Source organism: Accipiter gentilis, chromosome 21 (genome assembly GCF_929443795.1).
Source record: "Accipiter gentilis chromosome 21, bAccGen1.1, whole genome shotgun sequence".
NCBI lineage: Eukaryota > Metazoa > Chordata > Aves > Accipitriformes > Accipitridae > Astur > Astur gentilis.
The window spans coordinates 3603435-3745810 of record NC_064900.1 but is presented as its reverse complement, the minus strand read 5'-3'; the positions used below and the strand labels follow the sequence as shown (position 1 = coordinate 3745810).

Sequence of the window (142376 nt, the reverse complement as noted above, 5' to 3'; positions counted from 1 at the left end):
TGGTAGCAAACTACTAATAAATAATGACTGTACCTTCTTTGTGTATGTTCAATGACCCTGCATGTGTTGTGAACTCAGAGATTCCTTCCCAGGCAATATGCAGCTGATAAGGAGGAGTTTGCTACACCACAGGGACCAGGGTGTATATCTAGGCTCTTGTATACATACTTCTCCATACAAAGCAGTTGTTGACATTGTTTGCAGGAATTTCCAAGTGAAATAAGCTTTCCTAGTAAAAGTGCTCTTTTGCAGCATAACTCTACCTACCCTTGGGTTGTTACTGCTCTGAAAAAGTGTCATCTTCCTTCCCCTCCTTCCAAAACGATTACACTGATACCACTTTTAAGTACAGCCTTGTTTTCCTTGTTATCACCCTCACAGGAACCCTCCAGGCTCCTGTAACAGTTCCCTGTTGTCCAACCAAAGCAGTAGAACGTGTTGGGCGACCACTGTGTGACGGATCACCACCCCACAGCGGGGAAGGCAAACAGTCGGGGCTGGAGCTGGGCGAAGCGGGCACCTCTTGCACCAAATGAAGGCGGTGTTACTTTTGTGGATCTCTGGTCTGGTCCCAAAACTCTGCTCCAGCGGTGGCAGGTGAAGACGGTTGCTAACTGTGTACATCAGTGCTGCCTCCTGGGTGGGCAAGGCTCCTGCCCAGAGATGCGTGTGCTGGGAAGGAGGTTCTGTGTGACCTCTCGTCTTTTCCCACTTGCCAGCAAATACGTGCACCACCAGCTCCCGTTGCCAGGCCCTCCTCCATACTTCCACCCGTTGCATTTCTTTTGCAAGGGTGTCTGTGTGCTCCTTTCTCCCCTTCCCTCTTCTACCCCAGGATCTCTACTTTCTCCTTCTGCTCAGCTCTAGCTTTTCCATCCCGCCCCATACTGCAACCCTCCATTCCCCCTGCCTTCCTTCAACCCTGTCTTCCCCTTCCATCACCATTCCTCCTCTTTTTTTTTTTTTCCCCCAGGAGAGGGGCCACTCAGACTGTCCACCTGCTGACCAAGGAGGAGGAACAAGGTTGAAGGAGAAACGCGGTCCATGGGTCCTCATGCAGCACAATCGTAGGCTGGTTTTGCCCGGATTGATGATGGAGAGGGCTGTCACACTGGTATTGTTGTGTTGGCGTGGCAAAGGTGGGAGGGAGAAGGCAGGGGATGGAGGGGAAGGGACTTGAAACTTCAGCTGCCCCCCTTTGTCTTTTCACCTCCTCTGGTTTGTCTGGTGCCCTGTGGAATTTATGATCCTCCCCCCCACAAAGGACTGTTGTATTTCAAGTCACGGAGTGCCTTCCAGCCAGGTGATAGACCTCGTGTCGTTCGGCCAGCTAGCCTGCCCTTTAACAACCTCGAATGGCTTAATGAGCAATAACAATCTTTCTCCCAGCAACAGATTTGGGAAGACCGATTATCTCTGTTTTACAAGTGGGGAAACAGTGCCGATCCAGTCCAAATCTCTGTGACGGAGCTGAGCGATGGATGCAGCCCGCGATTTCTCATACGTTATTCTGAGGCTGCTAATGATCCCTTGTCCTTTCTCCCTCTCCACACTCAGCTGGATATTTGCCCGACTTGGGGAGAATAAGGAAATTAACTCTTGTCATTTGAAGGAGCGGAGAACAGGTAAAGCAGAGGGGAATGGGAGTGAGTCCAGCAGAAGTCAGCCAGAAAAATCCCATCTCAGCAGCAGTTGTTGTCATCTAGGCATTGCTTTTCAGGTAACCCAAGCGAAGGACCTTAGCAGTGTCAACCGTATCTGTTTCTCATCTCAGTGCTATAGTGTGTTGCAAAGGGGACAAGAGGCACGGTTTGGGAGGACGTAGCCCCCGTGACATGCAATTGGAAAACCACAGCTTCCAGAGCAGGCCTGCCAGCTATGTTTTTTACAAGCAGAGCAGCCCCTCGGTGAAGTCCCAACACCAGCAAACATGAGGGGCAGCCCCCCACCCCATCACCCTGTGTCAGATCACTGATCAGGGTCCACCTTCCCCTCTCCTCCAGGCATGGTCACACATGGGATGGGTCCTGGCAGCACCAGGGCAGCCCTGACTCTTTCGGACCACCCTGCCTTTTTCTGATTAACAGGACACAGCTGAGAGGCATTGGGAATTACAGATAAGCCCCAGCATGGGAAGCCCGTCTTCTGCCAGCCCTGTAACACGGTAGGAGAGGCAGATGAATGCAGAGGTGTGGATTTCATACCCTCTGTGGAAGGATTGAGGCATCCCCAGCTCTGGAGGAGGGAGGCGAGCCCCGAGCACCTGGGGACGTGGCAGGCTGACTAGAAGACCTCTGAGGACGTGGGTAAGTGCCGATGCAGCCACCGGCATGCTGGATGAAGCGCCAGGTGCCAGGCTCAAGGTATCGCATGTTGCTCCATGTCTCTCACCAGCTCAGCCAGGGGTGGAAGGACGCACAGACCTGGGGCAAGCAGGGTGCGTGGCAGGTATGGTTTTCTCTGAGCATTAGCAGCCCAGCCTGCTTTGTCTGGGGACCTGGGGTGGCTTTGCTGCGCTGGTACAAAATGAAGCCGCACCAGTGCTGCTGTGTGCTCTCCAAGAGCACTTGGGGCATCACCCTGCAACTATCCCGTTCCCTGAGCAGCCTGAGGGCCCCATCAATCCTCCTCTCTGTCTAGGCATGTAAAGCGCCTTCGGGCTGTAGTAGGTAGCTATAAGACTATTAACCTCTTCTTCCCCATCCCAAGAGGGAAACGCACAGATGCAGTCGTGCCAGGCTGAGCTCCCGTGCAACTGAGACCCACGCTGCTGGCTTGACAGCAGCGGCCTCCTCTATATATAACCTGGCACTCCAGGTGTGTCAGTCTTCCTCCTGGATGCTAAGTTTCGGGGGTCAAGCTGATACCTGTGAGAATCAGCTCTCTTGCCATCACTTTCCTCCGCGTGGTCTCTCAGATCCTCAAAGACAGGGACACATAAGCTGCAAACTTGTTGGGTTTGCATTTTGCTTTTTATATTCATAAAACGTGAAAGGCCTGTTCTTCAATAATCTCCAATGCTGCTGTACTGACATCCTCTCAGTGGGATTTGCAACAGGATAGCTGATGGACTACATGTTTCTTGGATCGATTTCAGCTTGCCTGCCTTGTGGCTCTGCTACCGCTTCTCTGGTTACCACACGTAGATGTGCTGAAACCCAGATCGCAAACACACACCGGGCCTTCTGCTGCCCGCGCTTGCAGGAGAGCAAGAAGAAGAGCCAGCTGCAAAGGCTCCTCCAGCTCTGCCACCACAGAGGGGTCATGGAAGCCTCGGTGCTAAGACCTGCAACTCAATCCACAGGCGCAACCTTTTTGGTAAATCAAGCCGAGTGTCCCAAGTTTCTAATTCTCCTGCATTATTAATATTTTGCTCGGGAATTGATGTGGGTCAGGCTCTGCTTATGGGCCTCTGTGCTCATTTCAAGTGTAAGCTTATCCGGAGTTTGGAGATGGCTAAAGGCAGGATTTTGGCTCAGTCTTTCTTTTTTAAAAAAAGACCCTATGAAGTTATGACCCAGGGACAAGCATCCTTATAGATGGATGGGACCCATGTTTCAGTTTTGTTTCTACTCCCTCACCAGGGAAATTGTTCACTTAGGGCCACAGGTAACTTTATGTTGGGGTCAGAATTCAGACTAAGTTTGCATTATATCGGGTTAAAGACTTGGAGAGGTGAGCAAAAACTTTTAAGAGAAAGCAGAAAGCTGGGCAGAGGGCTCCGAAAACATGACCTTTGAGGAACATGTGATAGAGTCCAGCGTGTTTTCCTCCTGACATAGCAACTGGGGAGAGACCAGAAAACCTGCCGTTTTGTAAAAGTTGCAATGTGTTATTCTCCATGTCCACAGAGGCAAAGCAGGCTTGATTTACAGTGAGGATGATTTATGGTAGCATTGGGGAAATATTTTTCAAGTTTTTAAGGGTCTCTAGTCCTCCAAGAAGTACCCATAGCCTCTGCTGCTGGGCTACCACCCATCAGTGCTTAAAAGTCTCCTCAGTTCAGGCAGGGTGGGGTAGGTATCCTTGATCCTGTCCCAGAGCAATGGGTGGGTTAGATCAGCATGAGCTAATCGGTGAGGCAATCGGGTACAGCCCATGGCCTTTTTCCTTGGAAGAAGGCGGCTTTTGTGGGCCTGGGTGAGCAGAGCCAGAGATCTCCCCACTGTACCACTGTAGGAGAAAGCGTGGGGGCACTTTGTATATAAGTGCATGGCCCAATGGGGAACTACAGGTTTTCATTTAGGATGTAGCTGGAGTTTCCTGGGCTCCATGATGAATCCTCAGCAATTAGTATGTGGTGTTTTAGACTTAACTATAGCTAGAAGCGGGGCAATGCCTGTGCAGTGAAGCTTACAGCTTGATCTTCCTCATGGTTCAGCTCTAAACCTTACCCCTTGGATCAAACGTTTCTTTTCCTTTCAGACTTAGGGTAGAAATCTAGTCTCGCAGTCAGACTGGTGTAAAGGTCTAGTAAGAGCAAGTAACATCTCAGCCACACAGTGCTAAGCACAGAATTAGGTGCAGTACTCGGATTAACTTTTTTATTACGCTACAATCTTCCTTCAAGGCATACCCTTTTATAGTGGCAATGACCCAGTTCATACTCATTAACTTGGGTGGGCTGACAACAAGGAGCTTGGCTTTCCTGCCCCAACCACATCAAACAAACACAAAAAAATCCTGCATCAACAGAGGCACAAGCACTACTTGCCAGCAGGAACCAGAGGTGTAACCTGCATCCACTTGCACGGTTGTTTTCCACCTCAGCCTTCTCTGACCATCACATTTGCTAATGGCCTTGCATCCACAAGAGACCTTTTGCAATCAATGTTCCCGCGTGGAGGAAATGAGGCTCCACATGGCACAACAGGAGAGTAGAAATTTAAAAAGTTAACAGTGTGAGATGGAGCACCAGTTATGCCCATGTCCCTCTGCAGTCCTGAAGACCTTCAGGTGAGGAAGGGGAGCTGACATCTTTCTACTGCCCTCCAGCTTGGCACCCTGCCTGGAGTTCCCATCTCTGATCACACACGGGTGCTTGTTGTGCTGTGATTATTTCTCACCACCTTAGAAAGTGATTTCAGGATTGCTCGATGGCCACGGATCACGAAGGCACCTGGTTTTTGCTGCGGGGGGACTTGGGAACCGGTGCCAGAATCTAGCCCGCTCCCAATACACTCCTGCCTGTGTTGGCAACACAGACAAAAAGTATTTCCAAAACTCAAATGCAGAGCAGACTCCCTCTCTGGAAGAGCAGTAAACAAATCTCCCTTCCTCTTTTACCCAAGCAATCCTTTCCCCCCCCCCCCCCCCCCCCTTTCTATTTTTTTCTCCTACTTCAGAGGGGGTTGTGCCCTTTTATCACCCTGTCTGTTCTGTTGCCTGAGAGAGGCAGAAAACCCAACATGACAGATCTGTCTTTCTTAGGGTGGGAGCTCTCCCAAAAGCCTCAGCATATTCAATACCCAGAGAACCACCCACCTACTCATGCTAAAACCATTTCTTGAAAGATCGCGTGAAACGGTCTGTTGCGCAAGTCTCAGAACATCAAACAACCCCCTTATTTATAGTATATACACTTGCAACAATAAACCTCCCTTCTGAACTGCGTTGGCCAATATAGATTTAAAAGGCTTATTTCCTACTAATCAACATCTCCATTTGTTGTTTAAGCATTCAGTAATTTGGCTTGAGAGGAGCTGATCTCATGACTTCCCGTAGAACTAGTTGATTAGGTTTGCAAAACCTTCTGTTTCCTCCGCTGTTGTTCTCCGGGAGAAGATGGTACCGCTCCAATTTAGTAATGCCAGCTTCTTGCTCAATATGCTCAGCTTGTACCAGGAAGCCTGTGTTTTGAATTTGGAAGTACACCTGGGAAATGTTGCCCCAAAAATGAAGGAAGAGGAAAAGGGTATTTCTTCAAGCTGTTAAGCAAGATTAAAAAACATCTGTAAAATGCGAGAGATCCTTTCTGCAATAGCTGCAGCCTGTAAAGGCCAGCAGCAGAGTATCAGCTGCTTGCAAGTAGTCCCCTCCGTGCCCACCGCAGCTCCTTTGGTCAGCCAGCTGAAATAAGATGTTACTGCCAGTGCCCTGGGCACTATGTCGGCCTCAGAAGACACATGTTTCTCTTAGCTCCAAGCTGGTGGCCTTGGCCAAGGCTGCGATGAAGTCCCCTGTGATGGCCAAGAGAGCCAGGCTAGCTCAAGCTGGGTGGCAGGTCCTAGCCTGGTCCTGGTCCTGATGGATTAGCAGCACCCTGAGCCCAGACAAGGATCACCGCAGCTGATCAGCTTGGGGTGCGCTGAGCCCTCTGCCCTGCTCTCCAGTCCTGCTGGCCAACATAGTGGTTTTGGCTTCCCCATCACCCAGTTTGTTCCAGCTCCAGACCCCTGTTGTATTTCAGCTAGAGAACAGCTGACCCTCTCCCCTTCCTCCTTGGTCTTTTCCATCTCTTCATTGCTGGCGACTTCCTCAGGGCAAGGAAATACTTTTCTTTTATGCGTTGGTACAATACTTCGGGAATGATTTGCATGCTTTTATGGGCGGTGCGTGCCCTTGCCTGGAGATGCAGGAAAAGAGGATTGCGTGGGCGTGACGTGCATTAGCTCTTCAGAACATACCTCGGGGAGGTTGTCTGGTGAGTTTGGCAATGCCCTTGGAGAGGTTTGTGTGCACGCTGTGAGGGTAATAAGCTGCTAAGAACGAAGACAAGGCTGGTGGTGTTTGTTACTGGTGTCTTCCTCATTGGGTTATAAATAACAGACAAAGCTCCCACTGTTTATGTAGGAACTGGAAGCAAGGCACAACATTCTCACCTGTCCACTGGGATAGACTGGAGATAACTCAGGCTGTTTTCCTCACTAGCTCTTTGCAATATATATATATATATATTTATACCTATTTACTTCAGCAAGGTCTTATTCTTGAAAATTCCAGAAGAGCTATGCCAGCAAACCTTCCGCGTGGGAGTACTGCTTTTGCTGCCACAAGAGAGTTCTGTTGGTTTAGCTGATTTCGATAAGTGAAACAAAAATGACTATATATTGGCAAAAAGACTTATAAGTGGATTCAACAGCATTTGCACTAAGGTTTTTGCCATTATGGAAATTTCAGCTTCTCTACCAGAAAAAAGGGTGGGGGAAAAAAGAGATGTTCCTTAACAATATTGCTATTCTGGCACCAAAAAAATACTTTCATAGACCTGCCTTCAAATTAATTTTCCCAGGTATTCACTCAGCTCATGATTAGCCTCTCCTCACTAAACATTTTCAATGTAACTAGAGACTGGGCTTGAAGCAGGCTAGCACATCCAGCAGTCCTCCTGAACACTTACATATGGGAACAAGATCTGAACTCTGACAGCCCTCAAACCAAAATAAAACCCTCAGGCTCTTTAGAACTGGGAAAATTCAGCCCTGGAAATGCTGGGTCTGGTGGTTTTTGCTTTTATCTGCAACAGAGGAATCTGCTGGATTTGAGCATTAGATCAGAACATCTTGAGGCTTAAGGGTGGATCTCAATTATGCAGGTCAGGTCTATCACTAACCATAATGGGCTTTCTGCATTGTTTCTGGAGGACATGCCCGTGCAGACAATAGCTATGTGCTGGCAAGCCAATGTCTAAACGTATCTAAACACTATATAATCGTTAAAAAAAAAAAAACCACGCTGGGGGACAGGGAGCTGGGCTGCTGTACTGCATGTACTTGGCAGATACCTGTGCACTGTACAAAGCAATGTCACCGGAGGAGCAGAGCGCGTTCTCCTGGGACATGCTATTCCTCAGAGGTGCTCCCCTGGTTGTCTGTCTCCACTGTAATTGCCTCTTGGAGAGCCAGATTTTAACACTATAGCCCCAGGGAATGTTGCTTTTTCAGCAGCCTGTGGGAAAGAACAAAGAAGGTGACAGGAGACACAGGAGTAGGCACCTCACTCTTTATTGGGGGGGGGGGGGGGGGGGGGAACAAGCTACAAGTCAGCAGATTTACCACAATTTCAGGTGCTGTTAACCCAACGTTGCGGTCCTGGTACGCGTATGTCTTGCATGAAAGTAAAGCTGCACTTGCCCAAAAGCAGCCGGTACCAGAAGGATGTTGAAAAGAACCATTAGTATCCTGGTGAAGAGCTGATATCCACCTAAGCAGAGGCTGGGCTTTCAGGTTTGCCTGGAACAGGAATCCCAAGTGGAATATGGGCAGATCTGAGATCAGCCATGAACTTTCCAAGAAGCTCAGGCAAGACAAGTTTTGGTGCAACTCACTGCCCCTAACTTTAGCTTACTCAAAAGTTGAGGTCTCTGAACAGGGCCAAAGTTAGTGGAGAAACAAGGGCTCTTCCAGAGTGACGCCTCACTCTAGGTTCAGTGGTGGATGTCAGTAGAATGAATTGCACTTTGGAGAGGTGCTCTTTAGTGAGTATGAGAACAACACAAATCCTACCCTTGCCCTTCTGTGTGTGTTTCTTTCTCCTGCCTGTACAATGTAGATAATGGCACCATGAGGCTTTTAGTGTGGGACTACACTTGGAGATACAGTTTTGCCAGCTGGGTAAATCCACAAGTGGTTAATGCAGTGCATCAAAGCCACTACGAGAGCACCATGCAGACCTCTTCTTACTTATGGCAAATGGACAGCATCCTTCCCTCAGCAGGCATTGCCTTGGGCAGCCAAGGGAACCGATGCATTATAAAGCCACATCATCCTCCCCAGAAAGAACTTGTTCCCGTGTACGTGGTCTGTGCTCCTGCCGGCTGTGAGCTCGTACTTCAGACTTTTGCTAATTTGGTTAAACACAGGACCACTTTTTCTTAATCTGGGTATAATCCCTCAGACAGAGCCTATCACAGCTGCTGGCCAATGCGCAACTCTTTTATTTTCTAGGACTGCCAGAAGCAGCACAGAGGGACCACCGAGGTGCCTTGCTGGTACAGAGGAGTGCCTGGGGCAGCCTGGAAGTTGTAACTCAGAAGCACATCTGGACAGGTAATTTGGAGCAGCCTTTTGGCCACCTCAGAGCAGGGCTGTAAATCCCCTCGGCCTGCAGAGCCCCAGGGTAAGAGAAGGTGGAGGAAGAAACAGAGCAGCATCCTCCCCAGAGCTTCTTTCTCCTCAGCGGCTGGCTCTGCGCTGCCAACAAGGACCGTATGACTTGAACGTCTGGAGGAGACAACGTGGGTCCTTCCCTGGTTTGAGTCTGAGCCCCCACTGCTCTGCGCTAACTTTTGGAAGGATGATGCGCTCCTTGCTGCTCTGGTCTGCACTCAGACCACGGCTATGCTCAGCACACGGTCGCACAGGAGTGCTAGGCTGGCAGTGTCCAGACATGATCCTGTGGGTATGTCGTACGTCCGTGCCCATTCAAACCCTTTCTTTGCAACGCTTGCTGAAGCTGATTAAAGTACGAGAACCTCTGTGTCCTCTGGTGTTTACACAGAGTAAGCAGCCATACAGACAATGCTTGCTAGGGCTTCACTCTAATTTTCTGGGATCTAACAAACTTCATCCACAGTAAAGGTAAACCTGGAGGTTTATGCAGGTTCTTTCTGAAACTGTAGGGGAACTACATCTTGTCCTTCCCGTTGCAGTAAGCAGCCATCCCCAGCTTATTTAAAAAATGAAGCAAACATATATGCATGCATTTGTGTGAAACTCTGCTGGAAAAATCTCTGGGCTAGCACTTGTCCTTGTGGACACCAGAAACCTAAAGTAATGCCAGTGAAGGAGAGGGGGTTAAGCTGTGCCCTTGTGACAAAGGACAGAATGGATTTCTAAGTGTTTGCCTTTGAAGAGATGCTATACCTGTCCACCGTGCAAAGGAACCCTTCTCAAGATCTCAATTACTGCTAGTCGGGGTTGCTTTTCAGGCTTTCTTGTTTGGGTTCTGAACACACAGACACAAAATTTTTAAAATGACATTTTTGTAAAAGCCAGCAACTTTGTCGACTATGCCTGTCATCTGAGTTCTCTCTCTCTCTCTCATCAATCCTCTTCTTGTAATTACTTTCCTTACTTTTTTCCATCGAGTATTATTACAGAGTGTTGATAAGCAGTTCTTTTCTTTTGCCCCAGAACAGTGATCAGTGCAAACTGGTTTTAAAATCCTTGAAGAGAAAGATGTTCTGCAAACAGAACTTGTTACTGAATCAAAATTGCATTGCAGATAAGGAGGACTCATAAACTTAAAGCAAAAATCTCTAGCTGGTCAGCGCTTTGCTTGCTCATGCCTATTTGAGCTGCTCTGGGCAGTAAACACTCTGGGAATACAACGCATCCTTGGGCTATAGCCCATCTGCATAGAAAAATTTTGCTGCTGAATGTGCATTTCTTCTAAGGGTAACTGTTCATCTCAAGGCTATAATGATACTGATGCACTCACGCCATGAACTGCAACCCACTGTTCTGGCAGTTCTCTTGTTTTATTTCCCCACCGCAAGAGCTGGAATGAATTGTATTTGTTGGTGAAGCTTATTTTTGCTGGCTTTCCATCTCAGGCAGTGGAGGATTTTATGGAGCTATCTTGTCTGTTTCAAAACCCTTTTTTAATCATCTTTTTTCCCAGCAGTTACATTGTCCTGAAATAGCCCCATATATAAACACCAATCATGTGTATGTGCTTCACATTTCCCAGGGTACAACACTGGAAAACTACTAGGCTGGCTGGCTGCAGCTGGTGTAGGTGACATCCTTGCTCTTTCCTAGACTTCTTGTGCATCTCAGCAAAGATGACAAGCAGCTTCTCTGCACGAAAACTCCAGGAGTCAGGAGTACTTCTGAGCATCAGGGATTAGGACCATATTCAGACTGTCCCAAATCCAGACTGGGGTGTTTCCTAGCCCCTTCCCCAGCTCTGTCACTTCTGCAGGACCCCAGGGACATCCTACATGAGGTCCTACCTCCATGCCTCAGGGCTACAAGAGCATTTCCTTATACTAATTCCAGGCGGGCAGGATGCTTTTCCTAACAGCTATGAAGTACTTGGCCACTATAAGCTATGGGACCCGTGTAGGAACTGTACTCGATTCCCAGCAAGTCTGGGGGCTCTTGGCTCCCATGCTGTGGTGGCAATGCCCGTTTACAGCAATGCTGCCCTGTGCTGGAACTGCTGTTTGTGCAGATCTGATGTGAGAGCAGATCCCTGAATAAAAGACTCCAAGGGAAAAAAAAAAAGGGGGGGGGGGGGGGATGGATGCTTTCTGCATGTTTGCTTTAAGTGGGATCGGTTCTCCAACCTGTTTCACAGTGTTTGTCCACAGCACTTGGGCCAACACAGCTGCTGGGAGAGCTGGGAAGTGCCAAGGCAGCAGAAGAAAGGGACAGGGGATTATGGTAGTGAGGCAAAGCTTTTGCCCTGCTAGTGCTGATGGATGTTTTGGGACATCCAGGCACGGCCCCAGACTCCTTAATGATGAGATTACCCTCCCTCTTTCTTAGTGAGACATCCTTTGAGTGTTCCTGGGGGATATGCCTTTTTTCATTTTGGTTTCCTCCTTACCACGCGCTGCTTTTTAGACAATTACATAGAGGTATTACTAAAATGCCTGCTCTGTAGCACTTGCCTTATCACAATACCTGGTTTTGTAGCTTTTTGCAAAAATCTTCATGGGGGCTGGATTATCCCCAACGTGAACCTGCACAATGACTGACTTCATTTCAGCACCCACACTTTCAACCTTTTCTCTATAATGCTAAGGCTGTATAGAAGAATTTCCCTGGTTCAGGGGGAAAAAACCCACCAAATCAGTACCACTTCTAACCAGCAACTAGCTCCTTCCCCAAGCTCAAGCAGTCCCATGCCAGTTTGATAACTACCAGCTGAAAAATTTGTCTGGTGGAAGACCCAGAGTGAGAGTCTGGGCCTTGAGAACAGAGTCCTAATCCATAACCTATTACTGTGCGCAGCACTTGCCAAGAGAGCCCACATAGTGAGGTAAGGTTGCACCATGCTCTCTCCTTCCTTGAATAAAAAGTGCCTGCTCTAATGAGAAGCAAGTCCCTGATTCAGCAAAGCACTTAAGTGTTTTGATGAACCAGAGCCAGACTCAACATCTTCTGCAGAACTCGGTTGTCTAGCGAACAGTATCAAATATTTTATTGATGGATGCAGACTTAAGTGAAAATTAAAGAGATGGCTATTTAAGGCCATAGGTGCCCAAATTCATATTGTTCATTTTTTATTGTATTAAAGTAATCATTTGTACGGGAACAGAAGTAGCCACCTCCAGAAAATCCATCCCTGTCATGCTGGGAAGAATATTCTCAGTCCTCCCCCAGCACCCTGTCAATTTGATGGCTTATGTAGCTTGCTTAGAAACTTGTCGCATTCAGGCTATTTCAGATCAACAAGTTTCAGCCATATCCTCTCTTTTCCTACCAGGAAGGCTCAGCTTTAGTACCCCTATTGGCTGCATAAGGTATGGGGAAGTGAGGCATGGCCTTCTGTAGCCCAGAGCAGATATCAGAAGGTATGATCGCCACGGTGGAGCACCACTAGACAGGTCTTAAGATCCTGCTGTCACCCTTACTTGGCCATCAGTCAACAGGCAGGGTGCTGAGCTCCGTGCTGACCTTGGTCTCCGAGGTTGCAGCCAGCAAGGGTCCCCATCAGCCTGCTCTCCTCTCTTTTAACACCTCCAGCCATCCTGCTAGAAGGGGCTCTCAAACTCGGAGAACTTTAGTCTTGGAAAATGAAGCATTATGGCAGGTGAAGATAAACGTCGATCTATTAAAGCTGGCTCCCTCTCATTCATTGTGCAGCATTTCACCCGACATGCTGGATGCAGCGGCGTGTTGTAACCGAAGGCTGCACCACAGTGCATGCAGACCGGTGAGAGAGCAGAGGTTGGACTCTGGCACATCCTGACTTTGGGGTGTTTCTCTTTGGAAACGTCGTATTTTTCTAACAAAAAAATTTACTGGAAAGTTATCAGTGCCTTTTATGTGTTTGAAAACGTATCTGTAGCATAGTAAAATGCCAGAGCTGTTTCTAATATGTCAACATATACTTCATTTTTTTCCCTTGGTCACCTTAGAGCAACAATCTTCAAATCCCTTTTACTTATCAATAATACACCCACTTTCCTTCTCAGCTAGGTAAAAAACAGTCGAAGTATGGATTAAAAAAAAGAAATCTGGCATTTTTCACCAGCTTGTATATACTTATATGCAGTCACCTCCCTGCCATGGAATACAGGCAGGTGCAAATGGGAGGGAGGGGCGGTGCGGGAAGAGTACGTGCAGATATATTTGGCTCAACCTTATGCTCTTTTAGATATATTTCCATACAGCTACTAGCGCTCCAACGATTTACAGAGAAGGCGTAAGTTACATGGCACCTGGTTTATCTGCTCTGGAATGGCAAAGTGCATACACAGATATACACTGTGGTTCCAGGCAGTCTAGGGATTTCAAAGCTGCTTTATCTCCCAGATAACTCACTGGCAAAGAAGGGTAAATTAAAAACAGCGTTGGTAACTAAAAATGGAGTGATAGATTATGATTATGGGCTTTAAAAAAGAAGTGTCACTTAAATGCATGTTACAGATTTGTCCAGAGCACGAGTTTAACCCCTTCTTTTTGTTCATTTGTGGGTTCATAAACATTTTTCCTGGAGAAGCACAAATCCTTGAATAGTGTATTTCAAGCTACTGGTGATGGCTTTGCTTTTCGTGCTCTCACAGCATTCCCCCCCCTCCAAGCAGCCTTTGGGGCTTTGTGAACTAGTAGTAGAAGCCCATCTCCTAGCAGTCGGACAGGAACCACGCTCTCCTAAATCCCACATGTTGATCTGATTCACTGCATGACTCTACTAAGCCTCCACCTCCTCTCTGGTAAAACACAAAAAATCCACAGTTTTCAAGTTTTCAGGCTGAGGCACTTTGAGCTTACTATCGAGAAAGGCTAAGCAGCCAAAGTTCCCACCTACGGAAGTGCCAAGCGCCCAGGAATTTTGTACAGGCATAGCACTGAGGCACTTGAAATGACGGGAATGCTGCCTATTTCTGCCCTTCGCCTCTGCAGCCCGCAACGCCATGGCTCTGAAGGAAGGTAATACCATTTATATGCAACGGCAAAGGCCAGAGCCCTAATTTTCACAGGGCTTTTGAGGAGCCTTTGGCATGTTTTTGCCACAGTATTTGAATTACTTGGAAGGCTTCAGAAAAATGCAAAATACTGTAAAAAATGCAAAATGTTTGTATCACTCAGCCGGGGGGGGGTAGGAAAAAAGGGCAGGAAGAAGCTTAGCCAAGCCTGACCGGGTACAGTGGATCTTGATCTTTGCTCACGCCATAGTTAGATATTGTTCCCCCACGCATTTAATGGAGTCACTGCCTTATCTCTTAAAGTGATCTCATTAAAGGCAGGGGACAAGACAGCAGGGGGTGTGAGAACTCCAATTACGAAGGGAAGGTCGATAGAAATACAGTTACGTACAATCACCTTGTCTTCTCTGGGTCCCCTCTTAAGGGAATTACCCTTCAAAAAGCATGAATCCCTTTTGACCGCCTTTCTGAACCACACTGATGGAGACCTCATGGTGGAGCCCATCTCGCTTTATCTGCACAGCTGCTGCTTTTGTTGCCTGCTTTAGTCTGCTGTAGGTAAACCCATCCTCTGGAGACTCTTGAGATAAGGTACAAGTGGATGAGGGAAAAGAGCTTATTTGGGCCCAGCTCCATTCCTTTTCTTTTCTGCTGAGTAAGTGGGAGCCACGGGAGCTTTTCTTCTCTGCTAGGAAGGGCGCTGTGCTGTCCATAGGCAAACCGCCCCAACATGGGCATATTAATTGCCACTGAAGAAGCGGCTGTGATTTTCAAGGTAAAGGCCAAAGTGTGGCTCTTCTTGCAACACATGCAAAACACTGGTGAACACAGGAGATGTCACAGAAAGAAAAAACAGGTGGGAGATAACATTCTTTCCTGTTCTAGGTAGTATCCACTGCTGGGGTCCTAGTTTTCCCAGCAAATGCAGCCCTAGGCTGTGGCAGTTGCAAAGGAGTAAAGACTTCCTTCTCTGTGTCAAGCTACATGTAGTCTATTACTGGAAGCAGGAATATGCCTGAGCAGAAACTGTCGTATCTAGCAGCAAGAGCAAAGGGCTTTCAGACCCTTGGACTCTTAACTAGAACCAGCTAAAGCTTTCCTGCATGCCTGCCTTCCCTCTCTGTGACTCCGTTTTCCCATCCCTAAAATGGCCAGAATAAAACTCCCTGCTGTAAAAGTCTCCCAGCTTCTCAAAGTAAAAAATGCTGCAAAGGGCCGTGTGATGTCCACAGCAGCAGGTATTCACATAATGCCCTGTAGTGTTTACCTAAGGCCCACCCTTCTCCTTTCATCTCGTTCCATGCTACCTACCCCTGGAATTTGACGGCTGTTCAGCAGCCCACAACTGCACCACAAACAGTCAGCGGTCCGAGGGGAAAAACAATGTATTGCTGCAAATCTGCAAAATAATGATTCACGATTACTCCCGGGATGAACCGAGGGACACGCAAGCCAAAGAGCAGGAATTTTCAGGTATTAAAACCTGATTTGGAAGTGACCCACTGGCAGCAGTGAAGTTCTCTGTATGTTATCTCTGCTTCTCTCAGTCACCCTGCCAAGGTATCAAAAAGAGCTTGTAATTGTTTGTAGATACTGGAAACAGAGCTCTCCTGATTTTTCTTAAGCTAATCTCGCTGATACCTATTACGGGAGAACACAAGTACTCTACCCTCCCTTCCTGGTTTGACATAATAAAATTTCCTTTGACCCATATGGATTTGCTCTCTCTTTAAATCACTGCCAGTAACAGGACGGAGATGCATTTTTCTCCTGAAAGAGACACCAGGCCTGAGTTTACAGCACCACAGTTGCACACTAGAGTTTCATGTTGTGAAGAAATGATAATGCAAAAGATGGATCAGACTGATAGTGTGCCAAATTAACTACACTGGTTAAGCGGCACTTCAAGGGGCAATACGGCTCGGAAGCCGTCTGGAGGTCTTCTTTTAGTGTCATATTCATGATGCTTCACTGCCACATAGAAAGAAAACCAAGTTTGGTATGGTGGATTGCTCTTGAGTGAAATGCTCTTAAGGAGTGAAAATGAAATGGTGATTTCAGGCTCTGAAATTTCTACCCCATTCCTAATGCCTATCCCCTTCTCCCCACCCCCTTGCAAGAGCCAGGCTCTTCCTGAGAAGTCTTAAAAGAAAACCTCAAAGATGAGTAATGAGAGCTAACTGAGAGCGCTGCCTCGGGGTCAAGACGGTGCAGCTTGGGAGGGAGATGGCTGCCCAGGTGCTGTGTATTTTCTAGGTAAACCAAAAGCCTCAGTCTCCCAGTCTGTCAACACAGTGCCAGATCCAATAAAAACCATCAGAGGCACAAAACGGAACTTATGCAGAAGGCTAAAAAAGCGTCTCTGAAATGCTGGCCTGCTGTCTAACATTGCATCTGATTTCACTGCTGATTTTTAAGTTCACTACATTCGGTCCCAGAAGCACCTGAATACTGAGTGGGTCGAACTGTTTATAAGTCCAGCTGGAATCACAAAGATGGAGCATCCTGCATGTCTGCAAGCACCAGATCCATCGGAAGCTCTAAAAGCAGGTCTAGGGCACAGCGACAGAACCAAGCCCCACCAGCGGCGGGGTGCCTCTACCACCTTTTAAAAAAACGTGAAGGTGGTAGTGGCATTCCTTCCCCTTACATGCATGGGTCTGTGGGCAAACGCTTTGATGAGCAAGCTCTTGTGCAGGATGTTTGAGACCTGAATTCAGTTCGCTTCTCCTGCAGAGGGGAGCTTCAAGCCCCGCTTAGCAGGGAAGTGCCATAACTATGTTCTTCCTCTACAGGAAAGTTCCCAGCTAATTTTGGGGGCCCTCGGCAGGTGAAGCCTCCTGCGAGGAAGAGGCTGCTGAAACACTTTCTCATTTCCAAGCTCACACAGGCTCCTCGAGGTTCTGCTAAGCCATCACGAACGAAAAAGAGCAGGAACCGATTTTCTTTGCCAGGGAGTCTAGACAGAAGTAAAAAAGCAACGCGATCAAACGCACAGTCCCAACTTCTGCATCTGCCTTTCCCAGAATTTGAAGCGTAAGGCACAGACGACTGTCCCCTGGCCAGGCTGTCTCCCCGAGCAGCAGAAAGGCTCCCCGTAACTCTTCACCGAGCCCTCCATCACCAAGCGTGCCCATCGCCACGCTCTGAAGCGGCTTCTGGCACACCTACCCCGCATCTCCCAGCTTACGGGGCCGCCACCTCTGAAGCGCGGCGGGCGCCATGCCACCCTCACACCGCAGCCCCTCACACAGCGAGCGGCACGGGCTCAGCTCTGAGTGGAAAGGTCCCCTGCCCCTCCGTGTGATGGCGGCGGGGTGTGTGTGTGTGTGTGTGTGTGTGTGCAAGGCCGGCGGGAAACCCACGGGGCACGCCGAGACTTCAGGCGGCCGCGACGGCGCGGCGGGCTCCCCTCAGGCGAAGGGGAGGCAGCGGGGGTGAGGCGCGGCCCGCCATGGCGGCGGCGCCGCCGAAGCCCAGCCTCGCCCCCGGGAGGGCGGGAAGAACTTTCCCCGTCGCGGAAGGAGGCCCCCCCCCACCCCCCCCAACCCCGATCCCTCCTCCCCTCTACCCCGGTGAGGCGCGGCCGGGCCAAGCCGAGGTGAGAACCCCAAGGTAACAACCAGGGGGGCCGGCCGCGGAGGGTACCGGCTCCCGCCCACAGCCCGTCCCGTCTCGTCCCGTCTCCGCCAACCCGTCGCCTCAGAGGGGCGGTGCGGCGGGGAGCCGGGGCGGGGCGGTGTGTAGCGAGGGTTCTTTTAGGCGGCGGGAAGCCCGGCGGGTTCTCGGAGCTGCGGGTGGCTGCGGCGACAGAGAGGAGCGATCCGGCCGGGGGCAGAGAGAGGAGGAGGAGGAGGAGGGGGGGGGGGGGGCGAGGCGAAGGAGAGGAGCCGCCGCCGCCGAGGAAGAGGAGGAGAAGAAGAAGAAGGGGAGCGGCGCCGGGGCGCTGCTATTGTTCCGCACCTGCCGGCGGCCGGGACACGTGGCGCCGCTTGAGCCCCGTTCCTCGCCCCCCCGAGCCGCCTGACCCGCACGCCATCGCCCCGGCACCATGGGCAAAGGGGTGAGCGACGGCAAGGCGGGTGGGGTTAACCGGGGCGGAGCGCATTCGCCCGGGGACGTTAGGCGTACGGTCGGGAGTGGGAAATTCAAGGAGCCGGACGATTTGACCGGTCACCCCTTTTTTTTTCCCTTCACGGCTTGAGGGCGGGCGGGGCTCCCGCTTTTGTCTGGGGAGGCCACGTCGTGTGTGAGGGCCGGTAACGGCCGTTAGAGGGCGGTGCCGGTGCCGCCTGCCCCCCCCCACCCCCGTTCCGAACAACGTGCCTCCCGCCGCCGGTAGAGGAAGTAACGGGAGCGGGGGGGGGTGGGGGACTCCGGCCTCAGACATGGCCGCGGAGGGGGCCCTGTTGCCTGTGGAGGCCGGGCGGGGGGAACCCAAACCCCGCCGCCTTCTTCTTAACGTGCGTGGGTTCTTCCCCCCCCCCCCCCCCCTCCCCGAAAAAGGGCCTCCCGCCCGCGGGGCGTGTGAGGCCCGCAGCCCCCGGGGCCGGTGTTATCTGATGCCCTTTTGGAGCTGAGCTGCGGAGCGCGGCTGCTCCCCTCGTCTCGTACGAGTACTTTAGACTTCTTGAGACACGAGGGCCGGGGGGGGAAGGGGAGTTGTGGGGATTATTAGGGTTTATTAGGGCTAATTTGCCTATGGGCGTGCTGGGAGATGGTGGTAGGAGGGAGGCGGTCGCCCCTGACTTTGTCGTGCTTATCCTGTTAATTGGGGTGATAAAAGCACAACGGAAGGCCGTGCAGCGGTTTCTGCCCTGTACCAGCCTTGTTTCCACCTTGTAGCCCGCAAGGAGGAGAAACCCTTAATTCAGACCGTATCTCCTAACTAAGGAAAAGTGGATGTGAAGGCGCTGGAAAACAGGCGTGAAGACTTTTTGAAGTGGGATGTTGTGATCAAACACCCGTGTGTGGAGCAGAAACACCTCTTGGGTTGCTCTGTTTTTATTTTATGTTGAAAAGTAAAGACTAGTGGCTGGGTTTTATTGTTTGGATGTTTGTTTTTTTCCCTTCAAATACTTCCCTGTGTAGCTTGTATAGTTGGATGTGCGTAGACTTCTACTTACTTTTGTTCTAGACTCGCTCCTGGAAAATTCCCAAATCTCTCTGCTGCCCGAGGAGAGGGTAACCTAACCACGCAGGGCCGTGAGATGCTGAGGTGGTGGCGTGTCCCTGCCTACAGGTGTTCTGTGCTTCCCAAGCGCTGTTCAAACATGGGCTTGACTTTGCATTGTCCTCATCGGTGCGGTACAATGGTGGCAATGTTGACATAACCGTGTGAATAGTAGGGGAGCTGCAAGAACGTGGCTGAATGGACAGTTACTTGGAAATGGGGCTTGAGGAGTGTGTGAGGTGGGTTTTCAGGATTGGGGGGTGGGGGGTGTGTGTGGTTTTTTTCCTCAGTGAAGTCCTTTTGATGCTTGGCAGCCCAGCGTGATGTATTTCAGTTTGGTGGGCAACAGGCAGCTTGCACAGTAAGAGGTCACCTGAGAGATAAAACATTGAGAGGGGGTTTGGTGGTGTTGCAGTCCTCTGGATGCTTTAAATCGTCAAAGAAGCCTTAGGGTTGTGTGCGTATATATGACTGTAGTGCAAAAAGCTTCAGTGGCTTAGGCTGCCTTGGCTGGACTGATAGGAGGCACAAATGCTTTCTAATATAGAAGGCTGTTAGCTGTCTTGCTTCCATTTCAGATTTCATAGGTTGCATGGATAATAGAGCAATTGGCCTGAAGCTGAAGCGCCAACACAAGGGATAATCCAACAGTATATGGCTGCCTTAGGCTTTCTGGTAGCAAGTCACAAGACGTGTTCATTTAGTGTTGAGAATGTATGTGGCTAGTTGGGCACCAGAAAAATGAGGATGTGAGAGAGCAAGGTTGTGAAAAAGGCACTGTGTGGATGGAACGCTGAACAGCATGTGCCTGCCCCAAGTTAGGGTGCCCGAAAAGGAAACCTCTTTCCCATGGGAGCATGCAATGGAAGAGAAAGTAAGAGCGTAAGTGTGAGAGGACAAGTTCCTTGTCTTTGTGGCTGTGAGGAGAAGCCGAGCGGAGTGTCTGTTTTACTTTAAATGGTAACGGGACGAGGGGAGGGCCGTGAGCTGCAGGGGAATGTTGTTCAGCCCAAAAAGCAGATTATCCAAGGGGGTGTGCGTAGTGGAGGAAAGCAGACGGGATTTCATTTCTGTTCAGAGCTGCCTGGAAACTGTCTGCGGACAGCAGCATGTTTCGCTGTGTCTCCCTCACTCCGTCTCCCTTGCTGCATAGGCATAGCACACGATCGTTAGTGTGCGCTTTGAGTTGCTTCTGGAGGTCAGTGCTAATGCCTGAACCCCAGTTAAGGGGTTTTTTTCCTGTCAGAAACTAGGAAGGCTTACTGCGTAATGCACTAACTGAGGAAAAATTACGCAAATCAAAGCGATCCTTATGTGGTGCAATTAAGAAATCTTAATATATTACTCTCCCCCTCCCCCAGCTTTTTCATTCCAGCTTTTTATTACAGTGGCTAGAGGATACTCCTTTTGCCAGAGAAAACCCTGGGCCCAGTCAACGCGTGTTTTTGCGAAAGCAGTGTAACAGGATGAAGGGTCTCTGGCAAGTGGTCTGTACCTGCGGGTTGCAATCGCACAACGCAGTGGGATCCTGACCTGCTGAAAACGGCAGAAGGTCATGCTTCACCTAGGCCTTTTCAAGGGGTAGCTCAAGTCACCAGCTCCTCTGGGGGAGAACTGCGTCCAGTCTACTGATCTTCATGTGTTTGACTGCTAGAGGTGTCTGGATTGATGGTAGAGCTGTGCTAACGTTCCAGGCAAAGAAGTGTGGGAGATGACAGTCTGTAGTTGGCACAGAGCCGAAAAACCAGGAGGGGCTGCTCAGCTGTGCAGCAGTGGCATTTGGAAGGCCAGCTCTGCACTTCAGTCTTCAAGCAGCTCCATGAGAAGTAGAGATGTTTGTACTAATATCCAGAGAAGTCTTAAGGTGTGTGGGTGGTCCTGGTTTTACCCTGATGATGAAAACCCTTGCAAGGTTTAGATTCCTTGTTAAGGCAGGAGAGCTTGTCCTTTCATAATTTGGGAAGCAGCAGTCTGTTCACAACGAGCAATTAATAGCTGTTGAGTGAAAACTGCTTCGTACTGTCCTAGATGCTGAGAGTCTGTTCGATTGATGCAGTTGATTAGACTTGTGGTTAAAGATAGGAGATTGAACACAGCTCTTGGGACGGAGTAAGAGGGATCCAGAGAAGGCATTCGCATCTCTTGCTAAGATTACATAGGGTCATGGAGTGGTGTTTCCACTCCAATAGGCATAGTCTCTATCATGACTCATCTGGTTAATATATTTACTGAAGGCTGTCTCATGAGGCAGCAGGACAGTAACTTTTCTGTTTTCTCTGCACAGTTGATTATAATGACATAAGTACTAGAACAGACCAGGCCTCCAGAGACTGTGTAATTTATTTTGGCTGTTGCTTGACATTTCTTCTTGGATTAGGTGATGTTAGAATAGGGTACTTCTGAGTTTGTCTGCTGATTTGCACCCCTCCTGTTTCCTGGTCAATCATGGCTTGTGTTGAGAACATCAGCCATGAGTGGCTTAATTAGTCCAGAGCGGAAAAGCATAAGCTGTATCTGAAAGACAACAGGATTTTCTGGGGGCTGTATAAAACTTCTTACACTGGTGTGTACAAATGTTGTGCTTAAGCCAATGGTAAAAAAAAATCTTGCATGGAAAAAAAAAAAGGCTGTGTTGTTTTTTTTTTCTGTGGCAGTTTTGATGAGTCAGAGTTCCTAGGCTAAGTCAAGTAACAGGGGTGACATTTCTGATGAGACAGACCTTCCTTTGTGTTCAGGCCATGTGATTAGTTCTCCATAAGATGTGAATCTGGAGTACTGTAGGCTGCCTTCTCCACGTATGGCAGGAAAAGGAGGGGAGAGCAGGGAAATCCTACAGCGCTGAGGGGTGGGATGAACCCCTTGTCCCTGGCAGCCCAGCCAGCACAAGTCTTTGTTGAACAGATCGGGCTCATCTTGCCAAAAGAGAGACAATGGCCCTGAAGGCACAGAACAGGGGCAGGACTTTGACTCCGATCTGTGTCAAGTTCAGATTTGAATGATGGAGCAGGAAGTTCAGGCTCTGCATGAAATGATCCTATAGTAAGAGCTGATACTGATTCTACTGACTTACCTTTTCTGTAAGGGTGGGATGCGGTACTAAAGTAATAGAAGGGAAGGTATTGTGCTTTCTTTTTATTATTTTTTTTTTAACTGAGGAACTCTGAGCTCCTTGGTAAGATGGACTTCATTAAGACCCAAATACTTGGGTGCTTAAGGAAAGGAGTAACTATCGGCTTTTTGTCCTGACTGCAGCTGATCGCTGGGGTTTTTGTTCAGGTTTTGTTTTTTTTTTTAGCAAATCATGCTTGAACAAGGGCGGTGAGCCTTTTCCGTGTTTGCCCACTTGTAGGTTGTCTCTGTGGCTGAAAGGGCTAAACACTCCTACGTTCCTGTGCTGTTCACCACTGCCCCCAACAAGCTGAGTAACTGTACTTCTCACAGAAGTTTCAAAGTACCAGGAGGTTTTTAGATCACCTGCAAGAGCTTGCCAACCTTTTCTGGGGGGAAGGGGTGAAGCTGAAGGTGAGGGACTGCTAGTCAAGGCACCAGCTCCTTCACCTTCATTAGAAATCATGTCTTGTCTCCAAGCAGTAATCAAGAAGCATGTGTTTTGTGCAGGAGTGTGTTTGGACTTGTCTGCTAGAGCTCTAGCAGAAATCAAAGTTGATTCCTTTGGAGACTTAAAAAGAGAGATGCTTCATGGTGACTTTTTATGAGTTGCCCCGTGGCAAATTCTTGTGATGCTGGAATGCGAGGACCGTGATGGTTTAAGTTCTGTGGCTTTTGCTTTTTTTTTAAAGAAATGAAATGGGAATTTAGGTGCAGGGAAGAGAATGTTAGGAATGCTGACAGTCTGTAGTTCTGTATCCTTTTCCTAGTCGAGGGGAGGCAAACAACTCGCCTCTGTTCCACTTATTGAAAACTGTTTCCATTGCACAGCTCTAGCTGCCTTGCAAGGATATGGGGGATGCAAAGCTTGCCTTTACTGAACAGGGCAAGAGAGGGCTTCTGTGCATGTGAACTGTATGACCGTGGCTGCGGTGGTGTGCACAGAGCTTTCTTGGAACAATAAAAATCCTTGTCTAGATGTGACTGATGGGTTCTTTTAGAAAAGTCGTTACTTTTTTCCCTTTTTGTGTGTGTAGTTTCACTTTTGGTTTTGTTTTCTACTTCTCTTGGAGTAAATAATAAAAATTTCCTGTGCTTGCTGCTCAACAGGACAGTTCTTGGATCCTAACAATAGTTTCTGTGTCCAGATCGCTCTCCGGAATCCAGTTTGTGATTTGAGGTGCTCATGCAAAGATCAAGCAAGGCGATGCCTTTGAAACCTTTTCTTAATCTTGTTAACAGTTTGACTCTGGTGCCACTAACTGCTGTTTCATCTCAAAATACTTCTCAGGGATCTCACTGGGTGAAAACCTCATTGCATAAAACTTGGCAGGGATGTAATAGGACCCATGCAGAAGGGAAGGGAGGAAAAAGCTGCTGTTGGAGGCTTGTAAGAGTCAGGAAATGTATGGAGTACTTAATGAAGGAACTGCACCGCGAGGCTGTACTGGTACCTGGTTTTGGTATCGCACAGGGTGTCTAAACTTCTTGCGGTTCAGGATTATTTCTGCCTGTAACTCTTATGTACTCTTTTTTCTGTCTTTTAAGTGATGTTTATGTGTGCTACGTCATGACTTGCTTGTCTGTAGATGCTTGTTTACCCCATCGTGACAAGATCTAAATCTCTGCATGATTTCATGTAGAATTATCCATAATGACAGTGAATGAAAAACCATCTGAATAAAGAGGCTTTAAGCGAATCATCTGCTCTGTGAAGTGTAAGCAGGACTGAGCACAGATTGAATCTGCGAAAGTGTCCTGCTGCTTTGTATACCATTCTTGCTGGTCCAACTGCCATAAATTGAAAGCAGATTTCTGTTGCGTAACCACCCAGCTAGAGTGCCAAACTGAGAATGAAAGTGTTGGAATTTACCCCCAGATTTGACCAGTCAGAGATACCACCTCTTATTTACCTTCAGTTGATAGGCTGCTCCTTGCCAGAGGATGTGGAGGGAGGAGAAGTTAATGCCTTGAAGGGAACATACGTATGCACTCAGGAATTGGTTTCTTCTGCTCTTCATCACTGTTTCAGCTTGAGCTGGGGCTCGCACATCAACGCTGACTGAGTAGCATGTAGCTTGCTTTCCTCCTAGCTAGGCTTGCACAATATCTGGCTGTGATCTGTGTATTGGGGATGCTGTTGAGCACACTTGTCTGCTCACTAGCTCTTTTTTTTTGTTTGTTTGTTTACTGAAGTGGCATAACTTTAATAAACTGTAATCGTTTTGTCTGCATAGCAGTCTCCTGTGCATAGTTCATGTCTACTACCGTAGAAGTTGACTGTAAGGTGTTTCTAACAGTACTGTGTCTTCACTTGCAGGCTGGAAGAGACAAGTATGAGCCCACTGCTACATCAGAGCATGGCGCAAAGAAGAAAAAGGGGAAGAAGGAGAGGGACATGGATGAGCTTAAAAAGGAAGTCTCAATGGTAAGAGTGCAGGGCACAGAAAGAGGAGCTTTGAGAACGTTTACTACCCTCAAAGCCCTGTGCCTCATGTGACTTATAGAAAAGAGCTGGTGTGTTGACAGCATGTTGTGACTGAAGGCATTGATCTCCCTTCTTGTCCCCTCTGTCTCCAAGCCAGACATGCTGCAAGTGTTTCAGCACCAAGATGATCACACAGCAAGCCCCGAAAACATCACTTCTCAAAAGGCACTTGACACAGAACCCAAGTCTCTGCTTGCCTGCATTACCCATAGCACAGTGTAGCTGTATTTCCTCACCCAGGCAAGCGCTGTCTGGATAGCAGCATTGCAGGCTTTATTGTCCTGTCATATGAGTGAGACTGCTGTTTTCATTCCAGCTGAGGAGTTGAGTCTGTGCAGCTCCATTTACTGCTGGCCTCTGCTCAGACTGACCTCAGTATTATTCCTTCTAATCATGTTTGAGTCTGTGGGAAGTGTCTCCCCTCCCCATCTGTGAATGTTGGATGGTGCTATACATCTGTCTATGAGCATCATCCGGCTTAGAGCTGCTCTCCGTGAAGGTGATGCAGGTTTTATTTCTGTGCTATGGATTTGGGTCTGGGCTTTCACATTTTTGTCCCCTCTGTTAGGGAGAAGGGATGCTAAAGCTTGCTTTAAGGTGAAATTTTGTGTTCAGTAGTGATGCTAACTGAAAGCATCTGCTCCCTCCAGAACAACCTTTTAAGTGAGGCACTGCTCTGCACCAATAGGATCCAATTGAAAAATAGCCTGGCTGCAAAAAGGAGCCTCTCTGGGGGAAGAAACATTAAGCTGGCAGCATTACTTAAAAATGTGTGAAATTACAGGGTTAATCTTCTGTACATTCCTACCTTCCCTCCCAACTCCTTTCCTTTCCCCTCCTCACCCCCTCACCTGCAAAAAACCCCACAAAACCACCCCACTGAGGCTTCGCGGAATCTGGGGGCATAAAGTCTGCACTGAGATACAGTCAGAGTTTGTTTAAAAAGCTGTCATGTCATATCTAAATAGACACAATGCTGAAGATGAGGCTACTTTGAGTTGTGGAATGAGATTGAGATTTTCTTCACAGAGAAGGTGAGCTAGAGGCTTGCTATCTCACCAAACTGTTACAGATAGGAAACCTGGGGTGGGGGGGTGGACTTGCTGAGCTTTTGCTGATCTCTTTCCTCCCCGACCATTTCTTGTCTTTCAGGATGACCACAAGCTGAGCCTTGATGAACTTCATCGTAAATATGGAACAGACTTGAGTCGGGTAGGTAGACTTTGTTTTCCCTCTTTCCTTGCCCTGATCTGAAAAGGATCAGTCTTGGCTCAGAGCACTTCACGAAGGGAGATCCGGGTGGTCTGGTTTTTTTTCCCCTCTTTTGTTTAATCTCCCCTCCTCCAGTTAAGCTTCCCAGACTTCGGGAAAACTGTCGAGCTCACAAATACTTCTTGTCGTCCTCCCACTGCACAGCCTGGCTGCAATACTTTAGTGACTTTGTTTCTAACAAAGTCACTGTTATCTGCCTCTGAATTGTTCCAAGGTCAAGTTGATTCTTGGATTTATTTTTTCCCAAGGAGCTTGTAATAAAGGCAAATGTTTGTTATACTGCAGATGTAGTCTAGTGAGCTAGCACATGCCCAGAGATTTAATGAGGGCTAGTAGCAGTTAAAATTTTACCCTTTTATAGTAGAAGTGTGCAAATGTCCTAGCTAACATCAAAGTCCAGTGCAGAAGCACTGCAGCAGTTTTGCACCTTTGCTCTTGTTTGTTTTGCTTGATGTTTTTTGCATGATTGCATATAGCAACAAGTCTGCTTTTACTCTATAACAGCGCAGAGACTTGCACTTTCTGTGAGAGAACTTGGCTCCTGGAAGGCCAATCCAAAGTGTCATCATCTTTATGGCCCCCAGCTTTCACTTGTTCTATAATTTGATAGGATGGATTGCACTGGGCTGTTCCTCAGAGGTCAAAGTCTGCTGCTGTAGCCTTCTTGTCCTGCCCCTCTTCAGTGTTTGTAGGTCCATGGCCTGCAGGCTCCTCAAGGAGCATCCAACATCCCATAGCTCCTCTTTTGGTATTCAGCTTTCACATCATGCACTTGTGTTGCAGAGCCCTGGCAGCTGTGGAGATCTCATTACCTGTTAGCATCTCCATGTTGCTGTAGTAGAACACGAACAATTTCAGGGCTACCTTCCCCAGTCAGTCTTGCCACAATGCCTATAAAAGGAACCTCTCTTCTAGGGTTTGACTTCTGCACGTGCGGCTGAGATTTTGGCTCGTGATGGCCCAAATTCCCTCACGCCCCCACCCACCACTCCTGAATGGGTAAAGTTCTGTCGGCAGCTCTTTGGAGGATTCTCCCTCCTGTTGTGGATTGGTGCTATTCTATGTTTTCTGGCTTACGGCATACAAAGTGTGATGGAGGAGGAGCCCAACAAAGATAATGTAAGTAAAAATGTCTGGTTTACTTCAAAGGCAGGTTGAGCAGCCTGTTTGGCTCAAAGCAGATTAACTTCTTCCTCTAAGCATTCAGTCCAGAAGCTTTTCCCATAAGCATGGGAAATTCAGTGTGTGAGCTTAACATGTCTTGGAGTGCTTCCACATAATGAAATGAACAGCTGACTTCCTTCGTGTTGTGTTAGCAACACTAGCTTGTGGATGGCCTTTCTGTACAAAATGTACAGAGACTGCAAGTACCTCCATGCTTTGTAATGGGGCACTTAAATACCAAGCAATTTATCTGGACAAATGGGAAGCCTTTCAGGCAGACTGTCCTCTGACTTGCTTTCTCTGCTCCTTGTAGCTGTACCTGGGTGTTGTGTTGGCAGCTGTGGTTATCATAACTGGCTGTTTCTCTTATTACCAAGAAGCAAAAAGTTCCAAGATCATGGAGTCCTTCAAGAACTTGGTGCCTCAGGTATGGAATACCTCATTTCCTTGAGATCTGCCAAGCTGTAGCTTGGGGTTATTAACTGTTTTAAACATCGACTTCAATTGCAAAAGGCCTGACTGTTACTGTGGGTTACTAGCTCTTAATTTCGAGGGGTCTATGAGATTCTTTCCTCTATATACTCCAAGTAACTATGCCAGGGCAGTTCCTGGCACCCTGTGAGTTCCACCAGCTTATTAAAATTCAGAGGACACTTTCTCGATAGCCTAGGGAGTTCAGTAACTGGTGTGATAAGAATTAAAACTCAGATTCCTTCATGGACAGTCTGTATTGTACCTAACTATCTTACTGTTACCTTGGCAACAAGGAACTTTAATATCAAGAAAACAAAAATAGCTATTTTTCTAAAATAACATACATATTGGAGATAAATATCTTAGTACAAGTAGAAACCTCATAGAATCATAGCACAATTATTTTAAGGTACTTTGATCTTTTGTGCCCCTTAAGAGTTGCTTTTGACATAGGTTGTTTCTTTACTGTCTTTCAGCAAGCTCTTGTAGTCAGAAATGGTGAGAAGATCAGCATAAATGCTGAAGGTGTTGTAGTTGGAGATCTAGTAGAGGTGAAAGGAGGCGACAGAATTCCAGCCGACCTTCGGATCATATCTGCGCATGGTTGCAAGGTACAGCAGTGACACGCTGTTTGAAAACTTTATTATGAAGGATGATGAATTAGTCTGGTTTCGAAGAATGTCTTCTATGCTGTGAATGGGTGGTGGAGTGGAAGAGAAGGGTGGGGAGAGAGCCTAGGGTTTTATCTGCTTTCATTGCTGAAGGCATCTGCCTGCTTGCATATGACAAAGTAATGTCTTCCATGTAGGTGGATAACTCCTCACTTACTGGTGAATCGGAGCCTCAGACGAGGTCTCCAGACTTCTCCAATGAGAACCCGCTGGAGACCAGGAACATTGCTTTCTTTTCCACCAACTGTGTGGAAGGTATGTGATTCTCCCCTAAAGTATTGACAATGCTAGTGATTGAACTGCATAGGTAAACAATGCAAATGCTGTGTGAGTTCAGTGTGTTAGTTGGTAGCCTACTCCTACTGTGCAAGAGCAGGCTGGAAGTTCCCAGTAAAGGCTTTGCCCGTTCCAACTGCAATACCATACAATGGGCAAAGAAGGCTCCACAGCACTGCTGTTTTTTCTTTGTAGCTGCTTCTAGAGGAGTGGTGTGTCTTAAGGCATGACTGCCTTATTACAGCAGTGCTAAAGTGCAGATAACATAATGTGAATGCAAATGGTTAGGCAGAGCTATAAGAAATAATACAGCTGCTGGAGAAAGCAGGAACTTCAAACATCTCTGGCAGAACCTCCTGTTGCAGCAGTATGGTGGTAGGTACTCTGTGCTGAAGCCCAGAGCATCTTTTCCATACCCACAGGGTGTCAAGGTGAGGTGTGACTGTTCAGTGATGGTGTAGAATTCTGCCTGACTCCTATCATGTCCTCTCCAGACAGGTTCTTGCCACCAGACTGTCCCCTGCTCTTTCCCACCCCCCAAGAAAAAACAACCCAGCAAAACTGAAGGATATTCTTGATTTTTCTCAAGAGCCTCAGGGAAAGAAAATGAGCCCTTACAGAAGGGAAGAGAATGCAGTCTACTTCTTGAAGATGGCTTCCTCTCATTCCCTGCAATTGGCACTTGATTCCCTGGGATAGAAGGCAGAGGGCGTACAGCTTGACCAGTCACATGAGAATCCTGTGCAGCACTTATCTCCATTTATTTCTCATGCTGCTAGAGTAAAAAAGGCTGCAGTGGGAGACTTTGGCCATTGGAATGCCTACCTGCATTATTTTGGGCAAAGCTCGCTAAACTCTAGGACAGGCTGAACAAACTCAGTTTAGTGTGTTTTGGGAAGGGTTTTTGTTTTCTGAAACCTTTCTCTCTTCTAGGCACTGCCCGTGGCATTGTCATTAGCACTGGGGATCGCACTGTGATGGGCCGTATTGCCAGTCTGGCTTCTGGACTGGAAGGGGGGAAAACTCCAATTGCCATGGAGATTGAGCACTTTATCCACCTCATCACTGGAGTGGCTGTGTTCCTGGGTGTCTCCTTCTTCATCCTGTCACTCATCCTTGAGTACACGTGGCTGGAGGCTGTGATCTTCCTCATCGGGATCATTGTTGCCAACGTCCCTGAGGGGCTGCTTGCAACTGTCACGGTGAGCGAAGTTGGTAAAAGATTGAATGAGTTGTATATATGGTTCTTAAGGAAGCGGAGTGCTTCACGCTCAGTGCGCATTCACAGGGGTAAACACTAAAGTAATGGAAGGAGCTCTGTGGTGCGTGTGTAGGGCTAGGCTTTATAAATTTGGTGTATTCGGACTAGTTGCCTGTATCAGTGTCAAGTTCTGCAGCTGTTTTTCTAATGAAGATGAGTCCCTAAGCTAGACCTGCACAGAGGCTTGGCATCATAGAACTAAAGTGAGAAAGGCTAGGAGTTCTGGACTTGTCTTGCCTTTTTCTGTGGCAAGAAGAGGCCTTCCTGTTACAACTGTTCGGGGCCTCTATACCCACAGGCACACCAGCCCCTCCAACCCTGAAGGGCTGGCAGAGCGTCCCAGCTTTTGATCTGGGACCTGGCAGAGGTTCTTGTAGGTTTGGTTTCCTGAAGAGATGGTGGGAGTATCTAGGTGTGCTTGGCTGTGTAGAGGGTGGTGGTGGACAGGGCTAGAGGCTTCCATACAACCTTAGGAAGCAGAGCAGCAGCTGGGCTGGGGAATGAACAGTTGGGAGCTGGAAGCAGGTTAAGAGCCTCTGGCGAGAAAGGGTAGTTGGGGTTGCTCACTTCCTACACCAGTAAGTTGCAGCCCTATCATCAGAGCTATTTTGGGCCTTCTCATATATGACCTGCCTTCATGTATTTTCAGAGTTCTTATGATTAGGGAACTGCAACTTTTAACTAAAATGTTAGTCTGGGGCATGTTATTTCCTTCCTAATGCACTGAGAAGCAGGGGACTGAAGCCTTGTGAGTCTTTTTCTGGAGGCTTTGTGATGAGGAAAATGCCATTTAAACCTAGCAGCTGGGCCTAAATGTTGCTATTTATTTTGTGTTGGCAGGGTGGGCATGGAGTTAGGGAATTGCTGCAGGGCACGTAAGCTGGTTGTCATCCCATGCCCACAGTGTAGCAGTATATTAGTGCACAAGCACGTCTAACCTGTTGTCTTCTTCCTTGTCTCCAGGTATGTCTGACACTAACAGCCAAGCGTATGGCTCGTAAGAACTGCTTGGTGAAGAACCTGGAAGCTGTGGAAACCCTGGGATCCACATCCACCATCTGCTCTGACAAAACAGGCACTCTGACACAGAATCGCATGACGGTTGCACACATGTGGTTTGACAATCAGATCCACGAGGCTGATACTACTGAGAACCAGAGTGGTAAGACCATCTTTGCACTTGAGGCATTTCATTAAAAAATGGCTTTTCCTGGGGCTTCTTGTACGCTTGCACTTCTAAGAACCCATGTTTCTAGCTCTCCAGTCCAAGTGAAGTTCATAGTGCAAGGACTTCTAACGTATGATCTACAGTGAGCCTTAAAAGACTTGCAGTAACACATAAAAAGCTTTGCACTGTACCACAGGGTTTTTTTATCAGGCTCCATATAGGCTGCTTTTGCTCAGAATTACTCCATTGGAATTTGAGCCTCTTGAACGTTCAGCCCCTTATGTTTGTCCTGTATGTAGAAATATTTGCTGTTCTGTACTTCAAAGTACCTGATTATTTTTGCCGAAGTGTATCTGATGAAATTGCCCTATCTTAAGTCTGCTGAAAGTGTGGACAGCAGAGGTGTTGACTCTGATAATAAATTGGGTCTAATTGGACATAGATGGAAATTTCCCATGTTGAACTAGATGGCTGCCCTCGAACAGGGGTTTTCCCAGAACATCCTTGTTGTGTTTGCAGAGCGGTAGCAATGAATGAAGTGACTGTAAGACTTCAGCAGGAAGTTTCTTGTAGACACTGATAAGAATCTGAAATCTCAGTGTGCTGTGCAATTGAGAGAGGTACTTATCTCTCCAGAACTGTTTAGTACAACCAAATTCAGGTGTTTCCTAGCTGTCATCTACCTTGTGAAATGTTGTGCTTGCAACACATTATTAGCATAAACTTTTTCCAGTGGTGGTGCTGCACCCTGCCCCCAACCACTCCAAAACATTGTGCTTGCCTGAACCACTTAAAAACTGCTTTACTGTTCTTGGTCTTTAACACTAGTGCAAAGTAACAAGCTATAAATAAAGTGGAAGGCACTCAGTTTTGGCCTGGCAACGGTTGGCTTGGCTGCAATAGAAATAAACCTAGAAGACTTCACTTCATGGAAAGTACACTAGCTTATCAGTTAGCTGTCTGTTCAGTTCATCTCCCTTGGAGCCAACTTAAGAGCCACCATGGGAGAAGCAGTATCTTTATTTAAGCGTTGTTCCTTTGGGAGCTATTTCATCCAGTTCCTGGGTGATAGATAAAGTGAGAAAACCTGGAGGTGGAACCCAGCATCCCTGACTCAAGCCTCTCTGAAAGAATGTTATCTGTCCAGAATTCCTTGGCTTTGTCAGCGTGGCCTCTGCTGCTGCTGGATGCAGCTATTACTGGAATCTTGAAAGCAGAGGTGTTTTCTTGCACTGTTGGTATTTTACCCTCTGGTCTTAAAAGAATCAGCTACTCCTCAAGTACCTGGGAAGGGAGGAGGATTGAAAGAGATGTAGTGTGCTGACAGGCTCTGTTTCCTGTTTCTAAGGTAAAGGTTTCTTGCTCTTAAGCCTGTGGGATTTTGGGCTTATTGACATTCTTCCTTGGCTTTCAGGTGCTTCCTTTGACAAGAGCTCAGCTACTTGGAGTGCATTGTCCAGAGTTGCAGGTCTCTGCAACCGTGCTGTGTTTCAGGCCAACCAGGAAAATGTACCAATTCTTAAGGTGAGTTCCTAAAAGAAACGTTTGTCCTGTTGCCCACCACCACGTTCCCATAGTGGTAGTGAGACTACGTCCCGTGGGTCACAGGAACCTGCAAAGTAGAGGTATCTGCCATTCCTAATCTTTTCTGCAGTCTGGCACTCTTGTAGGAGATGTGCTGTGGGCAGAGGAGTTGAGACTGGGAAGACATTTCCCACAGCAGACTCCCTGCCATCCACTAGCATCTACAGTCTGTTTGGGAGGTCAGGTAATTCAGACAGGGCTAGGAAAGACCAGAAAGGTTTCCTAGGCATTTCCTAATGCCTGGCTATTGCGAGAATCGCTGTCTCTGGCATTTGTACACTTAAAAGCTACAAACACACAGTTCTGGGAGCTGGGAGAAGTAGACACCAGAGCTGGGGGAGCAGCAGTCGTGGGAGACTGTTTGTCTTTAGCCAGCCTGTTCTCACTGGCAAGTCTTGACTTTTTAAGCTTTTGCTGGTTCAGTGCTGGTGCAGATGTTAGCATAATATCAATTCAGATTCCTGCTTCTGAACTGTGACCCAGCAAGGGCTGAAATTAACTGTAAAGTGCTTATAAGCTGTCAAACATCAGTCATGTTGCTTAGTAAACTTCCCAAGGGCGTTCTGATGCTGTGGTAACAGAAACGATGGAAAAATTATTTTTCCCTAGCACTTCTCTGACTATAACTTCATGTCATGTTTTTTAGACCTAAGATAAAGAGCTGGAGTTCTTTCCATCCAAGGAAGACTTGGGAGGGGGGGAGTCTTGAAAGTCTTTAGATACCCAAAAGCAGTATAAAAACGGAAAAAAAACCCCAAAAAACCCCACCAAAACTAAAAAACTTCTCATGGACAAAGAGACCAGAAGGGCAAGAAATATTTGGTTTAAATTGCAGCAAAGGAAACTCAAAGCAGGACACTGAGAACACACAGATCTCCAGGGCTGAGAACCCCCATCTACAATCTCTACCAGTGTATGGGGCAGGAGGCATGGACAGATTAAATCTTACATGCCAGACACTTGATAAGCTGATCTTATGTTGGGGTGGGAGAGCCCATACAAGTCTTTCTGTGTGCATGTCATCAGTCTTCATCTCCCATTTGCTATTCTTCATGGGAAGCAACTTACAGCAGTTCTTAAAGTTTACCCTTCAGCCTGTCTTTCTCTGACTGCACCTGCCTACCTGACTTTCTCTGCCCTTTAAAATGGCTTCTTGACTTTTGCACCAGAAGACTGCTGCTCTCTCAAGCTGGGAGGCCTGGCATTCTGAAATGCAGTATTTGTCAGTACTAGATAATAGAATTATTTATTCTTTGCTCTCATATCATGTTATGTAGAAGCTGGGACTGGGCAGAGATGAATACACTTTTTTTTTTGAAATATCAGATCTTCTGTGGTGAGTCTGCTGGGATGTACGTGTTGATAGTTGTTTTCTTTCCTCAGAGAGCAGTGGCAGGAGACGCCTCTGAGTCTGCACTTCTGAAATGCATTGAATTGTGCTGTGGTTCTGTCAAGGAGATGAGAGAAAGGTATCCCAAAGTGGTGGAAATACCATTTAACTCTACCAACAAGTACCAGGTAAGCATGTGTCCTCTTGAGGGAGAGCTGTTGTGTGAAGCACTTAACATAAATTTGCACGCAGTGTGCCTCAAAACTTGTTTTGGTGCCAAAATCTTGTCTAGCCATTACTTGCTTGTAGACTGTTCAAGACTATAAATTTAAGTTAACGGACCATACTTAGTTACACTGTGTAAGAGCTTCTGGAGCTGCCTTGACACTAAGGTGTCAGCTGTTGAGGAAAGACTAGACATGCTTACTACCTGTGCAGCCGTAGTGCGTGGAGAATGGAAGAACTCAAATCTGGGAATAGGAATGAATTGCTGGGAAGTGACCTTAACAGGTGGAACTTGGATATAAAAAAGGTCATCTGTGGTTATATGTCAATGTTAAAATACATAGTAATTCCTTAGTTGTGAACCTTTTTAAAGTCGTGGGTCAATAAAAACTAGAGCAGAATATCAGAAACTGCTGAGCTAGTCAGAAAACACTGAGTGATGGTGATTACTTGTGACCTTTGTGGTACTTGTCAATAAAACAGTTCCATTTCTTCCACCCTAGCTGTCTATCCACAAAAATGCAAATCCATCAGAATCCCGTTACTTGCTGGTGATGAAGGGAGCTCCAGAGAGGATCTTGGATCGCTGCAGCACCATTCTTATTCATGGCAAAGAGCAATCACTGGATGAGGAAATGAAAGATGCTTTTCAGAATGCCTACCTTGAGTTGGGAGGCCTTGGGGAGAGAGTGTTAGGTAAGGAAAAGCAGCCTTAATAAATGGGGAAAGATTTGTCCCTCATGCTCCTGTGCGGAGTCCCCACAGATTAAGTGGAGGTTGTACTCTGTTCCTGCAGTGTAACCATAGTGTTGAGTCAAGGTCACTTCAGCAATTCACATAGGAACAGTCCTGTCTTTAGCCTTTAATCTAAAAGGCAGCCTGCAGGGTCTCGTCTTGCCCAGCAGCTGGGTCGCCTAGATCAAAATGAAGCAAAGCATTTGGTACCTTCAGTCTCCATGGGGCCACATGGTATTAGATTTGCTCCACTGCATGTGAACCAAGCTGTGTCTGGGCACCTAGCAACAGCTATTAGTTATCAGAATATGAGTGTGACTCTTGCCTCAATAGCCCTGGCTAAACCTCTGATGCTGCCCTGTTATTCTTGCATAGCTGTTTGGAGAAGCAATAAGCATTTGCTCTCTCTGCCTCCTGATACGTAGGAACAGAGTAAACACGGGTTTGATGTGTTACAGGATTCTGTCACTTGGCTCTGCCTGACGACCAGTTCCCTGAAGGCTTCCAGTTTGATACAGACGACGTGAACTTTCCTGTAGACAAACTCTGCTTTGTAGGACTGATGTCTATGATTGACCCTCCTCGTGCTGCTGTGCCAGATGCTGTTGGCAAATGCAGAAGCGCTGGGATCAAGGTAGTTTATTCCAGGGTTGAAAATCGCCTTGCTCTATACCTGTAGATACAAAGGGCTTCCGTTACTCTCTGTGTTGCTGTAATGTGAATGAAGAGAAGTATTGATCAGGTTTTAACTAGTACTACTTCAGGCTTCATTTCTGAGTTACAAATGGTTGTATGTTAATGGACTGAAAAATGAGTTAGACTCCAGACTGCTAGGGCGCTGGCAGGTGCTGATGGCATGGTGTCCCCAAGCATGTGATTTGGCTCAGATGTGTTCTGCATGTCCCACAGTACTGACTGAGACGAGAGAGCAAAGCACAGGCTGGAAACGGAACTAGATCTATTGACTCAGTATTAACAATTTTCTTTGTCTTCTATCCACCTTAATCCCTTGCATACTGGTAACAGGTTACTGCCTGTACCTCAGGCATGCCTTGTGCCAGGGCTTGCTAGTAGAACAAAAGCCACGTGGCCTTTTCAGTCTCAAGGGAACCTGCCTTTTGGGCAGTGTTGCTCTGCAGTACCGGCAAGGCTTTCACGGCAGTCTGTTTGCATTTCAGGTTATCATGGTTACTGGAGACCATCCGATCACAGCCAAAGCCATTGCCAAGGGTGTCGGCATCATCTCTGAGGGCAATGAAACAGTAGAAGATATTGCTGCTCGACTCAACATTCCTGTCAGCCAGGTCAACCCTAGGTACTGACTGGTGGGGCAGGCCAGAACTGTTCAAAGAATTAAGCATATGCCTCTCTCCTTGCCTTGGATAATGCCTCAGCATCTCTCCCTAGATATGAAAAGCTTGGCATCTGCTTAGCTCAGCATGTTGTGGCTCCTCAGTGTTTATCATGTGTTATGTGAAGAATGCAAAAGGCTGTCTTGAATGTGCATGTCTCTTGTGCATGGGAATTGGTTAGGAGTAAGCTCAATACAGGAAATTTGGGCAGTTTCTTCTGTCCTTTCTCTGCCCTGTACCTGCCTGTCCTGGTCTGTCCCCATGCTGGGGGAAAGAAACAGCCAGCTGGCTGGAGTCTCTCGGGGGGCTGACTTTTTTCCCCTTGAGCTAAGCATTTGCCCTGCCTGGTTCATGTCGCTGCACAAGCACCATGTACTGGCCCAACGTAGCAGGCAGGAAAAAAGAATCTAAAATGGCATGGGGGAGGGAAGTGGCTGTTTGGGGACTGTCTTGAGCAATGCTGCTGCAGAGCCTGAAACCACATGCTCCTGTGATTCCAGATCTTTAAACAGAGGCTGGGTCTAGTTTTGCCCCCAAACATATACTTAATCAAGCTTATTTAGTAAGATAACTTACAGATTCATGGGAAAACTCTGGTAAAAAGAAAATGCCTAGTTTGTTAGTCACAATCCAGACTGAATGGGCTACTGAAAGTAAACTCTTTTTAACTGGTTTATACTGTTTAGAGAGAAGAACTGAAATGCCACTTATAAACTTGATCATTCAAAGCCCAGTTCTGTCCCTCCTGCTCTCAAACGCTCTTCTGGGTGCGATTGTAGGTGGGCAAAGGGAGCAGGATTTGGACTGGGTAGAAGAATTGGCACTAGTCAGTAGCTACAAGCAGAATAAATGTGACAATGGAATTCTTTCCTCTTAGAGGTTAATGTTTGCCTTCATAGCTTAGTGCAGAACTGAGGCATCCTCAGAAAATGTGCTTTGGCATAAGCAGGCTGTTTGCAGAATGGCTGGGCTGTCTGCATTGCTTAGCTTGACCCAGCCTGTGTTTGGGCTGGAGGGTAGCCATGTAGCTTATGAACTGTGAATAGAGACACCCTGTGGGATGAAATTGCTTGGGGAAGACAAGTATTGTGACTGAATTCTTTTTTTTTTTTTTTTTTTTTTTTTTTTGAGGGTAACTTCACAACCTAGCAATGCAGGCTGGGGATCACTGGGCTGTGTGACTGAGCAGGTCAGCAGCTGGCTGTAAGGGTGGGGAAGGAATTTCCCTGTCTAAACTGGGTGATAGCATAAGCTGTGTGGATAGTCTTCTAGACCTATAAGGGATGGTATGCCGGCTTAGAGAGGTGGTAGTTTGCTGTAGCATGCAGGGTACCAAACCAGTCTAAATATAACGTTGCATGCTTTTGTTGCTGAAGAGTGTAAAATAGTCTGAACTGGCATTGCGTGAGCTCTCTCCTCTCTGTGAAGAGCCACGTGTAGATCATCAGTCTATGGCGAAAAGGATTGCCTGCAGAAGCCCACAGCATCTCTTGTGACGTTGGAAGCTAGCTGCCTGAGCCAGGGGTTCCTTTCTTGCAGAGAGGCCAAGAGCTGTGGAAACAACCAGTCTTTGCCTTGATGCATTTTAAAAAGCCATAGAAAGAATTAGTCTGCTCATGGGTTTTTTTGCTGTTGCTTGGCACTGTCTTGTTGTCTGTGTTCCCCATCTACCTTTTAAACTTGGAGCACCAAACTTCTGGACAGAGGCTGCCTGGGTTAGTATTCGGTTACAGCAGGCGTTGGTCTTTCCCTAGAGCACTGAAGAGCCATAGTTTTATGGGGCAAATACAACTAAGGAGAAACTTAGTTTAACTTGTGAAGTAAAACATTATATTGTTTCTTGATTGCAGGGATGCCAAAGCTTGTGTTGTTCATGGCTCAGATTTGAAGGACATGACTAGTGAGCAGCTGGATGACATCCTGATTCATCATACAGAAATTGTCTTTGCCAGAACATCTCCTCAGCAGAAGCTTATAATTGTGGAAGGCTGTCAGCGACAGGTAAAGAGAAGGGAGTCCAAGGATTTCATATCAGAGAAATCCCCAGACATGTAGATATATAAACTACTAACCAGTGCTGCCTTCTGAAGTGGCAGAGCTTATTCTTCTCAGTGCCCTCAGGTAAAGGGCCAGGCTAGATCTCAGTGTGTCAGCAGTCTTCAGCTGCTGATGTCTGGCTGCTGTACAATACATAAATAAAAGGGTCTTGCAGGAAAACGCCTTCAGTTTGTACTAACGCTTTCTTCTGATCCTAGGATGCTTAACACACTTAATTCCTAAATGCTCTGGAGGTGCTTGGCAGAGGAGGATTCAACAAGTTTAGATGTTGTCCGACATCTCCTTTGGAGAGAGCAGCATGGTTCTCCAATAAGCCTGATCAGAATGGGGAAAGGGGTGAGGGGAGGACAAGGAGAAACTGATGTCTCTTTACAGGAAAGTGAAATAGGGATTTTTATGCTTCAACTCCTGAAAGATAGAAGAAAGCTTTTTCTGCCCAAAACATCTTACATGATGATTTCAGTCTTTATATCCCTCTCTTTGACTAGGGTGCCATTGTAGCAGTCACAGGTGATGGTGTGAATGATTCCCCAGCCCTGAAAAAGGCTGACATTGGTGTTGCTATGGGTATTGCTGGCTCAGACGTCTCCAAGCAGGCAGCTGACATGATTCTGCTGGATGACAACTTTGCTTCCATTGTCACTGGGGTTGAAGAAGGTGAGTTTATCACTTGTGTGCAGTGGTGGCGAAGTGACATGCTTCAGCAATGTTAGTTACTCATTCCCTCTGAAATAAAGGTATCTGGAGGGCTCTCCTTTATTTGAGCTTGTCTCCATGACAAGTGTTTTCAAGGACAGCACTTCCCTCCTCCATTCGAAGTCTTCTCCCTTTCCACGGGACCAGCATGACCCTTTGGGATGGGTAACAGTAGAAAGCAGCTGAGTAACAAAAGCTACTTTGTCCTTCTGCCTGACACCAACCCTACAGTCATCTTTGCCAGCTGAGTCTGACACATTTTCCTCCCTGTTGGAGCAGTAGCTCTCAAACAGGAGCAGAACAGAGGATATCTCCAGGGGCTCTTGATGATCTTCAGAAACCAGGGCTTAGTATCTTACTGCTGTATGCAGTGAAGCCTGATTGCTCTGACCAAGAAGGTTACTCTGTATAGGCGATGCTGTGGTGGAGCACACAGTCTCACGCTTATGTGCAAGAGACCCCTTCAGTTTGCTGCACTAGAATTTTGCCTTTCAGTGTTACCACTGAAGCTGTCTATGAACTGCTTGGCTGCCTTCTGCTGATAAGTGAGAGTTATGTTGTTCTCTCTTCCTTGCCCTAGGGCGTCTGATCTTTGATAACCTGAAGAAGTCTATTGCTTACACCTTGACCAGTAACATTCCTGAAATCACGCCGTTCCTGATCTTCATCATTGCAAACATACCCCTTCCACTGGGAACAGTCACCATCCTCTGCATTGACTTGGGCACTGACATGGTGAATGTCTTTTTTTTTTTTTTGGTCTCAAGAAGAAATGTGGGTGTTCTTAGGTATCCTAAAGAAAGGACAGGTGGAAGGAAAATGCTTAAATACAGTTTTCTCTAGTGTTCTGATTTAAAACAAGTGACCATTTGATATTCCCTTAATCCACACTCCCTGTCTCATGGCTGTGAGCCTGAGGATTCTTCAGTACCATGTAAGGACAAACTGGGGATGGGGATCCTTCCTTGAATACTACAGCTAGGGCTTTTGGGCAGTGCTGTTTCTCAGGCTGAAAACATGGGGCATTGAAGGCTATATACAGTGGAAAATTGAAACGGTTCTAACAGCGGTTCTACCACTTGCAAAGGTCCCTGCTATCTCCCTGGCATATGAGCAAGCAGAGAGTGACATCATGAAGAGGCAGCCCAGAAATCCCAAAACAGACAAGCTGGTGAATGAACGGCTGATCAGCATGGCCTATGGGCAGATTGGTAAGCTGGTCTGTTTTCTCTGGCACTGATTTGAACTCGGTGGTAGCGGGGGTTATACACCATCCTGAGTCAGTGACTTTTCTGCTTATTTTGGTAGGGTTGAGGTTTGGGATGTGTAAACCAGAACCTCAGGCTGTTAAGAACTTGCCGTGATTCTGCCCCCATGGCACATAGCGGTGGCTTGTGCAGCTTGATCCATTGAATCGCTTTCACAGTAATTTTGTTTAATTGCATAGTGCTGTAAAGGAACTGGCTGACAACCAGCTCTCCTCTGGTTCAGACTTGTTCAGCAAGAACATAGATCCCATTGTTAGTTTAATTAGAAGTAAAGGATTCTCTCCAGCGTATCCCTAAACACACAGTATTAGGAGCCTTGATTAAAGGCAGCTAGAGAGATGTGCCCAGTTCACAGGACTGGAGCTCATGCTTAATTGCAGCAGACCTTGGGAACCTTCTTGACTGTATTTTGCAAGTGTTGGGGGTGGGCAAGGCTTAATGAGAATACAAAGGGAGTTTTATCTTGTGTCCTTGAGTACCATGCCATCACAGCACAGGGCAGAACAGAAGTAACTCTGTACAAAGTTGGGAGCAGAAGCTTGCTCAGCAAAAGGGTTGCAGCTGAACTTGATGTTAGTGTGAACTATTTCTATAGCTGTTGTTTGGCAGACTGAGCACCACAAGGAGTAATTTTTTAGGTGGTTGGGGTCTCCTGCAAACTGCTTTCTGTTAGTCGCACCACACACTACCTTCCTCAGTTTTATCGTCCTTTCTTGTCTGTTTAGGTATGATCCAGGCCCTTGGAGGTTTCTTTACCTATTTTGTAATCATGGCAGAGAATGGGTTCTGGCCTTCTGGCTTGCTAGGAATCAGAGTTCAGTGGGATGACCGATGGGTTAACGATGTGGAAGACAGCTATGGGCAGCAATGGGTAAGTTTTGAGGCAAAGCTTAGAGGCTGCCAGCCAGAATACTAATGCCTGCTGAACTTGGTGTGAGCACCAGAGAGCAAAGGCAGCATGTCTGAACGAGCGCTCTCTGCTTTGTCTGCTTCCTAGACCTACGAACAGAGGAAAATAGTGGAGTTCACTTGCCATACAGCCTTCTTTGTCAGCATTGTGGTTGTGCAGTGGGCGGACTTGATCATTTGTAAGACCCGAAGAAACTCCGTCTTCCAGCAGGGGATGAAGTAAGTGAGGCTGCCCATGTAGGATTTAGAATGGGACTCTCTGTATTCTCCGGCACATGGCATTCTAGTTCTTCGTCCCAGCAGTGTCTGGGCATCTTGGCATAAGTCTTGAACAGTCTGGTGCCTTGGCAGTGAATAAGGGGGACTGGGTGCTCTCTTGTAGTACCTGCTACAGTTGTCAGGCTGAGACAGTGAAATGCTGACTTCTGCTGGCATTGTCTGTGGGAGGTAGCCCACCTCAAAGGACAGTGACGTACTCCAGCACACAGCCTTGTGTGGCAGCAGAGCAGCTGCTGTATCAAGAGACCTGGTGGCATGAACCCCAGCCTCCTTCTGAATTTGTGATGAAAGCAATTCCTAGTTGACTTAGTTGTGAACTGGAATATCTCTGTGTAGAGACATAAAAGACCCTTGTGACAACCGTGCCATCAGCTTGGATGGCCTGATAGTCCCCACCTGATGGACTTCTGGTCTAGCCCAGAATGTCTGTTTCCATTCACTACCATGTGGCCACTAGGTGTTTTTTTAGGATTTCATCTGTGAAAGTCCCTGACTGCTTTCCTGTTTCTACTAGGAACAAGATCTTAATATTTGGTCTCTTTGAAGAGACTGCTCTGGCTGCCTTCCTCTCCTACTGCCCTGGGATGGATGTTGCTCTAAGGATGTACCCTCTCAAGTAAGTTGCGTCATGCTTTTTGTGCAGCAGGCTGTGTACCACAGAACAATAGTGCTTGGGTGGTGAGATGGATAAAAAGTAGTAGTGAGCTTGTGGATCATGAAACCTAGTCTTAACCCAGAAGAGCTCAGCCTAGAGGGTGTAAGTGATCCTTTGCTGTAATGTGGCACGCCAGGGCTTTGCTTTTATTTACTGCTTATGGAAAGTTTGAGGAGCCTGCAGTTTGGTGCCCCACTAAAAATTAGCAACACAACTTAAGTTGTACTACTGCACTGTAGTGCATCTGCTCTTGTACTTACTTGCATGGGGTATTTTTATGGGTAGGGTTATGTACCTCCAAAGAAAGCCAGAAAGCCTCCATGGGCCAAGGGACTGTTCTCTACTAAAGAACTGGTGATGACATCTTGTGCCTTTTTCTACCTTCCACAGAAATAGCACAAGTAGTAAAGTCTTTTGAAAGATGCTACATAGGTGCAGATGACCAGTTGGTGCACAGTAACTTTCCTAACAGTTGGGAGGGTGCCAATATCTTAAGCATTATTGCTCAACAGCATGCAACGTTTCATGGCAGGGTTTAGTCTCAAACTTTGAACAGTCCTCTGGCTTAGGTGACATAAAATTTTCATGGCAAAAAAAATCCTGGTACATCTTGGTGTTCCCTTCAGAAGTGTTGTCTGGAGTTTGGTGCTGAAGTGTGAGCATTTCCTGACAAGAAAGCTGGCCTCTGCCCAGTGCCTGCAGCAGCTAGATGTTAGCATGTGTAAATTGTAAGGGAAACCAATACGGTTTAAGCAAGCGAGGCTGTGGGCACAAAGGTTATGTGTACTTAGAGGAAATATTCCTAGATTAATAGGTGGGGAGGTGCTGGTACAGAGATGAACAAAGGTGCTGTGACGCACCTTGGGTTGGAATTAATATCCAAAAGTGGATTAACCTATTGCAGCAGAAAACTTGGTGGTAATTCTTGGCTTGGAGGGTTCTCGGCTGACCCACAGCCTTGTGGGAGCTGGTACGCTGGCAAGCTGGGACACGCCAGCCTTCCTGCACTCTTCTGTGCCATCAAGTCAGAGCTCTGCTAGGCAAAGAGCATCTCCACTGCCTGTGTTCTCATTGTCTCCTCTCCCGAACAGGCCAACCTGGTGGTTCTGCGCTTTCCCATACTCCCTCCTCATATTCCTGTATGATGAAGTCAGAAAGCTCATTATCAGACGCAACCCTGGTGGTAAGAATATGCTGCTAATCTGTGTGTTTCCTTCCCCACCTCTTCATGCTGCCAAGTTCTGTAGAAGCTCTGATAATGCTCAGCGACCCCCAGTGCTGAGCCCTATGCAGGGGTGTATTTTGCTGTGTTTTCCCTTCCTCAGCATTTAAATGGTGCAGTTAGTTCAAATTAAGGACTTTCTCTGTCCCTCTCCCTGCATTATCCTGCAGTATATGAAAGTAGCAATGCACTGAAGTAGATGGAAAAGACTGATTAAAGCTCGGGTAGTTCTAGAAAGCTGAAACGGGGCCTGAAAGCTGCAGCACACCAACAGTTTGGCAAGATGATTCCATCGTGGCAGGTCACTTACTAGCTCAGGTGCTACAGTGCAAGTTTCCAGAGCTTATAAAAGGAGCTCTTGTGAAGCTCATAACCTGGTCTTGCCTTAAGACTAACTCTGCTTTCTCCCTCCTTTTCCTTTAGGTTGGGTGGAAAAAGAGACCTACTACTAAAAAGCACCTGTAAAACATTCCACGCACAGCCCATGCCACCTCTCCACCATCTCCCCTGTGTGTGTACTTCATCTTTGCAAGTGCAGAACTTCCTGGACAGGAGCGAGCTGAAACGAAAGGAAACATGAAGAAACATGGACTGGAGGCGAAAGCAAGGGGGAGGTTGGGGTGGGGGGAGTGTCTGACCATCAGTCCATGGGGATGAGAGTTTGAGTAGTTTTATGTGCCTTTTTGTTTTTGTAAAAGGAAACTGAAGATTTTATATGTGGATTTTTACAAATAAAGATGGATTATAAGAGGATGCCCCCACATGGTCTGAGGTGGATGTTTTTCTCAAGGCAGAATGGTTCAGAGCAGCCTCCCCTCCCTGCTTAGGGTGTGGTGGTGACAGCATGGGTTAGCTCTTGGCTTCCCATTTTTGTAGCAGGGAAGCAGAGCTGCTTGACCCAGAGACAACAGCATAAGTGGTTTTTAAAAGCCCTGATGTATTCCACTCTCTAGTGCCTAATGTGACAAACTGCTTGCGAGCACTTGCATTTCAAAGCCTAAAGCTCAGGAGGCTTGCTGCCATGTAACTATGCATCGTGGCTACTTTCTGCAAACGTAGCATCGAGTGGAGAGAAGAGCTGGTGGCTGGATGTGTGCTCTGGCCTGCTTTAAGAGGCTGTGACTTGCTTGCTGGGTTCAGAATGAGAACAGGCTTCCACTGAATGGCACTTGGATCCAAACAGCCTTGTTCTCAAAATTCTGACTGATTTTCCTGCTTGCTTTGCCAAGCAAGGGATAGTGTTTCCTAGTGTCCTCTGTGCATGCACACGCTTTGTTCCAGCATGGCACTTGTCCCTGTCCTGGTAGTGGCTCGTTCCTGCAGTGGAGTGAGGGCAGAGGCTGATCATGGGTACAGGGTCTTAAATCTTCTACTTCTGAGGAAGGCATTGCTGTTGTCTGGGTGTCAAGTTGGCTCTGTGGGCTGAAGTGGGTCATGCTGCCTCCCTCTGAATATCTAGCCATTTTCCATCTGTTTTGATTTACTGTTTAATGCTTGTATGGTTCACTTCTGCGAACTCTGTGGGAGAGCTGCCTTTTTGCATGTGGACAGTCACCACAAAGTCCTAACTTTGCTTCTGGTGCCGTTGTGCTAAAGCCAGCTGGAGATGCTTTGGGCCTTTGGTCCTATTCCTGAACTGCTGGTCTGTGTCTACCTCTGCAAAGGATTGCTTTAAAACCACAGCACTGAAACGATCTGTGGTTAAAACTCCATGTTGTTGTGCCTCCTTCCTTCCTTTTTTTTTTTTTTTTTTTTTTTTTTTTTTTTGTGGTGTTTTAAAGCCAGGTCACTTCTCTCATGTACTGAACAATATAAGCTCAAATAGTGAAGAGAGCACTAGGGAGAGAACAAATGAGAGACTGAGGTTGGCAACTGTTTTAACTTGTCTTGGACACTCTAATGTGGAACCCCCAGTTGGAGATCATTAAAAAAAAAAAAATAAAGTCTTCCAATTGTTGGAGTCTGCCCATGCTGACAGCTGAATTGATGCAACTAGTCTTGAGGTGATCGTAGCTGGGAAGGGGAGATGAGTTGCACTAAGGGAGGAAGGAAGAAGGTGGGATGAATTTTACTGAATCTGATGATGATGGAGTAGTGATGCAGAAATGATACTTGTTCCACCCCGGGCGTGACACTTGAACTTTTTGATTAGTGCCTGAGACTTCCTCAGAGTCCTGCTGCAATGAAGTTGCAAAATCAGTGTTGCTTGTATGATGTAGGCAAAAAAAAAAAAAAGGAACCTGTTCTTCTTCCCCCCTGGCATTTCAGCTTTAAAAAACCAGCCTTAGCAGTGGGCCTCTTGTTAAAATAAAAGGTGTAGGTGAGGAGGGACCCCTGAAGGTCCAGCTGCCTGCTCAAGGCGCAGCTACTTTCAAAGCACGGTGGGGTTGCTGATGGCCTTTGTTGAGCTGAGATCTGAATCGATAAGGGACGGAGGGCAAACGGGGCTCTGATGCTTGGGGAAGGGAGCAGCTAACCGGGGCCAGGGTCACAGTAAAGGCAACACAAGGTGTTTTATATTGGCCCTAGATGTTGGGTAATATTTATAAGCGAAGCAATATGCGGTAGAGACAGCATTTACAGCAGCTTCCCCTTAGTGCAATGGGCTCTTGCCACATGGCTGAGCTCATCCTCCTGACTCTTTTTTTCCACCCTCAGAGGGCAGGGTCTGCTTCTGGGGGTAACAGTCTCCTTTAACCTAAAGCGACAGGGAAGACTTTGCATGAGATGGCCGTGAGTCACCCTCTTCCCGGCCAGAAAAGGGACCTGAAATAGCAACAGTCCCTGAGCCGATGGGTGCAGAAGGGCTTCCAGGGGACAAAGTTGACGGGACAGAGGGAGAGAAGAGGCGTGTGCCCGACCCACGCATCTCCTTTGCTCGAGGTGGGGGCCCGAGGCAGAAGGGTGAGGGCAGAGCATGGGGCCAGCTGGGAATGGTGCCCACCAGGATTTGGGAGCCTCAGCAGACCCCTACAGAGCAGTTACCTTGCTTAGTGCCAGGCTCTCGCTGAGGTGGGTTGGGTTTTTTTCCCCAGTTAATCCTTCATTTTCACGAGACCCACCAATTAGCGAGATGAAAGGCACTAGTCCCTCCCGGGGACCTGCTCCCCAGCACTGTTCCTCAAGGGATAAAGCACTTTTCTGCCAGACCTGACGGCCTGCAAACAAGAAGAGGGCAAAACACCCCCCCCTCCAACCTATTAGGCCTCTGAACCAGCCGATTAGCCAAAACACAAAGCAGATTAACCCCAATTAGGTGGAAATGTTTAAACAAACATATTCAGTAAAGCCTTTTGGATAGGCTCCCCGGGAGCCTGGCTTTGAACACACCTCCCAAGGACCTTCCGTAGCTCCCACTCACAGCTTCGTCCTCCATCAGCTCCCAAACACCACCGATGCTCGGGGTCCCTTCCGTGCTCTCCCATAGCTCTCTGCTGCAGCTTGCTCAGACCCTACCGGCACTTGCTTCAGAGGTTGCTGTGTTCCTCCTCTCCCTCTCCTCCTTCTCCTTCTTCTCCCTCTTCCTCTCCTCCAGCCCTCCTCCTTCTCTCTTCCCCTTACTCCACATACCGTCCCAAAAGACTCTGGACCCCTGGACTTTGGTGACGAAGAGTAAGGCAGAGGGTCTGTATCTATGGGAAGTTTTACTTTCCATAGGGAGGGATAGAAATTCCTCTCATTACGTTCATCTTTCCTCCCACGAGATCATCCATCTCCCTGCTGCTTTCATCTGGCTTCCTGAACATGGTAACACCTTCATTCGCGTGAACTTCTGAGCCCTCCGACTTTTCAGAAGGCTGGAAAGCAAATACGACCAGTTTGCCCAGCGCTGGTAACAGCAGCAATGGGGTCTTGTATTTCTATGCTTCCTTTCACTTTAAAAGGCCCCAAATTTCCTGCACGGTACACACAAAAAAAAAATTCCCTCTGCCTCCAGGAGGCTTGTGCTGCTGCTGTCAGGCAAACAGCCAGTTCAAACAGCCCAGAGGGGAGATCTGATGGGGAGGGAGATACCGAAAAGCTTCTCCAGTGAAATGCCAACAGAACTTTCCTACTGGAAAAAGCTGTGCTGCTTAAGGAGCTCCGGACTCTGGTCCCCATGCCTGGGAAAGTTGGTGTCACCCCCCGCCGAATCTTGCCCAGCCGGCACCCCCATGTCCAGTCTGCTTGCCAAACTGGATCCCCGATGCGTAGAAACAAGCCAGAAAGTGAGGGATGGTTTGAAAACCATCGGCTGTGAGGAATGGGAAACCTCTCCGCGGGCAGAGCAGCTCAGCTCCTCCCCGTGCTGCTGCAGAGAGGAGGGTGAACGGCCAGCAGAAAAAATTCACAGTAGTTTTTTTTTAAATGGTAAAGGGAAGAAAAAAAAAAAAAGGATTCTTGACAGCACATCACGTGCATGGACTGGGACCCACAGCTGACTGGAATCAGGGTTAAAAATAGGCATCGGCGTTAACGGGCTCAGAGCAGCCTTCTGAGAATGAGTCCCAAGGTGAATTATGAAATCTAACACGCATTCTCTCCCTAACAAGTGTGGTTTCTATTGAGGGTTATTTACCTTGGTCTTCATACCTGCCGGACATAGGATATTAGTCTCAGGTTTCACAACTAAACAGATCCGGGCCCGACGGGGAGATGGCCAAGAAGTCGATGGAAGCAGCGTTATGGAGGATGCAGCTCCACGCAACGTCTCAGCAACTGCGCCGGCCAAAGGAGTTTCTGGTTGTGGACCCTTGCCCAGACGAACTGACCCAGCCAAGTCATGATGCTGCTTGGTGAATGTGGCTTTCAACTAACCTCCTGAAACCCTTCATTCGTACAACACCTACCCGTCTATCCATGCGTGTATTTGGCGATATGTATTAAGTGGTGAGGATCTGATAGTTTATATCCAACTGGTGCCCGCCTGCATTACCCAGCCCTATAAATCTGGTCTGCTGAGGCACGATAACAGGGCTGCATTTCTGTCGAATGAGCCAGAGCATCGCATGGTGCTTGTGATGGCTTCATCCCACGTGTGGGAGGATGGGCAGCACCTGAGCCAGAAAAAAAAAAACAAACCCAACAACCCAGAGCAGCACAGGCACGAAGCCTGGCTGTGCAAGAATTATTGTCTCAAAAGTTCACAAAAGATTTTGAACTGACAAGTTTATACTCATCTGCCCTGTGCATGGCACAGCTGGGCTGTGTTTGATCTGATGTCAGGAGCCCTTCAGTCAGGTTTACCACATCGTCAAGCTACAACCTGAAATGGCTGGGAAGAGTCTCCCCGCACCGCGGTGCTGCCCCAGCACCCAAAGCTGGGCCCACGGGCAGAGGAGAGGGGGAAGAGGCTTAGCAGGTAGTTGGATTTTTTTCTTTTCCCCAGTTTGGCTATTTTCCCCTGTTGTTTTCAATTGTAACTACAGCTAATCATGCGGGCACTTTTTTTCCTGCTCCTTCTTTTTTTTTTTTTTTTTTTTTTTCCTTTAAAAAATACTTTCTAAAAGCAAATCAGTGTGACAGCCAGCCTGAAACACGTTTGTCCCCAGCCTCCTCTTTCTCACATGTGCTCACCTACACGCTCTTACTTCTCTGCTCTCCCAGGTTTTTTAGGAGGCGATTCATGCCCAGAGAGATTAAAATAGAAATGAAGCGTTTTTCCTTGGAGACAAGAATACTTCTGAGTGACCTTCTTTCTCCTCCTTGGTGAAACATGACCATCTTGGATGAACTGCTCCCAAAGCAACAGATACCACTCGCAGGCTTCGAGCAAAGTCTTCCCATTGCTGTAGACCAGGGGTCAGCTGCACCGCCGGCATCCAGCACAAGCTGGTGGAAACAGTGTCATCACCTGGAAATATGAAGGTATGATAGGAAAGAAAACTTAATACTGGGATGAACACACTCAGGATCTGCTGGGGAAGATCTATTTTGGTCTCAGACAGAGCAGTCAAGGCAGGATCCTCACTACCTCCTCTGGAAACAGTCAGATATAGCTACAGTTTGTCTGAGCCTGCTTCTTCCATTCTGGCTTTCAGTGTGGTTTTGTAATCAGCTGTCTGAACCCATCAACATCTTTAAACCCCCCCATGTGTCATTAGTGGCGTCAAGGAACTTGCACTGGTGTCAGCAGGGTCCCTTTTCACGCCCTCAGGATGTAGCTGGTTTCATTTTATCAATGAGGTCATGTGAAATCCCCAAATTACTACCAAATTTGGAAGAAGCACTAACATCTCCTCCTCCTCTCTGTGCCTCATCCTTGAGTTATCCCCTCACATGAAGCTCTCCGCTCGCGCTGCTGCGTGCAACGCGGTCGCTAGATCCTCAGCCAACACACAGGAACCCACCTCCCCGACACACACCCGTGTGGTGTATAACCACCATGCTACAAAAGGACTTTTCTGTTCGTATTATCCTTAAGGATTGCCCTGTCTTCACTCACATCAGTGGAATATTAACACCTGAACACTCAGGCAAGGTGTAGTTGTTTAAATGCATGACCACAGCCTTTTCTTCCACAGTTTCACTCCTATCAAGCCTTGAGCAGGAAAAGGAAAGTCAGTCCCTCTCTGAATTTGGGGCTAACATCCGTGATCTAGGCCTGTCCCACCTTGCTGAGGAGCAAAAAGCATCCTCCGACGCCATGTGTTGCGTTACCGTTGGACAAACAGATCTTCGCGCGTCCGTGGGATGAGTTTCTGCGCTCAGCGAGTACAGTGAGGACACAACCCTCCAGTTTCGCAGAGCTGAGGTGGGAGTCGCGCCGTCGGAGCGGTAGGTTTGACGGAAGGTGACGTGGCACGGGCAGGAGAAGAAAAGCCCTTGAGATGCTCAGCAGCCCCGTACGGGAGCGCACGGTGCGTCCCACCTTGGCCCACTGTTTCCCCTGGAAGCTGTTCCTCTTTCTGGTGCCCGTCCCTGACAGGCGGTGGGACGTCGCCGGTGCACCCTGGACGGTTGTGGTGTTGGCTCTCACCAAAAAAAAAAGTGAGAATGGGGATTTTTTTTTTGCTTTCCTTCATTGTAAAGCACTTGGGAGCAGACAGATTTTTTGCTATAAATGGCAACTTTTTGCTGCTCTATGGGGAAAACGACGTTACCCTTGGCCTAGGAAGGCAGAGCTAGCCAAATCAGAGGTATTCCTCTGTACTCACATCATTCCCAGCTCCCTAAACTTCCCATCACCAGCTGAGGCTATGCATTAGGGAACACAGGACAGGGGATGAGACGTAGGAGGAGCAGGGGTTCTTAGGAGAAGATCAAATCTCAGAGCATCATATTTGCCCTCATTAGGAAGCAGTAAAGAAGCTAGGCGGGCAGGGCAATTAGAGATAAGGGCAAGCAACACGCTGTTCCCAGCCCCATGTCCTGCCTGCTGGTAAAAGTGGGGGTGCAGCCCAATGCATTCTTGACATTTTGTTCTCCCAACTGATGCCAGCTCAGTTCTTATCAGATATCTCCACGGCCAATGATTTTTCACAGTGGATAACACCGCTGAACTGCATAGGAAAAAATTCATAAACCTCTGTCCAAGGCAGCTAAGCAGAATGTTCCCTTCCCGGCCTTTGTACGGGGCTATTTGTGGTTTTACCTTTTCCACTCTTCTTCACTTAACCTCTTTCCTGCCCTGCACATTTATGGCTCTGACTCACGCTGAGTTGCATGAAGGTGAGGAACCTCAGACCAGATCCTTCCTCCACTCTCCCGGTCTCTTCAACAAACAACCCAGGCTCACTCCCCCTTTTTCCTTCTTAAAGGAGATGCTGTTGCCACCAGAAAGATTGAACACGCTCTTTCATCGTTCCCTGCTGGTCAAGCCAATCTGAAATCTCAGAGCTGGGACAGGAGGGCAGAGCTGCCATCAGGGACCCCCCTGTGCCTCGCTCCAGAACCTCCCCCCCCCCCCCCCCCCCCCCCCGACTCTCCTCAGCAGGAAAATGCCCCCGTCCACCCTCCCCGCTGAGGAAAAACCACCTTCATGCTCGAGGATGCTCCCAGCTTTACAGTTTCCACAAGGATGCTGTGTCCGTGGTGGTGGAGGTGCTCCGGCTGCCCGCCACCATTTCAGGCTTAATGGTGGGAATCGCCTCGCAGCCAACGGAGCCGCCTCTAACAGGAATCTGACCTTGCGCACGCCAGCCTGACCTCCCAGCAGAATTGGCACCCGAAGGGCCCTCCGGAGCGGATTTTGGCTGAATCTCAAGGATGCTTTTGCTGCTGTTCTTCCTTTACGCCGAACTACGTGAAACTGCGCCGTGCGAGAGAGACACCCTCCTTGTTCTGCTCTGTGTCCAACTCGCTGCTAAAGCAATATTTGGGGAGCTCGGCTATGTGTGCCGAAGCCAGGGATGCAATCCAACCGCTTCCCTTTAGATTCTGTGCCCCGGGATAAGCAAGCTTTCCAGTAAGCGATCACACCCCGGCGATAACAGTGACAAAAGCACACCCTTGCCTAGAGTAACACGTGGTGGTACCGTTTACGCAAGCAAGGTGCTGTTCTGCCCTCCACCCGTGTGTACGACGGGCTTTTTTAGGATTCCCTGGAATGGCTCCTCACAGATTAGCCAACGAGGAGCACGTTAATTTTGGCCAGGCAGCATCTGCTTCAACCTACCCCAGGGGAAGGAGCCTCCATGGGCTGGGCAGAGGAGGGGAGGGGGCTACCTGCTCCAGGACCCTGAGCTCTCCGGGGCTATTGGCAGTCCTGGGGTTTCTTGGGGCTTTGGGCTTTTTGCAAGAAATCTGTCTTTTTCTGTGCAGAACAACTCGCGCTGCAGCCTGCCTGGGCCGTCAGGGCTCTATCTGGCAGGTACTATGCCCTGTCCCACATCTTCCTTTTTCAGAGGAAAGTGGGGAAAACAACAGCAGAGTTTGTTAGTTTAGGGCATCGCTATAAACAGCCAGAACAACCCGCCCGGAGAGCGATGCCCGAGAGCTGCCGCAGCACCCACTGCCGTCGTTCAGACTTGCAGGGTTCCTCCAGGACATTAGCAATTGCCGCCAGGAGCGGACGTTTTCCTCGGGTGGGTATTTCGTAGCCCCTGCGGGGCTCAGGGATCTCTTTCTGCTGTAGCACCTTCCTGCTCCCTAAACTCAGATCCTGGGGTGGTGGTGGTTGTTTTTTTCGTCTTCCTTGTCTCTTTGTACTGCTTCAAATCTCCCCCTGTCCCAGGCAGCAGGGTCTTTCTCTTCAGATTTCTTTTGACGGCGATGTCAGCAGGCAGAAACCCGCTCTTCATTAAGTGCTCTGTTGTAACGTATATATATAATAAGTACACTATATGTATGTTGCCTGTGAGCGTGTATATATGTTCATACATATACATAAACTTGTGTACACAGACATACATATATCTCCGTCATCCGTGTCGACATTTACACACGCGACACTATTCTCGCACATTACTAGCTGGTCCGCAGTGCTTTGCAGTAGAAGTGTTCTTGAAACGGTGATAGCGGGGTGTCTGGGAGATGAGCTCCATGGCACGTTTCTGAACCAGTTTAGGCCCTTCTTTGGGTCTTTTTTGAAATAAGCAGGGATTATTTTCCATTTTGTCCGTTCCTCCATTGTATTGGTAATGATAGGCATCAGCAGCCACCAGTCTGAATCTCTTCTGCGCAGGCTGCTCTATCGCAGACTCACTGAACTGTAGCCAGTCTCATGCATTACCATATTACAGCATCAGATAGCAGCTATATCCAGCCAAGTTCGTATTTTCGTGGCTTGCCTAGAGCCCGCAGGTCTGTGTGCAGCCATCCTTGACCCACACACCTTGCTCTGCAGGTCCTAACTCTCTTTTCTTGTGGCGCTGTGAATTCCCAGCTCTACAAACAGTTTCAGGGTCCCCGTTGCCCAGCCGTAGCCGTGCTTTTGGAGGGAATGCGCTGTGTTGCTTGGCGTAGTCGGGGTTAGTTCTGGCTCTCCAGCAGTTCTTCTTGTTTTCGGTTCCAGCCGTGGGCTGGTCTCCTCTAAGGGAGTTGGCTATGCTCCTCTTTTCCTTTCTCCTCCCCTAAAACTACCAAACCTATCACGCACACCAGAGCCAGCCGGTGTAAGAACTAGGACTATTTCTCGAGGCCTTTTATTTCCTCGCACCTTGCGCAGGCAGCGAAACAGCCTTCGACCTTCCTCTGCTGCTTCCCACAGCTCCAGCGGAGCTTTTAAGTGCGTGCTCCATCCTTCTGCTCTGATGTTTCCTCTGTATGTCCGGCCCTGTGTGATCATCAGAGATTACTCAGTAATTCAGGTATTAATTTGCAGGACAGGGGCCTGCCTATGGTCAATAAGGAGGTGCCTTTCTGTTTACTGCATGCAAGCTCTGCCCCTTCTCTGTGCCAAGAAATGCTTCCCAGAACCTATAACTGACGGAAACCCTTCAATACAAAAGCCTGGAAGCCACAGGACTGCCAGTTCCCAGCTTCTTGCAATAGCGGGACTAGATCTGCCAGGTGAAATCCTGGGGGACAAATCACATCCCCACAATTCCTCCCTACCTAACCAGAACAAAGATTGTTTCCTGGCTTGGCTCTGGACTCTGGTTTACCCTTGAATACATGAACGAGATGCACCGGGGACAACCTTGAGAGGTTTCTCGGCTCAACCTGATCAAATACCAGCTGGTCTTTCTGTCTGTGGCCAATCTCTGGCCCTTCAGCTAGTCAGCCAGAACGGTCCTGATTTTACAGGAATATGGATCAACAGGGAGCAGCTAAGCAAGCGGCTTGCAGACAGAGCCAAAATCTAGCCGGACTGCATGCCTTCCTCCTGACCGCGCAGACGGTCAGCACATCTGTGACGAAGAGGGGAATTTGTGCCCCCTCACCTTGGGCTCGCTGCTGCACCCGGAGCTCCCGGCTGGCTCTTGTTCCAGGGGTTACCTAATGACGACACGAGGTCGTCAGCCAGCAGCCAAACGACGTCGTTCCAGACCCGTTCGACGTCCAGCGTTCAACATTACAGCCTCGCTTCCTTGCCTGTGTTCCCTGCCCAGAGACCAGCACCCAGCAGGGGTCGGCTGTGGCCTCTCTCCCAACCCAAGAAGAAAGTTACTGGAAGGCGCTGGTCCAGTGTCTACCCAAGACCCCGGCAAAGACAGCCTGAAAGAGCAAGGTGTGCTGTCCCACTCACTTGGTGAACTGATTTGATTTGGCGATGCTGATTTCAGCGGTTGACAACTGTTTGCATCTCTGAGGGCCGCGTTGGCAAAAACACTTGATCTCCCTAGCAATATAAATGCACAGCTGCTTCCTCCAAAAATAGGAGGTAAATGGAAGCAAGCGAAAGTGTGTGTGCGCGTTTGTGGTGCTCAAGCTGCAGAGAAAGAGAGAGGAAATCAGATTTAGTGCAAAATAGAGGAAGTGGGAGAAAAACAACACAAAGCAAACGCTGCATCCATTGAACGGGACGTGAATTGGTAGCTTGGCTGCTGTTTGACTAACTTACGGTATCACTAAATCCCATTCTCCTCCCAGGGAAAGAAACCCTGCAACTGTGCATTGTCAGCGTGACGGAAGAAACAACGGCAGCTGATGCTGGTTGGGTCAGTATTACTCTCGGTCTACACAGACGGGGCTTTGTTCCCGGCGCGGTGACAAAGGGCTCCCTTCTTTCCTTTACCTCCCTCGAGTTGTTCATAGGCGTGTTGGAACAGTGCGTGTTTTAAGACTGTATTGGCTATGGGTGGCATGCCTTGGCCAGGTCCCTGGTCCATCAGGACCTCCGCCACCCCTGGCCCTTGGCAGGTTGAGTCTCGGATTGTTGGCTTTTTTAGAGTAGGGATGGGCCAGATGACTCCACGTATAGGTAGGGTAAGTTCAGGAGAAAAATGAAAAGGGAAGGTAAAAGATGCTTTGTGGTGCAAGACATCTTGCTTAACCCATACGTCTTTATTTCTCTCACCTCATGGGCTACCGTCCAGAGCCCCCCGAGGAGCTGCGGTGACACGTCTGTTTGCACCAGAGAGCGCACAACGGTAAAGGCTGTGCCAAATATGCGCCTTCTGGGGAGGTCAGCAAAGAAGTTTCTTCTTTATAGCTGATAGGAGCCACCCACGCATCCAGATCTCGGGAGCAATGAGACCGGGGACTGTGCTTCGTAGCTCGTGAGAAGCTGGGCAAAAACACGTGCCCTTGAGTCTATGACATCTGGGGGGGGACTGACCTTGTGCGGCAGGAATTACAAGTTACCTACAGCATGGCTTAGCTAACGTTTCCCACAACAGAGCAGGGGGAAGAGCTTAAGCTTATTTGAGATTGGTCAAGGGAGAGATAGGGTTTGTCTCCAGAGCTGTTTTTTATGGCACGCATCTGAAAAGAGTTTACATGCGGCTAGAAGGAAGCGTCTATGTGATTGTGGTTAAAATGACCTCTTATTATCTAGCCTCTATTTTAAGTAGGTGATGCATATATGTTCTCATGCCAGTACTCTTCAGTCTTTTAGCTGAAATAGCAGTTCTCTTTCACTGGGATTTACCCATCCAATGTATTAATAGGCAGCAATCATATGCCCTCTTAACATTCCTTTTGCTGGGCTAAAAAAAGCAAAGACCGTCTAGACTCCTACTCTCATCCCCTCTCTTTTCCCCGAGATCACTCTAGTGCCTTCTTTGCACTTGTTACAATTTTCTCTCTTTTTCCAGCTCCTCTGGAAGGTACTTTTCTCCTCCTCTGTACTGGCAATGCCTCCTTGTTTTGTCTCTTCAGCTAACGTTTACATTTTTTCTCCAAGGTCATCAGTGAAGATATGAAATTAGCTGATGCCAAAACCGGTCCCTAAGGAATTTCATTAGCAATTGCCTACTGCTTTATGTTTCAGGGTCTCTTCATTAAGCAATTCGTTACCCACTTTTCGGTTCAAATGTGAACCCCTGTACTTCCCTGCTCTCACAACTTCCCAACCACCTTCTGTGAAACCTAGATACATTTCATATAGCACCTAACCAGTGTTTAAAAAATTATCAATTCTCCCCCTGCAAGCATAAAAATAATCGAAAATACCTTTCATACAGCCGTGTTGAATTTTGTCCCGTTGTCTATGCACTTCAATATCTTTAATTATTCCTACTTTGTTCTAGGATAAAAAGTTGTTCTAAGCCCTTGGATCTGTAAGTAACCACATCCCTTTTTTGCTCCTTAGTCAAATTTAGGTAAAGCTGTTGATACTGTGCAACTATGTGGTCCCCATCCAACCTTCAGTCAAACCGGTTGACTGAACATCGATGCTATTGGATTTACTACTTGATATGTCTCCAGGAACCTTCTGATCTGAACAAACCTTGCAAGTTTTGCCTTGACCTCTAATGGGATTGTTTCTATTTCCAGATACTTTTAGCCATCAACTTGCAGTCGCCGCCTTCTACGCTGTCTTTCCTGCAAAATGAGGCAAAACTTTGGGTTTCTGAGGCATACCTTGATCTTAGCCACACTGTGCAGAGGTCTGATTTCTTGCCGCCTTCTTTTTACCTTTCCAAAGAACTTCTTTCAGCAACTCTGCCAGGTCTATCTCACCTTGATTTCTGCTGACTGACGTGTCTTTTCCCCTAAACTTTCTGACCTCTGTAATGTAGATTTCTTTGCTGACCACTCCCATCTTTCACTGAGGAAATGTTTTCACCAGAGAGGCACATATTCTGTATGCTCTCCCACCACTCTCTTGTTCAGGAAAGCAAGTTAGATTTTGTCATGCTGAGTCTGAATGCCTTCCACATACAAGTACTTCAGACTTTTAACTGAAATTGCTTTATCACTTCAGTCCTATAGCTTCTCTGACCATTCCTGTTTTGAGGCTGAAAAATCTTAGCTGTGGCCCCATGATATTTACTCTTCCATTTAATTTAAACAGAATCAGCCTGTACACAGTCAAGGTTAAAAGTTATCTTCTGCCACATTGTTCTGTAATGTCTCACTGGTTACCAAGACCAGGTCAAACACAACAGCGGCTCTGATTAGTCTGCTGCCTCTTTAGTGAAGAAATATGTCAGCCAGCGTATTCAGGAATACCTGGGCCCAGCCTATGCTAGTAGCAATTTTTCTCCACGTAAGAAATTCAAACCTGTAGTAATGAAAGTCCCTGGTACTGCATACCTTTCTAAAAACATAAGAGGCCTTCATCAATATCCTGATGCAACCCTGGATAACTGCAGCAGAACTACAGCCGTCTTTCCTCAAGGTGATTTGAACCCAAACAGATTCTGTTTTATCACCTCTGCTTGTTTCTTCACACTCAGCAATATCATGCACAGGCAATACTACCACACTTTGCTTTTCTCAGCAGCGCAAATCTTTCAGTCTCGGTGGTCCAGTCCATGCCAGGTCTCCATTCCGCCTCCGAAATCCCTGGCACACACAGTTTCATACGCCAGTTCTGCATATTGCTCATGAGCTCCTTGTCTTAGTGTTCAGGCACTTGCACCGTTTCTCCCAGTTTCCCTTATATGATGGCTTTATAATCTTGGATGGAGTATCAGTTTCCTGCTCAAATTAACATTACACTCCTGCTCTCATATGTTCCTTTAGTCACCTCTCTATCTTAATATCTATGCTCTTCCTTCAACTACACACCAAAAGCCAGCACGGAAACCACGCAAGTCCCAACTAAAAAGCCCACACAAAATCCCAAGTCCTTCTCCCCATGCCTTAGTCTAGAGCCTGTCTCGGCCACCTCGCTCTCAGCAGGCTGCGTTCCTCCACGCTCACGCAGCCAAGAAGAGCCCTCTTTCTGCGGATGCCTTCAAAGAAAGAGACAGCGGGTTGCTGGCAGCACTTCCCAAGGTATCTGTAAAGTCTGGGCCATGGATTTGCCCTTCTTCTCCAACGACATGTTTCACTGAGGTATGTAAAGTGCCTTGAGCGGTATCTGCAGTCATCCTTACTTCAGTGGAAATCTAGCTTCTTCAATTTGTCTCAACATGAAGGGAATCACTGGATTATTCTTTCTTCCTGCCAGGCCCCTTTTCAGTTCCAGATCCCCTTCGTAACAGGGCGATGATTTGTCTTAAAGGTTCCCCACTCACACAGACATATCTTTCCTGGGGGTCTCCCGCTTCATTTCGTCCCCTCCCCTTGTCCTTTGCAGCTCCTCCTGCAGCCTCTCCTCCTTTGCAGGCTCCTGGACTCACGCTTCGCTGGCCTCTGACCTCGGAGCCATCCCCATCTCCTCTTTTCATTCTCTGCTGGGTTTAGTTTTCCCCTTCTCCTTGTTGCTTTTCCTCCCCATTCCCCGTCCACAAGCTTTTTCCTGAACTCAAAATGAGGCGGTAGCGAGGAAGAACTTGCTAACGTGCCTGATGATAAGCTCTGCTCTGCTCTTTGCTCAGAGGGGACAGTAGGGGTGACCCGAGCGCGTCCCTCTCTGTACTGAAAACCTGAACTCCCGAAAAAGGGCTGTGAGATTTCATCAGCCCAGAAGCTGTAATCCTAATTTAGCCTTACCCAGATCCCAGCTCCGAAGCGACCTGCTGACTTCAAGCAGCAAGGGCAGGCTGCGGCAGCACAAGGCCAGAACATACAACAGCCTTTCCCTCAAGACAGCAATTCCAATTACAAGTTTGAGTTGTGAAACTCATTTCCCCAGGAGGTAGGCAGCCACTACGACTCGTCACGGTGACAGACAGAGGTTAAGTAACCCGCTTGTTGTTATTGACAGAAGACAGCGACAGACACCGCTGCTGCCTGCCCCTCGGCACAGGGCGAGAGCTGCCGGGGGGGGGGGGCACGGGACTTTGGGACTTGGGCGATGCGCCTCTGTCGTAGGTATCACCGCCTGACTGTGTTGCCTAGAATCCCTGGTCCTAGCTAATTAACTCTGGTGGAGGCAGAAACGATGGACACCTCTTCAGTACCCTAATCCAAGTGTGATACCTCCGGCCCCCCTCTGCTAACGCCTGAACGACAGCCCTTCCCACGGCTCTCCTGCCTCTTTCGCTTGGGGACCGCGCCGTTCGGCACAGCACCGCTGGGTAGCATCGCTCCGGTTTCTCCCGTTTAGTTTCCATCCCAGGTAGGGTTGCGTTGTCCGGGGCGAGTGACACGATGCTCCCGCTTGCTGGGCCGAGAGGTAAACTGCCACGGCACAGCAAAGGACGGCGGCAGCATCACGGGACCGTCTCCGCTCGCTTCCCATCGGCCTTGCTCAAGGTCACGCCGCGTGGCAGCGACAAGAATAGAGCTCGTGAATGCCACCTCCTTATCCCACTTGTCCCAGGGCCAGGCCCTGCTGGGAAAAAGCAACATCCATCCAAGAGCGGTAGAAATGCCCAGGTGTTGGGAAGCTGGAGAACAGGTTAACGCTGGCACCGAAACCCCCGCCGCGCACACAATAGGCAGCGAGAGGTGCCAGCTCTGGAGGCTGGAAGCCCGGGGACACGTTGTGCTGGAAAAGCTGGAGCTCCGTCCAGCTGCACCAGCGCTCCCTCGCCCGTGGGACGGCGAGTTCCTCCCCGGGAAAGCAGCAACGCCCAGCTGACTGCGCTCCAGCCCCGGCAGGAAAACACGGATTTATGAACAATGCCCAGGCGGGGTGATTAAGCAGCCCGTTCAGCAACACACCGGCCCAACGCACACCTGCACGCCGGGCTGTATTTTGTCCTTTTTTTTTTTTTCCATAGGTCTCCGCGTTAGGGGTGCTTTCTCCCAGAGAAAGAAGGGAGGAGCAGGGCATTTTTCCCCCAACCTGGCAGGCGGCTTCAGCTCTGCCCCAAGGGCATCCTGGAGGAGACTGGGGGGGGGGGGTTGTTTACCCTCATCGAGACAGCTATCAAATCTGTTAGCGTGGAGCCTCAAGAGCTTGAAGGATTTGGGCACCCAACCACCAGGGAGTAAAACGTGCTGCTTTGACTTCGGTGGAAAAGGTCACGCGTCACAGGCTACTGCCAGCTAATGAGAAATGAGTCTGGACAATTAATCAATACACAATCTCCTCCGCTAATCATATTGATGGAAGATCGGCTCCATCCCCCAGGAAGGGCAAAGGCCATTGAGCTAAGCCATTTAGCGGCATTTATTTATATCCTCGGTGGTTCAATAATTTGAGTCTTGCCTGATAGCATCAGGCCCCCGAGGGCTAGGCAATATTGTCCAGCTGGAAAAAAAAACCACAACAGGTATTACTTAAGAGAAAAATAGCCTTTTAATGGAAATGAACACTTTTAAAGGCAAATGCATTCCTTTTCTCTGAATTTTCAACCACACAAATGCGTGCACAAAGAATTTCCGAAATATTCTCTGCAAGTGGTCAAAAAATTGTCATTTTCTGAGGGGGATACTCCAAAAAATATTGGCAAGGTCTCAGGGCATACATTACTCTCAGCTGCACCAGAACGCCCTGCTCTAGAAGTCCACCGCGAAGCATTAAAAGAGAATTTGTCCCTCACTCAGTCATCCTAAACCCATGCCTTTCCTCTCGCAGGCACAAACTGCTTTGTAAGAAACCGGGCCCTGGAGGTAAGGTGAGTTCACGCTTGTGTAATTAAAGCCTATGTTGAAACACATAGGCACCAAGGGACAAAGATGATGTCATGGCACAGCTGTTTCTACCACACAGCTGGTTTCCTGGCTCCCTGGTACAAATCCTGCTCTTGCCGAGCTGCAGCGAAGCGGGTGGGAAAAAAAATGCAGATGGGTAGTTGCAGATCGCCCGTGCCTGCTGTGCGCGGTGCTTAGGCTGTCCCTGCAAAAGCAAGCAGAGCCTTTCCCTCACACCCTCCGCCGAACTACGTAACCTGCGGAGAAAGGCACTGGTGCTCGCAAAGAAGCTGTTTACTTACACAGTTGCCTGCTGGGACTTATTTACAGAGTACTACTGAGAGCCACCAAATCTGCTTGTATAGCTCTGGAGGCAGTTCAAATCCTCTGTTCCCAGACCAGTGATTAATGCTGTATGGAGAGAAGTTAGGACTGAGGATAAAACTGAGCTTTCAAAACAAGAGCCTCTGATCTCAAACTGAACAAACATTTCCCCTTGCCTGTGTCAGCTAGTTTGATTTCCAATAAGAGGGCAGATTGCTTTGGAAACCGCAGCCACGCCGGTGAATTACCTTCCTACTGGGCAGAGAGAGCTCCCCCGAGCACCCTGGCCGGCTCCCTCAGTCAGGTCGCAGGCAGAGCTCCCGCTGCAAGCAGCTAGTGCAAAGTAAGCTCAGAGGTAAGCCTCCCAGCTCAGACCTTGGCAGGAACAAAACTACGCTCTTTAGAGCCCCGCTGCCTCATTAACTCCTACTTACAAACGCCCGTAAGGGCCAACGCGCGCTCAGAAAATGCACCCGATCCTGCCGGCAGCAGATCCGAACACAAAGGCATCGGCGCAACAGCTAAACTCTCCCTTTGAAAGGACTACAGAAGCCAGATCAGGGTTTTCTCACAGTTTAAAAGCATCTCTGGACAGGAAAGGCTTAATTGCGTTGGCAAAGATGCGCTCCGTGCAAAAAACAGTCTGTGGCAGCAACACGCAGAGCGCCGTGATGGCAACAGCCCAAGGCACGGCGTCTGGATAGTATGGCCCTCCGTAAGACGGGACCGGCCTCCCCTGCTGCCCTGTCCCCCCTACACAGAATATACGAAACGTGGTGGATGATCATTAACAGCTCTTAAAATCTGTGGCTTTTAGGCTACACGTACAGAAAATGCACGCAAGTATAGACATATATACGTCGCACGCACGCGCCATCGTTCCTTTACGCGTGCCCGTGCAACCCGCAGTCGTCGCCTCGGGTCCTGCCAAGGACTGATGAGACCTTGCCAAAAAGCTCTCTAAGCCTGCCTGCGCTCAGGTTTAACTTTGTGCTAGCCTTTCCCAGCTGAGTCCGCAGAGAACGCCGCTATTGTGAGGGCCGGAGCCTTTCTGCCATGCCAGCGCACGCAAAGGCTGACGTTTCGTAAGCCGCCTGCCATCGGGAGGACAAAGTCCCGTTGAGCGGGCATTGGCTCTGCCTCCCCTCGCAGATAGCGAGGGATCAGCTGAACGCGAGGCTGGCAGCCTCCCAGGGCATGGCACAAGGCTGGCCAAGCGCGTGAGGCAGAGTCATTATCGGTGCCCTGTTCCTAACGAAGCGAAGACATTCACTTTCATCTCAAACTAATATTTGTCCCCGCTCTTTCCAACCAGAGGAAGAAAGAGGTACGCCGTGCCAGATCCCCTGCTGCGGTACGTATCTTGCGATCTGTAGCTTGTACGCTTACAGGGAGGCTTGCAGGCATGGGAAAACACTTTAACATCTGAATTCAGGGATAACGTCCGGTCAAGGTGTAAAGCAGAAACAATAAATAAAAGCTCCTTGGGAAGGAGGGACGACAAAAAATGACAATTCCGTGTGACTTCCCATCACGACGGCTAAGGCAGCTAAGGTTTGCATGGGGCAAGTGAAGAAGGCTTGGCCGTTCCCCTTTAGGAGAAAGAAGGTGCTGGGTGCCCAGAGCCAGTATCCGGAGCCCTGGCATCTCCTCAGTCACGTTTAACACCAGAGGCGAGAAAGATGAAGCTCTAGGACCTCTCTCAGCGTTTTAGTCCTGGTTTAGGGCGCAGACCAGTCAGCCTCACGAGTTAGCCAAGGTCCTCAGCACCTGAAGGGACTTCTTTCTGCTGAGAGTAATCCTAATTCGGCATGACATTTGTACATTTTCTTTATAACTTGACTCTATCCGTGAACCAGATTCACCTGCATTTTGCATAAACAAAAATCCATCTGTAAACAGTGATGTGTGGCTAAGCTGAGCCTAAGTGATATGACACATACCAGAGACACCCTGCTCCTGCTGGGACGCTGAATATTTTACACGGAGCTCTCCTGGGAAACCGCTTGCTCGCCTATTGCCCCTGAAGTAGCGGAGATGCTGAGAGTCCACAAAGCGCTGTGTTGGAAGGTCCTGGTCCTGGAGAGGCTGTCCGGTTGCAGAGGGGCGTCTGTTCCTCTGCGAGGGTTAGACTGAGACTCTGACAAGCAGGGAGGAAGGAGGAGAGGGGAGAGGTGCGGCTCGGGGGGGTCGCTGTGAACCAGTCCAGAATGACCTGAGAGCCACCAGTTTGCCCCCATATCCTCATGCAGCTGAACTCTCAAGAAACCCCAATGGGGAAGGCACCAGAGGGGACTTTGCCATGTCTACTCGCAGCTTTTACCATCAGCCAATTTTGGAACTAGAGGAACAACGTTCATTTAACGTATTTTGCAGTTCGCTCCTGTCCAGAGCCGGTTGGTCACACACAGCCTCAGAGAAAGACAGAGAGGAAAAAGAGAGGAAAACTCCCTTACGGCTCACGGCAGCAGTAAACATTTGGAAGCAGAAAGCGTGTGGACTACCGACACCGAGAGGCAGGGTACAACCACTCAGCTATGGGTCTCTCACACCTATGTCTCCCCTGAGCCGGAGCTATTTCGCATCCAGCCAACTCAGCGCACTGGCAGGGAGACGGGCTTTGTCCCCGCTCCCTGTGGAGATGTGCCCTTGCTCGCTTCCATGAGGAACAAAACAGTGCAGTGACCCCGAAGCAGGTCAGTCTTTCAGCCGTGCCTTTTATTCACGTCCAGGCTTTCCCCCGTCTTTGCAGATATGGGCCCCTTCGTACCATCTCCCCAGGATGCTGTCTGGAGAAGGGGATGGGGGAGCGGAGTGAAGGAGAGTGGGTGATAAAATGGACAACACAGCCTTGGAGTCCCAGGTAGCAACCCCCTTTTCTCACCAGCTTTCCTTTCCTTTCCTTTAGCAGCCCGCTGAGTGTTCTTTGCAGGTTACTCCAGACCTCTCGCACAGCGTCCGCGTCCCTAAAGCCATAGCGGCGTACGGCCGGCTGGCTCCGGCGGCGTGAGCCGTCAGCGAAGCACGTGCCTCATCGAAGGGGCTGCGTCGGGCACGCGGCTGTACCCAGCACCACGCAGGGGATGATGCCCAACGTCCCAGCCAAGAGGCTCCAGTGCCGGCTGCGCAGCCCGTGGGGTCACCGGCGAGGAAGGTGGCCACAGCACGGCACTGGTAAGGGGTGCGACACCTGCAAGGAGGGGGACAGGACCTCACCATATGCCTCACGTTCAGCCGTGGCTGGGCTTTAGCAGGCCTCCAAGAAGAGCTAGCTAGCCCGCAGCCAGCCCTGGAGCGTGCACGTTTCTTGACCCCGCAGTCTACTCCAGACAACCCTGCATCCAGGGAATGACGAGGGTCGCTGCGGTCCTTTCACAGGGTGCCAGTGAAGCAACAGGGCAAGAGCCAAGGGAAGCTCTTGAAGAAAAGCAAAAACCACCACGAACACACCCTGACTGACCCCAGCAGGAGCAAGCGTGTGCTCTGTGTTGTCCCTTTAAACAACATTCAGAGAAGTCATAGAAGCCAGTGGCTGGCTCCCGGGAGCTGGGAGTCCTAGGTCCCACGGCCAGCCTTGCCAGTCACCTTGCTTTTTGGCTTTGCCTGGGTCACGGGATCTCTGTGTTTCTGTTTCCCTGCTATTACAGCAAGTGGCAAAGAGGAGGGACTCCTTCCACGAGACGTCTGCCCTCTTTGAGAAGAGCAGCAAAGGACCAACTCAGCTCGGCACCAGCCAGCGAAGACAGGGAGAGCGTAGCGCCCGTGTCACGTAGAGAGGCTGCCTGCAAAAGTGCTTGGAGCACAGATCCTCAGGAATTAAATCCCCAGGGAAATAGCCAGCGTTGCCCATCTGTTTCCTTCCAGCCGCCCTGCAGTGCTCTCCACAGGGCCGCGAAAGGCAGAGGCTCAGGCACCTGGCTCCGCGCAGGACCGGAATGCCACATGATGGATGCGAGCCAAACATCTAAGCAACGCCTGAGTCCCTTGACCTGACCCCACCACCACCACCATCTCAGCTGCCTACCCCTCAGCCAGAGCCCTCCTGCAGCCTGGGGGCAAGCCGGACCTCCGCAAGGGTCTCAGCCCGTGCTGCCCTCCTTCCACGGCACATGCCTTTCCCGGACCTCCCACCCCTGCCAGGTTTAGCAGCCCTAGAGGAGAGAACCTTCCCCCTCTGAGTGAGCGAAGGGGCTTCAGAGAAGCTTTGAAGCAGAGAAACCAGACCGGTTCTCTGCTATCCCCTCCCAGAGCTAAGGTGACCAGCTATTCTGGCAAAGGGGACCCCTTCCTGAGTGGCTGACATCTGTGGACCTCGCCTGCAAGGTTTTTCTTGCGTGTCAGTCAAGTGAAACTAAGTGAAACTAGTCACAGATGGATTTTAAAGCACTGGATGCTATCCAACCACCTCTGTCCCAGAGCCTGTCTCCTCATTTGTGCTGCTGCTTGACAGCCAGCTGGGACCTCTGCACCTCGTCCAGGAGTTAATATTTTATCTAGAGGTCCAGGGAAGCTCGGTGGAAATTGTGCCGGCCTTGAAATGCCAAAGGTAGCTTTGAAGTATTTCCTTCCAGACTCTGAAATGTTGCTAGTAGAAACGTATTCGCCGATAAGGAAATGGCTCTGGACCCAGGCTAACAGCTGGGGAGATTATTCATGGAAATCAGGGCCGTGAGTCTCTGTGTCACTTTCATCTGTCTTTCCCAAACCCCATTTTTATGGAGACCAAGTCCATCACTCTTCTAGCTCCAGGGAGGTGAAGGGAGAGCAGCTCTCCGGCAGAGGAAAGTCTGCTCGTCCTGAAAAGGTTTCTTTGTTCTTATTGCACAGGATCATTTTTCTACCGTGCGGTAGATTTATGAGAGGAACACCAGTGGCACAGGGAATAATGATTCCATTTTGTTTAATAATTAACTCACACCGTCGCCTGGTGCCACACATTCCAGCAGACGCTGCAAGGCAGTCAGGCTGTGCTGGCCGGAGAGCTAGGCACGAGGTGGGCAGCAAGGGAAAACTGATTCTCCTTCTTCTGCTCGCTGAGGTTGTGTCCTGACCGGCCGGTGCTTGGGTTTTCCTACCTGCAGCGCACTGTCCCAACAGCTCTCTGAACTCCGCAGACCGCACGCTCCGAGCATTTTACAGAAACTACTGACACTGTGGCGTATTATTTCGATGGGAGGGGGCGTATAACAAGTATTTCAAAGAGCAAAGCCAAACTATTGAGCAAGAGTAAGGAAGGCAAAAGAAATTGATCTTGTTGAATTCTCCAGCTGCCAGCAAGAAGCTCTGTCTTGCAACCCGTCACTGCTTGGTTTGCAAATGGCTTTACAGCACAAAGATACAGGTTTCGGGAGAATTTGCTGGAAACCTTTTGCCAAACGGTTCTCGAATTTTAATGCCAGTTCCTCACAACCAAATCATTTCTGGGGAAGAGCTTCTTTCAAAGAACTTGTCAGTTTGAAATATTGCTGAGGGGGTTCCCTTTTCTAAGTATCATAACATTTAGGCATTTTTTAAAGAAAAAAAAACCCAACAACAACAACAAAAAAACCCACCCCAAAACCCCCCACAGATTTACAATACTTAGTTGTTAAAACCCAGAAGGCTAAATATATTTAAATGGTTCTAAAATAACTTTTTAAGGTTACTGAAATAAAATATTTCAAAAAGAGCTTTTATTTCCCTAGCAAAATATCAATTCTTTGAAAAGTTAGAGATTTTAACTTTTCCCCCCAATTCAAGGTACATCTTTTTCCACAATACCTCGAAGCTTTGGGAGAGAGGGAATCTATTTCCCACTCAGCTTGGCTTTTAAGAGAAGCAGAAAGCAATAAAGTAGAAAGGAATTTGGCTGGGGAAAAAAAAAAAAAAAATAATCTCAACCAGAACCCTTTCCTTGAGTGAAAATGACCCTAGGGTTAGCAGCGACACTTGCAGCCGAGGCTGAGGCAGCTGTAGTTTTAGCAGCACTTTCCTTTGTGAACGAACGCGTGAGATGCCAGCAAGTCCATGCTGCCTGGGACCCGAACTCTGTTCCTATATCTCTGTCTATTTTAAGGTATATTCCATGTGCGGTCCTTTCAGCTCCTCACGGTCAGGAATGTGGCTCCTCCTGGAAACCATCTGCTCAGGGAGACAGCTGGGCTTTTACTGAGGGCTCAATCTGCGCCCTGCAATGCAGCCCCTCCTGGGTGGGTTAGGATGTCCCCAGCATCGCTGGCAGGGCGAGCACCTCCTCGCAGCGGGTTTCCAGGCTTTCACAACCTCACGACGTGGGCTAAACCAGCAAACACGGGAAGGACTTCGGTTTACACGATTCCCGCTTATTCCCAGTCCTCAGGCATCAATCTACGCTTCGGGTACACCCTGACACCCACGTTCTCCCTACCTGCTCCACGTGAATTTCCTTTCCAGGCTTCCTCCGCCCTCATCAGGACGCAAGTCCTGCTGATAACGTGGGCCAGGTGACTGCTGCTTCACGTTCCGTGGAGGCTGCCAGCCAAACTTTGCTGCTCCGCTGGGCCAACGGTCTGAAATGACCTTCAAGAGATCGGCTGCGAGGTGAAAGTACAGAAGCAGACTGGAGCTGGTTGTTTAGCATCCGAGGGTTAGAGCAAACGAGAGGAAACAAAGCTGGTTCGACTGTCTTCGGCAAGACGTTGTTGTCTAAAATTCAGATCTGCAAGCCCCAGAGTAGACGCTAAGAGCCAAGGGCCAAGGTAACTCAAACTCAAGGGACTGGAGGACTCCTGGCTGGGCTACCAGGGGAGAGGACGAGAGCCAGTGAGAAGTGGGAGAATACTATTCCAGACCACATCTAACTGGGTACTGAAGTGTGGATCCCAATCAGCGCCCCATCTCCTCTCCTACAGTCAGTCCCAGGGAAATTCTGTGTGCTGGCGTCATCTTTGATTCAAAGCGGGAGAGACAACAGCCCAAACCAGGAACAAACTTTGGTAACGGGCAAGTTTCAGAAGGGATCCTTGAAAATCCTCCCCCAACTGAATATCCTAGTAATGCTCTAGCGGTTCCTGAAAGCCCTGAAAATCCCGAAAGATTTTATCCGCCCTGTGACCACTGAATCGTACTATGTTCTTCTACTTAGCCCCTGAGTACTTCCAGAGCAGGCTGGCTGGGGACACACACACACCAGCAAATTTGGCCCCCCGAATCATCTGGTGGTTGCTCGAGTCCTTCAGAGGAGGGGTGAGTGATCTGGGAAGAGGAAGGTGGGGAGGATCCCAACAGATCTCAGCTCCCTGCTTTTTGCTTGGCACCACCACACCCCTCCCGCAATGCCTAGTCTGTAAAGGCGGTGCCCAAGCTCAGGGGGTAATGAGGATTTATGGCTAAAATTCTCCCTTCTTCAGTCCTTGAACAAGCAAAGGGTGGCTCCACATTTCCCCCCAGGCCCATCAAGCTCGACGATGTGTGACTAACTCTTTCATTGACCAAAGCCCAACCACTTCCCTCACGTGATCTTACATAACTGCTCATCTATTTCGTTAATGAATGGAGCTTGAGAAAATTTCCATTGCCCAAAGCCCTCAGGGGAAAATGAGTGAGCACTGTCTCCACCTTTTGTGTGCCGACGTGGGATTTTCCTATGGATTAACTGAGCACAGTGGTGTTATTTTTTTGGTTGCTGTCACTGGTGCCTGAAACGGTAAGCGAACAGCTGGGTGGCAAGGAGATGGAAAAAAAAAAAAAAAAAAAACAACAAAACAAGAACAGGAGTCCCTGCCTGAGCCAGAGGAAACAGGAGACTCCCTCTGCCAGGAGAAGCGGCAGGGACGTCACTGCCGTGGCCAGGGACTGCATCTATTCCCAGGCAAAAGCTGCTGCGTTTGCTCAGCCCTGCGCAAAGCCAAAAACACCTCCCGGCCTCTCTTCCCTCCCCACCGCAGATCCAGCGGTGCTGACCTGCTGGTGTCCTGGGGGCTAGACCTGATCCTGAGGCTGGCAGGCAACTCTCTCTGCCCTGCCACAGCCCGGACGGGGTGGTCTGATGGGGGGCATCAGTGGAGGGGGGTGACAGGTAGCTGTTGGCTCTATCGGCACGTCAAAGGCACACACGCCAGCATTTACAAGAGGTAGGAGCTGGAGGGAAGGTGGGCATACCCCGGTATTTCTAAAAGCCCATACCGATGCTTCAGATTTTCCCATTGTAACCACTTCACTGTGATGCTGCCTAAGACAGAAATTACTTTTACCGTAAAAAGGCTGGGCAGAGGGGAGCGCTACTTTTCGCAAAGCAACGCCATGCAAAGGCGTTTATAAGTGCTAGAGACACGTGATTTTCAGAAATGCAATTCATGCTGTTCTCTGAGGATGTACTTTGGAACTGAGGTATTTGTTGGGTGTGCAATGTGGGCTCCCCACGGCATGAGCTACAAATCTCATGGCCATAGGGTTTAGGAACGCTTCTGAAGTTAACAGGATAGCTAGGTTGAACTGGGCATGACTGGACTACCACGAAGGATAGAAGTGGCAGCGCTGACATACTGGAGGATGCTCCTTTCTCTTTCAATTTATGATGGGGAGAAAATGCAAATGCAGCCCTAGCCTCTGTAATGCCTGGTCCATGTGCAACGATGAGTAAATATTTAACGGCAGGAAGAACATTCCCTTCCAGAGATTGAAGCAGCTGAGTTAATCAGTTCCAGACTATATTCAAGTCATGGGTGTCAAGAGGACAATACAAGTTCAAAACCTTGAGGATGTTCAAAGTCTTCTACTACGCCTAGGCAGTTGCCATTTCTCCCCTGGGATGCTAAAAAGGAGGATCTTTTCACCTCCTGAGAAAGCAGGATGATTAACTCACTCAAGGGCACGCTTCACAGAGAGGGGGAAGGGCTGGAGATGTGGCAAACAGGGAGGCTGAAGATTTTCCTGTTGCATCTGGGTGGTGCGTCAAAAGCTGGGGAGCAGAGGCTGCTGCAGCAGCTGGGCTGGGCTGGGAAAGCCCTCGGGCAGGTCTGGAGATGTTCCCTGGCCTGGCAGCACGCTGGATGTTCACCTGCACGGCTGATGACAGAAGTTGTCACTGGTAGTAGTTCTCAGGCTTTGGAAGGTGTTCGGCTTCTGCTGGACCCTCCTCTTACACAACAACACACCTCCAGTTATTCTTTTGCCCCAGTATAGTTCATTTGCCCTGACCTGCCTCTCCCTTACAAAGCCAGTCTGTTCCCATCAGAGCTTATGCAGCGCAGACGAGGTTGTTAGTACTCATCTCTATAATAAAACAAGCTCCTCCAGACATGATGTAGTTCATATTTTCTTATAATGTCTGTAGCACTCACCTTACAGAGCCTTGGAAAGAGACTTAACTATCAGCGCATACTTTTTCCCACCCGCGTCGCTGGCTGACCAGCTGATGAGCTGGGGTCTTGGCTGCTCATTCATCTCTGGCTTTTGCTGGTGCTTCAGATGTCTCTCTGTGGAGAAAAAAAAACAACCACTCCAAGAGTATGTTTATCTATAGGCCATCTCTCCTCTGGCGTGTCCCCCATAAAACTCCCTGAGGTTCAAGGTAAATGTTTCCAGTCCTCTGCACCAAACACTGTTCTTTTCTCTAGAGCCCATTTTGCTTGAAAGGACATCATTTAAAGCTGGGAGGAGAAAGGAGAGAAGTGATTCAGTGTCCAAGTCCATTTGGATGACTGAGCATGTCTTAAGTACTTCAGCCAAAGCACTCAACATTTACTATTTGGGATATTTTTTGTTAACACTCAAAAGAGTCAAATGTTTTACCATGCAGCTAAAAGCTTTGTGTATTACTCAAAGCTCAATTCCTCTTAGAGGAATGACAAATCAGAAGCTGTAATGGTAAACTGAATTCTGGCTACAAAATAAAAACGCAAAAGTCTGTGTTGCTATTTTTCACTTTGGATATAAATCCTCTGGACTGAACAGCCCTCGCCAGGCACCGTGTAAAGTTTTTTCCTAAAATAAGATGACAGGGGTCAGGGGCCCAAGCTAAGCTGATTAGAGCAGCTAAAGCCGTATCACATTGCCACAGCGGGGTCATATGATTGATCGCTGGGGTAAATATTTAGGAAGCTTCCCAGGGAAGGGGAGTAGAGGGGACAGACCATAGAAGCCAGGGAAAATGGGCAACTGGGGTGTAGCTAAGGGAGGGTCTGATACCATCCGCCTGCCGTAATGCAGATCAAAAAAGCAGGGGTAGCTTTGCTTTGAGCTCCATCTCCCATCGGCTTCCCCTTTGAACACGCGTTCCGTTCCACTGACCCAGGACCACCTTCGCTGCAAGGCAGTGTTTTCGACACCAAGGCAGAGTTTTCGACATCAAGGCAGTCCATGTCACTCCGCAACCATGTCCCACCAGACCCTGCCGGCGCCGGTCAGCCCTTCTCCCCTCTCCTGGCAGATGGGGACAGCCCGGTGCCTGCTGCTGAAGGGCAGCACGCTCATCGGCGGGTCAAACGGGCTCTTCGCGGGCTTTGGCTTTTCCATAGGCAGCATGGGACCCTCCGGGAAGGGCATGTGGGCTGGGAAGTGTTGCAGGGGCTCTGAGCAGCCCCCAAACCTTGCCGGCACGGGAGCGGCGTGCAAGGGAGCGATGCCAGCCACGTTCCCTGACCCTTCCCTCCTCCTGGGGGAATAAAGGTGGCGAGAAAACAAGCTGTGCTGAAGTAAACGCTCGTGTGCGCCTACGGTAAGCACCTCCTGGTGGAACCTGGCGGAGTTTTCTTCCTCTTCCACCGCTGGTGTTGGCGCTTGAGGAGCTAGACCCTGCTCTCAGAGTGGTACCCAGCTCGACTCAGCCCCCGAGTCCCCCACTGGGGCTCTGACTGGCCTCGGGGGCTTTTTACCCCATCCACAGCCACAGGAGCGGTCCCCCCACAGGGTCTTCCCCCACTGGTGGGGTTTGCGAGACGGCCGCCCTTCTTCACAAAGCTGGAGGAGACCCCCCCTTCCCCGCCAGACCCCAGAGACACCCCCCCCCCCCAAGGTACCATCTCAGGGCCAAGGGGAACACCCCAAGATGGTGCCTGCCCTGAAACGACACCCGTTGGCAGGGCCAGGAGGGTGAAGCGGCACCCGATCCTCCTCCTCGGCACCCGGGAGGGACAACTCCTTCGTGCCGGTGGGTCCCGGGCACCCGAAAGGCATGGGCCAGGGATTTAAAAAGATAAACACGGAGGCAAGGAGGCTGCAAGTGATGGAAAGCGAGCGTGCGGCCGTCCTGCAGAACCTGTATTATTAAACAGATGCGAGTGCCAGCTTCCACCCGCCCTGGTGGGGGGGTTAGGGGGGCTTTCCACGCATGCAGCGCTTTTGCAAACCTTTCCCCCCTGTCAAACTCGGCAGTTAAAAAAAGAAGCCGCCAGAAGTTAACCTTTTTCCTTAACCACGGTTTTAGCAGCTCTCGTTTCTTCACTGTTTGTCTTTCCTGCCTTGCTGCAGACCGAGGTTGTTTGCCAGAAAATAAGACAAAGGCTCGTTGCTGCCAGAATCTGCCCTCCAACAACAAGGAATAGCAGTAAGTGGGCAAGTAGGGACACACAGAGCTGCACAGAGAGCAGAAGAGAATAGCTCCTATTATTTTGGTAAGTTGCTGTTGACTTTGAGGCAGGACTCTCAGGGAAAGGTAACAGCTGGTGTTAGACAAATGATACAGCTAGAAAAAACAGAGGAGCTTTTAGACACACAAATCCTTCTTCCAAGCTGAAGCAAAACGCTGTAAAGGTCAGCCTAAGCACAGACTGGAAAAGTTTCCTCTGAGCGTCTCTCTTTCTTTGGGGAAAAATGAGGCTCCACGGGGTAAGAACTGGCCCCTTGGCACACAGCAAGAGAGGCATGACTGGATCCCCGAGCCCAGCTCTTCTGCAAGGAGATGGTGCTTCCCCACCTGTAGCAGCCATCGCTGTTGCTGGGTCCATCAAACGCAACCTGTTGTGGCACTGCAATAGCACCTCTAGTACCTGTGAAGCACCGGCAGACGTTTTGCCCCAGCACGTTGCTGCACACGAGCCGTTTGTAAGTGCCGCTCAGACCCAGCCTTGTAATGTTGAGCTGTGATTTATACCGACTCCAGAGATTTCAGGTCACCTCATGCGACTGCTCAACTCAGTCTGCACTGCAAACTTTTATTGTATCTTACAAAAAAAAGGAGCAGTTTGCAGGCCTTTGGGGAGAGGTACCAGCATTGAGCAGAGCTCAGGAACTGCATCAGCACTAAAAGAAGCCGGTGAGTTGGAGGAGGCACAGCACAAAGACACTGTTGAGCTGCAACTTGACAATAACCAGTGAAGCAAATTATGCTCTGCCAGGTTACAGGGTCAAGCAGCAACAGTATACCGACTAACGATGCCAAAGTCACCAGAGGACCTATCTCAGATGTAGCAGGCAGTTCACATTGCATTCTGGGATCTGCATATCTGCTTTAGGCCAGCACTCTCCATTTGAACTGCAGCACCATTTGTCCTTGGGCAGATACCTTAGCTTCAAGATTGCACAATGGGATTTGCACAGCAGACTCCATTCAAGTATAATCGCGGTGAGTGTCACAGGAGAAACCCAGCCCATAGGCGGCAAACTGTCCCTGCGACCTGGTGCTCAGCTACGCGGTTTCCTACCGCACAGCATGGACGTTTCCCAACCTGCTGTCTCAGGCCTGCCTGCCTCACCCTCTGCTTTCCCTCTGTTATGAAACTCTAGAGATGCTTCCCCAGCAACAACGCTATTTTGTTCTAGAAGAGAAAAATCTAGGCCTGATCAACCCTGCTATCAACAAGCAGGTGTCTCCGATAGCAACAAAGAACCAGCACTGATAGCGGAGAGGGTAGAGAGAGACAGATGCAATGAAGTGGAGAGAGGGAAGCCAATCAACTTAATGAAATAAGGCGCAAGGTTAGTGAAGGGCTATTTATAGACTCCAACTGGTTCAGCCCTGTGCACTTAGAGGCTGGTTCAAACTGGCTCCTTAACAGCAGCAATAATCATTACAGAGAAGAAAGAGAAAAAAAGTGAAAGCTTGGAAAATTCACTGCCGGAGGTAAAGCTTTAGAGCCGGGGCTGGCTGGAGTCAGAAGTAACTGCATTACTGAGAGATTGAAAGGTTAATAGGAAACCAGCTGACACTGAAAGGGAACAATTAGAGAGGTTAAGGGGCTTAATATTAGATTAATGGTTGCCTGGAGGACCAAAGGCAGACATTTCAGGAAAATGGGAGAACGGTGCGCAGGAGGCTGTTTTTTTCACGGACGGAGAGCCCCAGGTCTGCTCCTGCCACTCCCCGGGTAAACTGGAAGAAGGTGGCTCTGCCATTCCTCGCCAGTCTTGCGCAGTCTCCTGTTTTCATCTCTTTTCCTCCACTCCCAACTGTTTGTCTCTTGAAGTCCCTTTGGGTTTGCTCTCCCCCCTTAAGCGCTGTGTGTGTGGTCTTGTCTTAGCGTCTTCCTTGTGTTCCTCCTCCATCCTTCCACTGTCTCCTTAAAGGTCGTAATAATAAAATGATGCTTAGCATTCCCATGGCCCTTTCATTCCTCTTCAGTGTGCTACTCTCCAGAGGCAGGGGTGGTGAGGACGGACACTTTTACCCACATTACCCATAACGAGGAGTCAAAGCTTCAAAGAGTTTAAAAAAAAAAAAAAAAAGAAAGAGTTGACAAAGATCAGATGACAGGTCTGTTTCCCAGCAAATTCTCCCCAACTAGATGGACAATACTGACAGTGGTGAGGTCCCTGACTACCAGCAGCCGTTTTAAAAGACTTTTTAAGAGGAAGATGTTGGACATACTGCAGAGAGTACTGATTCAGCAAGGTAGGAACTGGCCTGGATCGATGGCATCTCCAAACCTGAAAGGGGGGTTGAAGATACTAAGGAGAGGACATTGAGCGCTAGGAACGCAGTCCGACCAGACGAAGGGCCATGTGTAAGATGCTGCTGCGTGGTGGGCTGAGCCCTGAACAGACACCAGGTTAAAACACGCCTCTTACAGGAAGACAGCAAAAGCAAGGAGGACATTCTGCAGCTCAGAGGTGCTGGATGTTCTCCTGAAACCTTGTGCTGCAGAGAGGAGATAAGCTGTTCTCCCTCCCCTCCGGAGTACGAGATGGGTAGCAAAGGATTTGGGATGGACTCGCTGCATCTGTACGGTGCAGACTCCCCAGCCATAACCTGACCCGTCCCGTTTCCCCACGGTCCCTGCAGTTGCTAACATAGTCAGTCCCCTGAGAGTCCCCGCACCTCGGTGCCGGGAAAGCCTTGTCACGTAGCTGCTTAGGACAATGCTGGGAGCATCGAACTGCTCCCTGCACCACCCTGAGGGGCTCCTGACACCCAGGGAGAAGTTCTTCCCTTCTGCACCACCCGCAGCTGCTGCGCTCAAGGATCTTTCCAAACGCACGTGCTCCTCCCACGGGGACAGGGAGAACTTTCCCCGAGTGCCTAGCCCTTGGCGGTTGCTTGTGGACTCAAACAAGCGCAAGCTGGCTGGATCCATCCGTATCTTACGCCGCTTCCCACAGCACAGCCTCCCCTCTGGAAATCTCCCTGGCAAGATTAGAAAGCAACACACTCAGCACTTCCTTCTAGGGCTGTAAAAGCCAGGCTGGGACTCCGACACTGCGCAGGCACCTGACAGAAAAGTTTCCTCGCTTGTGATAACGACAGTGAATGTCCCAGCCTAGACGAGTTGTGGTTGTTTGCGGCATATGAGCTCCACAACACTTGAAATGCAGTGCTCTGGCTTAATGCAACCTACGGAGGTCACCCATGGGTTCCCGAGGAGGCTCTGGCTGGCATCAGAAGGCAACTCAAGCTGTTTTCTTCTTCTATCCATGACAGCTGAGCACTGACTTCCTTTTACTATCCAAGACACTGCTGATAGAAAGATGAGAAAGATAGCTAGAGAAGCATTCGCTGGATGTATTATTATTCCTCAGGTCTCTCTTCCATGCAGCCACATCTGCTTAAAAGCAACGAGCCTGAAGGGACAAGGCTCTCTCCCCCACCTTCCCATCCTACCTGGGAGCATTTCCCAGGTCTAACATAAACCTCCTCCCTGTGCCTGGATGGCCGCATCCCTGGAGCTGCATCTCTGCTTCAAAAGATCTGATATCCTGCCAGTGCTGACCTCTGCCAGAGCCTGGGGGTACCCATCACCTCCAGCCCGCAGTGCTCGGGAGTTTAAAGCACATTTCAGCTAAGGATCTCAAAGTGCTTTACAAACAGCCATTAATCCTCAAGCCACCCCTAGGAGTCAGGCCTGTAATTATTTGGTTCGCCGTTTATCTCTGGAACTCACTGTGCCTGTTCCCCCAGCCTGGGGATGAAGGAAGGTAAAACAATACCTACCATTTCGTAACAAATTGCAAATTAAGTCGACTGCAGCTCAGCCATTAAGGGAAATGTTACCTTTTCCATAATCACCTCCTGCAGGCAAGAGCCTGAGAAAACATAGCAACAGCTATTCTTTAACAGCTAGGTAAACTTTGACACAAAATTTGAGACAGCCAACAAGCGGCAGATTTCCGAGAGCAGAAATCAGGAATGCTACCCCTTGGTTTCTTCTTTTATCAACTGAATTGTCTTTACTCCACGCTCCGCCCCCTATTAATGATGACCGTCAAAGGAAAAGAAATGCTGCTTATGCCCTTTATATGCTTTTGTAATAGATTAAGGAGCCGGTAGGATTTCGGTCCAAGGGAAAAAGATTAAGTGTTTTTCCACTTGTTTTCTTACATTAGAAATGCAGGTCTTCGGGAGCCTAAAAGTCTCCAGTCTGTCTAGCCTAGATCATGACAAAACCAGAAGCAAATGAAAGACAAGAGGGCAAGAACGGGGCAGAGGAGTGGAGAGGGGAGGGGAAATGGAGCCAAAGTCACAAAGTGCTGTTTGCAGGCAACAATTGCATAAACACCGTAACACAATGACGCACAAAATATCAGTAAGAAATGATGTGCTGTTCAAGGGTTGACTCTCCTGCAGCTCCAGCCAGGGTGTGAGAACCCACAGAGGTCAAACTCTGTGCACCCCAGGAGATCTGCATGGGAAGAAGAAAAGGAAAAAAAAAAAAAGAAAAGGATCCTCATACCTTTTTCTTCTTCTCAAACAGAAACCACAAGTGGCATGAGGTCTCAAATAAGACAGACCCAATCTACAGAAATGGGAAGGACTGAGCAACAAAAGCAGAGCAAGGGCTGTCCTTTTTGCGCCTCCAGCGTTGGCCAGGTTCATGCAGAGGAATCCCTGGAGAGGAGATGCTGAAGGGAAGAAGCATGGGGATGGGTGGGGTAAACCAACAATACAAAAGGCAATTACAACGTGAAGCGGAGGTGAAGAAAGCGGCAGAAGGACAGGGCTGGAGCAAATGTCAGCACACAGAGGAAATGGTCCCACTTCAGTCCAGAGAGCAGAAAGGTCACTCAATCAGTTTCTAGCTGATAAAGCTGTCCCTTCTCTGCCCTCTTCCTACAACTCCCTCCCCTACCTGTTCCAGGGAGGCAGCAGAAGCCCTGCTTTGGTCTAAGCCCAGAAGGCAGTAAAGAAAAATTTCAGTCGGTTCCAGCTGTACCTGTTTAAACTACTTCTGTGGCTGGGAGATTTAATTACCAGCTAGTCTGCAATGTGCAGGCTTTGTGCTGCTTTAATAGTCTGGGATCGAAACCTGTATGACCAGAGGGTGGAGGGAAGGGCAGTGGGGAGGGGGGGGGGGGGTTGCAGCTGTATTGAAAGAAGCGCATTAAAACAGGTCGTGGCTGGATGTGGCTGAGGGGTACGCAAACTGTGTTTGCACAAGGGCACTTGGTTCTAAGTCACTGGATATTCTGCGGGCTAAAATCCAATGCAGTAAGCAAAAGCCTTTCCTTAGGAAATCTATTTTGCCAGTTCTTTGAAAATCCACTCAGGTAGCTCCTCCAGAAACCTCCAAGCACAGCACATTAAATAATAATCTGTTCAAATTACCTCCCTCCTGACCAACTACCTGCCAGTAACACCTCATTGCTATATCCCTGCGTACTGAAACCCAGGAGAAGTCCGAGAACTGCCCACAGTAACGAAGCGCAAATCTTGTGGCAACTTGTGTCAGGATGGGAGTAAATACACCCACTGCTCAGCTCACAGTCCCCTCGGGCCATGCCTGAGCTTTCCAGGCCAAGCTGGTGCCTTGAGCTGTAAAAAATGGAGCTGGAAAGGATGGAGAGAAGCTCTTTGCCAAAACAGATGCCCCAGCAGGCAAGCAATTGCTGATGCTAGAGCGGTGCCTGCTGGCCAGTCGTATCAGAAGCACTTGGAAATATTTCTACAGAGGACAAACTTGCAGTCAAGTTCAGGAAAATATTTCTAGGGAAAAGCTGCGTGTCCAGCTCTGCCGTGTTTGTGCCAGAGAGCTGGCATCCAAGTTCCCACCCTCTGCTAACGAGATGTCCCAGTTTTGTGAATCAGTCTGGTATTTCTTTCTATCGGGCCTCTAGCCCCACGCTGTTTCTCTTCTTTCTTTACTCTTTAAGGTTTTATGATTTTTAAGCCAATCCCAAGGTAACGGATGACTTTATTACCTTGGTACAACTGACGCAATTTCAATAATGTAACTCCCTGTGAAAGTTCAGATTCTGGATGGTGTCATCCCAGCAAGCTCTTTAACCTGTCTAATGTTGGATGCTAAGAATGTAAGGCACCCCCAAATCACTGAGAGGGTTTTGAAAGCTCTGACATTTTACATACCGAAACATGCTCAAAATGCCAGTAATGTCACTGTTATGCAAACTGGGTAGAACAGCTGCCAAAACCGCTGTCCTTTTACTGTCCTTATGATGTGTTGAGAGAGAGAAATGGTGCTGTGGGTGAAACAGCTCTCATCACAGAGGCATTGTCTCGGATGCTCGCAAAATGGTGAATACAAAAAAGATTAAAACCCACAGAAATACTCTTCAGAGATATAATGTAGGACTGTTATGCTACCTCCACAGATTTATAACAATGTATTGTACTAGACTTTGTCCTCAGGCTGAGGATCTGGAGACAACATGGATATGAACAAAAGAAAACAGGTTGCGTATCATGTAATTCCTAAATGTATAGTATGAAAGAAAACAGAATTCCAGCAGAAGATTGGGATTATGTCCCCCTGAGCCTACAACTCTTTTCGGTAACAACACACACCTATCCATAAACATACACAAATACACACACGAAGCCCTGCTTTAAAAGCCTTGGAGTTTAAATGGGTAAGACTGGTACTAGCAAACGGGATGCATCCATCTCCATGGGTCTCCCAGGGCCTGAAACAGTACAGTAAACTCTTGGACACCCACAGACCCATGTTTTCTCACTGATGGCAGGTGGTGCCGTGTTAGGCAGCCTCAGCTAGAGGCTTCCCATTATTCACATTTGTTTGCTATTTTGCCACACTTGAACTGTCAGGCTGACATTTTACATCCTCAGCAAAAATAGGGCAGATGTAGGTGGGAGGTGGGCAGGCAGACAAAAACAACGGTAAGGCTGTTACATGCCTTTCTGAAGAACTGGATGTTATCTGTACTGCTGTTTGAGCTCCCCCATGCTCTGCATAAACCAAAACATTCAGCTGAACGCATATTTAAGGTAGACACTGGCCAAATGCCTGTGTTGGGCCAGCAGCTGCACAGATTTTAACCATTCTACTGTTTCAGCAGATGAAAGCACCCCTCTCCCGACATCCACGCCAGCACAATTCAGCGGGAACTGCTACATCTAGAGAAAACCGATCCCAAACCGTTCACAGCCCCGCACAAGCACTGACCTACTAGCAAATACAGCAGTAACTTAAACGCTTTCTACTCTAAAAGCTCCAGTGCACTAAGAGGCTAATAATTTACCTCTCCAGCATACTTCCCTCCCCTGTACAAGCAGTGCACAATATACAGATGCACACACATTCATGCACATATACAGAACATAAACATTTGCACACACGCAAAGCACAAGATTTCCAGACATCATTGGTCTTTACTTAACAAGTCAAAGCACCAGCTTGTACGGCTCATTTATAAAGAACTGTTGCCCTGAATGCCCTGTTACTTTTTCTAGCAGAAGTGGAGGACAAGAGCACAGGGAAGGCCATCTTCTCTGCTGCCCAAACACATGGAGTTTCACCCAAACAGAATTCATACATGGATTGCCATGCTGAAGCTTTTTGTGTCCCCATGTGTGCAACAAAAGATCTTGCTAGTAGCTTGTAGCTGCAACTGAAGGTGAACAGGGCTCTACCTTAACCAGATGAAGGCCCCAAGACAACACAAGCATGCAGGAAAGCCAAGACTTAAGTCACGTATGCTCCGTAATCCATGAACACATCTGACAGACTTGGTTGTAATCTCACTGTGCGTCAGTTTGTCCGTCTGTAAAATGGAGACCGTCCCACCCTCTGTCTTAGAGGGTAGAAAATTTGTTTGTGAAATGGTCAGATGCTATAGTGTGAACACCTAACTCAAAAACATCTGAAAGTGAATTACTTTAAAGTACATCTTGGATTATGCCTAAAAGAGAACACCAGGGGGCTATACAAAGTTAATGCAAAAAAATTAAACGAAACGTGGAAGCAGGATTCATTTACTACCAGTGACAGGAATCTCCTGAAAATACCAGTCTGTTTTCAGAATGCATTAAGTACAGGAGGAATAAGGGAAGATTGTACAGAAAATCTTGAATCCAGCATTCTCTGATCTTTCAGTGTCTGATTTTGCCACTACAATGAACTTCTGTCATAATTTATTTGGCTCCAGAAATAGAGAATTGAAAAACAACCAGATGATAAATAATTATTAATATGGAGCACATTACTAATTATTACAATGTTTCAGTTCACGATATACTTGTTACCACTGTGATACCATAGCGATTAGAAAAAGCATATTAAATGAGTTCTGGCTGATATACTGCAGAGTTGAACCAGAGGACTTTACATTTAACTGGTGCTGTTGAGCAAAACTCACGATTCAGAACCACGACGGAGCCAAAGAACAGTAAATAGTCTGGCTGCATTCCATGCACTGACATATTTGGGGATCATATAACAGTGGTCCCAAATTAGTTATTATTTCACTTGACCTTTTTTTTCCCCTGCTAGATTGGCCGCAGCAACCAGGTCCACACTCACTGGAAGGCAGCAAAACTTTTCTCAGGATGCTGGCATGCTTCAGAGCAGATGTAATTTAGCAACCATGCAAGGACGTTGAGCAATAAAACTCTGCACAGAACTTGCTCCACTCCTCAGTGGTAAAATTCTGCTGCCCTGGTAAAATTGTTCTCTTCCTGCTGTTGAGGGAGAAAAGAAAAGTGGTGGAGATGGGAAGTAAAAGGGTCTTCAGAGCCCAGAACACAAGCACAGTATACCAGCAGTCTACATGTAATGGGAAATGTGATCCACAGCATCCCTGGGTCACATTTTTTTATAAGGAACAAATCCCCCACCCCCATGGGGTGGCCCTCAGCCAAAGAGGCCTCTAACCTAAAAGTCCCACAGCCAGCTCCTTATAGTTTCCTACTTCTCAAACCCAAACTTTGGCCCACCCTGCCTGTTGGCCTTGCATTACCCTAAACCACAATGCTATTGCTGAGATAATTTCCCCCACAGGTCCAGGCCCCTCTTTCAGATGTTCTAAAGAGAACAGAAAACATTGCATGTCTTCATCAATTTCTAATTCCTCTAGAAAGAAAAAAAAAAAAAAAAAAAAAAAAAAAAAGATACTAGCCCTTGAAAACACCTGCAAGAAACCATCCCACAGGGTAAGCCACCCCCCCCTCACCAAACGCACTTTGAGTAAGAGGGCAGCAACCTGCCTCCTACAGCTCTTAATGCAAAACAGCTAATCCACAGGCGATTCATCTTCAGGAGCCTTTTTCTCTCTCTCCAAATCAATGGCCTTCCTTAGAAAACTTCCCCCTCCACACAGCAGAGGGAACTTGGGAATAATCCCCTAAGCTGCCGGGTCCTGCCCCAGAACAAGTCCTGCCCCAGCAGAGCAACAGCACCCGGACACACGGAGCTTCAGGCTGCCACTCTGGCACCTAAAGCTTCTCGCCTTTTTTTTCAAACGTTGTCTCACCAGGACAGTCCTCTGGCTTGAGTGACAGACATCATCACCACCAAGGGCTTTCCTTGATTAGTTAAATTATTTAGGTTAGCTTAACATTCACTTAAAAGTGAGAACTTGCAACTGGAACTGAAACTTCTGAATATGTAACTCTCAACTAGAACTAGCAGGGAAATGCTGATATCAATGGAAAGGCATGGCTCTTCTGTTGCCAGGACTGCGAGACACAGACTATTGCAGCACAAGGCAAGCACTTCAAGGGATCATTCTGGGATGAATTTACCCTTGGGCCCCTAAAACTCAGTCTGTTTTGCAGTACTGTACACAGAATTTCTGGACCTTATTTGCACTTACCTCCACCTACCATTCATCACTCAGTTCCCCTCTGCTCCATCTTCCTGGTCCACCTCTCCACTCTCTTCTCCCCGCTCTCCCCCAGGAACTAAAGAAAGATCAAAAATGCATACTCAAAGAGCACGGAATCCCCCAATGAAGAGGAATGGCAAACAAGCACAACAGGATATGACAGAAGAAGAAAACACAGTCTAAATGGGAAACTTGAGATTTATAAGGCTAGGAATGAATTTTTCTAAGTAGAGAGGCACAGTTTCTCTCTCTTAACTGCTAGAAAAAATTGGCAAGTTTTGGGACTTACAGGCCCATTCTCAGATATCCAACAGGGATGAAGCAGAAGCTCCATTATACCCAAGTTTTGACCCAAGTTTTATATTTGAGTCATATAAAACCTGGCAAAGTAGGAACTTAGATACATCCTTGGGCATAGGATACACTGATTTCTCCCATGACTGCACTAGTTAAGACACAGTGGCTCACATGGTGCCCCACGGTCAACTGTACTCACCACCTTTGAAGGAGGAAAGTCTCCTTGAGGTCAACCCTATGGTAAAGCTCCTCAGAATTTTGTTCATGTGCTCATTAGGGTCTATAGAAACGTTTCATGTCCTTGTACCTATGCTACATCCCAAACTGCACCTAGAGACCGCAAGAGCTCACAAGCTCACCTCCCCCTTGCTGCTTTGGGTGTTAGTAAATTAACCTGCTACTGCTTGAAGAGCATTGCAAACTTGTGTTCCAGCAGCAGCGTGCCACATAGGGTGTGCATCACCTCCTCGCAGTCTGCCAGGTGTTATGGGCCCCTGGTTTTAAGGCATAGACACAAGTCTGCTCAAAAGACAACTGTGTTGCCTGTTGGCGTTCCTGCGGTCCCTGCCTTTTGCTGCAGTCCTACTCCTGAAGGCCAGTCCTCACAACGATGCCCGTGGAGCTCCATATGAAGTTAGCTCTTGGGCATCAGCAAAGGCTCTTTCAACTCCCAACAGTTGCACAACCAATGATAAAGTGAGGATGGTGTAACTTTTCAACCAGCACAGCTATATCCAGGACAGGGTGTTTGCAAACAACTGAAAGCTTGCCGGTGCATGTCAGCCCAACACAAAGCTGCCTTGACAACTGTGGTTTGTGTTTGATGCTCGAAATCCATCAAATCAGTTCTACACCAGCACTTGAGCTCTGATCTCATTTAATCTGGGATAAACGAGGAGCAGGATTTCCTGCAGGCACTGCTTCCGTAGGATAAAGCTAATACAAAGAAAAGGAGTCAGGACCAAGGAATCAATGGGGATGTGTCCTGTGAGCACAAGTACTTAACAGCAGCTTGTACTCACTGCGAGTTTCTGTTATTAGCAACAATCAGGTCTCAACATCAACATGAGCTGGGACTTCAGGGTGTCGGAGGGCAGGCTCGCTTCCTGGAATACAATCTGCATCTCCTGGACTCAAGTTGTACACAAGCCAGAAGTAACTGTGCATCTCAAGTAAGCATCTACTCTTTGCTATTGAAAACTGCCTATTTTTGCATTCACTGCAAAAATAAGATTGAACACAAATTTTTCACAAAAAAAATGTTTACTCTTTTTTAGTTATTGCACAGGAGATGTTTGGAGAGAGGGACATGGGGAATGGCACTGCAAGTGCTGTCACCAAAACTTGCAGGAAGTCAGGCCAATTTATTTTCCCAAATGTCTGGCTTCACATCCCTACAGGAAAAAAAAAAAAATCTACCCCTCATAAAAAAAACAAAGAAAACAACAATACCGATAAAAAAAAGCCCTGAGCTTCACTCTTGCTTCGAAGACTGCAAAGTCTATACTTCTACCAGTGGGTAGAAGTTTCTCATGCACAGCAGACACTTTGCAAAGCGAGTGGGTGAAAGCAGGCAGCAAGACACCGTAGAGCCTGTAGTTCTTGATCTTACATCAGCCTGCCATATACATGGGTTTTTCTACTTCTGATAAAGCTCCAAAATTCCACGAATTACGCTGAAGACTTCCAGCAACTGTTGTTAATTAACCACAACTGCTTATTATATTTGAAGGCTGTTGCTTTTTGCTTTGGAAACAAAGTCAGTATCAGGTGTCAAGGAATTTTCAAAACCACACCCTATGTGAGACTTTTGCTTGCTGTTCAGTATTAAATTGCACAGGATGAATGCAGTGTATTAGATGAACCGGTATAGTTTCTGGGAGCAATTTCAGCCAGTTCCTCCAAACAATCATTTTTTTGACCATTTTTTCTTATATCAAGAATAGAAAGCAAGCCTTTGTCCAAGCAAGAAAAGAAGCTACAGGTTTACCCTTACCACAGTACATGACAAATGACATCTTTGTGTGGAAACTTGTTAAAAAGTTACTAAGAACTAGACAGCATCATCCTGATAAACCTGTTGAAGATGCAATGGAGGACACTTTGCTAAGGAGCTGTGACTTAAACATACATATATAAAATAAATCACTTTGGGTATCGGTTACTGACTTTCAAGATTATATATACAGTGTAGGTATATACTACAAAAAAGATATGGCAAAGCTTTTTTACATATAAGTTTTTTTAATAAATTAGGACCAAATATTTACAGACAGCAATAGAGGTAAGGTGGTCTAGCTCTAACAAAAGATCCTGTTGAACACTCTTGCAGTGCAGCTACAAAGCACTGAAGAAATTGTGTGACTGGAAGTAAACATCTAAATGGTATCTATAACAATAAGGGAAGATTTCAAGTCTTCTGTAGGGTCTGTACTTCCTACAACAGGATATAAGTTACCTGTAATCTTTCCTCATACTGTTAGAAACTTTAGTTAGGTTTCACTACCAGAAAAGCCACACAGGAGTAGCTTAAACGTCCTACGGAGCTGTCTAATGTAAAATCTTTGTCCACAGGCTAGCCAACCTCATGAGGAAAGCTCTGAAGTAGGAATGACGGGAAGGGAGATCACAACCCACAGTTAAGTAGTGCATAGGGTTCCAAAGTAAAGGGTACAGGGTGACAGGAACAAAATAGACCTCAGAAGCAAAAAAAACCAAAAAACAAAACAACCAAACCCAAAAAAAACCCAGAAAAAAAAAAAAAAAAAAACATTGGCAGGAGGAGGCATGAAAGTACATGCACAAATGCATGCGGCATGGAAAGCAAGCAGGAAGAATTACAGTTCTCCGTGAGTTCCCAGAAGTACAACATTGTTGGAGTAACAGACATGGCAAGCCAGCTTACATGACTGAAGCACTGGAGTGGATGTGTAGAAGCTCTACAGGAAAGTCATGGAGGTAGGAGAAGAGAGGCTGCCCTCTCTGTGAAAGAGTGGGTTGAATGTATGGAGCTCTGATCCAGAGCAGGCGACAGGCTGGCTGAGAGCTTGTGGGTCATGATCCCAGGAAAGGCTAGTAAGGACGTAAGGATGACCAACATGGTTGGAGCATACTATAGCACCACCAGATCAGGGTAAGGAAGGAGGTAAAGGCTTCTCTAAACAGCTCGAGGAAGTCTCTGACTCAGACTCTGGCACGTACAAGAGAACTTCTGACATCTGCTGGAAAAGCAACGCAACAATTCAAGCAGTCAGGAAGATTTCTGTGCAGTGTCAGGGACAACTTCTTCACACAGACTACCAGATGCTCCAGCAAGGAATTGTGTGTGGCTGTATCTGCTGCTCACTGACAGGGGAGGACTGGATGGGGATGTGGTCACGAATGGCTGCCTTGGCTGTAGTGCCCAAGAAACAGCTCCAGATCCTGAGAGGAGTGAGGAAGGTAAGCATCAGAGTGCAGGCCTTGCACTTTCAGAGAGCAAATTTCCGCTTATTCAGGAAGATGGTAGGCAGGATCTCATGGGAGACAATTCTGAAGAGCAAAGGAGCTCAAGAGAGCCATCAGGCCTCTACCAAGCATGAGTGCAGGCCATCCCCATAGTCAAGAAAGCAGGCAGGCAAATCAGAAGATCAGCTTGGCTAAGAAGGTTGGCTCTGTCAGGAGCTCCAGTGCAAAAATAGCTTATATTAGATGTGGAGGCAGGGGCAGGCAGGCTACTATGGAGGAATTTAGGAACACTGCCAGGGCTGATAAGGATGGTGTCAGGAAAGCCAAGGCTCAGCTATACTTAGACTTGCAAAGGACATCAAGAGCAAACAGAGCTGCATCTGCTGCTACTTCAACTGTAAAGGAATAAAGGAGGAAAATACAGGCCCATTCCTCAATTGTGGGAGCAGGTTAAGGATATCAGACAGAGAAGGCTTAGTTACTTGATGTGTTCCTTGCCTCAGTCTTCATTAACAAGGTCTCACAGGCTCTGTGCTTAGTCAAAGGGCTGAAGAAAAACTACCAGAAGTCAGGGATTACTTGAGAAAACTTGATCCACACCAGTCCACAGGACTTGATCAGATGTATTCAAGTGTGCTATGAGAGCTGGCTGATGTCACTGTGAGTGCAGGTAACCTTTAAAAAGTCATGGAGATTGAGGAAGTCCCTGACTAGAAAAACTAGAAAAGGTTCATCCATTTTAAAAAAAAGCACCAAAAGGTCAACCTGGAGATCTACAGGCTGGTCAGTCTCACTTTCATCCCTGGGAAAATCATGCAGCATGACCACTTAAGACACATTTCTGGGCTCATGAAGGAGAAAATAGTTGGAAAGAGCATACATTTAACTAAGGGTAAATCATGCCTAATCAACCCAACTGCCTTCTATAATGATAAAAACCCTAGATTTATGGATGAGTGGAAAGTAGTATTTTTATACCCTGTCTTTAGCGAGGCTTTTGACCTCATCTCCCACAGTATTTCTGTATCCAAGTCAGAACATTATGGCTTGAATGGGCAAACTACACAGACTATTGGATGGATAAGGAATTGGCTGGATGGTCACGTCCCAAGAATTACAGTTGATGGCTCAATGTCCAAGTGGAAACCAGTAATGAGTGGTGTCCCTCAAGGGTCTGCACTGGGAGCAATATTATTTAATATCTTCATCAATGGCATAGATAGTGGGATTGAGTGCACCCTCAGCAAGTTTGCAGATGACACCAAACAGAGTGGTGCTGTTGATACACTTGAGGGAAGGGATGCCATCCAGAAGGACCTTGACAGGCTTGAAAAGCGAGCCCACGTGTAACTTAATGAAGTTCAACAAGACCAAGTGCAAGGTCTTGCTCGTCGGTCAGGACAATCCCTAATATCAATACCAGGTGAGGGATGAATAGATCAAGAGCAGCCCTGTGGAAAAGGACTTGGATATACCTGTGGACAAAAAATTAGATACGAGCTGGCAATATGCTCTTGCAGCCCAGAAACCCAATTGTACCCTGGGCTGCATCAAAAGAAGCATGGCCAGCAGGTCAAGGGAGGCAATTATCTCCCCTGACTCTGCTATTGTGAGACTCCACGTGAAGTATTGTCCCCACCACAAGAAAGACGCAGACCTGATAGAGTGGGTCCAGAGGAGATCCATGAAGATGATCAGAGGGATGGAACACCTCTCCTGTGAAGAAAGGCTGAGAGTTGGGGTTGTTCAGCCTGGAGAAAAGGTGGCTTCAGGGAGACCTTATTGCGGCCTTTTAATACCTAGAGGGGGCTTATAAGAAAGACAGAGAAAGACTTTTTACCAAGGCCTGTAATGACAGAACAAGGGGCAACAGTTTAAAACTCGATAGATTTAGGATGGACATAAGGACAACATTTTCTACGATGAGGGTGGTGAGACACTGGTTGCCCAAGAAGCTGGGGATCCCCCATTATCAGCAGTGTTCAAGGTCAGGCTGGACCGGGCTTCGAGCAACCTGATCTAGTGAAAGTTGTCCTTGCCCACAGCAGGGGGCATTGGACTAGATAATTTTTAAAGGTCCCTTCCAACCTGTTCTATGATTCTATGGTAAAGAACTGGTTGGATAATTGGGCTTAGATGGTAGTGGCTAACAGGTCATACTCTTCCTGGATGGCTGAGACAAGTAGAGTACTACAAGGGTCTGTGCAGGAACTGATCCCATTTAACATCTCCATCAGTGGTCTGGAGGAGGGGATAAAGTGCAGTCTTGTCAAGTTTGCAGATGACACCAAACTGGGGAGAATCAGTCAACATGCTAAAGGGCTGGGCTGTCAGAGAGACCTAGACAGGTTAAAATTAAAAAAGGACAAATGCAAAGGTCTGGGAGAGAGGAACCACTTGCAATGATACAAGCCAGGGTCTGGATGATGGTAGCAGTTCTGCTGAAAAGAAGCAGGGGGATCTCAGTAAGCAGCAAGCCAAATGTGAGCCAGCAGTGTCCCGTGGCAGCAAAGGTGGCTAACAGCATCCTGGGCTGTATTAACAGGAGCTTAGCCAGTAGGTTGAGGGTAGTGATTATCCCTCTCTACTCAGCACACATTAGAACACATTTAGAACACTGCATCCAATTTTGGACTCCTTCAAGAAGACAGACATTAATAAAATTGGAGCAAGTTCAGTGGAGGGCTACACCAAGATGGTCAGAGCACTTGCACTGTGAGGAAAAGCTGAAGGCACTGTACTTGTTCAAGCCTGGAGAAGAGTAGGCTTTGGGAGGGTACCTAACAGCAGTGTTCTACCAACTCCAGGAGATAGCTATCTTGGAGAACATTTGTCTGGAGCATTGAGTTCCAGCTGGAGAACTGAGACTAGCAAATGCAAACTTCCATCCATCTGGAATGGCTGAAGGATGAGCCGTCTTTCTTCTGACTGTAAAAACGTACTGATCCAAAATTGCACAGAAAGCTGGATAGGTTTTGATTTATCCACATTCACATCAATGGATATGACTTTGTTAATTTCCAAATATCATTTATAAAAAAGACCTGCAATTTGTGTAAGTAGAACATTGTTTGCTAAAACCAGATACAAAACAATACCAAAGATTTTGTCCATTATTCAAGCCATTTCCTTTCTGAGAAAAGAGGAATAGGCACTGGAAACAGCTCATCTAGTCTTCAAAGTACTTCTTCATGGATGACTTCAGTGCTCATGGAAAACCTCCAAGAGAAGAGATAGCATCTCCTTTGCCGTTGAATTCTACCACTTCTCTTCCATTGTTTGCTTATGATTTCATATCTGAAGCAAAAGAAAAGCATACAAATTATTATGTCTTCACTTCTAGAAATTGAACTAGTTATACAAGAATACTACAGGCTTTAAATACTAATAAAATGTGAAGATTAATTAAGACATTGTCACATGATCCAAAACAATCCAATTACAGCAGCTATGCAACCTGTGGTATATGATAGCCACTAGCCATTTTACCCAAATTATCTGTTTATGACTAGACACATTCTTCTGCAACTGGAGCAGGTTAAGAACATTTATCACTTACTGCCAGCCACCAGCTAAGCAGCTGGTAACCAGTGAGGCTGTTCTGACTCCATGACTTTAGATCATATAACTAGGCAAAAATACCACTTTCATGCAAAGGTTCAAGTCTATAATCTTAGTATCAGCTGTGCACCACACATGCATGTCATGCTGCTGCTATTTCTCCCACACAGTAATGCCAGGTACTTTTGGAGTTTTCTCTTTTGAGGATTGCAGACAGAGCTCTTATTTGACAAGCAAGGAAACTGAAGGCAAAGGGAAGTTACAGCGTGGGAAGTTAGAACCCATCAAGTTCAAGATTATGTGTACAACTTAACTCACTGCATGCAACATGCATTAACCTCTAACCAGGCTGATTTCCAATAAAGCATACACAAGGTCCACTTACATCAGTGTTTTCATCTTGGTTCACACAGAGCAACAGTATAAGGTGAACCAACAGGACACTGTGTCATTCAGTCTTTGCTCCTATTTTGATAGCACTGCCGCTCCCTTTCACTAGTCTCTAGCTCAGCATCACTCCAACCTAGGATAAGACGCCGAGGCAGTCTAGGAGAGCAGCATATGGTGACACATGGTACTCATCTCTGTAGACAATGAGAAAGATGTCCCTAGTCTGGTTCTCACGAGATTCCTGGATAGGCCTGAAGTATTTTTATGATTTGTATCCTTAAAATCCAAGCAGGTTTACTGCTTTGTCTACGGCTGACTTACACCAGTTTGATGACAAGACTCAAGAACATGATTGAGAAGCCAGCCAGCAGTTTGCTTGTGTCTATGCAGTGAGAGGACCTGAATAGGAAATTGGAGTTCTCCTCTCATTTTAGAGCTATGGCGATAGGCATCAGGTTTCACACTCCCCACAACATGCAAAAAGTTCTGTCCACACACAGCTTGCAAACAGCACCAAGGAAAGCACAGCTATATCTGATGTCTTGACATGATGTAACTACATAACTATTTCAGATGCTAAACCCTGAAGCATGACATAGGAGCACAGTTTAGCCAAGTAAGTAACCCTTGCAAAGCAGCATGTCATGTAGGCCATGAATCGTACACAACTTACTTCATTTGATTGTCAGTATTACTCCTTGGCAACTAACAGGATCTGACTCAGTTTATTACAAATTACCACAGCTTCCTCCCCAGCAATACAGCCCCGTTTTAAGTCTGTTTCCTTGTTTCATGACATTTCACTGGCAGTTTTCATCTGCATCACAGAGTCATCCCAGTTTCTTATACTCAGTCCTAACTCCTTCCCACCGTTTCACTCATCCATGTTTTCTCACATTCGGAGACTTCCCGCCCCCCTCCCTCTTTTCCACATTGTCTTCAGCAAATATCTGAATGTGATTGCTTGGCTGGTAATTCAACAAAAAAATTAAACCTGGCAGAACAGAAAACTCTGCAGCGGTAAGGTGCCACCAGCTTACACATTCCTGTGCATTTTGAGAATCTTTAAATTGATTATCTGCATCAGTGGTCTCCAAAGTGGGGTATGCACAAGGCAATCCATTGCAGTACAGGAAGAAAACATTTTTGCACCATTAAAAATGCTGTTTACATCATCCCTACCTCACCCTTCTTTCATTTCTATTTTTGTGCATATTTTATAACGTACATAATAATGAGTACAGTAGCACATGCATATAATCTATAAATAAATATACATAAATTAGGTGTTTATGTTCAAAATAGTTTACTGATGTGGTGCACAATCAAAAAAGTTTGGGAACGCTGATCTACAACACAAAAAGCAGAAACCAGTATGAAATGCCCAGGTTTACAGCACTTAACTAAGGGCTATATGACAGACAAAACAACATTTTTCCTTTTCTTTTGAGGAAAAGAAAATTGTTTTCCATCAATCTGCAAACTTCTTTTCTTACCAAACAAAAATGCTTTGATATACACTGGCTTATACTACAAATTTTCTTTTTAAACATTTAAGTCAGACAAAAAATTTCAAACCAAGAAGTTTCTGGTGACTCAGCTAATAAATCTGAAAACAAAACCTTTCATAGAATCATAGAATATCTCAAGTTGGAAGGGACCTATAAGGATCATCGAGTCCAAATCCCTGCTCCTCTCAGGACTACCTGAAACTAAACCGTATGACTAAGAGCATCGTCCAGAACTCCTTGAACACAGATGTTTTATTTGTCAAGTACTTTTAAATTAGCTATGTTCTATGTAGAACAGCCAGTACAGTCAAAGGCTTCAGCTCTGGGAAACCAGCTCATGCCCTGTACCACCAAACTCATTCTCAGTTAAACTACAGCTGTTCTACAGCATGCTGAAAGCACAGCAAAGCTTTATGGTGTGAGAAAGTAACAGCTTCATGCAACACATATTTCATATGCACATCTCAGCCTGTCCTGCTAACACTGCAACAGCCCCCCCCAGCCCTGTTCCCTATCTCCTGCCCTTCCTTCTCTCTTTGAATCCACCACTGACCAGGCACCCCATCTCCTCCAGTGTGTCAGCTCAGTACTTATCAAAGCCCTTAGTGATCAGATTTAACCTATTAGTCCAGCAGAAGACCACTCAGATTTTTCTGCTGGGTCAGTTTCCTGCTAACATGAGGTAGTTAAACTGGCTCACAGAGGGGTGTGATGAACATCAGAGCTGGTCCAAAGAGCAAGACCTCCACTTTCAGTGATAGTGAGTGGCCAGATTAGCTCAAGCCATCCCACAAGTTACAGTCGACATGGAACAATTTTCACCCATCCACAGGAAAGATAATGCTCCCTAGAGTCAGAGTAAAGCATGCTTGAACTACGGTAAATTACAGCAAGTCTCTCAAACCCAGATAAGTTGATTGCTGTCATTAGATGGATTCAAAGTTCAGCAACGGTTCTCAGTATCATCTTAGTCTGTGTAAGCTTTGCAGGCACACCAGCAATGAGAAAGTTTTATCACATATTTACCTACAGTCTTACTTCTGAAACTCTTACACAACTCCAGTGAAATTCTTTCTAAGCAGGTTGTGCACTTCAACTATATTCCTTGGGAACCGAGAAAGTTACGATTATCGATGACAGCTGATTTCACTTCTCCATGCTACCACTGAATCTGCTAGGTTGGGGAAATTACTTCTACCTCCACCACCTGGCTGTCATGAAGACCAGAGACTTTAAGATCTAGCACTATGCTACAGCTTCAACTATTCTGCCTGGAACCTTCCTGTTGCACAGATAGGAACTTCGGATTTTTCTACAGATAAGTTCAGCAGGGTTTTCTGCAATACTACCAAGTGCTTTGGAAGCCAAACTTAAGAGCGTAGTAATTGCTCTCTTGGCAAGGGCATGGCCCTTCTGTGTTCTTTGTCACATTTAGATGCCTCAGTAAGACTTTTCACTATGAACTAAAAGTCAATAATCTCAGCTCCAAACCTTTCACCTTTAACACTTCCTGGGAATCACTGTGTGAAATTAATTAGTAACCAGAGTGAAACCAGGTAGCATTCCATAGGCTTCTTCTACTCTAGAAAAATTCTGCAGAAACAGTATTTTGGTCTGGATGGATGACAGACCAACGTAAGCCTTTGCCTGTGCAGTTTATTAAAGGATAGCCCTTATATTCTTCTGTTACCAGATTTGGGACAGGACTAATCCGAGTTTTGATATTCTCCATGTTGATGTACTCCAAGAAGCAGCTGTGTGACCTCACAGACGCACTGGTCTGCACACATACCATAGAAAATAGACTGAGAGGGCAAAACAGCTTTGGAGACACGCAAATGGAGGCCTGCTATGCCCTCATAGTAAATGCAGCATACAGAACTGATGACTGAGTAAAGGTTCTAACTAATTAATGGAATATGAAACAACTGTTGCAAAACATCGTATCTTTGCAGCCTGAATTTCACTAATAACCATAAGATGTAGTGTTGATCAACTATTCTCCCATACAGGGTAATAATCAATTTTCTCATTCCATGTGTCAGCCCTCAGGCCCACTGGTCTGTTTATTTAGAAGAGCTTTCCCACCATGTCCATGTAGGTTTATAAAACAACAAACCACAAGAAAAACACGAATTTAGTAAACTCTCCATTCTTAGTGACCAAAGAAAATGCAGCTGCGCACCTAAGCAATAAAAAAACCCAACTTCAGTGTTACACAGTATCTCTCTACTTTGATAGGATGTTCAACAGCATTCATAATTAACAAGGTAGTACTGCAGTTCAGAAATCTACTGACACAAAAACATACTGCCTTACTGACACCTCAACCACTACAAGCCTTTATCACTTGTTAAGACATGAAATAAAGTAAAAGTGCAAGCATGAGCAAGAGGTGTATTATTAATGAATGTTAGTAAACTTTAATCCTACAGTTTAAGCTGGCTAAATCAGTCTTCTGAACACTTCCCATCACAAACATCTGATTCCCTAGCACACATCACACACACGTGCCCACCACACACACGCCCCTTTCCTCATAATAATTCCCACTCTAGTTTCTACTTGAGCAAAAGGGTCAGGGTCATACATGGCCTGGCCCAGCACTACCAACTCCCAGCCTCCATGTCAGTCTGCAACACTCTCCCAATACACGGGGAACTTGCTTCACCCTCACATACCTTCTTTACTGAAGCTGGGAGAGTTGCTCGGGTGCTCCCCATTTCCACCTTCCGCATCCCGAGTCACTTCTGCAAGGAAAACAGGCAATACTCAGACAGTCCTGGAGCTTACAACACTCCCCCTCTCTGGCCCAGATAAATCAAGAGTAATCTGACTGAGAGCTGGGCCATTTGTTTGGCATCAGTAATAGCCCTGACCAACATCCCCCACCTCCATGGGGCCATCATACAACACCTCCCCTCTCTCCTCCATACCCGACTCCGCACTGGCCTCATGATCCCTTCCCACACCCTGCAAAGGCCAAGCACAGATGGTACTTGAGATGGGTTGACCCTGGCTGAACACCAGGTGCCCACCAAAGCTGTTCTATCACTCCCCCATCCTCAGCTGGACAGGGGAGAGAAAAATATAACAAAAAGCTTGTGGGTCGAGATAAGGACAGGAGAGATCATTCACTAATTACCGTCAAGGGCAAAACAGACTCAATTTGGGAAAATTAACTCTATTACAAATCAACCAGAGCAAGGTAATGAGAAATAAAACAAAATCTCAGAACACCTTCCCACCACCCCTCCCTTCTTCCGGGCACAACTTCACCCCCGGATTTCACCACCAAGCCCGCCCAGCGGCACAGGGGGACAGGGATGGGGTTTATGGTCAAAGCAAGCTGCTGTTCTCCTCCTTAAAGGTGTCTGAAGGGAGATCAGAAGACAACTACAGTCCCCTGTCTTGCTCAGATTCAAGTTACTAGCTATTGCTTAAGAGTGAGTTACTAGCTACAACTCCACATGTTGCCAGCTTCATCAGCTAACACCAGAAAGCCAACACCTTTCCCCCAGGACAGCTCCCCACCACAGAACAGGCACTCACCTCCCTCAGTTACACCATGGTTAACTGCAGACTCAGATGTCAGGGTGCTGATCTGCATGGCAGACGCTTCTGAAAGAAATCACAGGAGAGCTACAGTGCTCCGGAGTGTATCTCACTGCTTAACTTCACAGTGGTATCAGTAACTGCTTAGAGATGAGTCACCAGCTACAATTCATAAGACACAGAATCACTCGGGTTCACTTGGTGAGGGAGCCCAGGAGGCCTCTAACCCAACACCCTCCTCAAGGAAAGGACAACATTCAGTTCTAGACAGTTTGCTCAGGACTTTCTCCAGTCAGGTCTTAAAAACCTCCAAGGGTAGAAACTCCATGATGATTCCATGCAGCCCATCCTAGTGATTAGTTATGCTTAAAGACAGAAATCTTTTTCCTCATAGCCACACAGAATCTCCCCTGCTTCAATTTAGGACCATCACCTTGATACCATGCTAATACACCTCAGTAAACATCCTGGCTCAGCCTTATCAATATCCCTATAGATATTGGCAGCTGCTGTTAGGTACCCTGAAAGCCTGTTCTTCTCTGGGATTGAATAAGTCCAGTTTCTTCAGCCTCTTCCTCAGAAGAAATGTGCTCCAGTCCCTGACCACATTGGTGGCGTTCTGCTGAACTTGCTCAAATTTATCAGCACTTTTCCAGCACTGGGTGGTGGGCCACAAACTAGGTGTAATACTCTACACGTCATTTAACAAGTGCCAAGTAACGGAAAATAACCACTTGCTCAATCCACTGGCTTAAGCACACCTTAAAACAGCCTAGGATGCTATCTATCAGCTGCCTTTGCTGGCAGGGAGCACTGTTGACTCATAGTGTCCTGTCCATAAGGACTCCCAGGTACCTCTCAGCAGAGCTGCTCCCCTGCCAGTCAGGGCCCAGCTTGCACAAGTGCAGAACCCTGCATAGCCCCTGCAGAATTTCACGAGGTTCATGCAGGCCTCTACCCCTCCAGTTCCCTCCAAATGACAGTCCTGCTCTCACACTGATTTGACTGCACTCCACATTTTGCTGTCATCTATAAACTCAGTGACACTATTTTCTCTCCCTTGTCCAGGTCACTAAAAAAAAAAAAGAAAAAAGAAAAAAAAAATAGACCTCTGCAGTACTCCACTTGCCACTGGCATCCATGTGGAATACAACCCATTAACCACTACCTGCAGGCTTGACAGTCTAGCAAGTTTTCTACCCACATAGACAGACATACTAGGGCATCCCAACTTAGGACTCCAAGAATGCTGAGGGACACTGCATAAAAAGCCTTGCTACGGTCAAGGTATATGACACCCGTTGCTCTCCCCTGATCTGCAGATCTAGTAGTTTCATCAAAAAAAAAAAAAAAGCTTGTCAACTTGGTCAACTGCAATTTACACTTACTCCCAGCCACCACCTTTCTTCTGTGACCAAAAAAAAGTTCCAGGAAGACTTGCCCCATGATTCTCCCAGGGATGAAAGTGAGCCTGACTGACCTGCAGTTCCACAGATGAACCTGTTAGCCTTTTTGGAAGATAGCTGCAATGTTTCCCTTCTTCCAGTTGTCACAGATCTTCCCCAGCCTGACTTTTGAAGGTGATGAACGTCCTCACAATGACATCTGCCAGCTCTTATAGCAACCCTTGTATCAGATCCCATGGACTAGTTTGGGACAAGGTTTCTCCAGAAATCCCTGATCCGACTCTCTTCCATTACTAGCAGATCCTCTCCTCCTTGAACCTACCTCTAGGTAAAAACGCCACAGAGACTGTCAAAAATGGAGGCAAAGGTAGCACTCGGTATCTCAGCCTTATCTATATCTGGTATCAGAGAATCAGATGATGGATGACATTGGAAGGAGCCTCTGGAAGTCATCTTGTCCAACCCCCCCACTCAAGCAGATGAACCTAGAGAAGGCTGCACAGGATCATGTCCAGACAGCTTTTGAATATCTCCAAGGATGGAGACTCTACAGCCTCTCTGGGCAATGTGTTCCAGAGCTCAGTCACCCTGGCAGCAAAAAAAGCATTTCCTCATGTTCAGATGGATCCTCTTATGTTTTAGATGGTGTCCACTGCCGCTTGTCCTGTCACTGGGCAACCACTTGAAACGAGCTTGGCTCCCTCTTCTTCATTTGGTCCCATCAGGTATTTATACACATTGACAAGACCCCCCGCTTGAGTCCCCTCTTCTCCAGACTGAACAGTTCCAGCTCTCTCAGCGTTTCCTTGTATGAGAGATGATATCACAAAATCACACAGTGGTTGAGGTTGGAAGGGAACCTTAGAAGTCATCTTGTCATATGCCCCTGCTCAAGCAGGCTTAACTACAGCAGGCCGCCCAGGACCACGACCAGTCTCTTAATCATCCTCATGGCCTTTGCTGGATTGTCTCCAGTAGCTCCATATCTCCCTTGTACTGAGGAGCCCAGAAGAGGACTCCAGGTGTGGCCTCACCAGTGCTGAGTAGAGGAGAAGGATCTCCGCCCTCACACTGCTGGCAACATTCCTTCTAATGCAACCCAGGATACTGATACACTTCTTTGCTGCAAGGGCACATTGTTGGCTCATGCTCATCTTCTTGTCCTCCAGGACCCCCAGGTCCTTCACTGAAAAGCTGCCTTTCTAGCTGATTGGCCCCCAGCATATACCAGCACATGGGGTTATTCCTCCCCAGGTGCAGGATTTTGCATTTCCTTTTGTTGACCTGCATGACATTTGTGCCAGCACAGCTCTCCAGCCTGTCGAGGTCCCTCTGGATGGCAACACATCCCCACATCCCTTTGGTGCGTCAGCCATTCCTCCCGGTTTTGTATCATCAGCAAACTTGCTGAAGGCATACTCTGCCTGATCATTAATGAAGATGTTCAAGAGGACTGGACCCAGTATTGACCCCTGGGGTACAAGACTAGACACTGGCCTCCAACTAGCATTCATACCAGTGATTACAACCCTCTGATCTCAGCCATTCAGCCAGTTTTCAGTCCACCTCACCGTCTGCTCATCCAGCCTCTACTTCATCAGCATCAGATATCACTAAATCAATCCCCTGTTCAGCAACATGCCCATGTTTTCCTCATTTATTCTTTCACAGATAACCTAGCAGCAGAAGCTGCTCTCATTGTCCTTGTCATCCCACAATGGTTTCAAGCCTCCCTGAGCCTTGGCTTTCCTGACACCATCCTTATCAGCCCTGGCAGTGTTCCTAAATTCCTCCATAGTAGCCTGCCTGCCCCTGCCTCCACATCTAATATAAGCTATTTTTGCACTGGAGCCCTGTCAGGAGCTCCCTGCTTAGCCAAGCTGATCTCCTGATTTGCCTGCCTGTTTTCTTGACTATGGGGATGGCCTGTGCTTGTGCTGGGAGAAAGTCCTCCTGAGACGCCTGATGGCTCTCTTGAGCTCCTTTGCTCTTCAGAATTGTCTCCTATGAGATCCTGCCTACCATCTTCCTGAATAAGCGGAAATTTGCTCTCTGAAAGTACAAGGCCTGCACTCTGATGCTTACCTTCCTCACTCTTCTCAGGATCTGGAGCTGTTTCTTGGGCACTACAGCCAAGGCAGCCATTCGTGACCACATCCCCATCCAGTCCTCCCCTCTTAGTGAGCAGCAGATACAGCCACACACAATTCCTTGCTGGAGCATCTGGTAGTCTGTGTGAAGAAGTTGTCCCTGACACTGCACAGAAATCTTCCTGACTGCTTGAATTGTTGTGTTGCCTTTCCAGCAGATGTCAGGGAGATTTAAGACAGACACAGAAGCACACAAAGTACCGTCTTCCACCAGAGACAATGAAGGACAGCCTGACTCCATTTCACAGAGCAGCAATCTCTCCAAACCAAGCTTCCTCTTGGCAAAGCTTCCTCTTGGTCACATCAACTCTTCCTCCTCACTTAAGTGCTTCATGTAAACATACTGGGGGACTGGAGGCCCCCTTGCAGATATCTCCCAACAGGCAGCGTTAACCAGAAGACCAGAAGCCAGCACTTCAGCAGGGACTGCTACTTGACTAGTATTCTCATCTCATTCTAACTGGGAATTTTTAATTTTTTTATTTTTTTAAACCAAATGATCTCCAAAACACACATCCTTCAAGTCTGTATGCTCTGCTGGGGTTATTTCCACGGGTAGTAAAACCACAAGACTTGCTCTACCCTTAACTACAGCCTTAAAGCTGGTTTACTTTGCTCCTGAAACTCCTGCACAGAGAACAGGTGCTCAGGATTCATGGCACAATCCCCCCCCCAATACCTCCACTGAGAAGCATTACACAGAAGTTGCTCTGAGTCTTCAACTCCAAGGGATCCTGGCCAGTTTTCCCACTGGGTCATTAGCACTGACTGCTCCACAGAACAGGCACTTACCTTCCTGATTTACACCCCTGTTAACTGTCTGCTCGTCTTTCAGGGCACTGTTCTCCTTGTTCAATTCTTCATCTGAAAAGAGATCAGAGAAGAGCTACAGTCCCTCAGGAGCACATTCCATCGCTTCTTCCCCACACCAGCATATGTCATTGCCCTGTGCTGTCCAGATCTCAGCAGCACACCTTCTCCTCTGCAGTTGTTACGTACTGTTCAACAAACAGAAGGACCCAGGTCTTTTTGACTTCACATCTAGTGATCTACCAATCAACATTTACTGTTCCTAAGGCAACAGGTCTTTCTATACCAACAGGGGAATGGTAAACTCTGCACTGAGAACATGCTAATAAGTTTTGGACTGCGAAAGGCCATGGGCAAAATTAATTCCTCCCTTCATGTTCCCCTGTTTTATGGCACCATCTCACTTGTTACCTGCTTCAGACTTTCCATTCTCACAACCAACCGCTTGTGAAGATGTAGCTGCAAGCAAACAGAAATTCTTTTTAGAAATGTGTATGGAGGTAGCACAATAGTCTGCAAAATATGCAACTCAGCCTTAAAGTGACAGTTTAATTACAACACTTTTAGCAGATACTCCTGATAACTAGTATGTTATGACACTTTATTGAAGAACTCACAATTAATTTCAACTTCAACTTCCCTCCAGCAACCACTTAAGGTCCCAGACCATAACCAACATTATGTATACTTATGCTTACAGCTTTACAAAATATTTCTGAAGTGGGTTTACTTAAGGAGATAAAGCTGCAGAGATTTGCCATAAAAAGCCAGAGACAGCTGAGAAGAGAATCCACATCTCCTTTTTTTACTTCACCTATGTGTTGCAGTAACACTGTGACTTTAAACCCCTTCTCTTTGCAGACCTTTAAGAAACTAATAGAAACGTGGACCATTCTAAAGTAAATTTAAGTGCAGTACCAAAAGGAGGAGGTTTTTGTTCTTTTTATTTTCTTCCCATCCTTCTCCTTTTTTCACCTTCAAATCCATCTGGAGTCTCTGGAATTCAGCAATCTCTGAACCACGGGCTAGAACTACAGCTTTAACAAATGTATGAAAATATCAGAAGAAAAATGAAGTTCTTTATCCAAAGTCCTGCTAAAAAGCTTGTAAGGCTTTGATATGCTGGGGCATGGGGGGTAAAAAGGGAGGAAAAAAAAACCAAACCCTGCTTTCATAGGACTGTCTCCCTACCTGTGGCATCTCTTCCAGGCCCATAACCAAGGACCATGTTTTATAACCTCCAAACCCATAAAAACATTAAGAAACTTCAGAAATTAAAGAACAACTTAAGAAATTGAATTAAACATACAGAAAGTCTCTGCAAAGGTGACATAGTGGTTTGCAATTCAAGAAACATCCTGCTCCAGCTTTATGCTAACTCCAGCAGGTCATCTAAGATACCAGACTGAGTATCCCGCATGGACCCACATTAGTTCAACACCAGAACACTCCAACAGGGCACTGAGCTCATATCTGATGGCGGGAGCTTTGGCCATTCCCCATCAAAACAGTATTTGGTCTGGTGACCTTCACAATAAAGTAGTTTTTAAGAATCTTCCCCTGTTCTTCCTAATCTGCTTGACTGCCTAGGGACTGATTTAGTTTGGTTTGTAAGAACAGGCCACAGTGGTCCTGGCAACAAGATGCATACATGTTAAAGCTGAAACACGTTAGCCTCATTCACCCTTGTGAAAGGAGCACAGACTAAAGGAGTTGTCCCCTTCCTTAGCTGCTCACTGTATAGAGTGATTCCCAGACCCCAACACACAGACCCAGAAGCCAGAGAATTGAACAATCTTGCTGGAAATTAAAGAAGTAAAACAAACAAAAAAAAAAACCAAAACGAAAAGCAAAAACCAAAAACCCACACCCCAGGAAAACAATGCAGGATTAGAATGGATAGCAGAAGCACAAGTGCAGATCTAGACAGGAAGACAGGAATGCAGACAACGCTGAGAATCTGTACTGCCTGCAGAAGGGCATCACGTAAAGAAATAATGGGTGGGAAGCAGACTGGTAACTAATGGAGAGGTGAGAATTTCCTCCACTGACTGTCTCCTTCCCTCATCTTGACAGTTACAAGGAGAAGACAGGCCTGCAATGATGTGGAAAAAATAACTACACTCTGTAAAATAACTAAGGCCTGAAACAAAACTTACTCCTTTACCTCTCAAATGAAAGACTATACTGCTACAGAGTAAAAAATTTAGAAGCCTAGACCAAATTAAAGCAATAGTCTGAATTCCACATGTTGTGACATTCTAGCTTTCTTACCTGAGCCATGCAGCAGACTGCTCTTCAGAGTAGCTCTTCCTGTTCCACGTTTAAGTCTACCTGCACCAAAACAAATGGAATACCTGGAGAAATTACTCAGAAATAAAGTTTTGTGCTTTTGGAAAACTAGCTGACAGCCTCCATCCATTCCGCACACACACCATCCCCCCCAAATTAGAAAAAATTAACTGAGGACATGCAACTGAATACTTGACTTAAAGAAGCATAGTCAGCCAATCGACAGAAATAATTCTTCCCCTTTATTCAGTATTTGTGACACATGTGGAGTACTGTGTCTAGTTTTAGGCTCCCAATTCATGAAAAAACACTGACATTCTGAAGCTACTCCAGCAAGTGTCCGCCAAGATGTTTAGAGGGCAGGAGACATGCAAGGAGGTGCTGAGAGAATTGGGTTTGTTCAACCTGAAGAAAAAGAAGGCTAGGGGAATGGCTAATTGCAGTCTACAACTAATTTACACAGAAAACAAAGGAAACTCCTCTCAGAAGTACAGAACAAAAAGACAGGAGGCAATGGCTGCAAGTTGCAAAAGGCAAAATTCTAAGAGAAATAAGGAAAATATCCCTCCCCACAAGGGTGATTCAGCACTTGAACACATGCTGAAAGAAGCTGAGGAATTTCCATCCTTAGAGTTATTCAAACTTTGACTGGACAAGGCTCTGAGCAACCTGATCTAGCTTTGAAGTCAGTCCTGCTTTGAGCAACAAGTTGAATGAAACCTCCAGAGATTCCTTCCCACCTAGTTTATTTTATGATTCCATGCCAACAGAAACTAAATGGAAAATTATCAGGAAAGGTCCACATGCAATATACATCTATGTATGGTCTGATCAGAGCCTCCCTCCAGAATACCATCAATCAGTCCTTCCCAGACAGGAGATGCATCCCATGCTCTTCACCCTGCAGCCACCCCCAAGTATTGACCCCACCTGGAAACCAACAGAAATTTTCCACATAGAGCACTCTTAAGATGAGGCAACGTATTCCTGGTTGGGACTCTCTCAAACGATCTGACATATTAACCTAAAAAGGTGGCAGCAAAAGATACACAATGACAGCCTACAATTGCCATTTCTGAATAAGCTGTCAGATTTACAAAAAAAAAGATACTCAAATTCAGTGTAGGGATGAACCAAGAAACAAATCTAGAACTCCAAAATTATGGCAATACAGGAGGCACAGAAGTCCCTACCGAGCACACCGAGTTCTCAGATTAGACTCGGGTATTCAACAACCCTGGTAAGAGCCTGTCCCAACAAGAAATCTGACCTTGATAGCATCTTCATGATGCTCTCAAAAAAGGCAGTGAAAGCACTCTCAGGTAGGAATGGGAGAAGCCATAGATACACACAGTAAATGAAACAGTCTGAGGGAGAAACATGCAAATACAAACTACAGTGTTTCCCAGTACACAGAGCCCAGTGTCCAAGTGCAAGAAAGCTCCTTCAAATCCATTAGCCTTTGCCTAAGTGGTACTTGTTTCTACTACTGTATTCACAAGTAGTAGATCAGAAACATTCATACATGCTACAGAACCTTAGATCAGCATAATCTTGAAGCATGACAAGCTCAATTAGGTAATGGTATACATACGTCTTCTGTATAGGAATCCTAGTACTCCTGCAACGGAAACGAAGAGAATAAAAGCTGCAATAAGACCACCTCTGTTTCTTTTGACATAGATGTTCCCTTTAAAAAAATAAAGTAAATAATGATTGGTTAGTGAAAAAGCAACTGTGTGATAGACTACTTCAGTAGAAATACAACCCTGAGTATGTTTTATAGCTATCGATTTTTAAAAAAGTAACCTCAAGAAATTAATGCACCAGAGTCAGTTACTAGCAAAACCCTAAGTCAGCTCCAGGAAAGTTACATGGTAAGTACCTTAGTTCAGCAAAGGCACATCACCCCTTGAAAAGCAATGGCTATTCCATTTTTTGGCCTATGAAAGGCCGAGCCAGATCTCAGCCAAATGAAATTTCAGCAAATGTCTTGTATTGGGTGTGCATGGCAAGGCTGTGGTAGCAAGGGGGCTGCAGGGGTGGCTTCAATGAGAAGATGCCAGAAGCTGCCCCCATGTTGGATGGGGCTAGTTCTAGCTGGCTCCAAGACAGACCGGCTAGTCACCAAAGCTGAGCCCATCAGTGACACTGGTAGTGCCTCTGCAATAACGTATTTAAGAAAGGGTAAAAAACGCTGCATAGCAGCAGCTGGGAGAGAGGAGTGAGAATATGCGAGAAAAAGAACTCTGCAGCCACCAGGGTCAGTGAAGGAGGGGGAGGAGGTGCTCAAGGTGCCAGAGCAAAGATTCTCCTGCAGCCCATGGTGAAGACCATGGTGAGGCAGGCTGTCCCCCTGCAGCCCATGGAGGCCCTCGGTGGAGCAGATCTCCACCTGCAGCCCATGGAGGAGGACCCCACGCCAGAGCAGGTGGATGCCCGAAGGAGGCTGTGACCCTGTGGAAAGCCCATGCTAGAGCAGGGTCCTGGCAGGACCCGTGACCCCGTGGAGAGAGGAGCCCATGCTGGAGCAGGTTTGCTGAAAAACCTGCAACCCCATGGGGGACCCAGGCTGGAGCAGTCCATTCCTGAAGGACTGCACCCTGTGGAAAAGACCCACACTGGAGCAGTTCGTGAAGAATCACAGCCCATGGGAAGGAGCCATGTTGGAGAATTTCACGGAGGACTGTCTCCCATGGGTGGGACCCCACACCGGAGCAGTGGAAGAGTATGAAGAAGAAGGAGCAGCAGAGATAATGCATAATGCAACCTCCAATCCCCATCCCCTTGCACTGCTAGGGGGGAGGAGGTAGAGAAATCAGGAGTGAAGTTGAGCTTGGGAAGAAAGGAAGTGTGGGGGGAAGGCGTTTTATATTTGTTCTTGTTTCTCATTATCCTACTCCGATTTTAACTGACAATAAATTAAATTAACGTTCCCCAAGTCAAGTCAAGCCTGTTTTGCCTGTGATGGCAAGTGCCGAGTGATCTCCCTGTCCTTACCTCGACCCACGAGGCTTTTGTTGTATTTTCTCCCCCCTGTCCCATTGAGGAAGAGAAGTGATAGAGCGGCTTTGGTCAGCACCTGGCAGCCAGCCAAGGTCAACCCACCACATGCCTCATTTCTAACAAGTCTCTAACACATAATTCCAATGAAGGAGGAAGAATTCTACATCAGCAAACCATGAAAATTACTTTTGCAGAGAAGTGGGGAATTTAGTCAGTTAGGGACTGCCTTACACATCCTACAAGCCAGATGGTTCCAAACAAGTTCTCATGCTATGTTTAAAAAAAAAAACAAAACAAAAAAAAAACAAGCAAGCCTGAAGCTCAGCTGAGGCTGTCCCAAAGCAATAAGCAACAGTGGGAAAACTCTCTTTTCTCCTTTTTATATCTGCCTGTGAAGGAGGAAAAGACGTATGCTCATTGACTGATGCACATGCTAGATGAGAAATTATTTCATCTAATGACTGCTAGATGACTCACTTAAAGTGACTGAGTAGTTTCATTCCAGTTCCTGGAAAGTAGTACAAACAGCCTAACATTAGCATTAATTACACAACGCCAAAAGGTTCAGAAGACATCTTCTAAGTGTGTCTCCTTCTTTATTATTACTCATTTCAAGTCACAGCAGAAGGCTTCATCTTGGTGAGATCCCTGCAAAAAGTATCTTTCCGGGGAGGTCAAACTGTCAAACTCACACCTTTCAGCAACCTTAAACACACTTTTAGCAGACAAATGACTTCTGATGCTTTTTACTCTTTAAATTCAGCTTCCTGACAAGTCAGTAGAAACCTTACAAACAAAGTCCATGCTGCTTCCCAGCCTAGCCTCTCAGACTTGCATAAACAACCTGACCCATTCATTACCTTTTTTATCTGGAAAGCATCGAGTCAAAGAGATTTCAGAGCTCTTTTCCGTTTGAGAGACTTTAATGAAACATGAAGCTTTCTCAGAAGCAGGAACATTCTTCTTAGGGATGACAATTTCCTGGGTCTGATGAGTGAATGGTAAGCTACTGAACTTCCAAGAGTAATTCAGAGGCTTTGGGAAATCTGCTGTACATTTTAACGCCATGTCATTACCACTGACGTTGCAACTTATTTCAGGTTCTGACGGAGGAGCTAAAAGGAGAGAAAACATTCCGTATTACTTTGATTACACATGCCTTGAATTTTAGCACAGGACAAGGGCTGGAGCAACAAGAGCAGCAGGAGAATGTAGAGGTAGAAGTGTATGTGTAAGGTGTGCACGTGTGAGAGAATGAAATGTATTTCTAAAAGTGGCCCAGTTTGTGGTTCTTCAGTGCCTCATAGTTCATTGTCAACAGGACTAATATACACACTGGTCAAATATATTTCCCAAAGACTACTAGTGAAGCTGCATAGATCTGCACAGAATGATGCCACAGATATTCAAGCATGTATAATATGCCTGCAGGAGCATCTTTAGTAGATACATACTGCCTAGGATAACTTGATCAGCTTGCTCAAAGAGTTTGGTTATCTACCTGAAAGTACACAGTGTGCCATCTACGCACATTCTAGAAGCCATTCCAAGTTGGGTAATGATGGGCACACAAATTAGATGTCACCTTTGAAAATTTATTTGAAGTGCCTAAGCAACTTAACAACAGACCCAAAGAACAGCACCCCTCTGTTTCTGTTTGCCTTCCTGATAAATAAACAAACCCCCTTCTAGACTTCTTAAAGTGAATAAAGTGGTGCAAATTCTTTATGCAGTTCTTCCACTACTTACCTAACACAGCAAGTATGAAGATTAAGACATAAGTTTTTTCCCCAGAAGTCAAGCAGTCTAGCACATATGTGCCAGTATCATTGTTTTCCAAGTTAAATATAGTCAAGTGCCCATTCTCCTTGTTAAGCAAGCTTCTGTTCTGGAGAGAAGTAAAATATATCGGGTTGGTTTGCCCTTCCCATTCAGCCACTTTATCCTTGTTTTTTGTCCAAATAATTTCCACTATGTTTTGGTCTATTTTTACTGGAAAAGTAAAATTTTCTCCCAAGATGCCAAACACGTCCTCACAGCAGATGTGTGCTACAGGGGAAAAAAAAGAAAAAAGTTACTTTAACAATTGTTTTATAAACTATTGCTTGACTAATGCTGTATGCATTACCAGATACATTCAAATTTAGGTTAGAAGCACATCACAATGTTGCAAAGTAAGGCACCTGTCAGTTAAGAATTGCCCAAACCCAGCCTGTCTGCACTACATTGTGACAGGCACCACAAGGGGATCCAATTTCCCCATTCTGGTCCCAGGTAGAATCATTGTCCTGATCTTCTTCCCTATCCTAAGCTCCTCTATCTTCAGTACTTCCCCTGTTCACTTGAATTAGGCCTCCTGCCCATGGTCTGGTGAAAAAGATGCAATGAAGAATTGTTACCACCAGCAAAATCTATCTCAGCATCTTGTTGCAGAATGCCCAGACTGAAGCTCCTGCTGAGCAAATAAATTGCAATTTTTCCAGCACGAATATTCACGGAGTTGGTAAGAAGCACACTTCTGACACAAAACTGCTACTTGGTTCAAAGCACCTGCTCTGAAATCACAGGGATACTAGGAATTTCCTTTGGACACATCACTTAAGCAGGTTTATTTCACAACCAATGTATGTGAAATAGCATCCCAACCTCTGAGATCTAGCAGAGCTGCAAGCCAGAAATGGGAGCTGCAGAAACCTTAACTGCTATCAGTTTTGAATCAATCATATTCTACTAAAAAAGGATTAAACATTCAATACAAACAAACAAACAAAAAAAAAAAAAAGAAGAGGGATGAGAGATTCTCCCTAGTTTTTATTAAAAACAGCTATATGTGCAAAAAAAAAAAAAAATCCACTGATCTAAGGTGAGACCAAATTCTGCTGTGTGGATGGGATACTGCAAACCATTAGCATCTCTGTGTCCCTGCTTCAGTCTTCAGCAATCACCTCCTACTTCTGAGTATCTGAATGGCTCAAAAAAACCCAAACAAAAAACCCCCACAAGCCTACTGCCATGGAAGACATGTATGTAGACACCGACAAAAATATGCCAATACTGAGTTCAAGTTACACTTGCATTAAGGACTTGATTCCACTTCATCGTAGCCAGTAACTTTTTACTACTAAGTTGAAGGAAGGGCACGATTAAGATATAAATAAGGTCTCATATTAAGGCAAGATTTCCAATATGCACCATGGAAAACTTCCCTTTAAACAGTAACTGTGCACGGTGAAAGAGAAATATTTCAAAAGCCTCCTCAAGCCAACTGCTCCCAAGTGACAGCTACCATTTGGGGCTTATTTTGGTTTTGATTTATTTACTTTTTTGATTCCTAAATGGCATCAAGTCAAGAATCTACCACTCTATACCATTCTGTGTCTCCCTTGCTTCTCATGTCATCATTGTGTGAAAACTTACTACTGTTCATAAATCAATGCAGACACTACAGCTTTATCACATCAAAACAAAGTCACTTCCCTTCACTGTGTATGAGTCCAGACAACAAACTATAACCCATCTTGCTCTACATCCTATCTCCTTTACACATGAAAGCAGGCAGGAGGTCAGCAAGGCCAGTCATTAAGAAGATTAGGTTCCCCATCGGCAAAGAACAATGCTTGCCAACATACTAAGTGTCCTGCTCTTCTGCCTGGTGCCACATCATAGAAACAAAGACTTTCTCGGGCAGGACGCTAAAGGCAAGCAATGGGAAACACAATTCTGTGTGCTTGGGTACAGAACTGCACACACAGAAGGTCTCCTCCATGCCTTACTTCTCATGGACTATCCAATTTGTTTGTGATTTACCCATGAAAGTACTCTTCTCATGCCATTACAGTTTCCACTTCTTGTTGTCTGCACTTATGCTGTGACCTTCTCCACGCACAGGAACTGGACAAGCAAACGGGGTAAAGAGGGCTCAGCTACCACTCCCACATCTTTTCAACACAACCCACCTGCCTTTTTTTGTCTCCTATCCTGTTCAGACTCATTTAAACATGCTCCAGTATGAGCATCTCTTTCTACCCATCTCAACTAACAGTTTCCAGAAAAGAGAAGAACCCAGGAGCTCCAACGTATCTGGAGACCACAAGAAGAAATTATACATCACACAGAAACGTTGCACAAGATCTCCACCACATATCTTGGAGCTTCTAAAGAAAGCATGTGTCATCATACATTTTCTAAATTTCCAGAGAACTCCTCCCCCTCTTTTCTACTTCATTTTATACACCGATTTCCCATTCCACACCAGTTAACTTCTCTGCTGTGAGCAAAGAGGGAGAAGTAACAGCCAACCACTTTCTCATACACTCTTTTTGGAAGGCTAGAAATAAGAGTGATATTTCTCTGCTTTCTCCCTCTCTCCTTATTGTACCCTATTATTCCAATATAAGTTCACACAACAAAGTGGTGCTGCGCTAAGGCCTCCAGCAGCTTCTACAGAAGCTGTCAGACTACCTGCTCCTGTATGTCCTTCAACCCACTCCAAATTCTTTCTTACGCCTTGTCTTTGTGTTCTATCCTTCCAAAGAAATCACAAAATGAAAGTGTTACTGATAAAGAGAAGTTAACATTGTGCAAGCAAAGCCTCTCCTACAAACCCACCACCTCACCTCATCTACATCTTCTGTTCCCACTTCTCCAGCAGCCAGATACCTTCGCCTACACAGACTTCTCATCCTACCCAGGACTCGGAGCCACAGTCAAGTGTTCTTCCTACCACGCATCATTTGAACCACTACAACAGCATGGGTGCACAGATTTGGCCTGCAGCAAACAGCAAGCCACAAACCTTAGCCCAGTTTGCAGTACATTAAAACATTTCAGATTTTCTCATGTTTGACAATGAGTCGGCTAATGCACGTAACCTGGAACTCCATGCTAACTGAATGATGTCTCTGAATGCAGAGCTTGGATTGCAGCCAATGTGGCCCTTCACTCAGAGTAACAGGACACCCATACAACATAGTCTGCTATACTCAAGTTTTGATATTCACCTGAATAATTCTGACTCTTTAAGCATTTAAGCAAGCCAAAGGTATCCATGTATTCTGTTCAGACTAAGTGGAATCTAATATTCCATTTATCAGCAATAGATGCTTCATTACTACATTTGTCTACCTGATTTTATTTTCTTCACTACTTTTCTTGGAGCTGATGTAAGGCTTAGTTATTCCAGAGAACTTCTGTAAATAATTCCCTTTTTATTTTTAATGCTATCACTATCATCTTTTTTGGTCTCAAGTACCTATCTGAAATGTATATACGCATATATTAGGTCTACACAAGCAGCAGTTAGGCTCCCATATTACCATTAAGACTTCAATGTTCCACCTGCTGAAGCTGGGTGGAAAAGTCCTTACTGATTGGCTTATAGCAAGAAACTGTCTGCCTCAGGAGTTGGGCTTTCTAAATAGTGGATTTTTGTTCTATTTTTTGTAACTTCCCAACTACCCCTTTTTCAGTTGTTTTTTTGTTTGTTTTTTTTTTAAATTGTGAATTCCCCCAGCAACTGCAAGCAGCAGAGAGTTACATTCCCTCCTAACCCTCAGAACCACCAGTTCCAGAGAACACTGAAACAAATGTTCAGTCCAGAAGGACTATCAGAATATTTACCCATAGTCTGCCTAATTCCCCCACAGGCCACAAACATGACCCACTTCCCAAACTCCAGTAAAAAAAGCACTTAGATCCGTGGTATAAAAGCATGGGCAAAAGCTACAGCCAGGAAAGAGACAACACAGGTGACAGTAAGCTGTAGCAGCATCCCAGGCTGTTGCAAGAGAAAATCAGATTCGTGCAGGAATGACTACAAATCTTACATGTAACATCAAAAGTGGAGTTTTTCACTTGCATGCTGCGGCAAGTTCACAGAGGTATGTGTTGCTACTCCTGGACAATACAGGGCTGCCTGCATTTACAGAGCTCTACACATCAGCAAAGGCAGGACCTAAGGGTGGCACCCACCGACAAGGGTGGGTCCCTCCCCACCACAAAATCCATATCTTCAGTTATATCCCTCAGCACGGGCCTAAAAACTGGCAGCATCCCCGTGCAAAGGTTACCCAGTCATTTTAAAACTATGCTGCTGACCAGAAACATGGGGAAGACCTACCCATTGCTCCCTCTCCTTTGTTTTTGTTTGCCTGTTCCCCCAATGTAATAGTCACACAGAGTGTACAATCTGCTGGAATTCAAGTTGACACACACCCCTACTCCAAAAAAAAAAAACAACAACCTCCAACACACCCACAGAAGGACTGTAATTCCCAGGTGCGACTCACTGCGGGAACGTCGGTGTTTGTGCATGCAACGGTGCGGAAACAAGTGAATCTGGGAAGTACATGAGTAAGACCGTCCTTTTGGCCAGCAGCACAGGCCCTGCTCAGAGCACAGTGACCAACCCTGTGCCCTGGAGCAGGCTTCCTAAAATAGCTACCAGGAAACGATGACGATCGAGCCGCATCTTACATCCAACCCTCTGCATTTACCCACTTCACTGAGGGCGCTTGCCTCTCTCCACTCTGGGTTCACAGCCCTACGGCTTCCTGAGGCAGAGGTAAAGCCTTCCAAAACGCTGTCAGAGGCAGAGACGCTGCCTCCCTTTTCTCCAGTAATTGACTACTCAAACCACGTGTTCAAGACACTTTCCTGCATTAAAGAGATAAAATGCACAGTGAACTGAAGGAGAGCCTAAATACCTATCACTTGTGTCCTGACCGGACCAGACCTTCTTGGACCCAGCTGCATTGCAATTCCCTTGCAGGCACTGACACAGCCTGAAAAAGGAAGAAGAAAGAGCACGTTCCACTGCACAGCTCAGGGAAGCCTATGGTAAGGTTATCAGAGCCTTGGTATGTGACTCAGAAGGACTTGGACCTAGCAGAGCTTAGGTACAAGCAAAATGCAGAGAAAACCTTGGCTATGTCAAGGACTAGGCAATCCTGGATACTTGCAGGGAAAGAAGTTGAGATATGGGGAAAACAGAGGACCAAAACTTCAGCTCTGCAGGAATAAAGCTACCACCAGGGTCAGACACTGGCTGACTTTAACACCAGAATGCACAGGAAGGTGCAAATCTCCAACAACTTTTGTAAGTTTAGTTCCAAAGTTGGGATTTTTTGGAGGTTTTTTGTTTGTTTGTTTTTACAATAGCCAGAATTTTCAGTTCTTGGGCCCTGTTCCCACTTACATCTCTTCCATTTGCTGAACCTCGCAGACCTCTCTAGCTCCCTCCACCCTGCTCCCTCTCCTGCCCAAGTCTCTTCCACTCCCCTTGTCCTCCGATCACTTGCCCAGTCTTATTCTTCCTACTACTTGGCATGGTCACCACTACCATGCACTTGTGTGCTAGGTCTGCTTGGGATGGAGTCGATTTTCTTCACAGCAGCCCATATGGTGCTGTGTTTTAGATCTGACCAAACAGCGTTGGCAACACATCAATGTCTTAGCTATTGCTGAACGCTGCTTGCACAGCATCAAGACCTTCTCTCTTTCTCACTCTGCCCAATCATAGGAGTAGGCTGAGGATGGGCAAGAGGTTGGGAGTAGACACAGCCATGACAGCTGGCCCCAATTGACTAAAGAGATATTCCTTACCATGTGTCATGCTCAGGAATAAAAATGAGGCAGGGGGAGAGAGTTTTTCCAAAGTAGCCATTGCTCAAAGAAGTCCGCTGGTGGGAAGGAGCGAGTGATTGCCTTTGCACCACTTGGTTCCCCTCCAGCTTTGTGTCCCCCCCCCTTCATTTATTAAATTGTGTTTATCTCGACCCATGAGTTTTTCTTGGTTTTGCCCTCCTGATTCTCTACCCCATCCTGCTGAGGGGGAGTGAGCAAGTGACTGGGTTGGGCTTTACAACTTGCTTCCAGATCTCTACCCACCTCTGACTCTCCTGTAAGCCAGGAGGATCTGGTTCACAACAAGGCACCTGAAACCCTGGCGTCTCTGCCTTCGAATTAAGGACAGAATCTGTCCAATCCAAAATTTTGCAGCTCAGCTTTGTTTCTTCAAAGATCCAAAATGGAAGCTCTGAGTCCAGTGCAGTGCACATCTCAACATGGATACTGACCGCAGCTCTGGCAAATTTTCTTAAGCTTTAAAACTTTTGATATAAAAGCAACTCTGAGGAGATGCCTCTAAATAAACTTCATATTAGAAGTATCCACTGGGCTATATTTCCAAGTTGGAAAGGATACTCCTCTCTCTGAACGTAAATGTGTGGGCACTTACTCCTGTGCCACCTTCTTGCCTTTTTTTTTTTTTTTGCCAAAGCATTGCTTTAGGTTAGTTCTCTGTAAGTCTATTCATTTCATACTAAACAAACATCAACAAAAATATTCTATCTCTGGCCGGTCTGCCTGTTCATACACCAGGATAAAGGTATGTGTACAGCATCACCAGGGCCATGCTAAAGGTAGCAGCAAGAGAAAGAGCTTCACAGAGTTAGCGGTATTTTAGCTAGCGTAGCATCTCTACCTTTCAAGCACTGTGGTACAGTAGCTAACACGTTGATCAATCTGTACTCACACCTCTCATACTTGGTTATGTTGCGCTCCATCAACAGCAAGGGGAAATTTCTGATGTAACAGTCTAGATACAACTTTATTAGCAAACTTCACTTACTCGCAGCTCTCATCATCACCCCTGGTTAAGCAGAGCGCTTTCAATTCTGCTAAGCAAACCACATAAGTTTGTCATGCTGCTTCTTACTACCCGTCTAGCAGAAACCTGAATTCACCTCCATCATTCCTATCACTTGGATAGTAACAAAGCCTTACAACCCTAGGATTTTAGCTTTGTATAGTCCTTCTACCTCCAGAGCCTCAGTCCCCAGAAATTACCTCTGAGCAGCATTATGACTTTATAAATAATTATTCAGTCACAGTTATTCTGATGACTGATTTAAGCTGTCTTACTATAAAAGACTATGGTAGTGCAAGACATTCCCTAGGAGGCAAAGACAGACTGATCCCTGCCTTACAAGAACCTTTCTTACATGCTATTCTAGAGCAGGGAAACTTCATCCATTCTGCCGAAGTCAAAGTCCACTAACAGAACAGTACTCCAGGGAATTCACCGCACAGAGGGGTTACTGCAGGACCATGGTTTCTAAACCTTCTTTTGCTGTGAGAAGCACTACATGGGGCAATGGTGGGAAGAGAGCACATAAAATCATACTTGTATGCTCTGTAGTTACAGCATGAGGTGCTCTGCATATACAAACTTAGGATAACCTAATCAACTCTAGCTTCAGAAGGTTTATATAGTGAAGTATTACTGCCTGTACTTTGAGGCAACCTAGATTCAGCTAGCTCTCCTGTCAAGTACATAACCAAGGAGGCCCTTCTTCAAGTCACACATAATAGCAAGCTGCAATGTGAGAACTCCTATTCTAAAAATCTTGTGCCCCCTGCCCTGGACAATTGATTAGCTCAGGGCAATTAAGCAAACACCTCAGCCCACTCATGGGGGGGGGGGGGGGGGGGGGCACCCCACTCTCCCTCCTGCTTTTGCCCTCCTTTTTGCAGTCTCAAGGTCCTGCTCTGTTGGCATGCTCCCTGGACCGAGCCAACACCATTCATTAACTTTGTAGGGTTTTTTGACAAATTACATTGCCATTAACACAATGAGTTAAATAAATCCACTGAATGCACATGGCAGCATGAGGCAAAGGAGGGAGGGGGAGAACTGGGAATTCGCATTTTGGCAATGGTGAACTATTAGAGAGGATCATTGTGTCTTGTAGGATACCGATTATTTTTGATCTCTGGGCTTTGCTTAGGGACAGACCTGACTTTTATTTAAGCCTAGCCTGAACTGCCAGGAAAAAAAGCAGTTCAAATCCTCTGGCCACTTACTTTCTCCCAGCATCCGGATAGCACTTCCTATGCTGTATTAGCACAGTCTTTATGTAGCTATGTGATCAACAGGACTGAGAAATCTGTCTCAGTAACTTTTTTCCTTCAGCTGAGTTCATTTTTCAGCCAGATCATCTTTGTAGTTCTGTTTTCAAAGAACAGCACAAACGGATGGCATAGAGGGGAACTCTTCTCATCCTGTGACCACACCAGCTTAAATGTACTCTGAACTACAACCTATGTCTTTTACAAACCCTGTATCACCCAGGTAGCCTACAGCCACACCACCCTGAACACGGCCAATATGGTCTCAAGAGGCTGTAAACTGATAGGAGGACCATTAAAAAAAAAAGACAAATCCACATACACAATCAATTTATTTTTTTTCTTGACAAACACCTTTAACCACACTATCAACTCTCAAGATCAAAGGAGTCTGTGCATGCAATCCACAGATGATCCTGGCTTTCTAAGGACTAAGACCATTAGTCACATTAAACCAAGAAACTATCAGTAACATATTTCACTCTGTGCTCATCCTGTAGTGTTAAATATCAATGGCGAAAAAAATATATTTATTTCTTTTTGGTTTTACTATGATATAACAGCCATAGCTCTGGAGGCAAAGATTTATCAAGAAATTTTAAGCAGTGGGCAGGCAGAGGATGTTTTTTCTTTTTTTTTTTTTTCATTTCTTTTTTCCTCCTTTATGAGAAATTCAGCACTTCCTCTGTTTATTCAGGAAGATTCAAAAGTAAGGTAGCAGGACAACACAATCGGGTGTCAGCTTCACACAGCTGACAACTGATTTTTCCATTCATACCATTTAAAACTGTGTTTAACATTTCTACTAGCAACCTACGGAACTAACCACATTCTACAAGCAACCTGAATTTGTTAGGAGTCCAGATTTTCTCCCATTCAACCCAACACCTTGTGATGTAGTTCCCATGACATGTGCAAAGACACAGGAAAAAACATTGAGCAACCCTGGTATTTTCATGAGCGACAAAAACATGAAAAGGAGCACATACTTCTCTGCATAGAAACAGATGAAGTTTTAAAACAAAACCAAAAAACTGCCCAAACCTGCCAAACTGCCTAATGGGAAAGAAACAGCCACATTTAAAGTAAATGTGGTTTCTGTGTTGGTCACTTTCAGAAGCCAAAAAACATGAGAGCTGCTAACAAGTATCTTTCTGTCAGCCCCAGCAAAATATACGAGAACTGGAAGACAGTAATACTGCTTGAGTTGACACTCAGACCACTGAAAAGAGTTCTCTGGCTTTCAGATGAGCCTCACTACAGACACAGAAAGCTTCTAGGTGCTCTAGTTCACTTATGTGGCTTACCTGCCTTAGCCCCTCTGCTTTTGGGGACTCTGCTAAAGTCACTAGAAGTTTGGCTGCCACCTGCAGTGCAGCAGAACATCCCCACCAGTGTGGTTGGCACTGCAATCCTCCTGCTGGTGCAGTAGCCAACAATTTATTCACCTCATGCAGGGAGGGTGCAAAGATCTCTCTGTGGGTTCCTTCAACAAATGGGGCCACAGACGCTGCATTGACTTCTTTTCCGCCCACATACAATCTCCAGGATCGCCCAGATGAACACAGTTTTGGCTCGAATTTCCAATGACTGAAGGAGCATGGTCTTGGTAGGTCTAAAAATCAAAATCCTTTGTAGCCTCAATGTACCCTTTACACTTTATGCATTGTATCTGCAAGTCTGAGGTTTTATCAGATAAAAACCTGACCTGGCAGGACATTGTGAAAAGCAGTAATCCCTATGTGGTGAGTGGGGATTCTGAAGATGCCAAAGCTATGCTACAGCTTCTGCGTGTCACAGGTTCCCGTAGCAGAATGAAGGAGCATGTCTTCAGGGTGGATTATTCTGTGCTTCTCTCCCCCCCATTTCCAGATGTTCAGCGACATGGGACTGGAATAGGTGCAGTGCTTTGCATTTGGGTAGAGAAGCAGGGAAGCTGGGGAGGCAGGGATTCAAGAAGGGAAGGCTGACAGAGGATGAGGATCTACCAACAGTGTCTTGGTGTTTACAACAGGCATTTGCAAGGCTAGAAACTCGCATGCCAAGTCAAACTGCTACTGATTTACTTTATGCACTTGGGCAGATCAGTCTGACTTTCAGAGTATTGATTTTCTCATATGGAGGCGACAAATTTTTTTTACCTTGATAAACTTAATGTAAGAACATTTACACATAAGGAACCACACACATAATAGCAACAATGCAAGCATACAAACAAAAAGATGGTGTGAAACCTTGCTGATTTAGTTTAGTGAACAACAGTGAAGAGTTTGTATTCCTGATCTCCTACCCTAATCAACCATTGCAGAATCAAAGTTTTATAGAGAGGGAAAGACAACAGAGCTAGTTAATTTTTTCGTTTAAGGAGGATATTATGATATTTGCAGCCACAATTAGCCTCTCCAGTTGCCCAGTCACCATCGTCTCTCCTTTTCATCTGCATGTTTGGAACCTGAAATCTTGTTTTGTGGTTAAATCTACAGCAGCTGGGCTCAGATGCTCAGAGTAGCAACAGCTTGCCAACTTAGGTAATGTAAGGTAACAATGTGCCTTCACACACACACAAAAAGTTACAAGAGTACACTCAATCAGGCATTACTAACACTCATTTCGAACTATCTGCAAGAGCACTGCAGGTGAGACAAACAAACCGCATCTAGGGCTGAACAGGGGCAGACTGATTCACACAGGTATGCAGAGTCCTAGCTTCTCCACTGGACCTCTCGCACACCTGGTCCCAACGCTCTCTTACCGTCTTGGCTGCACAACGGGATCTCACAATCTTAATTAAACAAAACAAGCTGAAGACTTCTGGAATAGTACGGGAGGAAATCTCACGGAGCTGTTCTGAACGCTCAGTAGCAGAACCAGCTGCTTAAAGCCTTCAGGAAAAGCAAGAGGAGATTGCTCTTTTTTAAAAAGGGGATGCAATAGGTCCTGTTTTAGGCACACCCAGGAAACTCCCAAAGTAACAAAGTCATGGAGAAATTCCTTAAACTAGAGGAATTATAAGAATGCCTATATTCAGCAAGCCACAGTGCCTGGCCCATCTAGCAAAAGCAGCTACTTCTGATAACAATGAGAAAGTTTGTACATCTGCCTTCAGTTTCAAAAATGAGCAAGTTTGTTTGTACAGCTCAAGTTCATAGCCCTGTGCAAAGGCTATGGACGTGAGGGCTACGCTCCTCAGGCACACAGGTAGAATTTGGATTAAGAAGGCCTTTGTTTAGTATTTCACCAGAAGTCAATAGTAATAATTTACTTCTACAAAAAAAGCCCCAACTATTTAAAAAAAAAACCCACCCCAAACTACAAAACAAAACCACTGAGAACAGCTTTGATGCTTTCTCCTTGAGCAAGAAATAACACAGAATTCAAAATAAACAGCATTTTCATATACAGGGATGACAAGAATACAATTTTTTTTTACAATAAAAGCTAAATTCCTTCACACCTCAGGAAACGACAGGAGTATAAGGCTCTATTTCTGCAGCAACACTTCCTGACCAGAGCACAAGAATTATTTACTCCACTTGGTCAGGAAACTAACCATAGAATAAGAACAACCCCACCCACTCCCCATGTATACACATCTGAGACAAAAGGTGTACAAGCATCGCGGGGGCAGGGGGGGGTAGATCCTAAACATACTGATGGGTGATATTTATGAAATTCTCGTGTGGAATGTGAGGGGGGGGGGGGGGGGGGGGAAGGCAGCAGTTTGCCTTCTACCATTCAGAAGGACAGAAAACAAACGGCCCCACTTCAGCACCGCGCAGGGAGCCACCGGCGTGGGGAACGCCAGGTCCGCCCGCGGTCAGGCGGGGACGGCCGCGGGTGAAAGCAGTTCCCCAAGGCGGCAACCCACCCTCGGCTACCAAACACGAGCTTTTCCTTCTCCTCAGCGCCAGGGCGGCCCAAGCCCGCCCGCCTCGGACGGTTGGAGGGGACCCGCTCCCTCACGGCGCCGCCGTTCCCGCTCGCTTCCCGCCCTTGTCTCCCGCGCGCCGCTCTCCTGCCGCCCCATGACACCGCTGAGGGGAGAGACCCCGCCGCCTCACGACTGACTTACCCAGCAGGGACGCAAAGAATAGGAGCCAGCACATCCAAACCGGCAGCCGCATGGTTGCCGCTCCTGAGCCAGCTCTACCCAAAACAGAAACTAAACCTAAGGCGTGGTCATCTCCCCCCTCTCTCAGGCGATGACGCCCTCCGCTGACAGGGCTCGGCTGAAGGAGGCGTCTGCGCGACGCTGAGAGGAACGGGGGTTCCTCTGGAAACTCCCGGGTCTCCGTTAGAAAAGGGGATTTCAGACTTCGCGGTCGTCTCGGTGGGTTGCGGCAGCCGGAGAGGAGCTGGGGTGCGAGGGGTGCTGCCGAGGGGGTTTCTGGTTCATGGGGCGCAACGCCGGCAAGAGCTGGCAGCGGAAACGGTCTTGCTCTCGCAGCGGGGAAGTTTCAGCTCTGCTAATTGAAAAGCTGAAATTAAATCAGTTTAACGTGGAGCGGGAGCCCCACAGGTGAGGGGGAGAACAGATTTCGGCAGGTAACGTGCAGCTCGCCGCCTCAGAGAATGGTGGTCGTCTAAACCTCGTACTCCCTGGTGTTTGACACCGATGCTCCCCAAAATGCCAAATGTTCCCTTCGGGGGACACCTGGCAATATTTCCATTTGAGGGGTGGGCTCGAGGCTAAACCTGGGCGTGCTCACCCGTTTCACCCGAGGCTGGGTTGGCCTCTGGGGGGGATGTGGGTGCGTGGGGGGGGGAGCCTTCCGCCCGAGCGAAGGGGAGGGGAAAAAAAAAAAAAAAAATAAACAAAACCAACAACAAAAAAACCCCAGAAACCAGCTCTGACTTCTAGGGGTTTCCTTCAACGCCAGCTGCTTAGAAGCCCATTCACAAAACTAAAACTAACATTCCCTTTTGTGGGTAACAAACTGGCCTCTTGACAGAGTGTTTTTGAGGAAGAAAGGGAAAATACCGCAAGAGTTTGGGAAACATAAACACTCACCAACTATTGAAAAATTGCTGCTCTGCCAAACACTCTAGCAGCAAGCCAGCTTTCCCCCCACGGTGGTGAGTTGCTGCAAGTGGATACATCACCCTTCTCCTGCATCCCACTTGCAGTGCGTTATCCCGACTGAGAAGAATCCAGCTGCTGGCAGGTCCAGCTGCAGACCTTACAGCCTCAAAGCATGCTCAGTTCCCAGGAATTCGACTGCTTGACCCAGGGAAGACCAGCACAGCACCAGTGCTGGATGGGAAGGCTCTCACCACAGGTTCAGCCCTTGGCTGGCTCTCTCCTGCTGTGCTCGACCCTGTGCTGGTTTTGGCTGGGATAGAGTTAATTTTCTTCATCGTAGCTAGTATGGGGCTATGCTTTAGATTTGTGCTGAAAACAGTGTTGATGGTGCAGAGATGTTTTCATTACTGCTGAGCAGGGCTTACCCAGAGCCAAGGCCTTTTCTGCTTCTCATCCCACCCCACCAGCGAGGAGGCTGGGGGGACACAAGGAGTTGGGAGGGGACACAGCCGGGACAGCTGACCCCAACTGACCAAAGGGATATTCCAGACCATATGATGTCATGCTCAGTATATAAACCTGGGGGAAGAAGAAGGAAGCGGGGATGTTCGGAGTTATGGCATTTTGTCTTCCCAAGTAACAGTTACACGTGATGGAGCCCTGCTTTCCTGGAGATGGCTGAACACCTGCCTGCCAATGGGAAGTGGTGAATGCATTCCTGGGTTTGCTTTGCTTGTATATGCAGCTTTTGCTTTACCTATTAAACTGTCTTTATCTCAGCCCACGAGTTTTTCTCAATTTTACCCTTCTGATTCTCTCCCCCATCCCACTGTGAGGGAGGTGAGCAAGCAGCTGCATGGTGCTTAGTTACTGGCTGGGGTTGAACCACGACCACACGCTCACTGCCAAGAAGCTGTGTTGGACTGTTCACCACCACTTGGAGTGACCTCAGCTCTGTTTTTCACACAACAGTGCCCATAAGCAGTTCAGAAAAAAAAAAAATATTGGCAACCGTGGAGACTTCTAACCAGAAGACCTTCCAAAAATCAACACTGAAGATGTTCCAAGGCTGAGTGGGGTTTTTTTCCTCCTTCTAGGAGTCCCTGTAAGCTCCCTTACCTCATCACTGCAGGCTGTAGCATGAGCTAGAATGACACTGCACTTTGGGCTGAGCAGTGCTGTCACATTCAGTTCTTAAAAAATTCACAATAATACTGATCCATTCTCCATAGCTATGTTGGCATGACATGGCATGTAACTGGCTTCCAGATGGACTCAGGCCCATCCCATAAATTCCTTTTGCTCAGTGACAGAAACCCCTAACAAGCCTTTCTGTCCTCTATTCCCTTTTCCCCTCTGTTCTTAATCTCTGTCAAGCGGCAAAGGGAGCTCCCTACCCTGTGAAGGCTCCAAGTCACAGTGTTCACGCTAGAAATGTAATGTGGCCATCTTCCTGCTGTATCCTGGTGGCAGGAGCAGCTGGTCTCTGCCGCTGACTAGTCCTCTTGTCAGGTAAAATGTCTTCCCAAGAGGTCAGAGACTTTGGATTGAACTTGTTGCTGAGAGGATGGCACCTTCCACCTTGCACACTACAGCTTTCCTGTAGATTATGAGATCTTTGGGGTTAGCAGAAAGAAATGTGAAGCAGGGACTGACCCTTTCACTTTGATTATTTCAGGGTGGAAGGAAACACAGGAGGTCACTCGCACGCATTCAAAACAGGGCTAAGTTCTTTCCACTGAGCTGCTCCACATTGTAGAGGATGATTAGAGCTTCACAGAGCAGAGAAAGTGAGAAACTTGAGCCTGGTGGCTGGTACCCTCACCTAGGCTCCTCTATTTTGGGGACACTACAGGGATATGTGGCAAGGATGCATTCTCCCTTCTTGTGCGTGCTTGTACAGTCATACTAGGTGGAAGGTCCAGAAAGGACTCATGAAAGACTCAAGAAAATGACTGGTTTTCCTCCTTTCCTGACTGAGTACTCAATCAGACTTGCCCATGTTTTCCCTTCCTCAGCTGCCAAGTCAATCTTTAATGTTTTCTTCCCACTATCTCATAGTTAGGACAATCTTCTGAAAGTCAGGAGTTTGAATTGCTTTTTGTTGAGGCGAGAACTAAACCCGATTCCTTTGTCAACCCTGGGAACAATACACAGAAGCCGAAGTGCTTAACATAAAGTCATGATTTCTACTCCAGGGGCAAGGGACAGAAAATACAGGAGCTGTGATACCAAGTATTCCAGCAGTAGGGTGGATCCAGGCCTTAATGTACAGTGAACTAAGCTCTGCATATACTTCATGCCCCCCCTCAAATGCAAAGACCTCAGGGAGTGGTTTTAAATAGTCGTCATTTGCTTAACTCACCCTTGGTTTCCCTCAACGTCCTGCACTGCTACCTCAACTGCATTGTTTCTAGTATCAATGAGCAGTTTTCTAGCCTAAGTGAATTTCCTACAATCAGATTTCCACTTGACTACTGGGCATTTGCAGTGTTTATATGCCTCTGCGAGCTGTTGCTTTGTGGGTGGGGAGACAACATTTTCAGCTGAGTTGGGCATTTCAGCATTTGCTTGAATGTGCAGTGTGAATTTTTTCAATTTTTTTAATGACAAGAATTTGTGCAAAGAATCGAGTTTGTTTGCTTTCGTTATCACTGACTCATTCTCAAGTGAATCACACAGTGCTTTGTGATCGTAGGCTGTAGGAACTGTTAAAAGAAATCTAATGTGGTTTGAAAGTCTTTGCAAAAGCGTTCCCATTGCTACTATAATCACTTGTTGGGAGGTAAAATAAGTGGCACCACATTAAGTTTCTGAACTAACATAACTGTAGTTACTGAGTAATTAAGTTCACAAACAAAAAAAAGAAAACCTTTCATACCAAAATAGTTTTACTGGTAAGAGCATTTTAAGCACAGAGGAACTGAGTGTATTTCGCTGTTTGCATGAGGGACCACCATAGTATGCTGATGTAATCAAAAATTTCCTGGAATTACTAAACCTGAGATTACAGAAGAAAAATAACTGCTCAGGAAACAGAATTTCAAATTTCATGATGACTTTTTTTTTTTTTTTTTTTTTAGCATCCCAGGATGTTGTTTAACAACTCTGCAAATACACATAGCAGTGCAAAACTACATCAGACCTGCACATCTTGGCCACAGGTTTGTTTTACTCTCAGGCTGTAATACCAGTGCCTACTTTATATTACATGGATCTCAAAATTTCCATAGAACTTGGCAAAGAGTAACAGTTGCATCCTGCTACAAAGAGTAAAACTTATTACCATAATTTTAAATAAAAAATGGAAAGAGGTGTTTGCTGGTTTTCTTTAGGTGCTCCGATTTGTCTTAGTCTAAGAAATTTGTCATTTTCACAATTACGCTGTTGCTCTGGAGGCTTGCATGGAAATGTCACTGCCTATCAGTACGATTTCACAGGTTTATTTCCTCCTTTCTTGATTGAGAGATTATCCAGATCAGTGGAATTTGTGGGTGTAATGAAGAAGGAGGGGGTCCGTTGCAGTCTATGGGCTTTTGTCTTACAACCTGTGAATCAACGTGAGTCTACTGCTGAGGTTGGAAAGATGAAGAGTGGGACGGAAGCCAGGAGTTGGCTATTTGTATCGCAGCTTTCAATCCTGGAAAACTGATTGGGTTGACAAACTCAATCACATATTTGAAGAGACACTAAGAACCTACTTCTTTGACAATAAGCCAGCTTGATCATGGAGCCAAGTATTTCAGGATCAGAATGTATCTGTCTATGTGTCTCTGGGAGGATGCAGATGGGGCAGGGCTTCAGTAGCCCTCCAGGCCAGGCAGCTGATGCTGCCTAACTTCCCTGTGAGAACTGGAGACATTTCTCTCTGGAGTCACTTAGATATAAAAGAGATCTTCTGCCTGAAACACCCCCAAAGCCTTTGGCTGGAGCAAACTGGGGTAAGGAAACGATGGCTGTTACCAATAAATGCAAAGGAAAATAATGTCTAATGCTTTTGGAAAGGTCTTTGGTCATCTTTCTGATCAGACTGAAGCAATTTCTTCATTTTGTTGTTCAAATAAAGCAGCTGTAAAATAGTGCCTGGACAGGGAATGCTCTTCCGCTTGTTACCTTTCTTGCCGTTTAACAGTCAAGGGTAAAGCTGCCTTGTTCTTTTGCAAGAAGGACCAGCACGCACCAATGAGACTTAGGAAACAGGTGTGCCCTTACCTGAAAGTCTAACGCAGCCGGGGAGATGGTACCACCATCTCATGAACGTCGTGTGGCAGACTCGGGGTTACACGTTTGGTTGCGCGCTTATGCTTCTCCATCTGTTTACACCAAAGCAGTAAAGTTTTTTCTTCAAAGATCTATTTGAAGTATTAGCATGCTTGTGATACTGGTGCATTACTGGCATCATCCTTTTATTGCCTGCAGTATCTGAAATGCAGTCTCTAAAGGAAAAGTGGAGAGTGTGCCCACCCTAAGAAATGTACAATCTGAGCATATTACGGTGATATGGCCACCAGTTACATTTTAGCCTGTCTTTCCCCTCACTTTTCAGAAATAATCCATTGCTTTGCCTTCTTTTGGCAGCTACAGGAGTCTGACCAAAAGTAGAAATACAGGAAAAAGACAGCAATGCAATAGGAAAATACACAGACGCAAGGCTGGAAAAAGACAGCAATGCAATAGGAAAATACACAGACGCAAGGCTGGCATGAATCTTCCTGGCATGGACTTACTGTGAAGCCTTGTGACAAATCAGTGCCCGCAGTCAGAACTTGACAGACAGGTCTAGGGGGCAAGGATAAAGCACTGTAACTCTGTCGCTTGCTGGGACTGGTTCCACTAGCTGATTTCTGAAGTCAGAAGTTTTCCCTGAGGAAAGGGAGGTAAGGAGGAAAGGAATGTCAGGATCTTTTTAAACCAAAAAGTCAGCAAAGCCCTCTGCTCTCACAGACTTTGGCTAATGGTCAAATAAGAGCAGAGGTAATTGCCCTTACCCTTTTTTTCCCAAAAGAGCACAAGCTGGTTGATCATTAACAGTCAAGCTGATTGAGAAACCCACCACGGCTATTTTTCCCTGTACAATCCTCATACTTGTAGTGGACTAACAGGAAGATGGTTGATGATCCGAAGAGAAAGCCCCTCGTAGTTCTTGCTGTCCTCTTGCTGTTCAGCTCAGCAGAAGCAGGTAAGAAAAACATGAGTGCCTGGCAAGGGATTGCAGGTTTTACATAGAAGGATCTGAATTCAATTCTCCCTAAACAACCTGTGTGTCAAGAAGCCCTTGCTATAATCTAGTTAGGTGCCAGGAGAAAGGGTAGTGCAAGAATGGTCCTTTCTTCTCCCATGCTTTGATTCAGTCAGTCTCAGTGATTTAATTCCACTAACCTGATTTAAAAGAATGATCCGTGTTTACTCTGAAGTGTAAGGAAGCAGAAAAGCAACCACTTGACCTCTGGCACTGGCATCTCCTGCTTTGGAAGCTTAGCAAGTGTAATCTGCAGTAGCTGCGGGAAAATAAACAGACACCACACTTACATGTCTTACTTTAATTGTACTGTCACAGTGAAACTGCTTTTGTGGTCATCCCTACAGTCCCACGTCACCTGCAGCTTCACAGCAGTGCACCTCCTGCCTTATCTTTACTCACGATCCCCCTCGTCTTATGCCGTTTCTGACATGCACCACATTTGCATGGAACCCGCCCTTGCTAGTTAAGCTGCCTCACAAGCTCTGCTTTTTCCAAACTGATCTCAGAGAACATCTCCTTCTCTCTTGCCTTCAGTACACAGGAAGACCAAAATAAACGACAGTGAGGGATAGTCACATCCCACAAGGGAGAATCTGAATGTTGAATCTCACTCCTTTGTGCTGACCCTTAGGCCATGTTCAGCCTAGCTAGTGTAAAGTATCTTCTGTGGGAACAGCCAGCAGTTAGGAAGGTGGTTGTTTGAGTTTAAAAAAAAAAAAAAAAAAGTATTTTTATTTTATTGTATGCGCAGATTCAGGGCTGTTTCACTTCCTCCAGTCCAAAAAAGGGAAGGTGCATGCATTGTGATTGCAGCAGGATGCAACTACGCCAGTTCATAAAGTAACACTTTTTAGGTCAGAAGGGCTCTTTTAATCAATTATTTGGCTTCCTGCTCATCGCAGGTCAATAAATTTCACCCCATTAGTCCTTCAGTAAATCCAACATCTTACCTTCAACAAGCCTTCCAAAATAGCAGCCAGTCCTCTGAAATGACAAAAGCTGGAGAATCCAACTCTTCTGTGGGTAACCTAGCTATACATACTGCTAGCCATACATACTGCTAAACTTCTATGCTTGCTTTTTAGCCTAAATTTGCTCAGTTTTTTTACTAGCTACAGGTTTGACGTTTTGGGTTGTTTTTTTCTGTCTAGATCAAAGTCCCTTCCAGTAGCTGCATTTTCTTTCCCATAAAGCATTTTCATCCAGGAAATGAATCAATCAGGAAGTTATCATTGACGCACTTTGTCATCAGCCTTCTTATATTTTGACATCAGCATTCTTGTATTTATTTCTGGATTTTTGATACAATTGTCAATTAAACTTGTACCTTCTACTAAGCCTAATAGAAATATCCCCATTCAGTGGTGACTACCTGTTGGCAATAATTTTTTTAAAGATCTAATAGCCGGCTCATAAATGTACTTAGTAGCTGGTGTGTGTGGCCAATTTGGAAAAAAAACCCCAACAGAATGTCATTCATGTCTCAGTAAAACAACTTTCAGAAGTCAAAGATACCATGACATCCACAGTTATCTTCCCCAGCCAGTGTGAATTCCACCAAAGGACAGAAACAACTTTATCAGACAGATTAAGTTTCCAGAATAGGGTGATTTTAATTTATGTTCTGTCCTTTTAATCTTTACCAATAGAAGCAAGATTGCTACCTTCATTTTTCTAATGAATTAGAATGAGCTTTTTTTTTTTTTTTTTTTCCCATTGCACAGATGCAGACTAAATATGCTATTCACTCCCTCTTGTTACAGGGAGTACAGACAGACTGTCAAGGCATCACTGCACTGACTTCCAGACAGCAAATTTCCTACGGGGCAGTAAACTTAAGGTCCAGTTTCTTCTGTTTACCTCCTCAAGACCCAGCTGTGGTGAGCTGATTTTAGCTGATGATAGTATTGAGAACTACAGCTTCAACAGCAGCCTGGAAACCAAGATCATAATCCATGGCTTCAGGTGAGAAAAAGAAGAGCACTGTGACTAAGTTTTTATTGGTAAATTAAACACTGCGGGGGCATTCCCAAGCACTGAGTGGGGCTGGCAGGGAAACCTCCTGCTTGTGTGACCTTCTTAGTCTCCGCAGCAGAGTGGCTGCACACAAAACAGCTGCCAAGAAGAGTCTGGAGTGCTCAGCTCCAAGCTGGACCTGGGAATTGTCTGGGAGACTGTTGGTGGGCCAGGGCGAGAGGCATGGAAAATGCTACTGACAACCCTCATTATAACACAACTTTATGTACTTTAGTTTGGGACCATTTTTGTGCGTGTTTCACATTTTTTGGAGCCTAAAAAAAGTTAGGAAATTAGAATCTTTCTTTCTTTCTCTCTCCCACTCTCTTGCTTCTCTCACTCTGTCCTCTTTTACCCCTTTCCTTTTCTTTCCTTCTTTTGACCTTTTTATTTAAGAAGTCTTTCCTTCAAGATTCTTGTCCCTTTAAATTGTCTTCTTGGAGCTCATGTCCTGATTTATCAACAGTCTGGATTAGTCAGCCATTTAGGAACCTTACCAGACACTTCATACTTCTATTCTTGAAACTGTAGGGTTTTTTTTAAGCTGTCACCATTCTGCAAGCTTATTTTACTATGCCATTTTTCAGCCAGGTGTGACCATATAACATTATTTGTTTTGATGTGCAAAAGCCTGAACAGAAAGTGCATAGAAGACCAGGACAAAACCACAGAAGATGTTGCAGGCTCTTTTCAGAAAACCAGTTGTTGCCCTTATGTGGCATAGCACACCCCTCACCAGGTGGTATTAGGGAGAGTGGGTAGAACATAGCCTCCTCAGTTTTCGTTGAATTTTGGGGTATAGGATTTTTTTTAAATTGTCTACAAATGAGGAAATATAGCAGTGAAAGGCTAGGTGATTTGGCCAAGGACTTCCTGCCAGTTGGTAGCAGAGCAGAATCCAGGTGTTTCTGGTCAGCTCACTTACCCTAGGAGGGCTTGGGGGGGGGGGGGGGCTAACTGAAGCACCACAGCAACACTGAGATCTCAGCCTGAGCCCTGCAAATGTTGTCTCATTCATTAAAATATCTGGTTCTGTTCTGAATCAGCCGATTCTGGAAAGTGTTATTACACCATCACAAAGAAATGCCACATGTTTGTATCTGGCACCAGACAAATCTTTCAGCATCTGACTGGCAGCCTCCTCTAACACACATGAAGCTCCAGCACCAATCAACAACATACTGGCACATGGCCTATTTTGGAAGACACCTAACACACTTGTTTCTGATGACTCCACAGGGCTTTGGGTACCAAACCTTCCTGGATTGAAGGGCTTGTCCATGCCATACTGCACACAAGCCAGGTGAATGTGATCGCAGTAGACTGGGTTTACGGGTCTACAGGAGCCTATCCCTCTGCAGTGGAAAATGTCACACAGCTAGCCCTCTCCATCTCACAATTCATCAGCAAGCTCCTGGTAAGCTACTGTGCAATTTCCAGTGGAGGGGGAGCATGGCCAGAGAACATCATTCATGCAAACAGTCCAGAAAACTGCTCCAAATCTGCTGTCTCCAAGAGCTGGACCAGTGGGCTCTTTATTCCAGAGTGTAGTACTGAAGAAATTTCTTTTTTCTATCTCTCTCAGTCCAGGCTTGAGCATGCCACTGTTTTTCTTCTTTCTGTTGAGTTTTGACATTTTCGGGAAAAACATCCCAGTTGTCAGCTGCCTCTCCAGCCCAGGACAAACCTGAAGGATGCCGTGGGTTTTCTCAGGTCTATGCTTCACTGGATAGTCTTCTTCTGCCCAGAAATTTAGTCCAGGGAGTTGGGGGGGGAGGGGGGGGAGGATTTGAGGGTATTTTATATTTGCTTTGGGCTTCAGATACACTTCTCAGTAGCTGGAAATCCCCAGATGTGTCCTGGTTTGTTTGTGCACAGTGCAGCTGAACAACACTTATGCAATGAGGGTGACACACCTTCATGTTAACCATCTACGTGTAAACTCTCCATGTAACATTTGCACTGCAGACCCAGGCTGCACAGCATGGGAGTCCCTGGGTATGCACCACGTTGTGCACAGTCACACATTTGTATCCAGAAATACAGCAACCCTTGGAGCTGCTGAGTCATTACAAGGATGGGGACTGGGATGGAGAGGGAGAGGACTGTCATGCCTTGTTACTGGTTAGCCCACACTGTGAACAAATGACTGAGCTGGACAGTGTCCCCACCACTCAACACTGGTCTGGCTACTTAAGGACTTTTTCTGTCCAGCCTCTCCTGCAACACTACACCACAGAAGACTATATTCTCTTCTCATAAGCCTCAGTAGTGCTCCAGGATATGGCCTCATACATTTCAAAGTCAGGATTTTTCATCTTGCCCCCACACTCTCGTGCACTATATGCTCTCCCATTGTATGGTACTGCATCATGCAGACCAACCTGCAGGCAGCTGAACTTCTGTGGATGAGATCATCTCACATCAGGTCTAAATAGCTGTGCTTTATCTGGCAGTTCAGCCCATGGATAAATTCTTAATCTCTGAAAATATAACCTTAAAATACTAATCAGAGTATTAGTACAATGGTAGTATAAAAGTGGAAAAAAAATTTCCTCTGCTTTACTGAGAAAAAGATAATTCACACGGTGAACATGAATCACTCAGCTAAGAGAAGGAAATTCAGTCTGAAACAAGCTGTGGAAAGAGAAGCTACAGGCTACATCATTATGAACAAGAGCATTTGACCACCCTGGTTAGGGCTGGGTTTGCATCTGTGGACCTGAAGAAAGACGCTGAAAAACAGAAAGGGCAATGCCCATCATTCCCACATCTATTTGGTTCTCCACCATATACCTCAAAGGCAATCCTATATTAGAAGAGATAGAGAGCTGCTGTGTGGGCTGGGACAGGGTATTACACCTTTCTGCTACAGAAACATTAATTTGTATTATCATCAATCTGCAGGCCCTGGGAGTCTCAGGGACATCCATCCACATCATTGGGGTAAGCCTCGGTGCTCATGTCGGGGGCCTGGTGGGGCACTTCCATGGCGGTCAGCTGGGACGGATAACAGGTATCATAAAACTGAGTCTTGGGTCCTCACCTGCTCTTCAAGGGAGAGAATGAAAGAGCAAGGAAAGGGAGTCAACTATAGTGGTCTTTTAATTGTATAAGGGCTCATTAGATCCAAGTTTATGGGGTCCTTCCTAGCTTCAGAAGAGCGTGACAGTGCCTTTCCAGACATCAGTCCCCTCCACACTGCCAAAAGAATGCATGTATTTGCAAAAGCTTCTCCCTCTGCTCCACTCTTCAAATTGGTGCCAGCTTAAAAGGATATGAGGCCTCGTGAATAATGCTTTCACTTTATGTATAACTCTTCCATGCTTCCAGGTATACCTCTGTAGTTCTTAAAATTAAAGCCCACAATGCATGTCATTGTGGGGGAGCAGCAAGAGCTGCTCTGCAGGAAAATGTGAGCTGGGACCCAAGGGGACAGCAATTCAGGCAGGGACAGTGGCTTCACTGACAAGGGACACAGTCTTACCGTATCTGGGCAAGAAGAGCAGAGCAGGTCCAGTGACAGGAACCAGAGTCATCCACAGTCCAGTGATCACCAGGCAAGTCTGTAGTGATGAGGCAAGCCCAAGATCGAGCCAGAAAGTCAAGTCAGCATGATAAAAGCAAGACACAGGGCTAGGCATGGTATGCCTACAACACAGCTCAGGCATGGACCAAAGGCAAGAGCCTGAGTCAATGTTGGGAGGCCCCAGATGAGGCTTCTTGCTGTTCTGTCCCACGAATCAGCTGTTTTCATAGTAGACTGGTCTAAGGCCACCCAGCTGTACCAAATCAGAGCTAACTTTAAACACAGACAGCCAGACTCCTGGGTGTGAGGAAGGAGTTGCAGTGGGGGGAGTCACAGATGAAGATGGTTAGAGGCTGATGATGGTATTTAGAGCTTTTTGATTCACTCAGGGCCTTGTCAGTCTTTAGGTATGGAGCATGAATAGAGTCATGGAATAATTTGTGTAAGAAGGGACCTTGGAAGGTATCTAGTTCGCCTCCCCTACTCAAAGCAGGGCTGCCTTCGAAGTTAGATCAGGTTTTTGAGGGTCTTTTCAAGTTCTGGGAATCCCCAGGGATGGAAGTTTACTTTGATAGGAGGGGAAATACCACCAAGAAGAAACAGACATAAAGGCTCCAGTAGAGTGACCACAGCTCCCAGTCTGCCTCAAGCCATGCTGGTCTGTCTCTCAGAGGTATCCTCAAGGAGGGTCTCACTGCACACTCAGCAGGGCAGGGCAGAGAAATGTTGGTTCAGCCTTTGCGTGTCACAGCTACCCGCACAGCATGAAATACAGGCATTCCTTAACAGGAGCTGAGTTTCATGCTGGGCCCTTTTTTAAGCTGTGAATTAAAGTTTACATTAGGAGGGACTTGGAGTAATGACTGTCCTGCACCAGGATTTTATGATCAGCAACATCTTCAGAACCAGACACTTTCCGGGGAAACCATGGTAATTACCTTCAGAGTCAGAGACTCCTCCCCTTTATGTTGTCTACATGTAATAAAAGCTCTGTAGGTTTATTTATTCCATTATTTTTTAACTCTGCTAGAAGACACCCTTTTTCTACACTCCTGATTGTCCTATGATTTCATAAGCACAATGGGCATTGCAGGTTCCAGTTCAGATTTAGGAGCCTGAAGACAGCTAGAATTAGACTCAAGATATGTCTGATCTCATCTCCTGCCTTGTCTTGCATACATGTCACATGCATACATGCACAGAGGAATGTGATCCCAGAGTCATAATTTGCTGAAGTGTTTTCAATCACCTAAAAAGAGCTGTGGAGAAAAAAACAGAGTGAGTCTTGGAGATCAGAACACGGAGTTTATTTTTGTGAAGTGAGTTTCTTCAACCCATGCCTGTTCCTGTGGATATCTCCTTGTACAGGAAAGCAAATGGTCCAGGAACTGGAATGAACGGCCTGTATCCAAAATTGCTGAAGAGCAATTTGTTTCAATTCTTGCAGAGGAAATGAAAAAGCCCAAGGGAATTCAGCTGCATACACTGTAACTTCAGTGCATAGTTTTCTTAGCTGCTGAGGATGTAAATCTCAGTGGAGTTCATGCAGCTTGTGCTTGGAGGAGGTAGGCATAGAGAATAGAGGATAGAAACGTGCTTGCCTTGGAGCCATGCTAGAATTGACTGCCACTCATGGAAGAACTTTCAGCTATACTGAATAACACTATTCAGTATCTCTTAAAGCCTTTAACTAAAACTTGGTCTGTAGAAGTATGGGGGGGGAACCTCTCAGCTTTTTGTATGTGTCAAGATTAAAGAACACGGAAAAAAGTAAAGCAGTATATTCTTCTGACCACTTGTCCCATTATTAGCTTTTGTTTATTGAAAGAATAGGAAAGAATTTTATTTCCTTCTTTCCCTTTCTCTCCTCCCTCCCTCCTCAGAAATGCAGAAAGATCAGTTTGTATATTGGTGAAGTTGCTGCCTTCATAGAGAATTAATAGGACTGAGTCCAAGGCAGTGAAACTGCCCAGCTCTGAGGCTAAGTGGCATGTGGAACAGAGCTGCTGCTTAAACTATTGTTGTTGCCTGGGGGGTGAAAAAAAAATCTTGTGAGATTAATTATCTATGAAAAGTGAACAGGATAAACCTCAGCCAGAACAGAAAAAAATTATCTTTGACTGTACCTTGGTGTTGCCAAGGATAATTTTCTGTATTCCTTTGACTCCCCAGAATTTACTCTAGGAGCAAGTTTTAGCCAAAAATGTAGATGGCTGCTTAAGGACTCAATTTTATTTGTGGGTAGAGGGCTCAGAAGCCTCTTTATTTTAAGGATATTTTGATAGTATCAAACCTTTGTAATGCTTGGATGCTGAATACATCACCTAACTGATGATCTTCAGTGACATTTCTCAGACTGTAGTCCTAATACAGATGACAGTACAATTAGGGAAGTTGTTACGAATTTGATTCTCTTTCACCAAAAATCCAAAAGATACTCTGCACCCACTCTGTTAGAGCTATCTGAACCTCAGTCATGTCCTTACAGCCTAGAAACTTGAGGTACAAAACTGCTTGAAGGGGAGTGGAACAGTGCAGAACAAGGTAAGGAAGCTGTAGTGGAAGTCAGTGGGGACAGAAACCATTCTGGAGCATAACCAGTGCAACCTGGGAATAATTTATCACTTCTGCCTAGCGACATTTTTAAAGTTTCGGATAAAATACCTTGTACAGAAACAAGAAAGAGAGGGGTGGAAGAGCATTTGTTGTTGAGGCGTTTGATTTTGTTACAGGCCTGGATCCTGCAGGCCCTAAGTACACCAGAGCCAGCCCTGAGGAACGCCTGGATCCTGGGGATGCCCTCTTTGTGGAAGCCATTCATACCGATGCTGACAGTAAGCTGGCTTCCATCTTCTTCGGCCCATGCTTCTGTTCCTCTTGCTGTCACTATTGCTAAGGAGTGTGTAGGTCATTGTGCCTTTTATGCTAGAGTACCCTGTGTTCAGGTTTACTCTGAGGCTGTTTCTTGATTAGATAGGCTTTAATGATGAATCCATTGGCAGGTATCCGTATCCCAGAGCACTTCGCAGCAACAGACAGGTGGGGATTAGACAGAAGGCAATCTTCCAGCAAATACTGCTTCCTTAACCCTGCTATAGCAGAGTGAGTTTATGCAGAATCAGCTCAGCGTGGCTTTTACCGCCTGGAAGGAATTTACATGTCTGGTCTTACTTTGCCTTTTCCCACCTGACCTAAGAAGGGTGCTACTGTGAGTGCCAGTGGAAAATAACAGAGTGAAACCATCAGCTGGTGGAACAACAGTGTAACTTTTCTAAAGCTCTTAGGGTCTAAGTAGGCAGAACATGTGCTAAAGAATAATGTGGTGCCTTTGAGTCGCACCTCTTGCCTGAAGATCACAAAAATCTCTGCCAACATAACTCTCAATCACGCCTCATAATCCCCCATTCAGATTGTGGTCAGTTTTGTTCTGCTTTATACAGAATCAAGAACCTGAGTCACAGAGGTGGTGATTACGCCACAGTTCCCAGTCATTTTGATGGCAGGGCCTGGGTCACACTCTGCTCCACACAGGAAACCTGCACAATGCAGACGTGTAGGAACAGGAAATCTGTCCTTGCTGCCTCCAGCACTAGAGCTGGGTCCAGCACTACTAATGTTCAACCAATTATTGGGGCCTGTCAAACACCATGTAGGGTAAAGCCTAGAGAAGAGCCAAGCGTAACAATAAAGTGGCATTTCACCTTCTTTCAGATTTTGGGATCCGGATTCCTGTAGGCCACATCGATTATTTCGTCAATGGAGGCAAGGATCAGCCAGGATGCCCCCGATTCATCTCTGCAGGTGAGAACACTCTGTGGCCAAGCAAAGGGCTTTCGTGGCTATTTAGCAGCCTACGAAACTGCTGTTTGGCAACCAGCTCCTGCTACAGTCAGGGCAGATATCAAAGTGAGATAACATGTATTTGTAAAGACATGGCAGCGGGGATTCATGGCCCCCATGTCCTCTCAGCAGTACAACAAAGAGCTAAAATTAAAATTACATATAGGTCAAGCATCTTGGCAGCACCACTGTCAAGAGGTGTGCTTTTGGTGACACTTCTGTATGAGCCAAAACCCTAGCATCACTAGAGTTTGTATCAACAAAGAAAACATTCTTGCTAGAAAGGCTCTTAAGTACTACTAGCAAAAGCTTCTTTTTGTTTTCGTGCCGCAAGCTATGTCTATCCTTAGAGAGACAGCTTGTACAATCACTGCCCTTTCCTGCTAGAGAATAGGACTTTACATAGTAAATAGCATGGGTAAGTATTCAAATATGTTCTGGATGAGCCAGCTACATTAGGGGTCAGGTCATAGGGGACACCTATAGTACCTCAATTCCCATAGCTGGGAACCCAGTGCAGGTGGGAGTCAAAGCTATTGTACCCCCTTGCAGAGAGCTTGGGGCCTCATCGATGGTACGCTGATGGAGACAGGGCAGCCCTGGGGTCCCCTTCTTCTGAGGCACTCTGTTAGGCTGGAAGATACCCTTCTAACTTCCTGCATAACTTCTCTTGCAGTGGGATCGGGGCTTGTAGTCACAGACATGCTCTGCAAAATGTTATTGATGGGAAGGGGATCACTGCAGAATCAGTAAGAGTGTTTCTTGAATCTCAGTTCCTTGGGAGCATGCAAAAAGACTGAAGCAAACAGAAAGGCTCATGGCTGCTTTTCTCTGAGTGCATTTTTTTCTTGCAGGCTATAAGTATCTGATCTGTGATCACATGAGGGCAGTACATCTCTATGTCAGTGCCTTGAAACATTCCTGTCCAATCGTGGCGTTCCCCTGTGCGAGTCATCAAGATTTTTTAAATGGTCATTGCCTGGACTGTGTTGATCCTTTCCTGTTCTCCTGTCCCAGAATAGGTACAGTACCAGCCTGAGACCTTCCTGGAGCAGATGACAATACATTCCTGACAGGTGTCAGTGCAGAGCACAGTACGCGGTTCAGACTTCTCTGAGCAGAATTTGCTTTGGATCTCTTTGGGGATAGTGAGAAGCTGTTTTGTTTTCAGGCTTCTGTAGAGAAACTCTAAGAGCTTATATATTGCCCAAGGTAGAACACCAAAACCTTGAACATTTCTGATCTTTAAACATTTCATGGGGCCCACAAATGAATTAAAAGAGAGTTTCTAGAATCACCTGCCTAACAAGTGCAATTAGCTCAAAAAGTGTCTGGTTTAGAGAAGCAGCTGGAAATTTTAGCCCAAGCCTGAAGACCCATTGTTCTACAAACCACTCACTGTTGCTGTTTTACCTCCTTCTCATAAATTCCTGCCATGGCCACCCCAAAGATGAACTCCCTGGACTGGTAGAAGTTAATAGTTGCCTCTTTTCAGCTTCTGAAACTGAGCTGTGGTACGAGGAGAGGAAGTGCTCTGGTGATGTTTGCAGTCTGGTACCAGAGGAATATAAGGAGAGGCCTCTTTTGGTATAGGTGCTCTCAGATCAGCCACCCCTTCCCCATGTCACCCCAAGCCACATTGTCAGCTAAACAGTGGTGCAGGCCTCAAGTTGTGGTGGTCTTCTCACTTGAACAAAAAATTCAATTTCCCAGCACTTTGTGGTTGCATTGTCATTTACATCTGCACTAAGTTTCCTGACTTGGTAGTCTTTAGTCTTGCTCACTTTGCACAGGTGCAACTGATAACAATTTGTTAGCAGAGGAATGAAACAAAGTCTCCAAGAGGTACTCTGATGATGATTACCTGGGGTAGCTGGAATAGGTTTCCTGAGGGAATGTTAACCTGTCAAACAGACATCACAAACCTGTACTTGCTCTCATTTACACTGGTATAAAAAAGGGTCTGTCCTCCGAGACAGTGGAGTTGTGTGGGGTGAGTGGAGGTGAATTGGGACTGATTATATTTCTGTTCTGAGTCATTCATGGCTTTCCCTGCACTGGCTTTTTTTCCTCTTGCAGGCCTGCTGGAGCAGGCAGGTGTCAACTTGAGAAAGCTGCCCAAGGAAGTGAAAGTTTATTTAATGACCAGTCCCTCAGCCCCATTCTGTGGTAAGTAGCGTGAGAAAAAAAAAATGCGTCAGAAGGGCGTTGACCAAATGAGACAGATCCTCTGGGGAGGCCAGGTAGTTACAACCCACCATCCCCGTCAGAATCAGCTGCTGTGGCCCAGCTGGTCTGAGACACAGAGCTGAAGGGCAATAACCCTGCACATCTCCTCTGTAGAGCCCTTTCCAATGGATTTGTGTGGGCACAGCCCTGGATTAACACAGCCACATGGCTTCAGGACTGAAGTAAAGGGTAGTGAAAATTCCTGTCTCTTTGCAGGGGACTATACAGACCTGCCCACTGTGCCTCTCACAGCATGGGAACTAGTTTCTTTCTCATGTCTGTTTGTCTTTCTGCTGGTGGGACCAGGGAATGAGTGCTAGAGGCCTTCTTTTGGCAGGGGTAGGTCCAACTGATAGTACCTGCCCTCACTCCCACATACTTTGCCTCTTGCTCAGTCCATCACAGCCTGGTTGAGTTCCACTTGCAGAAGAAAAGAAACATAGTCACAAGCATTGAGATCACTTTCTGCAGCAACAGCACCAAGGACACAGCGAAGATCACCATGTGAGTGACAGTGCATGCTTCTAGCCTGTTTATCCCAGCTCCATCTGTAAGGATGTTTATACTGGTCCAGGAAAGACACAACAATAGCGTATCTCCCTGAGTGCAATCACTGTGTGATGAACCACAACCTTTCTTCTCGAGTCCTTCCACATTTAACTTAAATGCTCTCAAGCATCAGGCATGTGCTACCATTACTCGGTAACCCTGGCTAGGTCCACCTCTTCCCTGAGTGCACAAAGCAGCAGGTATACTCCAGGATCCCCAAATTTGCATACTTTTGTGCTGCTACGCTGGTTCCTTTTCTACACCATACCCTTGCCTGGCGCCAATTCAAACTGCAATCACTGTCAGATAGTTATTAGCCCTGCTCTGCTAGACAGAGATGGGTACAGCAAGACCCCATCCACCAGAGGTTCCAAACCGGTGGACTTGGTGGCTTAGACATTTCTCTTCATGCCCAATAGGACAGCAGCTGCAAAAAGGACACAAGTGCATCTCTGCACAGTCGGAAATGTGTTCAGTAGCTTGTTGCCTCTGCAGTAATGCAGCAAAGCACTCAGGCTCCCATTGTAGGGAAAAGTGCAGGGGGCAGGGGACCAAGACCACACACAGAGACAGACAGCTCTCTCTTGAAAGCACTCCTCCAAACCATATCTGAATTAAAGGACTAGACTCAGACTGCTGTTCCACAGCCTTTGCCATAGGAGGATTTCCCCAACACAGAGCAGTTCCCCAGAAGAAGGCTTCCTCACTTCTTCCTACGCCTTCCTGCCCACTGCTCTGGGCTGGGAACCGCAATGTAGACGTGCAGCTTTGCACATGCTGCTGGCTGCCTCTGGAAGCAGAAAAACAGTCTGCTCAAGAGCCCCAGCTAACTCTCCTAGGATCAGAAGGGTTCCAGCGCTGGCTCTCACACAGTCCTTACTGCTAAGCCAAAATACTGTGACCTAAAGCTAATCGTGTTGCTGCTTCAGTCCTGGGCACCAGGAAGTGGGGGTGAGAACCAGGGAAGGGAAAGCCACGCTCTAGGGTGCTCTCCAGCGTGATATAGCTGCTTGGTCACAGACTTTCAGCCAGGCACTGCAATTTGGAGTTTGTACTCCAGTCTGGTTGGATCTCAGTCTGTTCAACCCCTCCCCAGCTTTGGAAGCCAAACCTGCCTTTTCCAAAGATGCCAGAGGGAGGAAATAGTTAACACCCAGGTCAAATCAGGACCCTTGATCTGCTCAGAAAGACATGCAGCACTTCCTTTTGCAGTTGGCGGACACAGGGTTGAGAGGTGTCCAGCAGGAGCCATGTGAGCACTGGAGGGAAAGGCTGCCTGGGGAAGTGAGACAGGCAGGCAATCCCAAGGCTTTGCTGTACCCTCAAGTTTTAATGAGACAGTGGAGTTATAGCAGGGTAACCTATCCAGAGATACCCTTACCCTGGCAGAACAGCAGCTGTGTTTCATTTAAATGCCTTCCTAAGAAGCACAAGGCTAAACCAAAAAAAATAGCTTCCAGCAATAAACCTGTAGATTTGAGAATATAAAATTGAAGATAACCCTTTTAATTCACACTATAGCAAAGAGCAAGAAACTTCCCCACTCTAGGCAAAGCTCAGCCCTCCAGTGCAGTGAAGCTCAGTGTTGAATGGGCATCTAAACATAGATTCTCACATCGCAGTTCAGACACTGATTGATCACTGACTTATTTCAGGTGATCTGACATGCATGTCATTCTGCAGTGTGCAGTGTGCAATCTTTTTGAGTCTGCCACCTCTTAGCTTTCTTTGATGACCCCTAGTTTGTGTACTGGAAGAAATGGTGAACAACCGATCCCTATCCATGCCATTCATGATTTCATAGACGTTGACTTTATCTACCACTTAGCTCTCTGTAGCAGTCTGGGCAGTGTTTCAATTTATATGCAATCGCAAGAAGAGTTGTTATAATTGTGTGATGGAAGGAAGGATATTATACAGAAATATTCCTGACTATAGAGATAAAACATGGAGATACAGACAGTAAGACTCTCATGCAATGCCCTGTTTTGACAGATGAGTCTTCTCACTCCATTTGATTAGGTGAGGGCTTCACAGTAATGCCCCAGGTTCCTCCAGTGTTTCAACACATCAGCACACAGCCTGCATCTGCAGGTTGCTTGAATGTTCTCCTTCACATCTCTCACCCTGCCTTGCAGACCTAGGCACCAGGAGATGGGCAAATGCCTGCTGGCCCACAGAGTTCCCCTCTGCCAGATAAACAGCGTGACACTGAAGTATCTCCCCAAGAATCAATTTTGGAGGAAGGATGAAACATCCATTGTTGGCAAGTTCTGTGTAGCCCCCCTGCCTCTTGATAGCAAGTAAGTCACAGGAATATCTTACAGGGACCCACTGAGCCTGTGGATGCCGCCTGTAGTTTGAAACAATGCATTCTCTCTCCTGTTTATATAAACATATAAAGACATCTCTCCAATCATCTCTGTGACCCTATGTAAATCATTTTCTACCTGTGAAAGAGAAAAACTACCAAGGCAGTTTTCTAGGAGTTTTCTACAATTCTTCCCCCAGGATAAAAGCATTGTGCCTTGGAAGGAAAACAGTTGCGATTTACATCACCTTGAAGATGCTTAAGTCACAAACCATGGCAAAAGCTTGTACTAACTAGAATTTATTCCTTTTGTCCTCACTTGCTCTCTCCAACTTCCCCCTGTCTACAGTGGGCCCCCATCTGAAACATGACAGACGAACATATTTCAGGATGAGACAACAGAAGACCAGTAATATATTTCTGCTTCTTATACTGCACAGGTTCATAAAGCACTGAGGCTAAAAACAACAGTTTTGGCATTTTCTAGGCCAGGCATTGTACAGTATATGCCTTCAGCCGTAATTACCTTACCCAGAGCAGAAGCAACCACGTCCTTCTCATCCTGAGAGAGATGATGGTCTTCCCCATAATACAATATTCTTGCCAGGAGTTTTGCAGATCCAAAGTTCTTGCAGGCAGGACAAAATAGCTGGCTCTATGCTGACACATTAAACTCTGTCCACGTTGCTTCTGAGTTTACTTTTACGCTGGCTCCAGGCTGAAGCGAGCTAGTGGGTACTCCAAAGCAGGGAAAACCAGAAGCAGAAGGCAAACCGGGCTCACTTTCAAATTCTGTTCTGCTGGGCAGTAAAGAGACTCAAGCACAAGGCAGTAAAAATATACCCAGTAGGCCCAGATAGGGGAAAAAAAGAGGCATTCCTATGTAAATACCAGGCGCTCCCTTGAGCAAAAGGACTGTTCCTTACTATTGTGCCTTGCAGACCAAAGCACTCCAAAGTTGGGATGGATGTGCCGATACATGGCTTTTTACCACCTATGAACGGGTCAGCATGGCACATTGCCTTAAAGGTGTGCTAACCTGCGCCCCTAAAAGTACAGGACTTGGCTGCAACGGAGGTAGAAAGATGTAGAGTTGGACGGGTTCCCAACTATGCTCTTACACTAAACTGGGAGCACTCAGAGCAAGAATGGTACTGCTAGGAGAGGGCGGTGGAAAGATGAAGGACGCAACCCCATACACACCCCTCCAGGCAATTCATCCCAGCCAGGGCACAGCACCCTGTTCATCATACCCTTGCAAAGCAGCAGAAGGTCCATCAGCAGCTTGCTTGCCTCTGCGTTAAGGATAGCAACCTCCACCTGCCAATGCCCAGCCTGACTTCCCTGTGCTCTTCCCACAGCCGGACAATGTCATGCCTGCCCTGGAACCTCACCCTCCCCGGCAACAGAGACATCTCCTATGAGCTGCCCACTGCTTGTGCCTAGCACTGCCTTTGGAACATGCAGGCATACCCAAAACCAAAAAGGAGCCCTAAACCTATTGCTGCTCCCTGCTCACAGATGATACTTCCACCATAAAAACTGGATGGGTTATTTACTTCCTGCATTAGGGACAGGATGTCAAGGAAAAGAAGTGTGCGGCAGATCGGTGAGTACAAGGTCGACAGGTTACAGCAAGACCTCTCCGTCAAAAGACCGGATTTGGACTTTTATGTCACGGGTTCTGTACCCAGCTCTGAAAGTGAGATGCACGAGTCATTTAATCTCAAGGTTTGGATCTGTATGAAAGGAGGAGGAGATAGTATCACTCTTCCAACAACGGAAGTATTGGGATGATTCATTTGTGGTTTATATTAAAGTGTCCCGAGATCTTCATATTAAAGGTGAGAGGTATTATTTTTCCTCAGCAAGGGGAAACAGTGTGGTTCAAGGTTGGCACAGGAAGGAGTTGTTCTTAGCCAACACTCCAATGGGAAACTCAGTAGTCCCATCTACAAGACACTTTCGGAGTGAGACCCTATTGATTTCATGTTAGTGCTCCTGCTAAGTAATCGTAATGGATCTCCTTCCCTGACAGGCCTGGAGTAGCTCTTCTGGCTGTTGGCTTGTTCTCTTTGAAACTCACATGAAGTGAAACAGACACCAGGAGCACGACAGTGCTCTTGCATCCGATTTTGCACTGCTTTGACAAACTGCCCAGAATAGAAGGTAATAGGAGGAGGACAGAGCATCGTAGCTAAAGGGCCACCTAACACAACTTAGTCCCAGAAACTCAGCGCAGCCTTTCAGACCTGGAAGAGTAGCCGAGGTCTGGAAAGAATTGGTGAAAGATTACAATATGAGACTCATGTACATAGAAACAGCCCTCACCCATCCACATCTTTTCCACCACCTTGATGCATATGCAAATTAAAGAGGAGACGAGTCTTTCATCACTTCTGCCCACAAATCACATCTTCTATAGACCATTTTCTCTGGTTCCCTGGACTGGCTTCACTGGGTGACAGAGAATTGCACCAGGAACACCATGGTCAGAAGAGAGGGACATGCTAAAGGCATTTCTGCCATGAAGAAGCCTGAGCCATTTGGCATGAGCTGTCACTAGTTCTCTGCCAGTGTCAGTGCAGTTAGCTCCTGCTTTCAGCTCACATCCAAGCTTTTGGGCCCTCCCACGTGGCTTTTTGGAAGGCCAGCTAACAAACACCATCTCCAACATACACTCAAGAGGGGGTTAAAGGTGGGCTCCAACAACCAGA

The 142376-nt window shown here is 46.9% G+C and overlaps 3 protein-coding genes across 7 annotated transcripts; 2 read left to right on the top strand and 1 right to left on the bottom strand.

Moving 5' to 3' along the window:
- The first annotated feature begins 17882 nt into the window (after window positions 1-17882).
- Window positions 17883-44173, top strand: ATP1A1 (ATPase Na+/K+ transporting subunit alpha 1). Its single transcript, XM_049824495.1, has 23 exons — window positions 17883-18107; window positions 24646-24753; window positions 25966-26025; window positions 27001-27204; window positions 27563-27676; window positions 28200-28334; window positions 28532-28649; window positions 29604-29872; window positions 30895-31093; window positions 32514-32623; window positions 34067-34201; window positions 34742-34934; window positions 35432-35607; window positions 36152-36288; window positions 38176-38326; window positions 38872-39040; window positions 39660-39814; window positions 40167-40290; window positions 41073-41218; window positions 41345-41475; window positions 42050-42151; window positions 43282-43373; window positions 43836-44173. The coding sequence occupies exons 1-23, from the start codon at window positions 18096-18098 to the stop codon at window positions 43862-43864; spliced, it is 3069 nt and encodes a 1022-aa protein (XP_049680452.1). The 5' UTR covers window positions 17883-18095; the 3' UTR covers window positions 43865-44173.
- A 39984-nt stretch (window positions 44174-84157) lies between these two features.
- CD58 (CD58 molecule) lies at window positions 84158-119649 on the bottom strand. 5 transcript variants are annotated; one of them, XM_049824732.1, is made up of 10 exons: window positions 118993-119492; window positions 106761-107060; window positions 105872-106126; window positions 103600-103695; window positions 101988-102047; window positions 100125-100172; window positions 99696-99767; window positions 95345-95413; window positions 94474-94542; window positions 84158-89627 (listed from the first exon to the last, which is right to left on the bottom strand). In XM_049824732.1, exons 1-10 carry the CDS (start codon window positions 119042-119044, stop codon window positions 89614-89616), a joined length of 1035 nt encoding a protein of 344 aa, XP_049680689.1. In that variant the 5' UTR covers window positions 119045-119492; the 3' UTR covers window positions 84158-89613. The 5 variants fall into 5 exon arrangements, with proteins under 5 accessions (XP_049680689.1, XP_049680690.1, XP_049680692.1 ...); XM_049824733.1 differs by lacking the exon at window positions 94474-94542 and having other exon boundaries at window positions 118993-119649; XM_049824735.1 differs by lacking the exons at window positions 94474-94542; window positions 95345-95413 and having other exon boundaries at window positions 118993-119495.
- Window positions 119650-124987: 5338 nt separating this feature from the next.
- PLA1A (phospholipase A1 member A) lies at window positions 124988-141495 on the top strand. Its single transcript, XM_049824839.1, has 11 exons — window positions 124988-125122; window positions 126949-127150; window positions 128441-128618; window positions 130109-130217; window positions 133463-133564; window positions 134442-134531; window positions 135425-135592; window positions 136650-136739; window positions 137195-137303; window positions 139487-139651; window positions 141021-141495. The coding sequence occupies exons 1-11, from the start codon at window positions 125050-125052 to the stop codon at window positions 141103-141105; spliced, it is 1371 nt and encodes a 456-aa protein (XP_049680796.1). The 5' UTR covers window positions 124988-125049; the 3' UTR covers window positions 141106-141495.
- The last annotated feature ends 881 nt before the right edge of the window (window positions 141496-142376 follow it).

Bases quoted from the DNA above. Each gene is read 5' to 3' on its own strand.
- ATP1A1 (XM_049824495.1), top strand. The intron at 27,677-28,199 runs GTATGGAATACC...ACTGTCTTTCAG, and splicing joins TCAAGAACTTGGTGCCTCAG to CAAGCTCTTGTAGTCAGAAA. The intron at 43,374-43,835 runs GTAAGAATATGC...CTTTTCCTTTAG, and splicing joins TATCAGACGCAACCCTGGTG to GTTGGGTGGAAAAAGAGACC.
- CD58 (XM_049824732.1), bottom strand. From the start codon at position 119,044: ATGCGGCTGCCGGTTTGGATGTGCTGGCTCCTATTCTTTGCGTCCCTG. The intron at 102,048-103,599 runs GTATGTATACCA...GTTTTGGTGCAG, and splicing joins AGGATTCCTATACAGAAGAC to GTAGACTTAAACGTGGAACA. The intron at 99,768-100,124 runs GTAACAAGTGAG...ATCTCTTTTCAG, and splicing joins GAATGGAAAGTCTGAAGCAG to ATGAAGAATTGAACAAGGAG.
- PLA1A (XM_049824839.1), top strand. From the start codon at position 125,050: ATGGTTGATGATCCGAAGAGAAAGCCCCTCGTAGTTCTTGCTGTCCTC. The intron at 128,619-130,108 runs GTAAGCTACTGT...ATCAATCTGCAG, and splicing joins AATTCATCAGCAAGCTCCTG to GCCCTGGGAGTCTCAGGGAC. The intron at 135,593-136,649 runs GTACAGTACCAG...TTCCTCTTGCAG, and splicing joins GTTCTCCTGTCCCAGAATAG to GCCTGCTGGAGCAGGCAGGT.